This window comes from Furipterus horrens, unplaced genomic scaffold (genome assembly GCF_987537825.1).
Source record: "Furipterus horrens unplaced genomic scaffold, mFurHor1.1.pri manual_scaffold_6, whole genome shotgun sequence".
Classification (NCBI taxonomy): Eukaryota; Metazoa; Chordata; class Mammalia; order Chiroptera; family Furipteridae; genus Furipterus; species Furipterus horrens.
The window spans coordinates 33,779,846-33,924,024 of NW_028327176.1; the positions used below are offsets into that span (position 1 = coordinate 33,779,846).

The 144,179-nt window shown below is 34.6% G+C and overlaps 2 protein-coding genes across 2 annotated transcripts; both read right to left on the minus strand.

The window, feature by feature from the left end:
- Nucleotides 1-1,511: 1,511 nt before the first annotated feature.
- Nucleotides 1,512-115,711, minus strand: LOC150005956 (neurexin-1-like). The gene is made up of 4 exons (XM_090280733.1): nucleotides 114,104-115,711; nucleotides 6,943-6,960; nucleotides 3,661-3,690; nucleotides 1,512-1,585 (listed from the first exon to the last, which is right to left on the minus strand). The coding sequence occupies exons 1-4, from the start codon at nucleotides 114,873-114,875 to the stop codon at nucleotides 1,512-1,514; spliced, it is 894 nt and encodes a 297-aa protein (XP_090136859.1). The 5' UTR covers nucleotides 114,876-115,711.
- A 26,667-nt stretch (nucleotides 115,712-142,378) lies between these two features.
- LOC150005957 (PC4 and SFRS1-interacting protein-like) lies at nucleotides 142,379-143,860 on the minus strand. Its single transcript, XM_090280251.1, is given in 3 exon segments — nucleotides 142,379-142,856; nucleotides 142,891-143,548; nucleotides 143,551-143,860. Coding segments are annotated over 3 exon segments (1,047 nt in total). The 3' UTR covers nucleotides 142,379-142,777.
- Nucleotides 143,861-144,179: the final 319 nt, after the last annotated feature.

A 144,179-nucleotide genomic window follows, 5' to 3' on the forward strand; every position in this document is an offset into this window, starting at 1 on the left:
CAAACAAGTGACCCTAGAGTTCGGAACAGAATGATCAATTGAAAATATGAGGCACAATGGTCTATGGGAAGAGTGAGAAAGCTTTATTTTATTCATTATGATTCCGTGGGCACATAGCAGTGATTCATAACATGTCTCCAGCTGACTTAGATGTTTTTGTGATGTACAAATGATAAGGCATTTTTCAGTTTCCAAGCCCTGAACAATTAATTAGGGAGTAGGAAGGTTCCACAGCCACTCTGTAAGAATCCATCACAGTTATACCAGTGCTTACCTCTACAGAGAAGGCTAGGGAGGAAGATGAAGAAGGAACATTCTCTTTAGATGAGTTACTTACACCTACCCCCTTTTTAAAAAATTAAATGCATTCATTTATCCCTGAGCATTTAAAAAATTTAGAAAATATTTAAGAATCCATACAGAAAAAATCATCAAAATAATAATAATGTTCCAGAATCCAATTTTGCTTCTGGATAAAATAAATAAATAAAATAAAAAACATTAATCCAGAGATGATCATTCCAGAGACCCTGAACTCATTACTCATAAAAAGAAAAGTGGTGTCAAGAAAAATTGTACAAGATTATGCTGTGACAGAAAGATTTGGGAAGCATAAATTTACAATTCAAATGAGTTATTTTAGACTGGGGAGGTTAACATTTAGGATTTAATCTGATCTAGAAAGCTACAGTGTCAGGTGGCTAGACATTTTCTGACTTCTTCAAGGTTGCACAAGGCAAGGATATCTACCTAAGAACCATCCTGATTCATGTGACCTTTATCTTTTTAAATGCCAATCACTTTTTCCCACTCTTATAGCACTTCCATTCTGTCATCTGACTTCCTTGACCACCACATTTCCATTTCCCTATTGTAATAACACTTTTTGAATGTGGATGCATGTCATAGTCAAGATTGTATTTGTGATCTCAAATGCAGATTTATTGAATTAATTTGCAGTTAAGACTTACAAGTCACATTTTTAATTTCTATACATCTAATTCAACTACATGTAATGGGACCAGTCTAAAATACTCAAGTCCATCTTAAATTTTCTTTCTCTGTTTAACATTAAAAAGCATCCTGGTCCCATTAACAGAAGAAGAATGTAAAGGAAACTCACACACATAGAGACACAAATCCCTGTCCTCTGAAGTTTTCTGCTGACTGAGGAATAAAATTTGATGAAAATTTTAGCAAAAATATGTTTGACACACATACCTACAGAAAATATTTAAGACTAAATAGTAAAACTGAATGAAGTTAAGTAGCACATTAATTATACCCAAACAAGTATCAGTTTAGCATAAACGTGAATTATTCCTTATGTAGAGTTAAATGGTTATATAATTAAAAATTTATTTTTGAGTTATTTTTCACAACATAATGAATATGTGTGCATATTTAGAAAGTTTGTATATATACAGTACATCCATTTCTACCAATGTGCACAGGAATAAATACATATAGATATATTTTACTCAGCCAGTAAAATAAAATATACTGTTCCCTTATGCCACTCGGAATCTTATACTAAGGAACATGGTGGGAAATGCCCACTTAAGAAAAGTGGGTGGTGATTTGTCTGCCAAAAAGAAAAAAAAAAAAAAAAAAAAAAAACGTTTAAAAATCATCCCAAATAGTACACAAAATCTCTAAAAGAAGCCATACATACTGTCATTTGCATAGTTGCTGGAAGGCTTAAGATGAGATTAAATCACTGAAAATGGTTGACCAAATAACAAACTGCAATAGCATATGCTCTTCTTTTATTAACTCAAAGTATCCAAGTAGCATTTGTTTCTAAAGCTCTACTTTACATTTTTAAAACTTTTATACCATTTACTACTTATTGCCCAGCTCATGTTCAGGTGCTTTTTTAAGCAGAAGCGTTTCCCAGCTAGATGCCACAAACATGAAGCTGCAGGACTGGGGGCTTTGGTCCCAGTCACTGGATTGAGATTCAGAGCATAAGAAAGATTCTGAGAATTCAAGGATAAGACACATTCCTGTGTTTAACACAACCAAAAAATGCAAACAAACAAACAAATAAAAACTGGAGACCAAGGGTACATTAGTTAATATATACTTTAGAAAGTTTCATTTAAAGGCAATACTACATATCTACCTCACTACCTACCATCTACCTCCTTTTAATGAAAGCACTAAACACAATGTGGACGGTTCTAAATGGTGAATTACTGTACACATGCTTTTAAATTTGACACCAATGTTGTCAAAGAGCACACATGCCTGACTTACCAAGAGATGCGAGAATATATACCTGGTTGATAATGTTCTTAAAACAGAGTTAGTATGCACAAAACAAAGAACAGGCTTGTCTTGTTCCTTTGCTTATCTCTTTTGCAATCCTGCCTCTTCCAGGTTATCATGGAGTGACTGCGCATGTGTGACATCTAGCAGACAACGAGGTGATGAGCAGAACCATTTTAATGCTGTGCATGCTTAGACTTACATCCCAATGCAGAATGGCTGGGGCAGGTGGGCTCCAGAGTTAAATGCTTGAAGATGGTATATTTATTTATGGTGACCATACTCATCATTTAACTACCATTGAATGACACTGTCAAAACTGACACCGAAAACTGCAGCTAATTTTTAAGTACATTAATTATATAAGCAGCTGACATGACAAAAAAAATTACTCTAAAGAGCAAGAAAAAAAAAAAGGAATGAAGTATTTTGGATTTTTTCTTACCTTAAACTCATAAAATATTAATTAACACTTATACATACCTCCCCGTGCCCATTATTAGTGGCAAAGGGTATAAAGACATTTGCATAACTTAGACACACTGTAATTCATACAGATGATATTAGGTAGAAATAAAATAGTGTAATACCTTTACTTTTACCTATTGATTTGATGAAATGGTTCCATGAAGAAAGGGTTTCCATACAAAGAGAATAAAGAGGAGAGAAACAACAATAAGAATTATGAATATATGTAAATGCACTACGCTTTGTAAACTAAATAAGACAAGAAGGAATAAATAAGGGTTTGAAAGCAAATGGAGATACAATCAGTCCATGGTGAGAAGTGTGCCTTTTTTTTTTTTTGAGGCAATACATGCAAGGAAATTGCAAAGCCCATGCTCACTTTAAGATAGTACACAAAAAGAAGATACACATAATGACTACAGGTAAAAGAAGTACTGATTCTGTGGAACACTGTACTCAGCACTCCAGAAGCCAGAAGTCAAAGATGTCTGCATGTTCCCAAACTGCCATGCATGGGTAAAAGATGGACTCTTTTTATTACACTAGGTTAAACTGAATATCTTCTTTCAGATATTAATTTTTGATGGCAATTGGTTTTTCTTTACTATAACTACCCTTAACTGCATATATTGATAAGTGCGTGAAAATGAAATCACAAGTCCTTATGTCTCATTTATTTTCACATATTAGAATGCAAAGAATGAACCAATACCAAAGCCAAAGAAGCAAACCAAAAATCAGACCAACAAATAAAGGGGAGAAAAACATATGAAAAAAAAAAATGTGAACAAAAGTTATGTATTTAATTTGCAGCCAGATCATTCGCAAGCATTTCCCCATCCTTTGCGGTGATGGTTTGAAAGCAGCTACGAAACAAGAAAACACTGAAAGCGAGTGGAAAAGGAACAGAGCCCATACCTTGGTCGCCCATCATCAGGTGCGCCAGACCTTGAAGGGAAACAAGAGCACAGTCAGCAATAAACAAGGGAGCATGGGAAGGCAGGGTTGTCAAGGTGACAAAAATGTTCAATGACAGACATCTTGTTTCCTATGAGGCATGTCTGTATCTCAGAGGCAAATCAAAAAGCATTCTTTCAGCCCCTGGTTGGAATGCTTTGGGGCAAAGAGTTACAGAACTACAGTTTAGACAATGGCATATGCTGCACTGTGTATTTCTACTCGTATCAGTTGGAACAATAAAAAGCATAAGAGCATGACTTAAAATCCAACCAATCCCTTAATATTGCATCTGCCCTTCATTGGTTTTGGACACTGCCCCCATAGGGCTTGCCATTCTTTGGTGATGAATTTAGACTTTTAAAAACCCAAAGGAATACCTGAAATATGGGCTGGGTCTGATCTTTTTCCCCTCATTAAAAAAATGAGAAGTTTCATAATTAAATGAAAAATAAAAACCTTAGTCAAACTGAAATGATAATGCAGAAATATCTTTATGTCTGACACATGTAGCAATTGACTAAGTTTGTTCAAATACACAAAAGATCATTAGACATGCAGTTGTTAAGTTAGAATTTATTATAGAATAATGTTTATAAGGAACAGTGGGTCAGCTTTAAATAGCCTCAAGTAATTTTCCATGGAGAACAAAATTATTTATTATTTTACTTAAACATTACTTAAATACTGAAGTATGAATTAATGTGAGTATATATTATATATACATATATGAAAAAATTTCATCAAGGAAGTTGATTGAAATAATAATATTTAATTCCCTTTATTTATTTATTTATTATCTCTTATTTGACAATTAACTTCAGGCTAAAGATCACTCCTTTTCTAAAGAATACTACTAATGTTCTTTTAAAAATTATTTCACAATCCAAGTAGATACTTTTTACTGAAAGGCATAATTCCTACTTTTTATTCTAAGTTCGGAAATAAAACTACTACTCAAGCCATGTATATTCAAAAATATGGGAAATGTTAGAGCAATATAGATGCATAAAATTTTAACAAAATTTATATTTAATTTCCAGTGTTATTTCAAACATATTTGAGTCTTTAATTGAGCTACATAACATTATGTAATACTTACATCAGTATTAAAATAATCAGTGTTATATCCTTAAAATTTTACAGATAAACATTCCTTAGGGCAGATACAAATACAAATCATCATATAATCACAATATGAAAATTATTAAACATAGTAGTTTAAGGTTTTTGTATCCAGCCTCTTTTTGTATTTATAGGTGATTTTAACAACAACAACAAAAAAATCACATAGGCAGATTAAAATGTTTATGATCTGTAGGTGATTCATGATATTTTATATGCCTAGAAATAGTGGCTTATCTATCCAAATAATAGAAGTTTTCATTTAATTTCACTTTTAAAACTACTATACATATTTCCTAATAACAGTTTACAACATTTTGTACACAATATCAGGGAGTTATCTCTGTACCAGGTCTAACCTTTACAAAATATATCAGACATCTCTTAATGGTTTTTAATACAAGCTGGGTAAGGGTGAAAATGAATATATTTCAAAAGCACTCACACTCCTTATGCTAGATTTTCTACATAGAAGGAAACTTGACTATATTACCAAAGTTGACTTATACATAGGGATGTTAAAATTATGACTGAATAAACTTTATTGCAGTAGTTTATGGGCCTATACTCTGAAAATCTTATCAGAATTTTTCATGGGATGATTGTGTGTGAGGAGAGAGGCATTCATGCTTATTAGGTGGCTTTTAAAGCTCATTGGAATGCAACTGGATTTAAAGAGAAAAGAACAAAACCATGAAACTTTACAGTATAATTAAGAAAATGCAAAAGAAGATGAAAATATATTTTTAAAATCTCTTGATTGTAATTAACATGCATAGTATAAATGAGACTGATTTTGAGATAAGTCAGACTTACAGGATAGTATTATGTTTTATCAAGTGCATACTCACATGCTATTAAATTTATAGTACAGAAAAACAAGCCTTATGCAGAGCCAACACTTGAAAAAATAGTCATTGGTGATTTGTTTTGGAGTTTAATCTACTTTAATTAAATAATAAAACAGATATGTTCAGCAAGTAAACAACTATACTGTCCATGAATGAATCACGTACAATATGCTGAAACTTGTATGGATCAACTTTATATTAACATAAATTGTTCTTTATTGGAAACAACAAATCTTAGTAGCTTTACTATTTATCTGTAAACTTCAATGAGGAACTTTTTTCCTACGAAATCTGTCATTCTGTAGAAATATATATTATATTTACACAATAATTTTATTTCAAAGTATTGCAGCAAAATAAAATATGCTAAATGCTTGCTTCTGACATATAGATATTGGTAAATTGTTTAAGCAAAACTGTTAATGCTATAACTATGTATCTGGTGGAACATCATCTTCTTTTCCATAATACTTTGTTCTAACTAGTTCTTTTTGCATTTTTATCATGATGAGGTTTGTTTGACAGCACATCAACTAATGCATTTAAGTTCTTTAAGTATAGAATGTTGAAATATGTTTAGTCTGTTGGATTCTATAGAAATATGTGTATCTTTTTCAAAACTCCTTGAGAGATAATTTTTGAAGAACTTAAATAAATACTGTAGGTTTATTTAACAGACACAGAATATTACAAATATACTTACCATTAATCATGGTGGAGTGCTGTATGCTTTCATTTCCACTGGTCAAAGGCTTACTTTTTAATCTAAATGTATGCCTCTTATTGATAATCAGTACTTTATTCTGTTTTTATAAATCAAATCCTTTAAAACTAAACCAATTGGCTTGAGATAAAGTAATGTTAAACAACTCCAAAAGAAAAGAAATCATTTCAATCAAGAGAAAAATGAAGAAAGAATCATGCATGCACTGTGTTCTGAAACTGCAAATAAATACTTCCTCATTTAAAATAAAAAAAGGATTGTATTATTTTTCCATACAGAACACTGCAATAAGTATTCTAAGGTTCATATGGGATGCTTAAATCCATCAAGGATTAAAATTAAGATTGAAAGAATTTCATATACTTGTGGTTGCTGGGGTAGAGGGTATGTGTGTTCTATATGAAAAATGATACATGATCCAGAAATCAGCAAATGCTCAGAAAGAAGTTTGTTAACTTACCGTCTAAATTCAAGATGTACCCTATTAATACTAAGAAACAAAAGGCAAATGAGAGTTGAAAAAGAAAAGTAAAAAGCACCCACCTTCCACATTGTTGTCTTCTGAAAGCACAGGACAAGGAGGGAGAGAAAAGGAAAAACATTCATTAAGCAGCATGCAGACTGGACCTTGCCTCTGCATGTCTTCCTCATGCAAGGCACCAAACACAGCATGCAGTGCTCCATCGCTACCATTCAAGGGGAAAAACAAATCACGGGAGACAGGTTCCCTCCCACTGGCAACATTTAAAAAGCATGAGACTAAATTTCAGTGACACTGGTATGCCCCGAGCAAGGAGTTTTAAAATCTTCCACTGACTTGTGTAAAGCAAACGTTTTTACATGATGCCGGCACAGTTTATCTAGGCAATAATTTTTAAAGCTTTTTATACCATTCTTAAAGATTCTATTTCTAAATTCTGATTTGGACTTGGATGAAAGAAAAATAGCCATGGAGTCTCACTTAGAGATATTCTAGTTCTACCAAATATGTAATTCATTTTCTATCATGGCCTTTAAATATTTCTGATACTTCAATTTCTACCCTTACAGAACCACAATATAAATATACAACTAAAATCTACAATTTAACTAACTTACTTAAAGTGCTCATATTTCATTGTAAATGATGATTTATATTATTAAAATGCTAACCTTTAAAATGCTAAGTAGAAAAAGTAATCATTGCAAGAGAAGTCCATTTAGGAATATCCACTAGGCAAAGTTTTTCAAGATTTATTCACTTTGTACTTCTGTTTAGAGTGTGAATATGAATGAAGTTAAGATAATGGCAATATTTGGTAAACTTTCCCTTATATTTCCATATATCTATAAAACATTTACATATTTATTTAAATATATTTTCATGTGTGTATATGTGTTTATACAAACATGCATATATCTAATCAGATTTGCATTTAATCATGTAAGTGAATGGGATTTAAACTATTGGTATGTATGAGACAATTCAAGAACTATCTGAGACACAGGGCTTTGTATCCAGGTAGGAAATGTAAGGGAAAGCTGTTTTATGGGACTAGGGCAAGAGCAATGTTTCAGTACTAACCAAATTTTTTCTAATAATACAGTATATTCATGTTGAAATTCCCAGTCTGATTCATAAATTTTTTAAATTATCTATACTTTTTTAATTGGTCATTTGATCAAAAGTCTTTTTAAAGAACAAAACTATGGCAAGTGTAAAAGTGAGAGAAATACAACTATAAATACATCATTTCATAAGTTTCAACAAATAACATTTTTAATGATTAAAGTTATTAATGAATTAAAAATCATCAGTTTTGTTTAAATTATATTAGCTGGAAACTGTAACATCAACACAGGCACACTGACTCATGTGGACTAATATATAATAGAAAATCACCAGTGGATAAATGTGGACAATAACATCCATACAAGAAATTTTAAAAATAATTGAAATATTTGGTATGTGATAGCCATTTGCTATGTGCATTTGGTTTCCAGTCTACCAAATAAGGAATAAGACTGAATTTGTTAATTTTCAAGGTAACTCAAGCATGACATGGAGACAGATATAAAAGTTTTGTTTTATTGCTTTATGTAAGAAATCATACAAAGATCCAGATTCTTTCAATATCTAAGAAACATTTTAGTTTATAGTAATTGTCCTTTGAAATTCCATTCCACATTTAAAATTATTTTTAATAATAGTATTTATTATGTTGAGTAATAACAAAATTGGGGAGTTTAAAAGAGGGTCAAGTGCCGAGAAGATCTATCAAATCCTAGAGCACTATTTAATTTCTGTAAGAAAAAACTACCAAATATGGTTGTGAGTAGTACAATCCCAGAAAGAGGTTTTGGGAGTAATGCTGCATGAAAGTCTAATAGGAAAAGAAAAATGAGAAACAAACCAACAAAATAAAACAGGCCCAGGTTTCACACCAATTTTAAAAATGTGCTACGTAGGATTTTAGAAAAGGAAGTTGTGCTAATAAAATCAAGGTCATTGATTTGCTCCCTGAAAGTAAATCCTCTTTTCACTGTTAACTAAGGCAAAGGGCCACAGCGGGTGCTACTGCCCCCACCCTGCCTTCCAGCATCTCTCTGAGATTTTATTCGTAAGGAAAACCAGGTTGACTAATGGGGCTCTTTCTATGCAAATCCAAATTATGTTCAATGTGTAAACAAATCCTGACATGACCAAGTTCAGAAAAATGGTCTAGGAGGACTCAGATTTGTAAAAAATCAAAGTACTAGAGTAAATGGAAGGGTAATATATTAATTCCTATAAAAATTTAAAAAAAAGAAAAGAAGAATGGCTTGGAACAGCCTTGCCCTGAGTTTCCACATATTTTCAGATTCAATCATAGGATAAAAAGCTTTTTTTTACTTGTTTCATTTTATTCTATATCCCTTTGGTATCCTTTTCTTGGTTTTAATTAATGTAAAATCTGTTAACCTAAAGATTATCCATGTTATCTCAGAATGTGGATATACTTATATAAATGGTGGTAGCTCTGGTGTTTACAATCACTCTCCAGGTTTGTTTGTTTTTTCCTTTATCTTTCCTTTCTACTTGGCTTTGGGAATAAACAAAGAACATTCGGTTTAAAACAACAGTTTTTCTGATCACTTCAACTTTTGTTCTGGCTGTGGGTCCGTATGCAATCAAATACTATTTTGGTTTCCAGCAGCCACACAGAGTTGCTGAAATTGGCATGCCACAATGTAAAGATAAAGCAGTGTATTGTGCTTTAGTGTAATGTAGAAAGCAGTCCATCCAGCCTTACCTGTAGATACTGTCAACTTAGAGAAAAGCCCTTGATTTGCAGGAAACCCTGGCTTCTTAATTCTGCTCACCTAATGCTGCTGTGTACATGAAGTGAGTCCCTTAATAATCAGTTTTACTACAATGACCATGCAACCTAAAAAGATCGCGCTCATTTTTTTCTTTTGATTGTGAAAATATCGAATAGAAAACGAGGAAAAGTTACCTGAAATTGTATTTCTCTTTCAGATTAGAGGTGCTTCCTTCACAAAGATAGGAATTAGGCACCAGAATATCAACCATGTTATGAATGATGGTGATGTCCTGACATGAAGGGGAGCCGCAGGCTGTCAAATTGTGTGCTTTTAAATTACTTCAAAAGAGCATCTCCACAAACTTTTTCCTTTTGCCCCCAGCCTATAAGAACGAAAGGGCAGTTCTTTAATTTATCATGTCAGTGTTCTTTCCATATAATTTTAATTACATAGACAGAAAAGAGAAATGAGTAAGAAAACAATGTGTGTGTTTCAATATGAAGAAAATCAGAAATATACTCATGACAGTGGGTAAAACAGAATTTGAAACAAAATATCCCAAATAACTCCTTTTTGTATAATCAGTGTTTACGTTTTGCAATACGAAAAGATTCACCTAAATGTACAAGCAGTTGTCAACTTATGCGTTATATTTTGTATATAAAGAATGGCCAAAAGAAGTTGTCACCACTTGGGTTTTCCTTCTCCGATTTGATTGCCTTTCTTCTCTGCTAGTTGTCCATGACTGGCTCCCTTCATTTTCAAAGAACCCTCTCCTCCATCAAAAATGCAGTGTAGGCAGGTGGCTTCCCATCCAGATCCATGCCCTCCGAGGTAGACTACTAAGTAGCAAAATTGGTGGTAGTACTAGCCAGCAGGAGAAATGAAGAATAAGATTCTAGTTCCTTCTTCCTCCACACACTGGGCCCGCTAGTTTCTACCCTTGCCTTTCCAGCTCCTCATATTACTTTTCAAGACATCACCTCTCATTTTGGAAATTAAATGCCAGCATAGCAGAGTCTAGTTCCCACAGTGGCACAGCATGGGACTTAGTTTTATTTTTCATTTGGTGTTAGCAGTGAAAGCCTTTAGAAAATCTCAATAGTATGGGAAGGCTTCAAGGACTGGGAAATGGAGAAAATCACTGAGAGTGTGGATCTGTACAGCAGTGAGCTGGAGGAAGAGAAATGCCAGTCAGAACCAAGAAAATGTTCAACAGAAAAGGAAGCAAAAAGATCCATCATGGAAAATTAAGAAAAAAATGCCCGCACAGGAATCTGGCTAGTTTCAAAAACATTTTTCAACAGGTAGGCTAAGAAATTGAACTTAAAGCCACTTAAATGATACTTCCACCCAGCCTGCTGAAATCCTGGTCCCAGGGCATGAAGGGAGCCAAATAAAGTAGCTAATTTTTCCCTCTCTCTTTCTTGCTCTGGAGTGAAAGGAGTGGTAGCTCTACATCAGCTTGCAGCAGAAGTGATGTTCCTGACACCACAGCTGGAAGCATAAAAACATTTCCCTAGGAACATGACAAGGATATCTCACTATACTTTTGGTCCAATTCTATGATTCAAGTATATTAGAGAATTAATGAGTCCCTTGTGAAGCAGTTTAAGAAGTTTACCTTGCCTTCAGTGTTGTTTCCGTGGGGAACTCTGATAAGGGTTTCAAATGATTTATTCAAATAACTTTTGGAATAGTATTTTTATAAGTTGGACACTGTGTGTGTTTCTGCTTCACACAGTTGGTAGTTTTGTTACAAAGTCTGTGGTGTCCAATTCAAAATGCTCCATCTTGTTAATGGAGAAAGGGAGGGAAAGAAGAAAGACAAGTTAATTATACAGCTAATTCTTATAGTGTTTCAGCCGTTCAGTGGAATGGATAGAATTCAATAGTTATCAGTCAACATATATATATATATATATAAATAGCTCACATAAACTATATTGTATACAACTTCAAATTTTCATAAAGAACATTGATGAGTATTTTGCTTTGCTTTTGTAGCCTCAATTTTTCCCTATATCTAATTTGAGAGTTAACATTTCTATATTAATTTCAATGACTGAACTTAGGAAAAAACTGCTGTATTTAACATTGACATAAGAATCGTGACACAGTCTACATTGTGTATGCTCATGTCACTTATTTTATTGTTTTATTGCTTACTGAGAAGCAAACATTTTCTGACATGAAACTGACAAATAGTGTCGAGTGGGGTGTTACCATGTACTTTTCCACCCATGTTCAATCACTACTACTTAATTCTCCAGAGCAAGATGATTCAGTTGAGTAGAGCTTTCTTTCTAAGAGTTTGAAGTCATATTTTAGACAGTAGACCAAGAAAGCTCTTGAACTGAAGTTGGGAGAATAAATTTAAATACATCCATAACTACCTACCCAACTTATCACCTCTTCTAATGGTTATGTAGATGTGCCAATACTCAGCTGTGGCTTTCTTTATGAATAAAATGAATAGGAGACATCCTTTGCCCATGTGGTACTGGAAGAGATTGCAGAGCAAGAGGTCCCAGAAGCAGACATGTCCCTCCACAGCCCCTGCCTATGGGAAGGGGAGAGGTGGAAGATACTATGGTGGCTTAAGATACTTTGCATAATTATGGTAAGTTGGTACCTATTAACAGCTGTACTACCACCCCGGAAGAAAGGCCTACATGACTCATGACTCCGAAAGCTTTCAGCGACTCATGACATAACCAGGGGAGCTTCTACAACACCTGCGAGAGGCAGAGGCCCCTGCATCATGGAGTCACGCTTGCCCTGGCTAAGGATGACAGTTGAGAGAAAGTAGAAGATAAAGGAAACTGGCAAATGTAGCTCATTGTGGGAGGAGCCAAGTAGGAAATCATATAGGAAACTCCAGGTCAAGTTTTCAAAGAAGGGCGGGGAGCTATATAGAGAGAGAGCCATGATGTAGTAGCTAGGCAGTTTGCAGGTGAGCTGGTTCATCATAGGGGAGGGCCACGCAGGCACAGTGGGTGTAGAAGAGAAGGAGTAGGGGAGCCATGAGGAATGAGCTGTGAGCTGGCAGGGGGTTCGGCCATGCTGCCTGTAGAGAAGTGACAGCTATGCAGTTTGTAGTGAAGCTGGTCCACAGTGAGAAGGGAGCAGTAAGCAAGCAGCTATGTGATGTGTAGTCAGGACTCCACCATGCGGCCTGGTGCTGTAAGGAAGGAGGCATGCTGCTGCATGATCATGCCCGCTCTAGCTGACTTCAGAGCCACCAAGGACTCTGCCTTGCAAGACGCTGACCTGCTGCCTCACAGACCCAGACGTTATATGGACTCTTGGTACTCAGGGGGTACAGAAAGTCACTCTCTTGGGACTTGTGTCTTCCTGGACTTCACCATGACCCAGTGCAACATGACATATGTTTTTCTTGGACTATTACATGGAGGCTGAGGACAATGTACCCCAGATCCTGAAGGAGACAGCTGCTGCTAAAGGGTGGCGACTTTGAAACCCACAAGTTTGCCTCCCAGAGGAGATGGAGACCAGCTTAAGATAAGGATATGGAGAACTATCTGGCTTGTTTTTGGCTTGTAGCCTGGTGGGAGCTAGGGAGCAAGGGAAGTGCTGGATCTCAGAGAGAACAGGGCTCCGAGGTTTCACCCATGTAAATAAAAACCTGTTTCCCTTGACACTAATTATTGGGTCACGCACCAAGGCACCACATGCACATGCATGGGCCCCACTTGCTTGGTTACAGTGCCAGAAGAGAATACTCCACAATGTGTCCTTGGTTCTCTATCATCAAGATGTAGAGCAGGTAAACTGCTGAAGGGCACAAATAGTCCTTCATTTGAGAAAACTAACATATGCTACGTTTATAGTTTTTTCTTAAACTTTCAAATACTTCTGAATTTACTCATCTATATTTATGTGTCTCAGGTCATTCCAAAACAAACTTATTTAATTGCTCTGAGAAGAAAACAAACATTTTGCCATTGAATTAAGGGAACACTGCAAAAAAAAAAAAAAAAAAAAAAGTGACTAACCCATAATGTAAAAAGAAGTCCTAAATTTAGAACTTAACAAATTAATTTGCATTACTGAATAGAAAATGGTTTATAAAATGTAAAACTGATGTGTCAATTATACACATATTCTCATATATAAGAAAATTTGAAATGTTATTTCAAAATAAAAACTATTTCATGTTATCTTTAATTTTCTAGAACCTTTAAACATGTAACAAATAGCATAGAAGAAAAATACACTAAATATTAAAAGGATCTTTCAGTTCTTCTAAAGGTTTTAGTTTCTCATTTTCTTTATAGTGTTTAAAACTCAATATACTTACATACTTTTATGAGTTACAGTTAATTTAATTTTTAAAATTTGTAGAAGTCACTAAAAGTCATTTGAAAATTAATGAAGAGATTTTTTTCCGTTTGGAGTTTGTTTTTTTTAATTTTTTATTTTCTAAATAAATGAGATAGTATGTTAAAATTTTCCAGGAGTCTCTCAGAGTTGACTAAAATGTTACCCTAATGAACCAAATAGAAATTTATTTTAAGTGTAGGTCATTTCAATAGGAGAAAGATGGTCATTAAGAATTTTTATTTCTCCAAAGACTGAAATCAGTTAGTCCAATAGAACCTGAGATTAAAACATATAAAATTATTATTTTCAGATAAAAATAGGTAAAGTATCCATAATTGAATATGGTTACATTTTATATTGCAATTGGTGTTTTCTTAGCAACTGCTATTCTTTGCTGCCTAACTATAATGCAGTAACATCAAGTTATCCAAAACATTATTTCATTCTTAAGAATCAATCATTGGAAAGCAAAAAACAGAGTAAATGAAATTTTCATAACATGTTTTATAAAATGTAACAAAAACCTCAATTAACTTGTTTCAAATGTTCAAGAGAAATAAGTATAAGATTTAGGTAGCCTTACCACTTCAAATGTACCTTCATGAACATGATCTTATATAATCTTTATGCTATCTCATCAATTAACTTAACTGTGACTGGGTGACTTGCCCAAGACACTTAAATAGAAAAAAGAAGATTCAAGATTGTACAGAAAATATTTTTTAAGGCTTCTTGTCCAAGTCTGTGTAGATTTCAAAAACTGTTCTCAAAAAGAAAATGAACATGAAGAATTTGGACAATGTAGCGTAATGCAGGACTGTCTACTAAGGTTCTGCTATGTTTCTGGAACTACTGTCAGGATGTGTCTATTATCATCGCTTTTTAAAAGATAACCTGATAAAGGAACAAAAAGACTGTATATATGATTTTTTGATTCTGTAGAAAGAAGGCAGAAATATTTTAAGGAAAATATTTCTTTCTTAATTGCATTTACATGATGGTTTTTGAAAGTCAAATAAAAATTAATATTGTTTAGTTTTTTTGAGGAAAAAATACCCCAACACTCTTTTTCTCCTTAGTATTAGAATAAATTATTTCCAAGAAAAAAGATTTTAGAAAAATCTTTGCCCTATATTAACAGTAAAAAGAAGGGTCAGGTTAATACATGTGCTTACCTATACTCATTCTAACCACCAGAAATTAACAGGGAGAATTATTCCACAAATGTATTGCTATTTTTAAATTTTAAAGGAAAGTGGTCATTTCATCCACAGAACATTAAATTGTGTTTCCCTTTTAAAATATCTAAAACAAAAAGATGTTTTAATTACAAGTTAAATATATGAAAGGTTAGGCAATATAATATAAATTTTTCACATAAAGTGTATTTGTCCTTTCATTTTAGTGGTAAAATTAAAATCTGATGAAAATATTACTTTTATTATTTTTGCATACATGCTGTATAGTGAATTTCCTGGGAACTGAGAGGCAAGTTCTAATCTTTTAAAATTTGAATCAATAAAAAAGTAGGAAAAATAACTAAATACATTTTCAACTACTATTTTCTTTTTAAAATAAAAAAAATGTTTTATGTAATAGGCTAAGAACAAAATAGTTGGTCATAGGTAAAACCAATTCTATATACTTGAAGATTTCATATGTATAAGTATCTGGACTGTCTGATACTTAATTAGGCCCATATAAAAGCAAGACCATGTTCAAGAGGGAGCCAGGAGCTTGAATAATCTCTCCTTTCTCTGTTAATTTACTGATCCATAAAACCAAATCACCACAAATACAAGCTTTTAAGGTAACCTCATAAATTCTCATCTTATCTTTTTCCTGAAATGGTCATTCACTGCTTACAAAATCATTGTGAAAAATAAAGTAAAATTTCTTTTTGGACCCTTGTAAAACACATTGAAATGTTAACTTCATCATTCAAAGCAGTTCATTTTATTTTTAAATATTGAATAACATAAACATGATAAAACTAATTATTTTTTGGCATTTGTGTGAACTGGTTTCTGATTATAGAAGCATGCTCTCTTTTACTGAAAACAACTTTGAATTTGGAGATTTAAGATTCAAAATAATCTCATCCATTATATATTGCTTTAAAATTCACAGCAATACAATGATATTGTAAACACTTCAACTCATAAACTCCATCCTAAACATCAATACAAGCATGTGTGTCATCTCTTCGATACACACCCACACATAACAAGTCAGTACTTTCATGAACAAATTCAAACTTACATATTTTTCTCAATACATTATTTCCTTCTACAAAATAAAATAAAGCTATTTAAAACACATTCTTTGATAATATATTCAATAGCAACATGACTACAGCTGATCTTTGAGCAGCACAGATTAGAACTATGTGATTTTTTTTTCAGTAAATAGTGTAAATTTATTTTTCTATTATGATTTTCTTAACAGTGTTTTTCTCTAGCTTCTTTACTATGAGACTATAGTACATAATATTTATAACACACCAAGTATTTGTTACTCAACTGTTTATGTTAGCAGTAAGATTTCTGGTAACAGTAGGCTATTAGTTTTTAAGTTTCGGGGCAGTCAGAAGTTATACCTGGACTTTGACTACATGGTGACACCACTGACACTTGTGTTGTTCAAGGGTAACACTTTATTCCACTGAAAAAAAAATTATCTACTGAAAATAAGTATTAAGTAAACTATAAACTTCTCTTTACCTTTTCTTTTCTTAACTGATGTCTGTCCTTATTAGAGGAGGGGTAAAAAAGCATTTTCTAACTATCTAATATATTAGCCACAGACACATATAAAATTACATTTCAGTTAAAATTAATTATAATAGAATAAAATTAAAAATTTATCTCCTCATTTGCCCTAACCAAACTCCACATTCTTAACAGCCCCATGTGGCCACTGACTACCAAGTTGGACACCAGAGATTATAACCATTTCTATTATTTCAGAAAGTCCTGTTGGGAAGTACTGTTTTAAACAAGTAACCGCTTCTCTGTCAATATCTTTTAATATAAAGCTGTTTGTGTAAATTATATGTTCCTTGTTACTTTTATCCATAAAAGGAAATAATTAAACTTCATCATGATATTTTTAAAAGAAAACCTAAGTGTAGATTAGATGTAGCTAGGGCATTTGTGTGCTGTGGAGGACTGTGTGATATTTCCACTTTACCTTTAAAATAAAAGCAAAAATCGGGAAAGAGCCATCATAAAAATTTTGCTGTGTTTGAATAATTTAGAGTGATTAATTATTACTCTTTTCACATATGTATTTTCTCTTAAATCTCTAAGATAATGATGAGAAAATGTTAAATATGTTTTGATTCTTAAGTAAATTAAATAAGCAATGTAGTATAGCTTCTTACTCCTGATTTCCCTTCACTTCCCTAAGTATTCTCCAGCAGGTTATTTAATATTATTTGTTGTAGACTTTATCTGGAAGTCTATGACAAAATTGTTTTTTTTTTTTGTATAATAGTTTTATAACATGAGTAGTTTTTAAATTAGTAAAAAGCACCTTTCACCCTACAGTCTCATGCAATGAATTCCCTTTAATTATAATAAATCAAAGATTTCCTTTCCTATAAAAGAGGTCTCTCATTGAGTAATACAGGAAAATAAACCAAATGGGCAAATAAAAGGATCAACATTTCTACAACAGTGAAATACAGCAGCCACAAGGAAGTATAAAAGGGGCAGCTCAAACATAGTTAATTCTACAGAAGTCCAAGATCCTGTTAAAAGGCTATTAGTACATGATAACAAATATGCAATTGAGTGGGCAAATAAAAACTATGAGTGGGAAAAATAACTCTGAACATGGAAGCATTAACTGTGAAATAGTAAAAGAAAAATAAAGTGGTAAAAACACTAGGAGATGAAATGATGGTCTATGAATAAGGTGTACAATAAAAAATTAGAGTAGACTTGATAAGGCTATTTTTAGTATTTAAAGAATGTAGCCCTGCTCCTAAAATTAAACATTATACTTTTATTATAGAAAGATGCTTTTTTCATGATTGGTTAGTGACATCCAATCTCTACCTTTAAATAGTAACCAAAAAGAGGCAATATAAGAATGAAAACAAACAAACAAACAAACAAAAAAAAATATATATATATAGCTTCAGTACGTTAATGAATAACATTTAATCTAGATATCCCAATGAGCTGCTGTATGGTAAGTGAATTAAGTAGTGAAATGACAGATGACTTCCAAAGGGTGCCAAGGTCATTGAACATCTTGGCTCAGTCCCCAGCATTAGAATTGTTTAAGATTATACAACATAACCAGATACTTATCTTATTTCCATAAAGTAGTTATATTCTGCAAAACCAGAATCAGCATCCTGGCTCAGTACTTGCTATGGACTGGATGTTTGGGTCCCCCCACTCCAAACTTATGTATTGAAAGACTACTTCCCAATATGATGGGTTTAGGAGGTGGGACCTTAGAAAAGTAATTAGTATTACTTGAGATAATAAGATTGTACCCTCTTATTGGTGCTCTTATATTGGTGCTATCCACCACGTGAAAAATCAATAAGAAATCATCAGTCTTCAACCTGGAAATGGGCTCTCACAAGGACTTGACTATGATCTCAGGCCTCCCTCCTCTAGGACTGTGAGAAATAAATTTCTAGTTTTCATAAGCCACCCATTTTGTGGCACTTTGTTATATAGAAGCCTGAATAAGACAATACTGTTTTAGATGTATTACTAGGTAAAACTCACCTGTATATAAAGTAAATATGCCACAAACACTTAATAGATTTCTGATATTACTATAACAAGAAGAAAAAAAAAAACCAATAACTAGTTGTGCAATATATAACACTATTTGGAATGGCTAATTCTTCCTAATGAATGTAGCCCATGGAAGTACTTGGTAGCCTAGAAAATGTGTACCTTATAGTCTGAAGTAAATTATATTCAAAATGTGCTATGTGGGAAGTAATACTCAACCCACAGGGAAAAAAAAATGATAGAAAAAGAGTAGAAAAGTCACTATTTTTTAAAATACCCAATAGGTGGCTTCATCTTTTACTTTTTAATTATATTTTTCTTAGAGTAGTATGGAAACTGTTCTGGATGGAGTTTGGTTGAGACAATGGACTTGATAATTTTAAATGGACCTATTCACAAAAATCAATCACTTTAAAGTTTGTAAATAAATAAATATAAAATATTTATAGAGAGGAAAAATTATTTGAATGAATTCTCAGGGTCAAGAAACATACTGAGTTTCTCAGAAACTAGAAATCCTTGGAGAATCACAGCATTTCCTGACAATATGCAATACTTTAATATTTCGTCTCATTGGCCCTGAAGAAGGAACTAGAAAGGACAATGAGCCTGGAGTTAGGATCCTTCTAAACTCTGCCACCACAAATCAGTTTAGGAAGTGGATATATTGTTTTAAACTTTTTTTCTTTTCATTTTCTTATTTGCTAAATGTTTAGCTTATTTCACGTAGAAGCTAAGGCTCATAGCAGTGAAAGATTGTAAAACTGCTTATTAAATAATGACAGATTGTAAAGCATTTATTTATTAATCATACCTATTTAATGATGTTAGCCATGGTATTATTATAATTAATGCTTCCTCATACAAACTTTAAGTTTCTTAAAAGCCTTTTTTAGACTTTCTTTGTTCAGCTTCTAGCACAGTGTGTACACAGAGAAGTTGCTTAATACATGTGTTTTAACAAATAATTAATTTCCTATCTTAAATTCCTGCATAGCTTCTATGAAACTAGAAATGTGACATGAATATAAGTAAATTTCTTTTCATAGGCAGAAATTATCTCCCACAATATGCTGACTTTAGTTATATTCTCACATCAGAAATAAACTTTAACAATTAAAAATATTTTTATTTGGTAAAGTTAATTGAAGAATTTTACTATTAGTTTCTTATTAAATATGATTCTGAAGCAGTTCAAGATTTATGAATTGAGCATTTCCAAACCGTTTTCTACATGAATTGTTGTCAAGTAGATTTTGTAATGATGATGATGAGGATGATGAAGACAGTGATACAGCAGTATACAGTCATCACTTAAATCTTACTTAATTATCATAATAATGAGATCAAGATTACTTAAGAAGAAAATAGCTATAAAAATACAATGAGGTACATGAAAGAATGCTCAACATCACTAGCTATCAGAGAGATGCAAATTAAAACCATAATGAGATGCCACTTTACACCTTTTAGAATGGCCATCATCAACAAATCAACAAACAACAAGTGCTGGCGAGGATGTGGAGAAAGGGGACCCTAGTGCACTGTTAGTGGGAATGCAGACTGGAGCAGCCACTGTGGGAAACAGTATGGAATTTCCTCAAAAAACTAAAAATGGAACTGCCATTTGAACCAGCGATTCCACTGCTAGGATTATACCCAAAGAATCCTGAAACACTATTTACAGTAGTCAAATGCTGGAAACAGACTTACAGCCAATCAGTGGATAAGTGGGTCAAAAAACTGTGGTATATTTACACAATGGAATACTAGGCAGCAGAAAGAAAGAAGGAACTCCTACTTTTCATGACAGCATGGATGGAAATGGAGAGCATTATTCTAAGTGAGATAAGCCAGGCAGCAAAAGAGAAATACCATATGATCTCACCTAATACAGGAACCTAATGAACAAAACAAACAAACAAGCAAAATAGAACCAGAGGCATGGAAACAAGGAACAGACTGACAGTGACCAGAGGGGAGAAAAGGGGAGAAGGGGAGGGAAGGAGAAGGGTCTAGTCAAGGAACTAATATAAGTGACCCATGGACATGGACAATGGGGTAGGGATTGGCTGTGGGAGAGGGGGGAGGTGGGCGGGGCAGGGAAGAGCAATGGGGGAAAAATGGGACAACTGTAATAGAACAACAATAAAAATTAAAAAAAAAAAATCCAATGAGGTGCAAATAATATGTTTTCTTCACCACTTTACACACAGTTCTTTGCACAGTGCCTGGTACCTATTAAACACTCAATAAATACGAGAAAAATGATTTTAAAAATGAATGTCTAATGGTAGAAATCAGGTCTTCTGACCCCAAATTCTGTTATTTCCTCTATCTTATGGAGATTTTGCAAATTTCAAATTAAACATGTACACCATAAGGGCTTGTCAGCATAATTGTAGGAAGCAAATTATTTTAAGTTAAAAAAACCTGGAATTCAAGTAACCCAAACTAAAATAATAGCTTCTTACTCTGTAGTTTCTTTTTTTAAAAATCATCTCTATGAAATATGAGCATTGTTTAATGAATGTAATCTAATATTTTATATATATTTATAAAAAGATATCCACATAAACAAATGTTTTTAGTAAATTAAATGGTTTTAGTAAAATTACAAGAGCCAAATATATTTTTCATAAGTTGAATACATTTTATGATTTATTAATTATAATGAGATGGTCAAGCTCATTACTCCTGTTGGATTGGATATGAATTTTTAACACAATTATCTTAGTGATATTTTAAGATAATCTCAGATAAATTTTCGCTTTTCTGCCAATTCTGTATTAATTAACTAAAAATCAGAAAAGTATTTAAAATGGCATTCTCAGCATTTTGGTCCAAACAATTAATCTCAGGTTTCACCTAAATTGGTCATTATGGTACCTGATGTGTAGTTACTAAATTAATATATTCTATACAATTAAAACAATTAAAAGAAACTACATCAATTTTGCATATGAGAAATACATAATTAAATTTCTCTTCAGTCATTTTTAAACACTACCTTGAGGAATGCTAATCTGGTAAGAGTGATAAACATCTTTAATTCCAATAGGATGTATGTTGAATAGTTTTTCATACTGTAGTTAACTCAGCAGAAATAACTGAATCATTCATTGTATAGAATCATGTAGTAAATTAAATTTTTAAGTGACTTTCCTATGAAGGTGTTACTATACACAGCCTAGCTTAAAAATACATCACGTGAAATGTAATTATTTCTTCTTTGTTTTTTAATCCTATTTATGGCTCCTGAAATACTGGCTGAATTTATCATTTTACAAACAATAAACTTAAAATTCAGTAATATTTAGAAATTTAGTTTTAAAATTTTAAAACTGAAATGATTTTTTAATCTGTTAACAGATGAAAAAAGTCAAATCAAAGGCCTATTTCCTTCCTTTCTTTTCTTTTTAACAGAAGATGAAGTTTGTTTTATTTTCTTTAGACTTTTCAGTATATATACATATATATGTATATATTATATGTAGACATTTTTATTATTACATGGAGGATCATTCAACAACATTCTAAATACAACAGGCCAACTTTCCTAATGCATGATCAAACCTTGCCTGGTTAATTGACCTCTGGGTCACAACTCTGAGTACAACTCCAAAAGGATCAGTAACAACCAAAGCTGCTGGAAAACTAGATCAAACCAGATCAAAGCTGCATACTCCTTAACTAAGGGTAATAATAAAAACTTGGCTAAAAATTCTTTTCATTTCATTTCAAATAAGAGACTAAGATTCCAACTTCTTCCCAATAAATTCTTATATTAAAAGGTTTTTTAAAAATATCAAAAGTAATCAATTAACTAATGTCCCCTCCTCAAAGGGTATCTGATACCATGTATTTCAAACTTTGCAAGTAAAACACTTAAAATGTACTGGTATCAAATAGAAAAGGAATTCACATATAATCTTATTTTCATTTTACAGATGAATAGAGGAGGGCCCAGAGTGGCTAAATGACTGATACAGAAGTGTCATTAGCAACCAGATAATACGAAGAACATTTCTATGAGTCTTTCTAGACCTTTGTTGTTCAATAGAATCTAAATGAAAAATGAAAATGTCCTATAAAAACAAGACCTGGATTATAACTCTAAGCAAGACTAACCTCTTCCATGTAACTTTTCCCATCAAGAATAATGTCTTAGGAAATATCCCACAGGCCTTGTAAAGATGTGAATGAGAAGCAATCATCTCAATAAAAATTCCTGTCTGTGAGGACTTCTTTGAAGCTCTGGGAAAATAAAAAAAGGCTCATGAGCTAGGCCAGATCAGTTTTCCACACAAAGGTGAAGAAAAATACAACATAAAATAACTCTCAGAAAATAATGTATGCTGCAGAGATGTTAAAACATGTTAGAAAATAGTACATAAAAAATAATAATTTCTTGTAGGTATCCCCTCTATTTCTTCCAAGGAACTCCTTGGTAGCAAATTTCATTTGAAGACATTAGAATTTGATTTCTAACAAATGACAGAAGGAACTGGGGAGGAAAAATTAAGAACCACCTTGTATCTCTGATAAAATTGGCTTCAGCACTCAAAATATGCAGAGCTTTTTTTGTTTGTGTGTTTGTTAAGATAGAATTTTTTTTTAAATGCAGATCTTACTTCAGAATTGATTTTTTCACATGGCTAAAACAGTAAGCATAGTAATATAGTACATACCAGGATGTGCATTTAAATTGCCAATTGCTATATGCAACTGTAAGTGCATCCTGGGGAAAGAAAAGACAACAACAAACTTGGCAAGAGCTGACCCATTTTAAGCACTGGTTATGTAACTGGAGAATGGGCCTTGGCCTTGCGACTGAGGCAACAAATCATGATGGAAGGAACCCACAGCTATGCCCAGAGATTAGGACCTCCAGTGGGCTCTGTCATAAACTACTCTTTAACATGACATTGGATAGGTTATTTCACATCTTGAGCCTCAATTTCTTTATATTTAAAATGAAAATAATGAAATCTACCTCACAGGATTATTATAAGAATAAATCAGTAAAAGCTAGATAAAATATATAGCATGTAGCTGATAAATAATAAACACCAATTACTTTCCTACTTCCTTTTAATCAATCTGTATAAGCACATAGGGGAAGAAATTTAATTAAACTTAACTTTAATCTTAACATATTTATCAACAATTTTTTTATCCTACACTTCAGTTTACCAAAAGGAACTGTATATGGAATAACAGCAAGAATTTTTGAATGTGAACTGATTTCCAAAATGGTGCAGTATAATTAGGAAATTCATGAGTCAAATTCCTGTTTATGCCTGCAATGTAGAAGCTAATCATTTGTTTGTTTTCTATAAGAAGGACTTGATTAAAGCCTCTAGCAGCAGTAATTAAATAACCCTGTGCTTGAAGGACGCAGGCTCAGCTAGCACTGCAGTGTGCTAAAACCCATAATTAATGCATAGGGATGTGTGTGAATTAACAAATGAGTGTCATTTCACTAACAGTAAAAATGTAGGTTTCTTCTTTGGCACACTACCGCCATGTTTTCTGTCAACCATCATGTATTATAAACGCAGTGCACTGTAAACAGCATGGTAACAGCTACATATAGCATCTTGTTCTGGCCATGACCTAGATGAGGAGTTGGCAAACTTTTCTAAACGTGAAAATTTTAGGATTTGTAGGTTATATAGTCTCTGTTGTAACTTCTCAGTGCTGTCATTGTAGTGTTAAAGCAGTCACACACAATACATACTCAAATGTACATAACTGCGTTCCAATAAGACTTTAGCCCAATAGTCTATATTATTATAGGTCACAGTTTTCCTTACCCTAAACCATAGTTTGCTGACCCCTGACCTAGATCCTAATTCTCAGGTAACAGAATGTACAGAATTATCGCAAAATATCATTATTTATACAACAGGTACGGGCAATGGAGTATAAACCTGATGCGAATACTTCACAAGTTTCTGAACCTTTCTGAATTATTCTGCCTCCTCAAACATAAATTAGAAAAACTATGAAAAACTGAATTTACCAGAAGTATGTTGTAAAAATCAGGTTACTCAATATTTGAAAGCACTTTGAAAAAAATGTGATACACTTACTTGTGAAGAAGTACTGTTATTTTTACTATTATTATTAACCGCTGTTCTTTTTCAGCTCTATATGTTAAGACCCCTAGAAATCATATCTATTCTGGAATAACCTCAGAGGATGCAAACTGCATAAAACTCACTCAAAGCTGATGTAGTCATTCTAAAATGTGAGACAGAGCAGACAGGCTTAGGGGCCACTGAAACCACTATCAAGGCAGCATTCCCTAAAGTCAGCTCCACGAGCCATTAGTCATGACGGGTGTTGTTCAAGAAGTCCTCAGTCAACACATTTGGAACTCTGCATGTGATATTATAAACATGAGTGTATTATGACACTCTGAGCATCAGTAATAAAAAGGTAGCTGTCAACTGACAAATGGGTTTGGAACACTTATCCCATCGTCCCGTGATTCACAGTGAAGATGCTGAAATGTCCTGCAATAAGTAACCTGCATGACTTTGTTCAACCCAGAATTTCCCGAATTTATTTTGATACAAACTATTAATTTTGTGGGGGACGCCCATTAACACAATTCCCCCAGAACACACACTGGAAAAGCTATGGAAAGTAGCAGTTTTCCACCCCAATATACCTTTTTGGGGAGACTGATTATTTTAAGCTGGTAATCTTTAAGAAACAAAAGACTTGGGAAGAACCTTTTACCTTCCTCTCAACTCCCTAAAAGAATTTAGATAGAGTGACTTCTCCAGGAAGGGAGCTATCATCACAGGTAACTATAATTTAATATAAGCAAGGCCCCTTTGCTCAAAGACTTATTGGTGCCACAGTGTTAAAGATGGCCCAGCAAACATTTACTTACCAAACATGTGTTTCTCTGTCGCCATGTGAATTGCCTTCCTCCCCTCTGAAGTTCAAACCATTGCCTGCTTTTCTCCTTAGCTCAAAAGCTCATATAAATATCAACTGCCTGATTTGTCCTGGGGTCCCATATTCTTGTGGAACCCCCATATGTACATACATTAAAAAATCTGGTATTTTATCTTGTTAGTCTCCTGTCAATTTAATTCTTAGGCCAAGCAGAAAAATAAGGAGATGTTTTCCCCTCCAACACTCTGTCATATAGATTATTTTGAACCATGACCCTCCCTCACCCTGGATGTGGGGAATCTGCCACGCTACTCATGCATTTGACAATGGGAGACCAGGACATTCCACTATTTACTTACATTCTCTCAGTGTGTCATCATATAGGGATTTTTTACTTATAAACATTCATGTGGAAAACAACCAAATTTATAAGGTGATTTAAGCAGTATTAAAACTGCACTCATCTCAATGTATTTTTAAAAGGAAGATGAAGAATAAATTTCAAACATCAAATATCTCTGACTTGACTTTGGAAAAATAACAACAAGTATATCCACCAGAGATAATATTAAGTGATAGAGACTTAAAGAACTTTGTGCTGAAGGCACTGGAATCTATTAAAATCCAAATTATTCTTGCTTTTGCTGAATATTGCTTAAACTGTCCAGCAGGCAAGAAGGTTGAAAGAGAATTGCATGGTTCATCAGTTTCCTATAAATGGCTTCCTACTCACGGGATTTTTTCTGGAGGTTTTTAAACATACTATTTCATTTTCAAAAGGCAATCCTGTCTTCTGGCAAGCCCTGCTTGGCAGTGATTATCTGACTGACGGTGGATCTTTAATTTTCCAATGCTTTTTTTTTTTTTTTTAGCTTTGCAACCAAAAATTTCTTCCACAACAAAAACACACCATTTTTGTCTAAAATCAATTTGAATACTAGAAGATGAAGCTGACTTTTGAAATTAAAGATATAAATTAACCAAAACCAAGTAACAGCTGAAAAATAAACAAGATATCCTATTGCTAGCATCTAGCAAAGAGCCTGGTAGGTAGTAGGCATTCCATAAATATTTGGTGAATGAGTAAATGAAGAAATGAATCAAAGACACTTGTCAACAAGTTTAGCTCAATATAGAGAGCTACAACTATTTATAAGTACATTTTTAAATAATCTAGCAATATTTTCTAAAATCAAAAATCCTAAAATTCAAAAGAACTGCAACAAGCAAAGTGATAATCTGTTATTACAACTACTCATTTCAACACCATAACCACTGTTTGCCCATACACAGTAATGGAGACCTAAGCTACTTCATGCTCGGCGAGATGATAAATGTATCCATAATGCAGATACTAAGCAGAATAAACTTTTTATTATAGTGCTTAAATTATATTGCAGAGTCTATCTTAGTACTTTGAAGGATTAAAAGCTATCAGTACAAAATCAACCTCATAAAATTTCCTTACAAACCAATATAACAATCCTCCATTAAACATTTAGGACAAAGTATACACCCAGATAGAGCCACTGATATAAAAGCTGTGAAGGTCTCTCTCCCCTCCCCGTATTTCTAGTGGAATCTATATTTATAATATCTTATTTACAGTATACTTATTTTTTCATGTTAGTGAAAAGTAAAAAATAAATTGATTTTTTATCACTGTGTTAATCTGATAGGTTTGTGCAATCTGCAAAATATTGGTTTCATCTATTCAGACAGAAAACATGATTCCTATTATATTACTTTCCTATTCATGAAACTTACACTTATCTCAAAATAAGCAAAAATCCTTTCCACATAATTCTGGCAAATTATCAATTTTACTTTAAAACATATTAATATTTCAAAACACACTTCCCAGAACATGTTTATGATGCACCTGGTACAGATACCATATCTTCCCTCAATGAAAAAATAAAAACCTTTTGTTTCTAAGTGTACTTTAAAAGATTTCCTGAGGTGATTTTTGTTTCCTTTCATTTTCTTTAATATGTGTACCTCATAAGATTTTAATAGTGATAATTGTTTAAAACCATCATGTGACTTTTATCTATTATTGAAAATTAATAAACACTTCCATGGCAATTTAAAGACATCCAAAATTTCACCACACTAAATCAAATATTATTTCTAAATATTTATGTGCACTACTTATTGCTGATACTTAGATACCTTTATAAGTGAAATAGCCAGATGACAAATTAAACTACAATAAAATACACTTCAACCAAATTATGCAAAGGACACAATTACAGTCAAAAAAGTTTAAAAAATACCATAAGTGTTCAATTACTTAGTTAAAACCCAATAGTGACCAATAATTTTGTGCAACTGTATTAAATGCAATGTCAGGAAATAAAATAATGATAGTCACAATTACAAATATTGATGGACAGGTTAATATTTTGCGCTTGCTCCTTTGAGATTCACTGGTCACTCTGATCTCACTGGTTTAGAACTCACTCACATTGAGAAGAATTCTGACAGCTGAGGGAACACCTGATACATATTGTCCCCCAGGCTTCTAATGTAATAATAAGAATTAACAACTCTGTTTGAACCTCAGAGCAGCCACAGTACAGACAACTTTCTTTCAGGCAGTCGCTAATTGAGCCAGATACTTTCTGTCTGTGCTTCCTAGTTAAGACACCAAACTGAATTATAGAAGATTCAGAGCTCTATTTTTATAAGAGTAAGTAGATAATTTACAATTAGGGACAATGAATAAGATACACTTCCACCTGAAGAGTTCCCAGAACAGAGTTTATTGAAGTTTCCATGAGGTCAAAATAGCTTATCCACCAATTTTTAGACCTGCTATTGTGGCTCTCCAAAAAAACTTGTTACAGAATGTAACAAACAGGTGTCGTGGGTGGGGAGGGGGGCACGGGTAGCAGGGAGCGATATCTTGTTCCATACACCCAAGGGAATAAATCCACTTAATTGATCCAGAATTTATTAATAACCAGATTTCTGTCAAGGACTGTGCTCACAAGAATTGAGGGAGAGGAACCAAATACCACTTGACTATTACCATTATCTTATCCATTTTATTAAAGTTATACAAATAGTTTTTATTATATATTCTAATTTGCAAAATAACACATGGGTTTAAAATAAAAGGGAAAAAATTCATCATTCAAACACACAATATTGAATTGAAATAGAAATTTAGTTAAACAAGATAAAAGTGTGTTTGGTTTTAAATATATCCAACTTAGTGACTTACCTTTCATTTCAATTCTGATGTTCCCAAGGGTCAGAAAATGACATCAAGAAACTGAGCTGGCTGAACAGTTTACACATACTCACACTGAAACACATTCTTTAAAAAATCATTATTAATATAGTTCCACATAAAAAATCAAACTGGGGAACATAAGAGATAATGAAGACCACAGTTCTGATTGGATAATTCCATCCAGAATGAAAAAAGTCTTTCTTACTTTCCTTTCTGGTTCAATCCAGACATCCTGCAATGCTTTCCTGTGGGAACACGCTTCTGAGCACTATACATGGTGGGGTTTCATTCCTACTCAGCCCTCAGTCTCCTAAGAGCTTCTCATTGTTTCTGCAAGGAAAGATTCTTCTGACATCTTGGAAAAATTGGAGCTGGAGATAAAACTTCCCTGGAGAGCTTTTCCTTGCACAGCCAGCGCCTGTCATGCACTAATGCCTGCTCCTCTTGCATTTCCCAGGTCAGAGAACCCCACAGATCAGAAGTGCCATAGCCACAAACAGGCTTTTCTTGATATCATTTAAGTATGTTTCACTTCTTTCTCTTCAAAGTGTATATGTACAAGGATGATTCTGGGAAAACAACCATTCAGTAGATGTTTTACACCATGCCTTGGGTATTTTGCTCTTTATAAAAATGTGAAGGCAGAGAAGATTAATCAAAACAAGAAGGTGCATGCATGTACTAGCTGCTTATGGGACCATCTGCAGGCCTAGTGTGTAAAGCAGTGTATGAGTGCCCCCGACACTTTTCCATTCTGTAGTTTCTTTTCCAAAGGTGGTATGAGAAAGTAGTTAGATTTATTCTTCTTTTCTAGAGACTAAAAGTCTTCTAAAGCAAGTGTCAAGAAATTAGCTTTACAAATACTTCAAACGGGAAAAATATACAGAAGGGAAAATAAAAATGGATGGGCCTTAATATAACAACAAGAATTAAAACATAGTTATAAGCATGTGAAATTATATATCTTGTTCTCACATTCAGTTCTCAGAATATATATGTGACAATTCAGGCTGGCTTTAATTGGGGAAATAAGTTAACTCAATGAATCGGAATTAACTTGCTGAATTTGTTCTCTTCAAGGATAAAGGAAAGCCAACAAAAAGCAAATGCAATGAATTAATGAGAAAATGCTACATACCTGTAGCAAGGTTTCCTCACCTTTGTTGCTACTGATATTTTGGGTTGGATAATTCTTCTTTCTCAGCTACCATCCTGTGCATTTTAGGATGTCAAATAGCATCCCTGAGATTGTGTCACTAAATGTCACTAGCAACCTTCCTCCCACCCTCATCACCCCTAATTGAGAACCATATATCTCTACAGTAAGTTGAAAGGCAAAGACTTTTTGGTCATTGCAAGCACTAACATTAACTGTGTGCTTGGGTTTATGGTAGCAATTTTATGCAGGGGATATCTTGTAATAATCACAGACACACTGACTTAAGTTATAATTATCATTTCTATTTTATGAAAGAATAATGTAATTCTCCACAATATTAAATAACCTTGCATATTCTGGGCTATAATATGATAGATGGTTAGCGAGATTATATAATGACTTTTGCAAGCCAACATAACCGAATGCTTCTTTTACAGATACATAGTAGAGATCTGAAATTTAACTGGAATGCCTTAGTCCTGATCTAAGTAAGAAAAAATATGAAGTAAAATAAAACTTGAAGTCCCTATATGTCAGTAGTTGTACATGGTGACTTAATTTATCTAATTTTATTAAATTGCTTAATTACAGTAGCTTGGGAAAGACTAAGCTTTGAGCCCGGGATATTTCCTGGGAGATGAGCTTTAAGGACAACATGAGGGCTGAAAAGGGCTGGGATGAAAGACTGATGGGAGGCAACCAGTGTCAGTGATAGCAGATTTGATGGACAGAAGAAATTAGCACCTCACGTGAAGGCGGAAGAGTAATAAATTAAACTTTGCCTAGCTCTCTATTTGTCTACGGCAATAGTTCTCAGAGGGGGTATTACTACTCCAGACACACAAATCTCTCACATTTGTAATGACATATACATATGCAGATTCCACAAGTGGGGATGGTGGGAGGGTCGTGCTGGCAGTTGGTCAGAGGTACCAGAGGTCCCACAGTGCAGAGTATGTTCCATGCAGCTTTCAAATGCCCCACCAGCTGGCCATCTGGACAAATAACCTGATTATTATTACCTGAACCTAGAACTGGTTTAAGCAAATTCCCAGTATTTTTTGCACACTTTTATAGTTCACTATTTATTTTTTCCCCCAAAATGCAATCCCTATGTAAACCTAGAGCAGTATAAAACTTATTTGGTTTGCAAGGTTTATTAAAAGTTGTTTATCACTTCAAAAATAAGTCACCAACTGCAACAACTCTCAAAGGATGAGTCACCAATATAACACACCTTCACTAGTGTGCAAATGTAGCTTCATACTCATGGAGCTTCTACATTTAGGTATAAGCAGCTGACTACATTTTATGACTTCTATTATTCACATGCCTGAATATTTGCACACTGGGACACATAAAAGTTAATAAAAATAGCTTTCCTCATATTTCTCCTTTATATTAATATGGAATAATATTGATTTTTAAAAATACTTGTTACATAACTATGTAATGTACTTTAACTTATTATATTACTTTATATGAATTTCAATTTTGGATAGTAATACAGGGCTCTATTTGGTAAGAGAAATGTTTTGAACTTAGACCCTGGTAAAAGTTCTAACTTTTCTCCCATGTACCAACACTAAACCAAAATGATAAACCTACAAAACACCCATTATTTGTAGAGGTGACCAAATAAAAAATTATTGATGTTGTTATGGGTATCACATTTTAGAAGTGGGAGATGGAAGTTAAATAAAAAAGCTAAACAATTTTTATATTAAATTTATTGGGATGACATTGGTTAATAAAATTACATTGGTTTCAAGAGTACGAATCTATGATACATCATTGCATGAATACTCACCACGCAATTTTAGTTTAAATTTAAGCTATTAAAATTTTAAACAATTAAATTACTAAGGCTATTAAAAATATCTGAAAAGCAAAGTGTCTCTGATGGGTGTGCAGAAGCATCAGTCTAGGCCACCCAATTAGGCCCCAAACCACTTCTTCAAAGTAGCTCCTGCTTGTTCCACTCTCAATCAGCTTCTACCTTATCTCATCTGTTCTAGATCTCAGGGAGCATTACCCACACTGCACCCTCCCATGTGACATACTTTGACATTTTTATTAATGTTTTGTAGTGGCATAATTTTTACCTATCAACCAGAAAAGTAAGCTGTTGGGAAGGAGAGAACCGTCTTCTATGCTTGTTTCTGTTTCGTCATGTGCCCAGTAGAGTGCATTACAGAAGATTATGTATATAAATGGTCAATGAATATGGAGGAGAAAACACTAAGAGAGATGAACACTGTTACCCTGGCAAGAATAGGGCAGGCAAATGAGAGATTTTAGAGACAGACTTTAACTTTCACTTAATAATTTATTTCCACTTTCAGATGGAACGTTGAATAGGATAAGCATGGACCCATTGTGAATGTCAGATCTATTGAACAGAATTCAAATTTCAATTCAGTTATTTATTATTATAATCTTAGGCAAATTTCTAAATGTCTTTGAGTGTTAGTTTCCTAAGAGAGAACAATGAAATCCTTATAACGTTGCTAGAATATAATGTTTCAGAAGCACTTAGCAAATTGTTTGGAACACAGCTAAGTGGTCAAATGTAGCACATTTCCACTATCTGGTTTAGGAAATGTGCTATATTGTTGGAAGTAAATTGTCTAAGTATTTTTTTTTTAATATTTTAATTTTTATTTACTTTTAGAGGGGGAAGGGAGGAGGAAAGAGAAGCAGAGGAACATCAACCAGTTGTCTCTCAGATGCCCTCCACTGGGGATATGGCCTGCAACCCAGGTATGTGCCCTGACTGGTAACTGAACCAGTGACCTTTCAGTTCACAGACCAGCACTCGATCCACTGAGTCACACCAGCCAGGGCTGTCTAAGTATTTTTATATGTGTTTGGGCCATATCAATTATATATCATGTGGACTCTAAAAATTGAAATACACACAGCAGTTTCACTTTTAGGAATATATACAAAGAAACCAAAAAAACTAATTGGAAAGAATATATGCACCCATATATTCATTACAGCATTACTTACAATGGCAAAGATTTGGAAGTAGCCCAAATGCCCATTAGTAGATAAGTGGATAGAAAATATTTATACAAAGGAATACTAATTGTAAAAAAGAAGGAAGTCTTACCTTTTGCAACAGCACGATGGACCTGGAGAGTATTATGCTAAGTGAAATAAGCCCATCAGAGAAAGACAAATATCATATGATTTCACTTACATGTGGAACCTAATGAACAAAATACACTAACAAACAAAATAGAAACAATCATAATTACATAGAACAGAGAGACAGCTGTCAGAAGGGAGGGGAGTTGGGGGACTGAGAGAAAAAGGTGAAGGGATTAAGCAAATAAAAAACAAAAACAACCCACAGATACAGCCGCCAGGACGGTGATTTCCAGAAAAGGAGGTGAGATGGGTGGGAGAGGGCAAAGGCGGGATAAATGGTGGTGGAAAGATACTTAACTTTAGGTGGTGAGTGCAAGATGCAGTGTGTGGATGATGTGTTAGAGAGCATTACACTTGAAAACTGGATGGTTTTATTAACCAATGTCACCCTGATATATTCAATTAAAAATAAAAAATAATCACAAATTTTAAAAATTTATATAGAAAAAAGTTGTTAGTAAAATAAGTCTTATAATATTTCTGTATTCAACTGACAAATTTGAGTTACACCAATTGTCATTACACGTGGTATCGTGTGTAGGTTAAAAATAACGTGTCTTTTTCAAGGGTAAGAAGTCCCATGGTGGGGACAAAATATACAGATTAATTGATTAAAAACAAGTTTTAATTTCTTGATGAATACATTCTATGCATTCAATTTCGGAACTCCTTCACCCATGCTCCCTTTCATACAGGCACGCAAGAGCAAGGCTTTTTGTTAATGCTACCCAAAGGCCTACAGTATTCGTTCATTTTAATGAAGATAATAATCTTCCTCCTCCTGTGGAGGAGGAAAAACTCTATGATATGTAAAAATTTTATACCATCAAATCTCACTTCTTATGCTTACATTATATTATGTTTATATCATGATATGTTTTCTTTTTCCAAATAAAAGTCAAAAGCCACAGCATAACACTACTCAATCCCACTTTAATATAATTATTTTAGAGCTATTCTGTCAATTCTTTGGAACAAATGGGGTTATACAGACCACCTTGGGGAGACTTCAACTCCCAAGCTGCCTACATGTTGCTGCGGACACTCAGCCTTCACTGCAGAGCTTTCACAGCAGACTGTAGTTGATTCCCAAGCTTCCCACAAAGAGTGCGGTGCAGGGCTGAGTCAGCAGCTTAGGAAGCAGACCAGGGACACCCAGGACTGAGGCTTTGACAGATGCACTTGACCAAAATAATTACTCACGAAAGTTTCAGCCGTGCTGGGAAGAAAATCAGACAGGCTGAGCAGGCGACGCAGGGGACCTGGTGTTGCACCGTGACAGACACCCGGGGAAACAAAGAAGGAGGCAGGAGAGCAAGAGAAAAGACCTTGGGCAAAGGGCTTCAGTCGTAATGCTTGGGATCCAAGGCTGAATTTCAGTAATTCATAAACTGGGACCCAAGACAAAGATGGAATTGCTGTAAATTGGATATGCAGTAGGACCTTCTTCAAAAAGAAAAGTCCCTAGTTTTTAAAAACCAGGAATCACTGTCAGAGAAAGCAGAGCAAAATAAGAAACCTGATGATGTGATTTGTCTGGGTCAGGATGGTCCCAGGTTCTGAAGGGGTCAATGTGCAGCACTTTCAAATGGGAGACAAAGAGATTTAGCCATGAAGACTGACTCGTACGCACATGTAGGTGCAGCAGGTGAGGGAAGACAGCTAGAGAAGAAGAACAAAGGAAAGGAGCCAGGTGCCAGGGAGTGTCACTCTCCTTCCCATTTATATGCGCTCTCTCTCTGGTACATGAACACAACACACACACACACACACACACACACACACACACACACACACACAAATGGTCTGGTTAAGTAGCATTAAACCCATAGCTGGCCTGTCACTACTCATACCATAAAAAATATCATGTGAAGGCCACAAATAATTATATACCAGAGATGTTATGAACAAGATGAAAATCATAGTTCACGAAACTGTTAGTAAATAACAGGCAGGAGAGTCAAGGCTTGGCCTGACCGCCACCAGCAGTGTAAGTTACAGCTCTTCCGTGGAGTTCAAAGAGTAATTACAGAGAGGAGAGTTACACTCTGTAAGCAGTGGTTACACAGCATTTAATGTGATAATCTGGTTAGCTATCATGTTCCTTTAAGATAAAAATTTTTAAGTAGGTTTTGAAAAAATGAGTTGCTAATATGCCATTTTAAAAATGAATTCCATTAATAAGCAACATATAAAAGCTTCTCAAATGTTCTTTAAAGCTTCGTCAGAGGAACATATATAAATATAACTATTGTCTGTAGAACACGACCAAGTGGAGGAAGATTAGGTAAGCATCTCCCAAATTTTCTGAGTAAAATCCATTGATTTTCCACATTATTGTTTTTGGCTAGTCAATTAACATGTATTAATCTAATATCCCTGTAAAAGAGATGCTACTCCAAGTGCTATAAACTACTAAAAAAAGAAAAAGTTATGTTTCTTACTTATAAGTTTTAAATCTAATTAAGAAAGCAAAACATATCAAGAATAATTGATTTATAAAGAAATAAATTTACAAAGTCTAGGAGTAAGTGCCAAAGGTGTTGAGGATGAAAGCTATCAATGGGGTTAGCATCACAGAAAGCTTCAAAGAGAGAGGATAAAGAACTGTTTTGGATAAATATATTCCTTCCTTCAACCCAGATTGTTTTCCACTAAATAAAACAGTAACAAGAAAAAACAGCCCCTTTTCCAGCAGTCTGAGTACATCTTTGGATGTATCAGTATGTGGTGATACATACACTAGCTGAAATCCATTGTGAAATCCTATGGCCATTCTGATCATTTTTCCAACCTGGCTTGGCATTTGGTGACAAACTGGAAATTCTCACATAGTTTCTTTTTATCATTATTATTTCAGAGCTGTCTACAGGAGCCGAGAACAGAACTTACCATTTAGAGCACATCTACCCTATAGCTTAGAGAGATATTGTATGGTTTGTATATATCATCTAATCTACTATAACCTGTGAGGCAGGAACCATTACTGCAGCATTTTAATACACGAGGAAAGAACATAGAAAGGTTCAACACACTGTTTATAGCCAAACAGCACGACAATGGTTGAGCTGAGATTTGAAAGTAACTCCTTTACATGGATATGACAGAGCCTGACTTACAATTCCAAAAAGCATTTTTATGGAAAAGACAACACTTCATTCTCATCTAGCACTTAGAATCTGAAAAATAGAAAGTAATAGTTACTTAAGGGACAAATCCTTAAATAAATAAATGAATAAAATCTGTAGCCTTCCCAGTCAGTTATGTAGCGACAGTCTGGGGAGTAGGGCCCAAAGGTTCCCCAGAGACCTGCCTGGCAAGAACTGGCTTAGCAAAGAACATGAACACACTTCTCAGAAAACAATGCGAAGAAACAGGAACTGCCTTCTACCTCAGAAACTCAGATCCCCTTCAGGACTTAGAAGAGGAAATATTAAGCTAGCTCTTACAGCAAAGTAAGGACGATATATACTTCTAGTACCAGAACTAAGGTGATAGACTTAAAAATAAGATATAAAAAGTGAGATTTAGCATTTACAGAGCTTGCATTTCATTTCATCCTAGTGCAAACTCTATGGGAAGATACTACCATCAGTCCATGTGTACATGTGGAGACACTCAAGTACAGAATGGCCAGGTCTCCTCCCCTAAGTCACACAGCTAATAAAAAGCAGAGTCTGAATTCAAGCACAAGCAGTCAGACACAAGATCCACACTTTGGCTATGAGATCTTACTGTCCCTTAATATGAAGTAAGAAGAAGGACATGAAATATACAATTCATATGTGAGATCTAAAACTGAAACTCATGGACACAGACAACAGTGTGGTGGTTACCAGAGGGAAGGAAGGTGAATGGGTAGTAAAAAGTAAAGGGGGTCAAATATATAGTGACAGAGGATGACTTGACTTTGGATGGTGGGCACACAAGGCAATATACAGACCGTGTGTCATAGAACTGTACACTTAAAACTTAGATAATCTTATTAACCAATGTCTCCCCAATAAATTTAATAAAAATAGTACTTGGATTTGGAATATTCCAGATACAATGAGCATCTAGATCTCTTTCCACCACTTATTTACAACTCCACTTAAAATGAATAATCAATAAAAAATGCAGTTGAAGGTATGTGGGGCTCAAATAAGTTAGATAAAATGTTATCTAAAATTGGAATATCAGAGTAGTGAGTGTCATGGATTCTGTGCAATGCTCCTCTCTTAATAGCTGTGCTCTTATGTTAATTCCTATTACATGACCAAATAAGAATTTTGTAGGCCCTGCCTGGTGTGGCTGGACTAGTTGGAGTGTTGACCCATACACCAAAAGGTGGCGGGGTCAGGGCACATACATAGATTGCAGGTTCCATTACTGGTCGGGTGCGTACTGGAGGCAACCAGTTTTCCTCTCACATCGGTGTCTCTCTTTTTCTTTCTCTCTCTCTCTCTCCTTCTCTCTCTCTCCCTCCCTCTCCACCTACCTTACTCCCTCCCTCTCTTCCTTTCTTTCTAAAAGCAATGCTATGAAAAACTGTCCTCGGGTGAGGAGAGAGAGAGAGATCCTGGTGGTCAAGATGTTGCACAGAAGCACCAAGATAAAGTCTGGCTTCAACCTTTAACTCTGACACTTAGGTATGTGTCCTCAAGCAAGCTAATCTCTTTCAGTTTTAATTTTTGGATATAAAACAGAAATCATAATCACACCTACCTTAAGGTTGTGGTGAGGTTATAAAGTTTTCAGTCAAAGGGGGATTATGCCCCATTTTTTGATTCTCATAACTGGGAAGGGATATTATTAGCATCTATTGGTTAGAGGTCAAGGATCCTGCTACACATCCTGCAATGCATAGAACAGCCCCCACAACAAAAAAAAATTATGCAACCCAAACTGTCAATAAAGCCAATAATTTGAGAAACTTTGGTCAAATATACATTTACAATACACCTGGTATAATATTAACAATCAACATAGTAACCTTTTGCTGTTGCTTTATCTTATGCACAAAATTTGTGGAATAATTTATGCCAAAGTTTTAAAGACCAAACAATTTTTATGCTTTCTTTAATCTAGGAGAAAAATGTGACTTAAAATTACATAAATATTGAGTCCTTTTGTGAATTATTTTTGCAGATTCTTTCTCACTTTAAATAAACAAATTTTAAATGACATGTAAAACAACTGGTAACTTAAACTATCACTTGGTCCTGAAGTCTTGGTGACTTACAACATACTCACATTAATTACTGGGAACAGTGGAAAACTTTATAGAAATGGAAAAAAAAGTCTATTGAAAGGTTTGTTTTTGCAGTGGGACCCTTTACTACTCTCTTCCATCTTTGGAAATAACCTGTGACAGTACTTCAGGGGAACACTAAGGGATCAGAATCCTCTATTTACTTGTCTTGCTGAACTGCTCTGAGTATCTGTCTTTCTAGGACAATTTTTTTTTTTTTCCTAAAAGGATCAGTCCTAAAAATTGGACTGTTGTCCTGAAATAGTTGAAAATATGCCAATCAGGAAATATGGTCAAGGGAACAGGAGGTTCCCATGTTCAACACAGAGGACAGCTGCAAAGTAACATTCTGTGCTTGACAGTTCAACAATAACAAGTTTACCACGTACCCAGCACTGTGCTAGATGCAGTGTAAACAACGGGACTCAGACAACAGTGCCTTTGGTCAAGTGCAACCTCTACGTCTTCGTTTCAGCTCTCAAAAGTTAACATGAGTACTGTTTCCAAATTGATAGGCTCATTCTTTCTTCATGCTTTCTGCTAGAAACATGTCCTTAAAAAATCTATCACTGATGAATGCTCCTGTAGTGGACTTGTTCTTTAGGTTCATTTTCTGAGTGTTTGTTGCTGTTTTATAGAAAGACAGCTGATTTTTGAATATTGATCTTGTATTGTGCAAACTTGCTGAATTCAGTAGCTCTAATAATTGTGTGTATGTCTAGTTTCCTTAGGATTTACATATACAAGATAATACAATCCACAAGTACAGATACTTTCATTTCTTCATTTCTAATTTGAATGCCATTTCTCTATTTTTCTTACATAATTGTCATGAATAGACCCTCTAATACAGTGGTGAATGGAATGGTCAAGAGTGAACATTTCTTAAAGAAAATGTGATTTTACACACACATACACACACACACACACACATATCTCACATATTATCCAGCCTTCATAAAAAGATTATCTTTGTGACAACATGAATAAACCTAGAGGCCATTACATTAAGTAAAATAAGCCAGGTAGAAAAAGAAAAATACTTGAACTCTTAGAAACAGTGAGTAGAAAGAATAGGGGTTGTCACGGGCTTTGGGGGAGGGGAGAGAAAAATGGGCAGGGATCAGGTAAAATGACACAAGCTTTCAGTTATAAAATGAATAGGTTTCAGAATCACTCTATACCATGGTGAATGTAGTTGATAATGATAATATTGTACTGTATAATTTAAAATGCTCAGATACTAGATCTTAATTGTCCTCATACACACAAAGGTAAATATGAGAGGAGATGAATGTGTTAAGTCAATTGTGGGAATCTTTTCAAAATATCAAAGCATCAAATTGTACACTTTAAATAGGTATGTTACAACTTTATGTGTCATAAAGCTTACATATAGTGGGCATCCTTGTCTTGTTCCTGATATTAGGGAAAGACCATTCAGCCTTTCATCATTAAGGAAGCATTAAGCTGTGTGTTTTCAATAAATTTTCCTTTTCTGATTGAAGAAATTCCCTTCTATAACTAGTTTGCCATGAAGTTATTATTTTTTCTTTCTTTCTTTCTTTTATTTTTGGCGGAGGCTGGTTATATGTTCACTTTAATCAGGAATAAATGTTATTTTTTTCAGGTGCTTTCCTTTTTTAAACCTCTGTTAAGATGCTTATATGGTTTCATATTTGTTTGTTTGTTTTCTTTTAGTTTACTAACATGGTGAATAGTAATTTATTTCCAAATGTTAAAAAATCATTGCATTTTAAAACCTAATTAGTTATGATGTGGTATTGTTTGTATTTATTATTGGATTGTATTTGTCAAAATTGTGTTTAGAATTCTTGCATTTATATTTCTGAGCGATATTTGTAATTTTCATTTAATTCAATTACCTTGTCTAGCTTTAATATCAGTATAATAAAACAGACAGACAATAAGTGTCGGTGAATATTTATAGAAACTGAAGTTCTTATAAATTGCTGAATTTAATGTAAAATGGTTGCACCTGCTTTGGAAGATAGTTTGACAGGTTTTCAAAATGTTAACTACATATTTATCATATGACCCAGCAATACCATTCTTAGGTAAGTACTCAACATAATTGAGAACATGTTTACAAAAACTTGTTCATTAATGTTTCTAGAAGTTTTATTCATAACAGTCAAAATTCTGAAACAAAACAAATATCCATCAGCTGAAGAATAGACAAACAAAATGCGGTAATACAGTTTAATATTATTCAGCTATAAAAATGAATAAAGCAAGCCCTGGCTGCTGTGGCTCAGTGGACTGAGTGTCGGCCTGCAAACCAAAGTGTCACCGGTTCAATTCCCAGGCAGGGCACATGCCTAGGATGCACACCAGGTCCCCCAGTTGGGGGCACGAGTGAGAGGCAACCACACAGTGATGTTTCTCTCCCTCTCTTTCTCCTTTCCCCTCTCTCTAAAAATAAACAAACAAACAAATAAATAAATTATTAAAAAAGAAAAAATGAATAAAGCACTAATAGGTGCTACATTAAGACACGTTAACTTAATGAAATGATACACAAAGGCCACATATTGTATGATTTCATTATATTAATTGTCCAGAATGAAAAAATCCATAAGTCCAAAAGCAAATTAATGGTGACCAGGGGCAAGGGGAAGGGAAGAGTGGGAATGACTGCTAACTGGTATGCGTTCCTTTTTGAGTGGTGACAATACTCTAGAATTAGACAGCAGTAATAGTTGCACAATATTGAGAATACACTAAAATTCACTGAACTGTTCACTTTCAAAGTGAATTTCATGGCATGTAAATTATATCTCAATTTAAAGGTCATATAGGCATGTACATAAATACAGGCATGCATACACACATTGCTGATTTTACAACATACAACACTTTACTGTTTTCAAGAAGCATGGAATTTAAAACTAAAAATAACATCACCTTATAGCTCATGCTAACATCTTGTTTTAGCAAAAAAGAACTTGAGCTGTGCAGAAATTAAATGACTTACCCAAAATCACACAGCTAGCTACACAGAAATCAAAAATAAATTATGTAAGGTCTGGGCTCTCTTCAGAACCAGTTTCTTACACAGAAAAGTTCTACAATACAATGATTGAAAGCATGGAAGAATAAAGAAGAAAACCTTTAAAAAATTAAAACCTCAGAGCAACTACTTTCTTGATTCTTCTCCTGCTCCCCCAATTTTATTTTCATGTTAGGTTGTTTTATTTTTTCTCTCTCAAGTTGTAACATATATCATCTGTGGTAGATTTTAGTATTGAGAATATTAACAAATCTATGATCACTCTCAATAAGTGACTCACACTGAAAAGTCCTAAATGGATACAATCAATGCCCCTTATCTTACAACAATAAACATCAGATACTTGTTTCTATAAAAAGACTAGCCCAAAAGGGAACATTCGATGGATCTGTTCTCCATGAGACACTGACTTTTCATATCAGATGGAGACAAAATCTCTTTAAAGGACTTAAGGTTGTTTTTCCCAAGTTCGTTTCCTCGCTCCCTTCCTTTCTTCTTCTCTGTTTCCCTTCCTTCCTTATTCCTTCCTCTCTCTTTATTCTTGTTAGCAACCTGACTTTCCTAAAGCAATCATCTCTTCTTCAGAATAAATACAGTGAGAGTATACTCAACATTTAAACAATAGAAAACTTGAACTCTTGTTTAAAAATATATATATAATCAAAACTCTAAATTCTAGAAAATAAGTACTGGGAAGAACCCCAAGCTAGTGAAGTTAGTGCATAAAAGGGCACGAATATTAAAATCTAAAATGAAAGAAGTATATATGGCATCCAGGGAAGGACTGAGCACATTTCTAAATTTCTAGACTTTGCTGCTCATTTGGAAGATTAACCTGTAGCTTCTGAGACCTGAACTGGAGGGATTCTGGTGTCAGGACAGAGGCCTCAGGATATTCATACTCTGCATCTAAGCCCATGTCAGAAGATGGCTGGGCTCTTCTACTTGGTGTATGTTTAAGACAGTTTTGGTTTATGTTTGCTGGGTTGTTGTTGTTGTTGTTAAACATCTAAATCTAGCCTGCTAGCATACTGGAAATTACATTTCCAAGAAATAGAATCTGTTTTGTATTCTTAAAATGTTTAAGCAGACACATTGATAACTTTGCTTTACCTCTTGCATCAGGTGCTTAAAAATCTCAGGGCTCAAGTTCTTTTAGTCTCTTAAACTGACAGAAGGATCTTTGTTTTGATAATTATATTTGGAATATTCCATATGAGTCTCAGAAATTCAGCTAACTCTTTCTCCTTTTAACTCTGATATGATTAGATAAAATGCATTATTTTATTTCTGTTATGAAAGTTCCAAAGTTGCAATGTAGATCAAGGAATTAAGAGTCCAGCCCTAATGTGGCATACACTGGCTTGTTCTGAAGAGAAATAGGCCCTTGAAATCATGTTGGTCACAATACCCACAACCCATGTAGTAAACTGAACTGAATGGACTGCACACTTATGATAGTCTCAGAGAATAGTTTGAGGATTCTTCATGGATTTCATTTGCTATAATTTACTTAACAGGGAAAATAACTATTTGCATTTAAATTCTAAAGATAAACAGAAAAAAGCAATAAGAAAATACTGAAGTAATTTTTATATAGCAGTCTATAATCATTAAGAAGAACTGTGGAAACTAAATTCAAAAATATTTCAAGCTGATTCACAAGACAGTGTAGCTTCTTGCTTCTTTCTTGTCCCTGCAATCTAGACACAGTTGTACAAATGCAAGACTTTTCTTTTTTAAATTATTTATTTTTTGGTTTGTTAGTTTATTTTATTTTTAGAGAGAGGAGAAAGGAGAAAGAGAAGGAGAGAAACATCACTGTGTGGTTGCCTCTCATTCGTGCCCCCAACTGGGGACCTGACGTGCAACCTAGTAATGTGCCCTCACCGGGAATCGAACCAGAGACACTTGGCTCTCAGGCCGACACTCAATCCACTGAGCCACAGCAGCCAGGTCAAATGCAAGACTTTTTGAGCGTGAATTAGCTCTTACTATTTCCAGCTGCCACATTCCGATACTATTGGAAATTATCAAAACATCTATTTGTAAATAATGTTGTAAAGATTACTTTTCAAAATTGAATAACGTATTGTTAAATATTTTAAGAATATAAAAGATTTCTATTTCCTGAAAATGTAATTTCCAGTATGCTAGCAGACTACATTTAGATGTTTAACAAAAAACAAACAAGCGAAAACAAAACAAAAAACAGCAAACATTAACCAAAACCACAAGCATATATGTCCAAGAAAAATTACTGTTCTCTACTGAGTTTGCACAAACTAACTTGTAACTAAGAAGTTAAAATATAATATAAAAATAAAATAATATAATCATGCCTTTTTTTAAAATCCTTAAATCAGTCCTATTGTTTTCATTTTCAGGTGATTAATACATAACTAAAATAAGCTTTTGTAAAAATTACATAATATATATTTGGGACAGATGAGGATCCATCTTTCGATTACTCGCTATTTACAGATATGCTGATATGGAGAAATGACCTTTAGAAATTACATGTCCATTGACAGAGCAATAATCACTGCTTCATATCCATTATGTTTGTTCCTCTCAGTAGTCCTGTGAAATGGCTGAAGTATGTATTATAGTGGCCACTCAAGAGATGATAAAACTGAATCTTTAAAAAATTATTCACTAAGGATCAGAATTTAGTTCTAGATTCCAAGTTTTCTCTAGACTCCACAACAGAAATAATGTACAAAAATGGTGAGCTATTGAGAATGTTAGTCAAGCATTCTTGCAATAAAACCATTACATAGTGGTTTCAAAATGTTTGGCCCAAAATAAGTTTACCTTTTCTCTACACTGCCTCTCTAGACATCTTTCCAACATTCTGCAAACTTAAGTCAGAGTAGAAATGTGATTAGATGACAGCAAATCACTACAATTTTATTAAAGGACTGTTTTTCAGGGACACAGTCTTTTTAATGTTAAAAAAGAGGACAATTCGGGCATTACAATGTTTTTTGATTTCTTCATCCATACCCTTCCTTTTTATAATGACACTATAAATCAAGCACAATCTTTTTTATTTCTTTTTTTTTTATTTGGTGCCTTCCTAATTTTCCAGGATACCACCCTTCCGAGCAGGGTGTCATTTCCGGAACCATACTCTTATTTGCTCTGTTAGGATAAGAAATCTTACCCTGGTTTCCAAAACCTAAGTAGGTTTTATTATCATTGTATTACCCAAGATTAGAATGAATACCATTCTATGTGGCAGCAATAAAATGTCATGTTCCTTTAAAAAGACTTACTTTTGACAAAAAGGAACCCTAGACAAAATATGAATAATGATTCTATAGAGTTTTAGGCTGTTACTGTTTGCCAGCCCTGGCTGGTTTAGCTCAGTGGATTGAGCGTCGGCCTGCGAGCTAAGTGTCGCTGGTTCGATCTTCCAGTCAGGGTACATCAGAGAAGGAAAACTCTGACTCCAAAAAACCTCCGCTGCCTTGCGGCATACCTCTTCAAGGGAAAGGCTAAGGGAGTAAACCCCGACAGAAAATCCGGAGCCGGAGTCCCTAAGGCGGTTTGACGTTGTAGTCAACACCGGCAACTCCTGCGGCGCACCTGAAGCCAAGCTGTATCGACTCCGTCTTTCCCTTGGACCCTTCAGCTGCGAAGAGAGGGGGGGGTCTGCTGCATGGGCAACAGCAGACCCTCCATATTACCCTGCCCAGGCTCTGTAGCTTCAGCGTCATCGCAAGATGTCGATTCAACACGGAAGGAGACAGATACCATGTCACTCCCGAGTCGGACTGCACAGCCATTCTCGGCGGTGCAGATAGACTCTTAAGAAGCTACACCATCGTCTCTCGAGACGGACGGCTGCCGACGACGACGACGACTGTTTGCCAGAACATATGCTAAACATACTCAGAGGCCTGTCTTGCTAAAGATTTTTATAAATAATAATAATTGCCATAACTTATATATTTAATCTATGACAATTAATTTACATATTCTGTTTCACTTTAATATTACAATAATTCTAGGCTGTAAAATCATCTCCTCTCTACCCCTCCCAATTTAAAAAATAAGGCAGATGAAGCTAAGGAAGGAGAAACATCTTTCCTAAGTCACATAACTGATAGGGCTTGTGTTTGAGCCACGTTGGCCAACCACCAATTCTTGTGCACGTAGGCATAAACCTTCAATTCCTGAAGAGCACCTTGGCTCAGTTCTGTAGCTCCGGATAACACTAGGGAGAGTTTCATCCTGTCTCATGCATCAGAGGCACACCAACATATACAATGGACTTGTTATGATTAGCCCATCAGTCCGAGTTACTAACAGTCTTTCTATAGATATTAATTTTTACGTGGGTACATTAGAATAAATACTTTGCATTTCTATACAAGAATCATTTTCTCTGGATAGTAGTACGTTCTTTCTTTTCAATGTCTTCCTGATTCCAATTTTTGCTGGTTATTTAGAAAAACAGAACTCAAACAATCCTGCCACACGCAAACTTACCCCATCCCCCTTCTCTTGTTCTATCCACACATTGAAGGACTTTTATGAGTTCATACTTGTCTCCATGTTTTGTGTCAAATTCCACCTTTCTTCTTTTTTCCCCCAAAGTGTCATTTTTTAAATTTAAATTAAATTTGTCAGGGTGACATTGGTTAATAAGATTATAAAGGTTCCAATTATACAATTCTATGATATATTACCTGTATATTGCATTGAGCATCCAAAGTCAAATCTTCTCTCATCACCATATATTGACCCCCTTTATCCTTAACTACGTCCCCACCCACTTACCTCTGGTAACCACCATGCTGTTGTCTGTGTCTGTGAGTTTTTGTTTATTCTCTTGTTTGTTCATTTGTTGCTTCCAGTTTTATATCCCACATATGAGTGAAATCATACGATTCTTAACTTTTTTCTCTTTAACTAATTTTGCTTAGCATGATAACCTCAAGATCCATCCATGTTGTTGCAAAAGTCAGGATTTTATCTTTTCTTATGGCTGACTAGTACTCCATTGTATGTATGTACCACATCATTCTAACCCAAAGGCCTGGCATGGTCTCAGAGTATTTTCTCATGTCCTTCCAGCTTATTCATTCCTCAATATTTTCACTGTTAAATATTTTTTAAAACATTTAAAAAAATTTTTACACTTGATTCATTGTTTCTCAAACCAACATGTATTCAAATGACTGAGCTATCTTGTTAAAATATAGATTAGGCCTAAAATTTTGCATTTCTAACAAAACCTTGATAATGGCATTGTTTTTGGTTCATGGACAACACTTTAAGGAAGAAACAATTAACCCACTACAAAAAACAATAGTTATATGTAAGATTGATTCACCATTAAAAAAATAATAACTCTTCTATACAGCTAAAGGGTATAGCTATTGATGTAATTAATATGGTTACTGGTTTCGAAGAAAAGAAATGTTACGATAAACATACTTTTATACACACAGCTGTAAGGGATATTTAAATTCTAGAAAGCTAAGTGAAAAAGAAAGTACATGACATGATACATTCGGATTCAGCTATAGCATTTGGAGAAAAGCTTTGTGATATACTTAATCAGACCACGCATTTTAGCCAACGACTCAGACACTGAGGTTGGCGTCTCAGAATGGTTGTCCATACTCTGGGCATTTCTGGTTTTGAATCAGGGTCAACAAAGGGGGGTGCTATTAATTGTTTTCCTCAAAAGTAAAAGATAACTGTATGCACACAGAGACCAATATATTTTCCAGAAAACAAGGCTTATTTTTGTATATGCCATCTGTTACATTTGAGAATCTAGAAGATTTTCTTTAAGTTATTAATTACAGCTAAAGACAATTTGTACAGCAGGCTTACTGGTAAAGAAGAAGGTGGAGAAGAAGATGGAGGAGGAGGAGAAGAAGGAGGAGACGGGGGAGAAAGAAGAGGAGGAGGAGAAGGAGAAAAGAGAAGAAATAAAAACCTGAAGGCAATCTGAGAAATCTAAAGCATGACAGAATAGGCTGGCCTTTATTTACCTTTAAAGTAACTTTTCTAACTATGAAGTGATTCTGAAACTACTACTGACTACTTTCGAAGTTAAACTATGCTCACTTCACTTATACTGAGAGTTTCTCACACTTACATAAAATAACCAATGGCATATAGATGTGTCCTGTGCCTCGGTTCTTTCCATAATTATGTTCCTATAGTTAATGTTAACAAAAGGTCCATCTCTCTTCAGCTTGTAATTCTCTCTATCACTGGTTTTCATATCTTCTTTCCAATTAAAATTTGGAGTTCCTGAGTCTCACTGTTTTTTTCTTTTCTTTTGTTTTGTTTTTGTTTGTTTTTTTGAATTGTTTGTTTTTAATAGTTGCTAGGCAAGCTCTATATTTAAAACACCAAATCAATCCAATGATAGAGAATCTTAGTCTGGTGTCAATCATGGAAATTTAAATTTGGTTTTCACATATTATAGCCTCTAAGTTTACGCCTTCTCTATATACGCACAAAAACTAAGAAAGCATAGTGCCTGCCTTCTTTTATTTTTTAAAATAACTGCCTTCAAGACCTCAGAAACAACACTGCAAGATTCACAACCTTTACTGGATTTCACTGCCTAATGTATGCTTTTTTTGTGCTGATGGTGACTTAACAATTAGTTTTGTCTCAGAAATTCTGTTTCTGCTGCAGATGCTATGCTCATTTTTTTCAAGTTTTCATGAATGCTGAATATAAAAACATGTTAAGCCTCACTGAGAAATTAAGTGCACTAATCAGCATGTTAAGCTTTTGCTCCCAAATGACCTCAAATTTTCCAAACTTCAAGGGAAGCCTTCCTAAGGTGCTTTTCACTGTCAATCAACCAGCAAACACTGAATGTGTTCTGTAAACTCCACCCTACACAAGGCATGAGAGGGAGGGAAAACATAACCAAGATTATCAGAAATGTCCAAAGATGCCTTAATCCTGTTATCTTTAATTATAGAATATTTCTCTAATGTGAGTTATCTGAATAATTATTTTACAGCAGATCTCCCCCCACCAAAAAAAGAAATTCTATTCCCTTCACATTAAAGGTACATCAGAGTATAGCCTTAGTTGTACACTAAATTGACTACAGCATATGCTGCAAGCACATAATCTTTCTGTTTACTTTTTTTATTTTTAATTATATTTAATGATTATGCTATTACAATTGTCCCACTTTCTCCCCCTTTGCCGACCTCCATCCAGCACCCCCCCATTCTTTTTGATGTTGTTGTGGCTGTTCTTTAACCTGATAGGAAATGCTGCATCAATCTATTAATTTTTACTCTGCCACAACACCTTCTGGAATGCAGTTGTCCCTCGATGTTGTTCTGATAATAAACACTGGATCAGACTTGGCCCGTCTGAGGAGAACAACTATATGCTGTCCCTCTATCCTCCTGCTAGCCATGCCTTCCCTCTTTGTCTCCTCTCTTCCTTTATTCCTATACTTTCTTTTTTTCTTCCCCTCTCTTCCTCCCATCCTTTCTCCCCCCTTTCTCCCCTCCTCCTTCCCTTCCTCTTTTTTCTTTCTTTCATCTCCTGAAAACATCCTACAGTAGTACAATAAAAAATAAGAAGATATACTGTAATTCCTCTAATGTGTCTGTATAACAAAGCACTTCCCCTTCTCTACCTTTTCTCCAACACCTTTATTTATAACTTTTCCTAATTGAAAAACTTACAAGGATAGAGGGTTGAACTATGTGCTTACAGAAATGTGACATGAGGATTTTTCAGTGATCAATGTTACTGAAAATGCTGCTTATTGCCTGAATGGGAGTACATGCAGGCAAGACATAGTGATTTTATCCTCAAATGGAAAAAGTTTAAAAGGCAAGACAGTGATTTTTTTCTCTCAAATATAAAAATTATTAGAGACTGATGTATAGGAGGCCTTACCTTTAAGCAGACACCTCTAGACTGTTAATAAAGAATTATATCTTCCCAAGTAAATTTGTGTTTGAATAAATAGTTCTCTTCTATTTATTGAATAGTTTTGAAAGCAAGGGTCTCCTGCTATTCACGATACCCAATGCCTTGCAAATAATCGACAATAAATATTTGTTTGATGAATTATGGTATCTCTGCACCAGGCATCATTCCAGTTCAATTTGAACTCAAATAATACTAAACCAAATATTGCTTTCCTCTTGATGAAAAATTGAGCAATATGCTAATCAGCATTTCACTTTTTGTCCACTATGCAGAAGAATGGGGAATGAAAGTATTAAGATCCTATTATAGTACTCAGTCAGGAATCATCACAAATCCTTGTTACCTGAACTATTGATACATTTTAAATTGTCCTGTCTGTAGAATGTTCAGCCATGCAAAGGAAAAACCTCTGTGATTAATCATCTCAAATTTTCTGCCACTCCTATTCCTATGTTTAGAATAGGAGTCAAGCCGTGTTCTACTTTAAGTAATTAGAAAGCTGTAACCATCTTTAAAATAAGCCCTTATGTGTCAGGTGACCACTAAATTAATAATACTGTTACCAGTATTTTTTGTCAGTACACTGAAGCTTAGAAAGTCTGTATTCTGTCCCTTCTCTCAAAGATGGAGAACACAAAAATTAGTCTGGCTTTTCAGTTAAAAGATATTTTTCCCTTTCCCTCAATTGTATCCTTTTCTATGAAAACCTAATTTACAATTATATAAATGTACCAAATAATTGTGATCAGTCATTTTGTCTCCAAAAGAACTCTGCATTTTGTAAAAGAAGTCACATAATTTTTTAAAAATGGTTTGGTATGATACTTTACAATTAGATCCAATCTTCATTAAAAATTATCATGTGGCAGATATTCATAAATTCTTTATTTCAGGTGAGTTTTTAACTTAAGGTACATTCTCACATAAGAATATTGTTGAATAATATATTATTGCATAAAAATATTGTCATAGAATTATATAATTTTATATAATAATTGTATACTAATATTGTTATATATAGTTTATACATTTTATACATATATATAAATCTGATAAAATTCCTTTCATTAAGTCAGTCAAGAGAACAGTTCCTATTAATACTTCTGAGAGCTCAATATTCTTTTTTAACTTAAGGGAGTTAAAGAGGGGAAGTATGCCAACATATTTTGGAGTTTTGTTGAGCCCAGGTAACTGGATTTAATGTTACAGAAAAACAAATATATAATTTCCAGTTTTAAATTCAAGAGCTTAGTACACATTATTTAGATGTGCTTCTCCTCACTAAACAACTGAGAAAAGAATCCGTTGTGAAATCTGTTAAGGGAGAAAAGAACTATATGACTTTCACAGCCACCCCATTTGCTCAAAAAATTATGAAACATCTTAATATAGCATCATACCTTATATACATACATACACACATGTATGTTATACATGTGTATATGTGCATGCATATGCATGATGCATATGTAGGTTATCTGTATTATATATGCAATATATAACTGATTGAAATGTGTTTTAATAATTTATTTATTGTTTTTTCTATTACAGTTGCCCCACTTTCCCCCCATTGCCCCCACCACCCCACCCACACCTTCTCCCAGAGTTCATCCCTGCCCCGTTACCCCACTGTCCATGTTCATTAGTCATTTACACTAGTTCCTTGACTAAACCCTTCCCCTTCTTTCCCTTCTTCTCCCCCGCCACCCCCCACCACCCAGTTGCTGTCAGTCTGCTCCTTGTTTACTTTAATTTTTACTGTAAGGGGATTTTAAGTTCTTGAACACAAACCTGTATTTCACTGAAACACAGTACAGTTCTTTGGGCTATATGAATGAATAAGAAATACTAGCAGTATGAAAATGTAGAAGTAATGAACGTATTATCATAAAATAGAGATTATCATGTTTACTGATCATCTACACAGGTCTCTGATTTCAAACTTGGCAGAGAATATTCTTTGACTTTTGCATAATATTCATTCAATTATTTTTTATGATGATAAATTCCAAATTGATGATTTTTTAATTGAGTTACATAATTAAAACTTAATTATTATAAAGCGGCTTAAATGACTATCTAACAGCCAGATCACGTTTATTTTTGTTTGAATAGTTTTAAAAATTTTGTTTTTGCTATGAATTTATACAATTTATAAAATATTTTAAGTAATTTTTGATGCCATGTCAGATAACTGACTAGATAAAACTCATTGTTTTCAATGCTGATAAGTAATTAACAGATCTTAATAAATTTTAGGCATGAATAACTGCATTAATATAAACAAAGGAAGTAAATGAAAGACCATACTTTTTTTGATACTCACCCAAAGACATGTTTATTGATTTCAGAGAGAGGGAAAGAGAGAGAAAGAGAAAGACACACATTTTTGTGAGAAAGAAACATCAATCCATTGCCTCCCAACTGGGACTGAACCAGCAACCTAGGCATGTGCCCTGACAGGGAATCAACACATGACTTTTCAGTGTGAGGGAGGACACTCTTACCAACAGAACCACCTGGCTAAGGCAAAACATATACATTTTCTTCTTCTTTTCTTAAAAATTTAATCTTATTGTATTTTTTCCATTACCATTTAATCCCCTGATACCCTCTCCCCCAGTAATCATCACACTGCTGTCCATGTCCCTGAGTCTTTTTTTCTTTTTGCTCAATCGCTCCACCACTAACCATCCCCATCCCAAAGCTGTCATCTGCTCTCCATCTATGAGTTTGCCCCCATTTTCCTTGTCACTTCAGTTTGTTCATTAGATTCCACATATGAGTGAAATCATATAGTATTTGTCTTTATCTGACTGGCTTATTTCTCTTAGCATCATGTTCTCCAAGTCCATCTGTACTTCTCTTTTATGGCCAAGCAGTATTCCATTGTGTTAATGTCCCATAGTTGTTTTATCCACTCATCTATTAATGGACACTTGGGCTGCTACCATATCTTAGTGATTGTAAATAACACTGCAATAAACATAGGGGTGCTTACGTTCTTTTGAATTAGTGTTTTGGCTTCCTTTGGATATATTCCCAGAAGTGCGATCATTGGGTCAAAAGGCAGATCCATTCTTAATTTCTTTAGGTATCTCCAGATTGCTGCACCAGTCTGTATTCCCACCAACAGTTCAAAAGGGTTCTCCTTTCTCCACATCCTCACCAGCATTTGTTTGTTGATTAAAATATGACTTAAGAATGTGAATTTTCTAGTTAAAGTGGCTGTCAGTATTCATGCCATTTTCCTGCTTTTTACACAAAGTTTTATTTATTTTTATTTTTTTAAGTTTATTTTTTTGATTTTCAATTAAAGTTGTCTGTTTTCCCCTATTACTCCCCCACCAACCCTACCCACTCCTGCTCCCACAGTCAATCCCAACCCCACTGTCCAAGTCCATGGGTCATTTATACTTGTTCCTTGACTAGACCCTCCCCCTTCTTTCCCCCATTCTCCCCCTCCCTCTGGTCACTGTCAGTCTGCTCCTTGTTTTATCTTTGTATATTTATATGGCATTTTTCATATGAGTCCAGAGAAGGGCCTACCATTACTTTTCCATGTCAAGTTGTCTTCTCTTATAGAATTTTTTCTTTTAATTCTTTATCCTTACACCTTCTACTATAAAATGAAGACTTTTAATATACCAGCGATATGATACAGCATCATCAGCTTTTATATATTCTTTTTCCTAATCACAATGAAAAAAAGAAAAAAAAAACATACACCTGAAACTCACCTAACTTTTTGAAATTCTCCTTAGCCCAGTTTGAACACTTTTTATCCATTTTTTTAAAAATTAAGACTGCATTTCAAATTCATGAATCTCTAAACCACTTATGCATTTTATTTATATGGAAGAGAATGCCATATATATATAATCTTTTGCTGTTAAGAAATGTGAGGTGCTGGGAATTCTTAACAGAGTTTCCTATAATGCAATTAAACCTTATGCACAGTGCCACCTCCAGTTTTGCTCCAATAACAACACAGATTTAAAAACAAAAGGCCAAAACAAAAACAAAAAACATCTATAATTAATAGCATTTCTGCAGCCTGGAGGTCTAGCCTGTTTCTTTAGTTTCCCCCTGACAAAAATAGAGGGCCTTATTATTTTGTTTTCCCTGGGCATTTATTAGGCATGATGAGGGAAAGGTCACATTTTCTCTGGAAAAGAACACAGTCTTCAACTCTCTTTTGAATGTGGACGCCTTAATGGTCATTACATTAGGAAGGCATTCTGTGTTTCCTATTATGTTACTTCTTCACAATTAGAAGCTCTATTTTAATGGGATTTCCAAATATGTAGTGCTTGCCATTTGATAAGATTGAGAGTGAGATTTACTAAACATCAGTTAATAGAAAATGTGAGGCAAAGGCTAAATGGGAAGCATGGCTGCCAGTCGGCAGAAATGAATGGGCGGTAATGGAAAATAATGGATAGGGGAAATTTACTTCAACTGCCTGGGAAAATGTACTGTAACTGCTATGTGCATTAGTAAATCAAACTTTGTTTATATTGTTCAAAAAGTGAATAATATGATATCTTCATTTAACAAGATAACACCTCTTCCTAAATCATGTAACTGTATTAGCTATTGCTGTTGGATATATTTAAACTATATGTTTTACTCCTATAATCATGTTTTATAATGCCTAGAACCATATCAGATCAACTGTCAACAACTGATTCTTAAAAATCTCTTGAAATATCATCCTCCAATTTATTGTTTAAAGTAATAAAAGTTATTTTAAACTAAAACGCATTTCTCTCAATAGCTATTTTTAAACTTTCTCCTCTATATTTTGATCCCACATTGAGTGCTGAGACTTTCTTAATGCTAATTAGGATATATAACTTCTGTCTCTGATAATCAAATGGAGATGTAAGACATGCTAGAACTAAAAGACAATATAGGTTTACATGGAATCTTGTTATTTAACTATATTTATCTAATATAAACACATTCAAATGATCTATAGTCTTGTGCTTCCTCTAGCATATGTTTTTTTAACTTTTCAATTACACTTGACATTCCATGTTATTTTGTATTAGTTTCAGGTATACAGCATAGTGACTAGATCTCTCTAACATTTTCCTTTGGAAAACTTATGGTTAAGTCTGTCATCTCATCTGAACACTATGATCACTTTTAGCTACTTAAATCCATCCTTCACACAGAGCAGGTAAATTAAAAATATACTACTTATTTAAAAATATGATGTTACCAAGTGTTTTAAAGAAACATGTCTGCTGATGATGTTTTGGAAAACTGGAAGATATCCAATAACCGTGAAGAACCCAAAAGGTAGAAAAAGAAATGTGTATTTATAGAGCTATCATGATTTCAAATGAAAAAATTATTTACTCTAAACTAAGTGCTAAATGAAGAGAGTGCCAAGGGCTGGAAGGGAGAAGCCCCCTTCTCCTCCTAGCATTGCAATGAAAGGGTCTGATGTGTAATTCACTTCACCCTCTAGGCTTGTTTCCTTTTTGGCAAAAGAAGATAACTTGAATCATTTCTAAGGTCTTTTCTAGCTGTAGAAATGGGATGAGTCCATACTATTGCAGTTGGTTTTTCTGCTCATTTATCACTCAGTAGGCTAAAATTTTGCAACAAAAATATCAAAGGCTAAACTTAGCATGGCGATAATAGCAATGCATGGAGCTCATGAGGAATGATTACACCTCTCAAGGAAATAATTAAGGAGATCCCTAGGGGACAATTTTATACCTTAGGAGACTGAGTAGTTTTAAAAGGAGAGATTAGGTGATTTTAAGGAAAAAATAAAATAATACTATTACTAAATCCTTCTGAATAAATGGACAAAGAATTCTGTAAAGGATGGTGCCAGACCTTCTCAAAAAGTTTGGCTCTATCTATTCTCTTTGATCATCTACACAAAGGCCTCTGTGCTTCTTCTTTTCATTTCTGTATGTGATCCAGTCAAGGGAATGTGATCTACATTTTGAAGTTTTTTAATAATGCCTATGACAATTCATTACTCATTGATATGCTTAGTGACATTACTGAAATCTTTTTACTCATCTTTTCCACCCTTCTCAAACCTCCTGTACCCAGTCCACTCACTTAATCACTGAGAAAACGAAAGTGACCTATTTTCTGACCACTCATTCTACTAGCACACCCTCATTTGTACAATACATTTTCAGCATTCCCTCCTGTTATAGTAGATAAGTTTATTTTTTACCCATCGGAACATAAGTCAACTCCTCTGATGGTGATATGGGTCCCATCCATTGCCTCACTCAAATATTTTTGTTCCTGAGAAGAAACCATCCAGTTGAATCACAAATTCTCTATTTTTATTTCATTGTACACAACAACAATCATAAAGTTTGTAGTGTGTTTTCTCATTAAAAAGATTTTTAGAAAACTACTTATAACTCAATTTCCCCTAGTAGTGCTGATTCTTTGCCCTTCTTCACAGAAAATGTTGGACAGGTACCACCTGTACTTCCTCTTTCTTATTCTTCTCTCAATCTGCACCAGTTGGGTTTTGTCTCCATTATCCCACTAATTTTTCTTTTAAAAGTTTGTGTAACCTTCATTTTGCCAACTCCATTGGCCATTTCTAATTAGTGTGTCTGGCCAAATAACAGACATACCAGTTAGAATAATATTTAAATGCCTTACCCTGGTCTATAATCCTACTTTCATTGTACGTATATTTCCTTGCTTTCTCTCCTCATCACTTGTTCCATTCACCAGTCCCAGGAACACTCCAAGCCCTTTGCTACCTTAGTTCCCTTGCCCTGCACGTTTCCTCTGCTGAAATGCTCTTCTTGAACTGCACATGGCTGGTTCCAACTTGCCTTTCAATTATCATGTCCTCATGGAAACCTTACCAAACCACCCACTGCAAGTCCCCCCGCCCAGTCAGTCCTGTATACTGTTTTAATTTTCTGCAAATCACATGTCATTAACATTTTATTAATATATTGATTTTATTTCCAGTGATGTGAGACCCATAAAAGGAGAAATTGCGCTGCCATGGCCAGTGTGGCTTAGTTGGTTGGAGTGTTGTCCCATAGCCCAAAGGTTTGCAGATTCTAGATTCTATCCCCAGTCAGGGTGCATGTGAGATGGCAGCCAATCAATGTCTCTCTCTCACACCCATGTTTCTCTCTTTCTCTCTCTCTCACTCTCTCTCTACCCCCTACCCATCCCTTTCTCTCTCTTGCCAAAAGCTATGAAAAAATGTCCTCAGGTAAGGATTAAAAAAATTAAAGAAGAAGAAATTGCACTTATCTCTTTTTTTCCTTCTGCATGCCTGGCAGTAACAGGTAGTGAAAAAACATTGTGAATTAATTTTCTCGTCTTTGTATCTCAAATGTCAAACATATAGAAAGTGATTAATAAATGTTGTTGGTTGACTTTAGATAATTACAAACTCTCTTGATGAATTTACCTAGCTATTACTTTATAATAGTAATTTATCAGTGACTCTTAAAAGGTTTTAACATTTTTCAGGAAAGAATTTTACTAGCAATAAACAGTTTTGAGCAGAAAACACAGTATAATTTGGATCTCACCAAACTAGTTACAGATTACAAAGTAGAAAAGACTTTTTAATCTGTACAAATATCAATCTTAGTCTACTAAGACATCTTTTTATCTATTTATTCAATAATTATACCTGGATCAAAGCTAGGTATAGAAATTTCACAGCCTTATATTAAATATTACTAGGACATTATTCACTAAAATAAAGACGTCTGGCATCTCACATTTTGACTGGTTAGATTTGTACAGACATTGGGATTCTATAGTATAGCAAAGCTCAATACCAAAATAAGAATTAATTTATATGAATGTGAACAGTAAGAAGACCAGAAAAATCCAAACATTTAAAGGACCCTACAAAAAGAGTTATACTTAATTTCAACTTTGATTGTTAATAAATATTTTATACCTGAAGGAACACAAATATGTAGAAACTAAAAGTTCACTACCTTGTCATAGATGAAAAAAATTAAATCTAATGTTGTCCTATTTGGTTCAAGTTGTGGGGCTATCAATTTATAACATCCTATGAATATGTGTATTTTATACTACCAGATACAATAGAGCTCTCTTAGTGATATGCATTTTTCCATGAGTCTAAAAAGAATAATTTAACCAAATTATCTTTCTTTTCAAAAATTGTTTCTTCTGAGCTTTGCCTATTACTCTTATATTTTCCCACTAATACAAGCTAAATTCTTTGGAAAACACAAGTTTTGGGGGAGTTTTATTATATAACAAAAATTGATTATAAAATCAGTGCCCTAACCAAGACTTGTGCTGACATAAAAAGGTAGACCTGATTTTATAATGGCTTACCACATTTGAAAAGTAAAGTTTTCTATTGCTCAAAAGAAACCTCCTCAAGAGCAAAAACCAGTTGTTTTCTATCTCAGCATCCACCTCCAAAGTGAATGCAGAGTACACAGCTAATGTGTTTGTGATATGAGGAAGCAGAATAACATAGTTTTAATTCCTACCATCATCAAGCAACCGAAATTCTATGATTCAGATATTATAGAATAGTTTAGGAAAGAAATATTTTTTTGTTGAAAAGCATTCCATTTTTCCTCTTTATATTTTTATACATCTTCAACTTCTACTTTTCTGATAGTTACACCTCAATCCAATTTATCAATCCATTTACACACACACACACACACACACACACACTTTGGAAATGGGGGCTTAAAGTCCTCATAATATACTACAAACATTATATGATTGATGTTTACTATTTTCTTAATAATTACTTTTCCAGATAATATAAATACAGGTTTACTAATTTATGGGAGAATTACTTCTCTTTTATTTCCCTTTCAATGGCAGTACCCATGTCCACCGCTCACCTATCACTTTGCTAGAACAGATCTGGTGGTTGAGAGTGTCCATTTTATTTTCCTCAGGAGAATGTTAATATTTCTCACTTCCTTCACTGGGGATTTCAATAAGAGAAAAGATATGCTGAAGACTCAAAAGACCCTTATTAATTGGAAGCAACAAAAATCTTATAATTAACTTTGCTCATAATAATTACTTTGAAACAAAAAAGTCTTATTAGGAATTTTTAACAAGAATTTCGGAAACAGCCTAAATTGGAATGTAAAATTTTGTATATGTTTATATGCTTCATTCAGAAAGGTCGATACTTAAAAAAAATTCTCAAAATACCTATGTTGCTAAACAAGAATGTGATTAATTAGATAAACATTTTTCAATACTTTATACTGGCCTAAAACATGCTTTTATTGTGGCTTTGACCTATCCTTATGCCATGGACACCAGCAAGCTGTATGCCACTTTTGTGGGAATTGGCAAATGAACCAACTGCACATAGAAACACAATGCCTTGAAGGCAAGACTTGAGGAGCTGATACAAGCTAGAAACCAACTCCCATCTGCCTTCTCAGCTAGATGCCCTAATACAGGTCACCACATGTGTAACAGCAAATGGTGGTGCTGCCCTTTGAATACATATCCTTTTCCATGTGACAGTCCGTACTAGGGGTTTTTGGTCATGGTGCCTTTCATGTCTGATTTACCCCTTTCAATTGTAATATAACTAACTGTGACCTCCTACTCAGGGACCTTTAGCACAGAGATGGTTATAGATTAAACCTGGAGGAGGGCCCTGATCCAAATGCATCTCTTCTAGAGACTGGCTGACAGTTCTTAAAGTACTCAAGGATGCAGTACTCTGTCCCAAATGGCTAATAATTATTAGCTAAACTACTCAGACTGGCTCCTTCAAGAGCAATGGCAAATACTAGCAAGACAAATGTCTGGAAAAATGCAGATATACATGAACTGTCCCTGCAAAATCTTAAGAGAGAAGCCAGTCTTTCAAGGGATAATGATTTTCTAATTGCAGCCCCTATACAAAAATCCTTATTTGTCTTAAAGATATCTGAGCTTAATTCTAATTAAAAACACCCCTAAGCATACAGTCCTCACACTGGAAGACAGATCATCTGCTTCGCGAGTCATATATATTTTTAGTATCAATATTTCTTGTTTCTTCAATCACAAATTGTATATCAAGATTTTATAGTCTCTTCATCATTTTGCCTGTTTGACTCTGAATATTTCCTAGATTTCCTGTTAAATGGTGCAGTAATAGCAGACAGAATATAATTCTCTATATGAAGTGAAACTAACCCAAACTAGAGGAGAATTAGCACCTCCTTCAACATCTCTTTGAAACTCTGTTAATGTAACAAAATAATTTTTTACAAGTTTTCTTTTTTCTTTTTTTTTAATTGTTATTCTGTTATGGTTGTCCCAATTTTTTGACGTGGCAGAAAAATTTAAGTAACCCCCTTATCCACTGTTCAACTTTCCTTGGTTTCAGTTATCCATGTATGGGCAATCATGATCCAAAATATTAACTGGAAAATTCCAGAAGTCAACAATTCATAAGTTTTAACTTGCACACCATTCTGAGTAATGTGATGAAATCTTATGCTGTCCTGCTCTGTCCTGCCAGGGATGGGAACCACCCCCCTTGCCCAGCATCTCCACACTTACACACTACGTAGCATATATGGTACCTGTCACGGTATGGCAGTGCTTGTATTCAAGTAACTCTTATTTTATTAAATAATGGCCCCCAAAATGCGAAGTATTCATGCCGGCAATTTGGACATGCCAAAGAGAACCCATAAAGCACTTCCTTTAAGTGAAATGGTAAACATTCTCCACCTCATAAAGAAAAACATTGTATGCTGAGGTTAAGATCTATAGCAAAAATTATTCTTTTTTGAATTAACTTGTGAAAATATCTATGCCAGTTTTACTGTCGCACTTCAAACTGCAAAGTTATATCCACAGTGTGTGATAAGTGCTTAGTTAAGATGGAAAAGGCATTAGAAGTGTGGGTGAAAGACATGAACAGAAAATGTGTCCTGAGTTTCACCAGAACGCATTGAGCCTATACAAAGACTTCATAAAGGGATCCCCTAAAAAATGACAACAATGCTTTTATTGTAAGTAACAGATGGTTACATATTCAGAAATAGATTTGGATTGAAAAATATAAAATTTACTGAAGAGGCTGAGTCTGCCAATGAAGAAGCTGCCACTACATTCCTGACAGAGTTTAAGAAGCTGATTAGGATTCGGTACTCTCCATGGTTTCAGGCATCTGCCGGGGGTCTTGAAAATATCCCCCGAGCATAAGGAGAGACTACTATATAGAATTTGCACTAAAGCTTTATTTATAAACAATGTTGCTGTCTTTGGTTATTTTATACAGCTTTTAAAGTTCTCCAAATATCCTAAGGGCACATAAGGAACAACTGTCTTTATTCACCTCTGAACAAACATTTTTGGTTTTAACCAAATCTTTATTACCGAAGAAATTAATTTTTATAATGTTACCTTCATATTTTTGTCAGTTATCTCAGCCATTATTAATGAATTTCAGAGAAAAACAGCATGGTTATTGAGGCTCTTAGTTTTTTATATCAAATAAATCATCACTAACTAAAATTCACTCAATTATTCAAATTGGCACTTTTTTTCTTATGATGTAAATACAGTGTGACTATTTCAATAAAAGCTGTGATTATTAATAAGGACTTTTCGTACAAAATGCCAGACAAGGGACAGGAAATGAGCTTCTAATCCACAGTACTGTCATTTTGACTCTGATTCACTCAGATCTATAGGACATATGCCTGACAGATCTTTAGGCTTGAAAAGCAGAAAGAGACCAGTACCTGGGGATTGTGCTTTTCAAGCTTACTCAGCAGGATACGAAGAAAAGAGGTCAGGATTTGTGCTAATGGAACTGCAAAGAATAACATATTTGTCAGAATATGAGACACAGTTATATTTAAGGAAAAGTTGACCTAAAATTGCTGACCATCTTATTGTCTGCTAGTGGAGCTTTTGCTTCACTCTAAGCACTCAGACTTTTCTTCTCATCACAGATATCCAAGCGCTGCTCCCTTCTTTTGAACAAGTTAGCTAGCTATTCATGGTTACAGCATTTTCTTAATCAGTAAATGTCATATCTGTGTAACTGTTCACCTCAACTCTGTTTTTTTCTAGCTGAAATCTAATCTCATCCCAATACTGAATAAATATAACCTAAACATAACTTTAAGAGGTAATATTAAAATCTTGACGGCTGCCGACGACGATTAAAATCTTGAGAAGTAAAAGTATTACAATAGGAAAAATATTTTGCATTATAACAAAACATGTGATCACAGAGACACACACTAATGAAATTTCACCAAAAATTCTATCCTTCATATCTACAATGCATTCATTTTTCCATTCTTTTTCATTGTTTCATTTTATTTAATTCCACTCCAAAAATACTAATCAGGAGCCACTATATATTACATGATCCTCTAAATTAATGTTTCCTAAGACATAGTCCGGGGGTCTCTTGGTGTCCTCAAGACAACTTTCAGGAGATCCATGAAGTAAAAAAAAAATGTTTAAACAATGCTTAAACATCAATTTCCTTATTCACTCTCATTCTCGTTGAGTGTATTGTAGAATTTTCCAGATGCTGCATATGATGATGTCATCGCTCTGACAGTTAATGGAAGATATGCTTATATATTCTTTTAATTTTCTCTGTTTTAATTTATAATACAGTAAATATCAATTAATATAATGACACAAACAAAGCCCTTCTCAACACATTTTAAGAATATAAAGGAATCATGAGACCAAAAAGTTTGAGAGCTGCTGATGTAAGACTAACTGCTTTTTGAAAAGCACTGACTTGAACTGAATCATTGTGCGTGCGTGCGCGCGCGCGCACACACACACACACACACACACACACACACTTTTCTAAAACTCTATTGCCTGCAAAACAAATGCAACCTGACACCAAATGTCTTCAACAACTTAGCTCTGATTCTAGTGCTCCTTAAAAACAACTCTCTGCTCTCAAAAAGGAATTCTATTCTAAGTCCCCTGAACATGCCTGTTCATTTCTGTCTTTGAGTTTTATTTCACATTTTGTTCCTGAAATACCCTTCAGCCGATTTTCTGACAAGATAAATCGTCCCTATGTAGACATCTGCAATTATTGGCTCTGCTTTATGTCCTTTTTTGTTTAAGAACTGACCGTTGAGGACTCCTTGGATTCATGTGGCCCTGACTTACCACAGACCTGGAGAATCCTCAGAAGTCAATAGGTGTACTGCATCCCTTTGGCATAACTATGACTGCAGAGTGCAAATTACAAGAAAAAGGCCAACCAGAAAGCTATGCAGGGAGCAATGTCAATGATAGGAGAAGAAATCATGCTCTTTTCTCAGATGGCTCACTATTAGAAAGGCATTGAGAAAACAAGCCTGAATAATAAATGGCTTTAGGCCATTGTGGGAAGACCCCCATTTATATTATTTTCTAAAAATACATATGAGTCTTCCCTTGATAGAGATCTGTGTGTAATCTTGATCCCTTATATGATTCTGCTCTCAATTATACCTGTGTTGCCACTATATTAGGATGAAGACCTATATTGGCTCTTAATGCCTCTCCATTATCTTTTAAGATGCATTCTATTCTTTTACTTTGCAATTAGTTTTATGCCTTTTTATTTTTTTTCCTTGAAAAATCAATAGGTACACAGAGGAATTGATCCTGCCTCTGTGTCTGAGCAGGTATTTTTTTGTCTCTCCTATAGCTTTAGGAGGACTCTAATTTTTAATATATTTTTGGACTTATTTTCTTTAAGAATGATTGACAAATTGATGCTGGGTTATTTTAACGGTTTTCTTTTTACATTTTCTTGGACTGCTGTATCATGAACAATTTTTCTTCATTTAAGTTTTAGAGATAAAATGTTATCCTTTTCTCCCACAAAATGTTATCCTTTTATGCTTTGAGAGGGACATAACTTACACACATTAAATTAAGATAGCATCCATGCTATTTAAATGTAAACATGAAATCTAGGGGAGCAGCTAGTTAATATCCATAATGGAGAAAAAACTGAAAACCCACCTCATCCCATTAATGTCAGAAGTTCACAGTAATCAAGGAATGTGACTCTGTATGAATTTCTGTAAGATGAAGACTGAGTATACCACAAAGAGTAATCAATTAAATCACATCCCGGATGTCCTAAGTGAGCAGGCTTTGCTATATATTCCTGAGATTCACAATTAAGACACAGCTTGGAAGCATTCAATGCTTCTATTACCTCCCTGAAGAATTTAAAAGGATGCTAATTAAAGGTCAAACATGCCTTCTCATGTTGAATTTAATTGTTCAAAGGGTCATTGAAAAATTTTAAGCCATAACTTAATATTCTTAAAATTAGCACTTTTTAAATAACTAAATAGCAAAATAGAATTACAAGGGTGAAAAAAACTAAGTTAAAATGACATAAACAGTAATTCGTGAAGCTTAATATCTCCTGGTTTATTAACCATGATAGGATACCTCATTATCAATTTAAAATAACACATACAAAAATAAAATAGAAAAAAGGAGAGGGGACATTTAAAGCATATTTATTATATCATTTGGTTTGTTTCACAAATGTAATTATAGCCATATTTTGGGGTCAGACATGATTGTTTTGTTCACTTTTCCAAAATGAAAGAAAAATTCATTTTTCATACAGCTGTGTAAAGTATTTAATATCTATTCAGAGATATTTTGAGATGAATATATTTTATAAAATGATATATGTTAATGTACTATACATAACTGTACATATTATATACAAGTTTAGAGTTATATATACATTTTTGTGAATTAATTTTTGAAAAAGATATATTCACATATAGAAGGACCACACATGACCCAATAAAAAGGAATATAATCTCCACTATTTAAATTCTCATTCAGGGAATATTACAGTTTTAAGTGAAATATGAGAAATAAAGTTATGCAAAATAATGTTTTTACCCATCCAAAATATTACACAATTAAATGTAATATGGGCCTGTCCATGTCTTTATTTGCTCTCCTTTGACCTATTATCCAGGATCGAAGTCTACAGAATTTATCTAAGTGACTTCAGCCCTCTGATCTTTCTAAACTCCAAAGGTGGTGTGCATTTATTATACTACCTTAACTCACTTCACTTTATAAAATGGATTCCTTTAAAAAAAGTCATATTGTAAATATATAAAACACATATGCCTTATTCAAAAACTGGCTTAATTATTAAAAATGAGACATTTGTTCTACTCAATTCTATTCTATTTTCAAAATGTTTAATAATTGCAGGTTTTTAAAAAATCTAGGAAAGAAAATCTCTCTCTTCTGGGATCATTCTAATATGTGCTGCGACATGTTGATAATTTTGCTAAACTAATGAGGCCATTTTCTCAACTAAAATTGTCTATCGGAAAGCAATGTATCTCTCAACTTTCTACTGGTACTATAATAATCTATATGTGTTTAACTGTTTCTTTTTCCTTAATGTTCCAGAATTATATGTTCATTTTAAACGAATTAGAAGATAAAAAGACATGTAATTCCACTGCCCCAAAGAAAACACCATTAAAAGTCTGGTATATATCCTTCTAGACAATGTACCACACAAATGGGAATAATATGTACACAGTAGATAGATTTATTTTTAAATAAACAAACACCTTAAATATTATTCTGTAACCTGCTTTATTTGCTTAGTAAATAGTAACAAATATATTTTCATCCCAATACATATTACATAATCTGTATCAATGTTTTTAATATCTGCATAATATGCTATTAATGACTATACCATGACTCAGATAAAAATCTTTCATTAGATATTCAGTCTCTTTTCTTCTAACTTCTGATGTTGTAAACAATGCTGGAGTGAATATCTGATTACTATAATCTGCACACCCTTCTGATTGTTTTGAATATAATGTGTGGCTGATTCGTGTTGTCAATATGAATTTACTGCATGAATGAATGGACAGATGAATAAAGTCATAAGTATAGGTTTCAAAACTGTCAATTTACAGGGCATGTGTATTTGACATTCTTCACATACTGTTGTGCTTTTCCATTCAAATTTTGATAAAGAAAAGTCATGGTTAATTGTTAAATTATTTTCATCCCTGGAGGCTACTTTAACATGTGTGTCCTTGTGAGACTATCAATAATACTCTGTGAAATAATCTACCCAACTGATGTTCTCATAGAGTAGAAAAACAAGATTACTGTTTTTAAAATGTAAATTTTGACCTCACACTGCAGTTTTCCATTATTTTCCTACATAAGGTATTTCAAGTTACATGAGAATTTAAAAATTAGCATAATTCGTAGCTCCCACATTCTTTTTTAGACTCTTCTAATTTGACTTAATAAGCATCTATTGAGCATTTATGCCTATTCACTATGGGCAATAATAAAAAGTTTGATATAGCTAAAAAGACATAACCTTATATGGCCATCAGTATATTATTTGGTGACTAAAAAAAATAATACCAGATTTACACTCCATTATGAGAAAAGACTATGTGGTTCATGCTCCAGCTGAGAGAAACAGAAGCAGTATTTACACCAGCTGGAAGGAAGACAGAACTTCCGCAGCAATTCCATCCCTATTCTCAGCACAGTATTTTCCTTGTTTAACAAACAACTTGGAAACTTGCCAGTTTCAGGTAGTCTCATCTTGGGATAGGGGCCAGTTATTCACAATGAAATCAGAACTGGAAGCCAGATGTGCAACATATAAGAATAAGATTTTTTTTTTATTGATTATCATGATAGTAGGGAATATAATTCATATGAAAAACTGTAAATTATTGAACCTTTTTCAACATGTGGAACTTCATGGATTCTCATTCAGTACACTACACAGGGTCTCACAAAGAAGGTGTTCTATTTAGTCAATAAGATGCTACTTAGTAAATAACCAATACCATTCCAGACTTGAATACATTCAGTAATATTTTCCTATATTGATTCTTTATCAACCTTAATTACCCATTTTGTTGAAGGGGGAAAATGAAGCATAAATAATATTTTAAAATATCTGTCCTCATTTTAACAAAAGCTGTCCAATGATTGGGAGCCAAAGATTTTGTGATATTTTGTTTGTTCTCTGTAAGTAACACAGCAAAATTGCTAAATGTAACAGGAAAAGTGAGAGGTAGGCAATAGCACAAATAAGCCAAAAATCTACTTTAAGCTAGTTTTGCATATTAGTCTCTTAATTTTTCTATTGTTGATATGGTTTTACTAGTTAAAATTCTTCAAATTAGGCAGAATCTGGTTAAAATTCTGAAAGGCTTCTTTGTATAACCTATAGAAAAGCTCTGTTCTTTACTTTTCATCTTTTGAATAAGTAATGAATATTAATTGAAGAGGAATAGTGGTGGTAGTTCTGATGATAATGAGCATCATTGTAAGATGTTAATCATTTAAATAAAGCCAACTTTTATCATGAGGCAAATAAATGCATGCAAGAATACATTTTCTCTATTCAGTCAAGATGATGTATAGATGCTAACGTAGTATGTTAACTAACATAATGTTAATCTGCACCAAAATTTTTATAGGAGAAAAATACATTAATTAAATATATTGTCCCAGGGAGTTTTCTTTGATATAAATATATTTATTTTAACCGAGACCGTATTTCCTGCATATTTCTACCTGTGATAGAAGAATTCCTATATAAATCCCAATGTATCCTTCCCTCCTGTTTAACAAATTACCCTAAACAGTTTTATTTCTTCTAGGTACAGAAACCTAGTATGGCACTAAAATGCATATATGGAGCATTCATTAGTTTTAAGGCTTTATTTAAGAAATCACTTCTGGGATCATGTGGAATGTAAGAAAGGGGTAAGCCCTTTGCGGAGGCAGAATGCACCAGAAAGGCAAACTGGATTCTGAAATAACATGCTTATTTCCTAAAATTATAAAAATTCTACACAATTTATTCTTTGTGGAAAAGTCTCATCAATCATTTGCACTGTCTGTTAACTGTGTTGTTTTTTAAGTTATGTTTTCAATTTTTTTCTCTTGTCTATTAATAATAAATGGATTCAAATGTTCTTAACAAAAGGAATGGTCCACAAAATCAATCCTTTGAGTTACACTGCCTTTGCCAGATTTTGGCTCAGAAATAAGAAGAGGAAATGACAACCACCAAAAAAAGGATTCCAGAGTTGAGTATGGATTTTCTCCTGGTGACAGGCATTTTTGCAAGCCCAGAGTCTAATCAATTTTTTAAATAAAGGATGAATGTATGTGTGTATGTGTTTGTAATCTACATTGATAGAGGATTAAAGATTTTAAACAATGGTTCGCTGGTATTAATATAAATAAATTCAGCTATATTTTTTAAAGAAAAGGGACAAAGAAGGTCCTTGAATACAATTAACATGAACTTTTTAATATTGAAACCTCAGTTCCATTGTTCATTTTGGTTGTTTATAGCTAACTCCAATTTTAACCTGGATGAAGAGGTAAACTATATAAAACTTGAGATAAATATCAAACAGGCAAAAAGGAATGGAGTAAAATCATACAGATGTGTCTTATAACTTACCCTGCCAACTTGACTAAGTAATTTTTAACAATGGTTAGCTAAAAACCATTTCTTTATACTGATTTTTATCTAATTGCAAAAGAGAAATTTCTAAAGCACAAAAAATATGTCTATTAGGTTCCAGAAATGAATTACTTTAGCCAACTCTGCTACTCTTAGTTTTATTAATGAAAAGCCTATCTTAAAGAAGCAAGTCATGCACTGAACGTATTCTGTTTTGTACTTTATAAATACTTAATTTGACTTCACTGCAGAATGTTCACTGGATATCTGCTTTGAACCTAAGCTATCTAAGGAATTATTCTAACCCGCCATCAAAAAACCCTTTAATATTATTACTAACACAGGACATTACATATAGGAGGTGCTTTGTAGGTAGTAAATAATGAATAATAATTATAATTTACCTGAACTTCACCTTCCAGAAACAATTAGGAACATTCTTAACTCAAAGACTACTCAACACCTCATCTACTTTTTTTCCTTTCACACTTAATTATAAAATTTGTTTTCTGACTAGAAAGATGTAAAACTAGAAAAATATTAAAACAATAAGAAATGTGTTCATATTTTTCATATCTACTTTATCATTTTAATATGTGCATAATATTATCTCATTTTACACCACCCACTAATAAAATAAAACAGACTCAGAATTCTCCTCTTACTTTTCTATCTTGTCTAATAAATTTGGTCTTTTATGATTTTTAAACACAAAATCATAATTTCCTGAAGCTTTCTGAGAGTCATCAAAATTTGCATTCTTCTACAATTTATTCACTTCTACTCATTCAGTCATTTTTATAGTTTAAAAATATTAAACCAGAGGCATGGAAACAAAGAACAAGCTGACAGTGACCAGAAGGGAGAGGGGAGGGGAAGAAGGGTCTAGTCAAGAAACATGTATAAATGACCCATGGACATGGACAACAGGGTGGGGATTGACTGTGGGAGTGGGGGGTGGGGTGTTCAGTGGAGAGCAATGGGGAGAAAAACTGGGGCAACTGTAAATTGAAGAACAATCAAAAAATAAAAATAAAAGTAAAATCATGTCAATCAGAGAGTTTCATATATTCAGTACATCTCTACATTCAAATTACTAAAACCATATTAACCAATCAAAATTAACTTTAAATGTGTTATATTAGAAGCTCTGATTACAAATCATAGAACATTTACTGATTATTAATCCAGATATAACAACAGTATAGATACCTTGGCTTCTGTTTTTGACATTTCGTTAAATCCAATTAAATTTTCATATATTTATATGTCTAAGATTACCTCACCAGTGAGAGAGGATTAAAGCTACTTTTTGCATTCAAGGTACTTGAATGTTTATTCTCTGTTTCAAGGGATGCCCGAAATATTTTCTGAGGGTACCTGATAAAATGCAGTAAAAATCCCCACCCAGTGGCACCTGTCACCCCTATTTCCTTATGTTCTGAGGAGTCCCTCAGAGGACAATTTGCAAATTGTTAGTAACTGCTAGTACTCCTAGGAAAGGCTCCACATTTACCATTCAACAAAACAAAGGGGAATATGTTAAAAGATGTATGTGGCCAGCAATGCCACCCCCCCCCCAAATTCACACCTGGACCTTTACAAAAAAAAGAAAAAAAAAAAAAAAAGGTATGCGCCAATCCCTACTCCACAGTGTATATACTTTGCCCAATATGGTTGCTTATCATATAAAGAGCCTTAGATTCTTAGGAGAGGCATATAAAGAGAGAAAAAAATCTTGATAATGTTTTTTCTGCTGAGTCATAGGCTGGAAGTTCTAGCTGAGATAGGAAAAAAATAAATGTTTCAGAAATATTTTTAATTCTTTTTTCTCAGCAAATGTGAACCAGTCTGTGTTCTAAATGAAAAGTATATTGGCCTGGATCTTTAATATCCACAAAGATACCAAAGTTGTGCTTATATTTTTGCCAAAATATTGTTAGGAAAAGGGAGGCTTCTTTTGAGAATATCAACAAATCAGCTAAATGAGATAGGGTAATTTTAAAAGATAAAGAGCTTAAGGAGTAATTAGCTTGCACTATATCCCAAATTTCATTTAGAGTGCAACAAAATCCACTCCTTTTGTAAACAGTTTATGAATATATTTAAGAAAATTTTAGTTATATAGTATCGTGAGTTTAATTTGCCTATAAAGTTATTGGGAGATTGAACTGACTTTGAAAATTCATTTAATACCTGTCAATATTTATTACCATCTCAAGGAAGAAGAAAATATGCAGTATAAGATATCAGTCCATGAAAAAGAAGGAGTTAAGGTTGAATAAACAAATAGAAAATGTTAGCAAAAAATATAAAAGAACTAAGATATGGAAGGCTGTGCCAAGTAAGAAATACAATCCAAAGTCATAAAAAAATATTTGTTTATATAAAAAATAAAATATAATTTAAAATTTCTAAAGCTGACCAAATTTGTTCCCTATATAACTGACAAAGTGTCAATAATCAGAACATATTAAATATTTTCCAACTCCAAAAAAAATGAGCAAAGAAATAAACAGGAAAATTACAGAGGAAAAAAGAAGTAAAAATAGTCAATAAATATGTAAAAAGATGCTCTACCTCCCCAGTGAACAGGAAAATATATATCAAAACAGTAACATAATATTATTACTATTGGGACAAGGAAAACACGTCTTGGTGAGGTGCTTAAAACAAAAACTTAATGCACTGATAACTCAAGTATAAATTGGGAGAGTCTCCTCTTTAGTAATTTGGTATTAGTTAGCTCTTATCAATTTCATTCTTTCTAATTTATCATAGTTTTTTTTCACATATAAATAAATATGCATTCATGTGTGAGTAAAATATGGAAAAATGAGGAAAGGATGCCCATGTCAATACTGTTTTCAATAGTAAAAAAACTGAAATAACCTAAATCTTAACCATGAAGTTAATGAAGTAGTCATTAAATCATGTCCCATACTAAGAAACATTAATAATATACAGGTATTCTTTTATTAAATTGAGATGGAGCCATCATATTTCTAAAACATAGGAAATGGGAAAAAGCAATGTGCAGAAAAATATGTAAGGTATTCCTATTTGTTTTACACAAAAACATATATATATATATACATACATATATATATGTATATATATATACAAACTGCACTCCATAATCATCATATTGCTTAGCTTTTTGGACCATAATGAAAAAGGTACAGGAGTGGTGGAAGTCTTTTCCCTTTAACAATATATTCCTATAAGTTATCAATCTTTTATGATGTATTTATATGATTCGTGCAATTAGAAGACATCAAGTTAAACAGATTAAATTATAAGAGAACTAGTTAAAAATAAAAATATTCATCTTGTCAGTTTTAACCTTCACTTTTATCATTATTTGAGTTTTTTAGTTTTTTATATGCTGATGATTATCCAATAAATAATTTACTTTTAAATATTAATAATTTTCTATTTAAGTTAGTAATTTCATACAGCATACATTAAAAATAATAAAAATAGAATAAAAATTGCATCCCACAAATATGGGTGATTTTTAAATTCACTCCTCATTTTCTTCTAAATATTCTCTCCCCCATTACATGGAATGAGTTCCTGGTTAATGTATAACTTGTGAAACATGACTTTTTGCCAAAATGTAGAACTGGAATTTAGGATGACATATTTTGAACAGTCAGTGAACAAATAGATTATCCCACTTGAGCATGTCTTACCTTTAAACAAGAATCGTACCATAAGAAAGGCCCAAAGTCCAGTCTCTCTGAAGAATGAAGTACCTCTCCACTCTACATTCAATTTGTGTGAATACACTCAAGGCAGCTTTTGACAGTGGATGCATATGCCCTGAGTTATTTTTAAACATACTCAGTTTGTTCGGTTGTAAGAGTTTGTCAATGAATCAATAATAACTTAGGATCTGGACATTTCTTTGGGGATTAATGGATAGCTAAGTAGAGCTATTCAAGCCAAAGACCATTAACCCCAGTAGGTCCCTGTCCGGTTGGTGGCAGCTGCAGGAAAGCAGCACTGCAAAATATAGACTTGTTTGTTTAGGCATCATGCCAATGTTTCCTTAGCAAGTATCTTTGTTACAAAATGGATTGATTTTTGAGGCGAAGCTCACTATATTCTATTCAATGCAGAAAATCCATCAGTTCAAATCTGGATTTCAATATGCTATTGAAACCTTTAAACCCTACTCAGGACTACCCAGGGAACTGGAATGGTTCTGATGCAACAGGGCTTCATAGAATATGGATTCTTCTCTGAGGGTCAGTGATATCTCTAATATTTAGCTAATCAAAATAAACTAGTCCTACTTTATCACCTATTCCTTGCTGTACCCTGCAACATTGATGAATATTTCTGAGACACATCAAAATTAACTCAATTCTTGACCATTCTCTCTTTTATGACATTGCTCCCCGTTTAAAAATCCATCTGGTAAAGTACCCAACTTGAGCTAACATAGATGTCTCTTCACAGAAGCTATTTATGTTTATTTTCTCCCCAAAAGGACAATTGATGAAGAGAACATTGGGGTTCCATGGCTTTTACAATGACAAAGAGGATGGACAATCAAACAAACAACAACAACAACAAAAAAAAAAAAACACAAATGCCAAAGTCAAAAGGTTCTCACCAAGCAGAGAATCCTTTGTAAAATGCATGTCTGCGTACTCTGCCTTTAGACCAAACCAAGAATTAGTTGATGAATCCAAATTCCCTCCCTTGTTTAGTTTCTTATTACTTTATGGTATGTAAACCAATACAATCATGCCTCCTATTGACACACAGTTCATTGAGATTATTGTAATAATTCACAGAAGTGGCAGAGTGTTTACCATTAAATTCTAGGCGGGGGGAGGGGGAAGGGACTAGTCAAGCAACAACAGGGCGGGGATTGACTGTGGGAGAGTGGGGAGGTAGGCAGGGCAGGGGAGAGCAATGGGGGGGGGAGGAAACAACCGTAATAGAAAAACACTTTTTTAAAAAGCAAGTTCTAGGCAGGTAATCAGAGCACAGGCTTTAGCAGCAGCTATACCTGAATTGCAAATGGTTTCACACCTCTTTGCTAGTGTGTGAGGTTGACTATAAACTATGTGTCCTGCCAAAAACCTGTCTTCTCTTCTGCAAGACAGGAATAACAATAGTACCTGCTCCATTAGGTTGTTGGGAGAATTAAATGAGATTATCCAAGTAAATTCTTATCACAGTGGCTGGTACACAGCAAGCACTCGTCACATACTTGTTTTTTCATTAACATTTCTGTTGCCTCATTTTCTCATCTTTCCCTCTTCTTTATGATACCTTCCCTCCTTGTTTGCAACTTCTTTCTCTTATGTTTCTGTCTTTCGCACCTTTTCTACCCTTTCTCTTTCCCCTATTTTTCCTTTTTTTTCAAAACTCGGGAACCCAGGTCCTCAGAGAATTTCTCTTCTCTTTTTTATTTTTTCGATTCAGTGTTTTTAAAATATTATAAAAATATGCTAATTTTTCCTAATTGAACAGATGGTCAGTAAGAATTAAGCATCTTACTAACAGAACACTTTGAAATATATGAAGTCTCAGTTTTTGGGTCCCCAGGTATTTACTGCTGACGCAAGAAACAAATTTTATTCTTAGATTGGCATGTTATATGCATTCACCTCATTATTATAAATACATTAAATATTTGAGTATTTGAATGCTATTGCTAAAGGTATTTTTGAGGTACATTTACATATAGCAAAATCACCCAACTTAGGTAAACAGTTCTATGAATCTTGACAAATGCTTACAATAGGGTAACTATCCATGCAATCAAGATATAACTTCCATCCGGGCTCCCCAGCCAGGCACCTGGCAACCAGCAGTTATTTTCTGTCCTATAGTTTTGTTTGGTCTAGCATATCACCTAAAGGAATAATACAGTATGGAGAGTTTTGAGTTGACTTCTTTCACTTCGCATAAAGCTTATCAGAGACATCCAAGCTGCTGCTTGAAATACTTTGTTCTTTTTTACTGTTGAATGTATAAAATGTATCGTTGTACCTGAGTTTGTTTATCCATTCATCAGTGGGTAGATGTGTGGGTTGTTTCTAGATTTTAGTGAAATAAATAAAGCCACCATAAACATCTAGTACAGATTTTAATTTTTGGAAGCAGAGGTGAGAGGGGGGCATGTGTTTCCATTTGTCTTCACTGAGTATCTAGGAGTAGGAATGCTTGATAGTATGTTTCACAGCAGCTTTATCATTCCTCATTCCTACCAGAGATGCCTGAAAGCGTCAGTTGCTTCACATCTTACGCTGAACTTGATATTGTCAGTCTTTTTTAATGTTATTCATGCTAAGAATAATGTTGTCATACCTCATTTTGATTTTAATTTATGTTTACCAATGACTAAAGATGTTGAACCTCTTTCCAGGTGCTTATTTATCTTCCATCTGTCTTTAGGGAATTGTTTGCTCAAATATTTTGATCATTTTTGTAATTGTGTTCTTTGTTCTATTATTATTGGGTTGTAAAAGTTTCTTAAGTGTTCAGGATACAAGGCCATTGTCAAATATGCAAATATTTTTCTACCTTTTGATTTTTTTCATAATTATGACTTTTGAGGTCTACTGCTAAAATTTATTTTTTAGGATGGTAAACACTTTTATTTAAATTATTACTTCACAGTTATTTTCCCCACTTAAATATTGATGAAAATCCATAGTCATATGGTTTATAATGCATTTAGCTCTTCTTAGAAACTCTTTTTTAAATCTAGTTTCAAAAAATATGCATAATGAACCATGTAAATACTCTTTTGAATTCCTTGTCCTTTATCTTATTCTCTAAGGAAAAATACTAACATAAATATTGTGCACTGCATAATACAGAGGGGAATCTGAATACTCACATTTTGTATTCTGTCATCAAATAGACATACAAGTACACAGGTGTACCTTGTTTCACTGCACTTCATTTATTCCACTTCAGATAGGTTGTGTTTTTTACAAATTGAAGGAAAGATAGTCCAGAAGCAAAAAAGAACATGACTTGCTTTATTACTGTGGCCTTGAACAGAACTTGTACTATGTCCAAGGTATGCCTGTAGAAATTTCAGCTTCTTTTATCTCTCCCCTTCATTCCTAATACTCTTCCAATTTGGATTTGGGTCCACATTCACTTCTGGATCCTATTTTATAATATGATTACTGCTCTCCCAACTCAATAAGCCATCATCTTGCTAACTTTCTTTTTCTCCCACCAGCTCTTTCCCAGATCACGTGCTCACATGCTGGTCAAGGTGCTGAGTGTCATAAATAACAAGCTTTCCAAAGCTGACACCTTAACATATCTAAATCCTTGCCTTTCTCTCTGGGTTAAGTATAAATGGAGATAATAGAGAATAGTAGGGAAAAGATGCACTATGGAGTATCCAGTAGAACTGGGTCTATATTCTGGATCTATCATCATCCATGTGTTTATTACTCTTTCCTTCATGCATGTACGTATATATTCATACATTCATTCATTCATTCAGCAAGTTATTCATTCATTCAGCAAGTTATTTCATGACCATGTGCTGTGTTCACCATACTAGAAACTGGAAATAAAACAGTGAATGAAACAAACAGCTTTTTAACTCAAAAAAAAAAAAAAAAAAAAATTCTGGTTTCTTGTTATCCTGAGCAACCTAAAAAGTTTCTGTGTTTTATTTTTCTAGTCTAACATGGGGAAAGAAATTCTTAGCTAACACACTTAGCTTACTGAATGTTATAATTAAGTGAAAGATACCAAAACATACGCAAATACTTATTTAACAATGAGGTGAATGGTATATTATTTTTTACCTTCCCTCCCCTACTTTCAGCAAAGGTGGCCCCTAAAAAACTTATCTCTAAGAGTGAAAAGTACAGCTGCAGCATCTCATTGACATGGATGCTTGTGAGAACAGAGAACTGATTCTAACAGGAAGCCTAGATAAACTGGCTTTCTGCTGTATATTCTTCATGATCTATTCTAAATTATGGTACTATTGCAATATCTTCTGAATAAACCTTCAGCAGAACAGGATGCCTTTCAAAATATCTTTGCTTCTATAATAATGGTTTGCCTATTCTCTCTAGTTCTCATTCATCCATATATCCCTTTTGTAAGTGCACTTGGCACATGTCCACGAAATCTTTGCACTTCAAGGACAAAGACTTGGAATACAGGACCAGAGAATAGTTTAACACTAACTACATACTAAATTTCCAGGAAACAGATTCTCTAATGTCTTGGGAATGTCATTTAGAGGGCACATTCTTCTGAGATAAAAACAGCTTTTACAATAAAAGTATTAAAATACACCAACATAATATAAACTTGTCATTGTTAATTTCATTCTCATAACTTCATTTTCAGTAAAGGATCCCATTAGAAATGCTTCTCCATCTGGTGGCTGTTCTGGAATTTATGCCATTATTTTCCAGGCATTTTAACTACTTATATTTCCAACATAAATGGCTAAAAAAAGGAAAGTCAGTATTAAGAATGCGAATCTTTCAGCATTAAAACCTAAAACTACATAAAAAAAAAAAAAAGGTAGGATAAAATTTCAGAAGCCATCCATTTACTCTCCATCTTCATGAGGATCTAACACCAAATCAATCAATCAAGAGAGAGAGAGAATAAGCAAAGCTGACTGCTATCCACAAAGGTCACCACAACAAGATGATCAGCTTGTATTCTGTATACTTATAATTATGAATTAATCAACATCTGAATCCAATCTTTGAACTATGTAACAACCACTGAGTACCTAATATGAGCAAGTACCCATGGCAGATACCCATCAATATGATCATTTTGTTTTAATTATACACACAACACACACACATGATAGTTATTGAATCCTCAAAGTACCATGTGATCTATTTTATTCCTCAAACAACTTGTGAAGTACATAATGAACACTATCTGTATTTTATATAAAACAAACAGGCTTACAGTGGTTAAATAACCTTGTCCAAGGTCACACAGATAGCCAGCAATAAAAGAAATGTAAATGCAAACGTTCTGCCTTTACAGATTTATTTAGCTATACAAAATAAGACTTTAAAAAACTAACTTCCTGTTTACATGGCATATAGTAATCATATAACAGAAAATGTCAACTGGCATATCACTGAATCTGAGGGCACCAAAATTGGTTTAGTGCTTATAAAATGTACAACTCCCTGTAGCCAGAATGCTACCTATTATGAAAATAAGCTGTTAGCTCAACCTGAGACATCAGGGATGGCCCCGTGAGGACTAACAAGAAGGTATAATGAAAATCAGAAAGCTGTTTTAATGAGAAAGAAATTCAATATACTTCACCTCACCTTCAATTGTTTTTGTGTTTGGTGCACTAATCTAGGAATACCTCAGCCTGTTTTCTATAGCTTTTCACTTTCACATAGCCTAGAAACTGTCCATGTTTCTTTAGAAGCCCAGGGCCAGAATAGTTTGCAGGGATGATTATAAAAAGGATGGACTATTAGTAAAGGCAGATGGGACAATATAGCATGTATGTCAAATGCAAATAAGTATCTTTGGAAATTTTGACAAGCTTGTATGTACAGCAATATAAAACAGAATTTACCAAGTGCTTAATTCTACAGAATAACTCAATTTTCTTATGACAAAAAGCTACACAAACTAAGCCTTCTCTAAAGACCCAGAATAAAACATACGAGAACTCAATTACAAAAGACATATAAAAGGCAGGAAAAAATACATAAACAGGAAAGTACTTGAAATATATAAATATTAGAAATTAATGTCTTAAGTTGGGGAAAGGTAAATGATGGTTATGGGAAAAGCAGTTATATATTAATCATTTACAAAGAAAATGGATTGGAGGATATTTAGATTCAGAGACGCCATAAAGAAAGGATAGCCTAATTGTTTGATTTTACTAAATAAGAATGGAAACCCAAATACTGTATGTTATATGCATATTTATATGGTTAGTGTTGGGCTTTTCCTACCACACATACTAACCTCAAGATTTTTTTATCACATAAAAATACAGTACTAACTTACTTCTTTATCTTCTATTTGAGGTTCCCTTTGATCTGTAGATTTGTTTCTCTTATGTTTTCATTTGGTCAGCCCTTCACACCTTCTCATCAATCAGTGGTTGAATGTTTTTTCAACCTAACTTTATTAATTATGGCTTATGTCTCCAGCTTTTCATGAGTCTTTTGAATTCTTGGATTATCATCCGAATTATTTGTCAGCCCCCTTGTAAAACGTGCCAGCATTCCCACAGCTTGTGCTAAAATATTGTTCATTCCTGGTAAAACGCAATGTGAGGGAAATGTGAGGTCAGTTTTAGATTCCACATAATGAAATTTGCTCCATATACCATTACAATCCACAGTAAGCTCCTCAACACTATTCACAAAGGATTCTTTACTATAATAATTATATATGGAACATCCATCTCTGGTCTCTACCCAAGCCATCCATTGGCAAGAAGAAAGGTTTATGGTTATATTAAAAAGGGGTAACCACCATCATCTTGCAATTGTTTAAATATTTAACTGGTATATATATTTAACCTTCAATTTTTTTCTGCTTTCCTACCCTCACTAGTCTAAATCATCTTTCCAGGATACCAATTTTGATTCCCCCCCAAAAAACCCACAAAATTTAAAAAAAAAAAAAGGTTTTAGGGTTTGCTTATCATGTTCTTTGTGTCAGACACAGTTCTAAGCATGTCATGTTCATCGTTTATTGCCTCTTTCCCAGATCGGGTTTGTCATTGTCTTTATGCACAGGTGAGAAAATTATGACTTAGAAATGTTAAATAACCTGATCACTGTCATAGAACTGAACCCAGGTAGCCTGATGTTAGAGCCTGCAGTCTTGAGTATGAAGTTTTACTAATAAACATATACACACATACTTCATTTAATAAAGCACATTGAGGTTAAAGGTCAGTTGCACTTCACCTACTGTTCTTCAAGGAATACACTCAGTATAAAAATATATATATAGACTTAAGTATGGAAGAAAATCTACACTCAAGTTTCCCAATGATACTTGATCACCTAGTCAAAAGCATCCAGGTTTGCACAGATCCCTGTATTATCAGAGTTCACTAAGAATGTCCTATCTGCATTGAGGAATACAGCCATTCAAGTATAGCAGAAAAATGTCAGTTGAAGACCTAAGCTTACATCTATTCTAAAGCAAACCTTATCATATTTAAAAAAATAATTTTTGAACTGCCTCTTCTATAAGGAGTATTACTAATTTAGATCCAATTTACCACTGAAGAACACATTAGCTCTAGGCCATGTATGCAAGAACTACTCAATAAATATTAACAGATAATTACCAAAGTTATAGATAAATTATTCATGTAATACACACACCTGAGTTTCTAAAAAGCATAAATTCAAAATGGGGTTTTAAATCATATACCAGAACAACAACAACAAAATTAACTATGTGAAAGCTATAGCAAGTACAAAATACCAAACAACCTGAACCTTACTTGGAAATAAAATATGAACAGTGATGCAGTTATATGGGGCATTTTATTCTTTTCTTCAAAACTCATTCTCACTATAATATTCCATTTTAAATATTAAAGTCATTCAAGCCTGAAGTGTTTGCACTTAGTTCAAGATAAATATAAAGTAATAATCTTGAATATATGAGAATTTTAGAAAACAACTACTTCCATGAAAGCGTTTACACTGAGGCCTAAACCATCAATCAATATGTCACTTATTATCAATTTGGGGGACAGCTACATTGCTTTAAGGGCTGACAAAAGGGCCTAAATAGGCAAATAACAAAGTGTGAAGCTGAAAGGGATCTTAGAGGTCATTTAGTCCCGCCTTCTAGATGAGGACACTGAGACATGGAAAGGAATAATTACTACCTCAATGGCACACCACGAATTAGTGGCAGAGAAAATATAAAAGCTCAGAGGAGCCTACACGTGAGAGGCAACATTTGAATATGGGAGAATCTTAGGAGTTGTCACTGGATTTTAAATAAATGGTGCATCTCATCTCATAGTTTATCTTTCAGACAAGGGTAAATGAAAATGCAGACAAGCCCTGACTTCCCACAGTGTAGGCAGCTCAGAGATTCACAGTAATAATTCTTATGTGACTAAGCAAAGGCCTCAGATGCCTCAAAGCCCTGCATGCTTTAATCTCCGTGCTGCCAACATGGTCCCCTCTCTCACAGTAGGAAGGGGCCTTAAAATTAATAAATTTTAGCACTGTAAAAAATTCAAATGGCTTTTAGTAGATAACCATTTAAACAGGCTACATTGTTCAATGTTTACACATTGGTGAAGAAGGTTATTATAGAGGGGGAGAGATTTGGGTATGTGGAATATATATGACTTTAATAATGAATAGTGAGGAGGTTCAACAAGAAGCTATCTTAGAAATACTAAGTGCCTATGATTAAAATAAAGACAAAGAAAATAAAACAGTCATTTCTCTGGGAGGATGATAAATGGGCAGCATAGGAGGAGGGAGGTGGGGATTTTTTCGCCCATATTTTCATGGCACAATGTTATAAATGTGTATGTACTTTGCTTAAAACATGTATTCCCTCGAAGGAAACTATCATTTCACATCTTCTTCAAGGAAAACCCTAGAGAAAAACTGGTGAACTAAAATGAAGTAAGAGAAGGTGGACTGACTGGCCCTTGCTTCAATCATACATATATATATATATATATATATATATATATATATATATATATATATATATATATACACACACACACACACACACACACACACACACACACAGATATATATATATATATATATATATATGAATGTATATATTTATATTTGCATGCATGTATTTATTTTTCATATGTTTAATTAGTATCGAAAGTAGTAGTGATAATGGAAAAGAGCCGTGGACTAACAACCAAAAAACTTGAGTTCTCATTCCAGATATGCATTTACCTGGCTTCTGGCCTCTGTCAAGTCAACAGCTTTAGGATTTTAGAGCTAGGAAAACAAAATCTTAGAAATCACCCAGAGAAACCACCTCATCTCACAGATAGAGAAACTTTGCTTACGACTTGTTCAACAGCAGATGATCCAGACACCTGGCAGAGCTAGGACAGACTCAGCACCACCCTAAGTTACTTTTACTACTGTAGGGGCTGGAAAGTTAAAAACCACCTTTTGAAGACTCCCTTGATACAAGATTCTTTTCATGAGCAAGGTTTTACTAAACTCACAAAAGTAGCTAATGGGCAGCATGAGTGGGTTAGTACAGAGGTAGAGTTTCTCTGTCTCTGCTATAATTACCCACTTCTGTAGGTTGCATTTAAGGAGCGAAATCAATTGAAAAAGATTTAGCTCCCTCTCTTCTTTTCTTTTCTGGATCATGCAGTTTAGAAGGTTGTAATAAACCATTTGAAATACATGATTAAGTTTGTATATTGTGAAGGGAAAGGATCTAGTCAAGGAACTAATAAAAATGACCCATGGACATGGGCAACAGGGTGAGGGTTGATTGTGGGAGTGGCGGGGGGCAGGCCATGGGAGAGCAATGAGGGAAAAAGTGGGACAACTGTAATAGAAAAACAATATTAAAAAAGTTTGTATATTGTGAACCGAAATTTATCACAATTTCTTTAAATATATCATTTTTGTAAATTGTAGCTGTGACCAGTTTTCCCCAAGGAATATCTCCAAGTTTTAAACATAAATGGGAAAACATATTAATGTAGACAATTTTTATTCAGAACTTGAGCAATATTTCTGAAGAAAAACATGTAATGAACATACTTTCTTAAATAAAATTTAGACTGTTTACACACTTACATGTATTTATGTTTTGAAGTGCCATACAGATTTCTGAATATTTAGAACAGAAAATGACAAAGGAGCCAGAGGAAATATACTCTCCAGAGCAGCCAAATCTTGTCTGTTAAATAGAAGGTGGGTCATCATCAACAGCAGCCACAGGAAAACAAACCAAAGACTGTTTATGTTTGCACTAAGAATCTTTAGTTTGTTGAAAGTTTAAATGTTACTTCTTTACTTAATCCTGCCTATTAACTATATACTACAGACATTTTATTTGTATTTTACCAAGCTTATTGGGGTGACATTGGTTAGTAAAATTACAGTTTTCAAGTGTACAATTCTATAATATACCATCTGTATATTGTATTATGTGTTTACCACCCAAAGCTAAATTTCCATCACCACATATTATTTGACCCTCTTTACCCTTTACTATGTTTCCCCCACCCTTCTTCCACTACGGTAACTAACACACTGTTGTCTGACTGTGAGTTTTTATTTGTTTATCCATTTGTTCATTTGTTGTTTTCAGTTTTATATCCCAAATACAACTGAATCATAGTTTTCTGACTTTTTCACTTAGTGTAATATTCTCAAAATCCATCCATGTTGTAAATAGCAGCATTTCACCCTTTCTTTAAGGCAAAGCAGTATTCCACTGTATGAATGTATCATATCTTTATTCAATCATCTATGAAAAGAACCTTTGGTTTCCTTGTTCCTTTTTTGTTGTTGTTGTTTTGTTTTGTTTTGTTTTTTTGTTTTTAATCCTCGCCTGAAGACTTTTTTTTTCACTGGTTTTAGAGAAGGGAGCATTAACATGAGAGAGAAATATAGATTAAAATAAATCACAAAATCCTTTCTAAGACCAAGTTCCATGAGTTTAGTACCTATGTTTTCTTCTGTGTAATTTATTATTTCATATCTTTGATCCATTTTGAGTTAATTTCTGTGTAGAGTGACAAATATCAGGGAATAAGGCAAGATAAAGAAATAAAAGGCAACCAAATTAGAATTGAAGAGGTAAAATTATCATGTTTTGCAAACATGATTCTTTATATAGAAAACCTTAAAGACTCTATCAAAACCTATTAGTAACAATAAACAAATAGAGTAGATGCAGGATACAAAATCAATGTACAAAAATTAATTTTATTCCTATACACTATCAAATTTCAGAAAAAAAATTAAACTATGCATTTTGCAATCACAACCAAAGAATAAAATACCTAGGAATAAACTTAACAAAGCATGTGAAGGACCTACACAATGAAAACTATAAGACATTAGTAAAGCAAATTGAAGAAAACACAAAGAAATTGAATATATTTCATGTTCATGAATTGGAAGAATAAACATAGTTAGAATGGCCTTATTATCCAAAGCAACATACAGATTTAATACAGCCGCCATCCAAATCCCAATGGCATTTTTAAAAGCAATTGAACAAAAAGTCATCAGATTTGTATGGAACCACAGAAGACCCCAAAAAGCCAAAGCAATATATTGAGACAAAAAAAAAACAAAGCCAGAGGTATAAAACTACCTGATTTTAAATTAAACTAGAAAGCAACTATAATTAAAACATCATAATATTGGCAGAAAAACAAACACACAGACCAGGCAACATAACTGAGAGCCCAGAAATAAACCCCAAAGAATATGTGCAAATAACCTTTGACAAAGGAGCCTCTTTAATAAATGGGGTTGGGAAATTTTTAAAAAAAGACACATGCAAAAGAATGAGACTAATACAACATTTTAAATCAGGTATATTTAGCTCAAAAAGCTCAATCAACTTATTAGACACAGATAATATTGATAGGTAATAAATAGTTACCAACACACATAGAAACTATGCTATGGTCAGATATATTTTAGCTGTGCTTGAATAAGTGTTTCATTCCACAATTAAGACCTACAATAACATTAGTCACTGCAAAGAGGATGATGAAATGGACAGGAGTCATATCCCATGTAGCATCCAAAAAAAAAAAAAAAACTTTCAAATCATATTCCCTTTTACATTAATGGATGTGCTAAAAGGATTTGCAGCCATGTATTCACAAATCATATTGTTTTAATACTTCAGAGATAATGGATTGCATTTACCCTTTACTATGTTTGATTCTAACAGATTTTCAAACAGGAACTTTGGCTGGACACAACTTAGATAAACGATGTTAAGTATATGATTGCAGGAAGATATGTATGTAGAGTGTTTAGAATATGCCTGGAACATATTTAAATTGTTCCATTAAAGACTATTAATGTTATGATTAAAAAATAAATCTACAGTAAAGTGGTATTGATGACAGAAACATATTTTAATATCCTGTAAGTAAATCAGTGCTATTTCAAAGGATTTTATAGACTTTGTATAATGCGTAAACCTACTACAATAACATGAACCCCTTCAAAACAAAAGGTCTTGGTTTGCATACATAATAAAGTATCAATTCAATAAATATTTATAAAACTCATTAAGAAATTAATGAATGAAATTTAGCTCCCCAAGTGTTAGAAACTATATTTCTTAAAACATATTTAATAGTCAATAAGTGAATATGAAATGTGGTTAGGCTTGTCATGATTGTAAGTTCCACCCAGAATATTAATACTAAAATTGACTAAGATACTCATATCTTATTGAAAAAATATTCTGTAAAAAAGGTTTACAGTAATAGCTTAGCTGTTGTATCAGGGTATGCTTCCAAATTCTTTAACCTGAAGAAGACTAAAACTTTCTTCAAGCATGCCTGTAGGTCCCTGTTCCCTTGCATTGCTCCTTTGTGCAAGTCTCTAGCATAATATTCAAGAGTTGAAAAAGGACGGCAAACACCACCTTACTTAGATAATTGATTAACCCATGTTACTTTATCTTTTATGGTTCACCATTATCACTCTTGCCTATTTATTTATTCAATAAATATTAGAGTTCCTATTATAGACCATGTACCTATTCAAGAGTGGATATTCAAAAGTAAGCTTGACAGACATGACCCTTACCTTCTCACAAATTAGTTTAGAATTAAAGCTCATTGGGAATGGGATGTTTACAAGAGGCTGAAGAATTTGGGTGGAATAAGAGAAAAAATAAGTAATGCTTTTGCACATGTCCTATGTCACAAGCACAGCGCTAAGCATTTCTTTTGAGTTCCTCCTCTCAGGAAATGACCCCTCCTGTCACCCAGATACTCAGATCAATCATTTTGGACTTGTCCCTCATTCTTCTCTTTCATTCACATCCTACAATATAAGCCATCGGAAAATTCTGTCAGCTCTGCTTTGAAAAAGTAAGTATTGTACTAACAAGAACCAGCTCTTTCCACTTCCTCCACTATCACCCCAGTGCATCGTCACATCTGGCTGATGCAATGGTTCCTTTTACTCTATCTCATGCACCTAAAATCTATTCTTGAGTTCAAAAAAAAAAAAAAAAAAAAAAAACTTAAAGTGTCTGTTGTGGCTGGTCAAATTCTATGTGATCTGGCTCCCACTTAACACACCCAGCTACCGCTCAGACTCCACATTTCTCAATATGTGTTCAATCGCTCTGGTCTCCATTCTCTCCCATGAGCATTCTCACTACATTGTCATATTCTCCGAGGGCCTAACGTGTTCATCCTACCTAAAACAACATCTTTTATCCTTTCTCTGTGCCCTTATCCAGCTTTAATTTTCTTCATATCACTTGCCATTTTCTGACATAATACTACAGCTTATAATACCCCTATGATTTATTGCTTTAGCACCTGCCTCACAGCCTAAACAAATCCATAAGAGCAGGGGTTTTTTTTGTCTGCATGGCTCAACATATCCAATAGTACTCGGCATATTAGCAAGACCTAAGAAAAATTTTTTTTGAAAAAATGAATTATTTCATTTAGTCCTTATATTCTTGGAAGTTGCTAATATTACCATTTTATAGGTAAAACAGTAAGGTACAAAGAGATGATGCAGTCATTTCTGAAAACAGATAAATGATCCAGGAAGTGGACTCTATGGTTGAGGACTAGAAACCTAGTATAGGATTGAAACAACGAGGAAGGAAGTAGATGTTTTTGTTTGTTTGTTTTTTAATTTACTAATTTATTTAATTTTAATACTACAATTAAAGACTTTTTATTTTTTATTTACAAAAGGTAATAAATGATTGAAAAAATATAGTAGCCACTACTTAATTATTCCTCCGATATTCTGTTTCCCCATCAGGCACAGGCCTAGCTCCTGATACAAGTTAGACCAAGCACAACTTATAATCAAAAGTAGAGCATAGAGAAATGGAGTTGGAATTTGCAAAGATGCAAGAGCTTACAGCCAAAAGAACATTGGAAAGTGGGATGATAGCTAAAGAGGATTATAATGTCTTTCCAGATTTAGTGGATCATTAGGTTTTGTGTTTTGTTTTAGCATACCTTCAGGGTTGAATGAATGCTTTATGTACTAAATAAAGTAAAGCTCAAATCAAGTTTACTGCTTCCATATGGCTCCAACCACATATGCACAATAGTAGATTTATTAGGAAGAAAAAGAAAAAAGGTAAGTTGTTTTCCTAGAAAAGGAAGTTGTGTTGCTAGAACTTTAATAAGCAAAAGGTCAAATGCAAGCCAGAGCAAAAAAAAATAATAATAATCAAACTCAGAACATCATTTTATTGGTGTCTTTCTAAAACAGCCTTTGATAAAAAAGCATCTGCAAGTCTTTTATCTGCAAACTTAACTTCATTATTGCACTATACTGTACTTAAAATAAAATAAAATAAAATCAGATCCGCACATTTATTAAAATTGTAATGAATGAATCACTTAGGCTTTGATCTCCCACACCAGTTTTAGGGAGCTCCCCTAAGGGGAGATCAATTAGGCATAGCTTTTTTTCCCTTCTTTTCAAATAATATTCTCAGACAGAACACTTAAACTTCATTTGATCAAAATTTAGGCATAACAAACATTATAAAAAATAAATTCTCCCTTATTCATGTCATTGTTCTTGATATGAAATAAAATAAATTTATACTTAATTTCATTTCCTAAATGTTGTCTGACATACTAAAAAACTTCTTTGACACAATCAGAAGCACTATTAAAATGCAGTGTTTTTAGGAAAGTATTATTTTCATCAACTGGCATGCCTTCTTAAGGAAATAGAATCTTATTCCATTTTTGTGAGGGTTTTGCCTTGTTTGCTGTAGTACGTCATTGCTTTTGTGTTCCAAAATACAAAGTAAGAGATTCCTATAATGAATTTGTTAAAATGGCTTTCCCTATGAAAAAAACACAGTCATTTTACAGTACATATAAAGAGCTTAGGTATGATGTAAAAGTCACATCTATTTACCTAGTAAGGAAATTTCCCAATCCGGCCAGACAGGGTTAGAACTTTCTATTAATGTAACCAAAAGAACAAAAGAAGACACATCAACAGAAATATTGCGTCATATGTACAAGGTGAAATACAATTTTTGAAGTATTATTTTCTTTGCTTTCTAAACATAGAATGATGGAAATTGTGTGTGGTCTGTGTTCTTGACCTGGCTATGAAACTGAGTATGTGGCTGGGAGAATTCTCTGACTTCTCTTGGCCTATATTTGTTCAACTCTAGCAAAGAACAGCTGTGATTGATATAGTCTTCATGAGCTCTTATAACTGCAAAATTCTATAGATTCTATAACTTGCATTTTTAAAAGATATTTTCATTTCTTAGTAAAGTCTTCTTGTTTTTATGACAAACTAATACTGAGTCCAAACATTAATATACAGATTCCTCTAGTTGAAAAAAACTGGTGAATCGAATCATCATTAAAAAGAAAGAGAAGTGGTTTTACTGATAACTATTCTGGAGTGTTCTCAACTTCTACTTACTTGAATTTCCATTGTTACATGCAGCCCTCATAAGGTAAAAGCAACATGCAAGCACTGAAAATCTTGAAGGAACTATAAAGAACTATGAATTCCTAAATAACTGTGATTTACCAAATGAAATTATTGTCTTTATTTAATGGGCCAGCAAAAATACATCACTAAAGGAATGCGAGATCTACATTTATCTAATTTACATCATTATTGAACCTGTACTGTATTAAAAATTAAAGGAAATGTACATTGAGAACATTGTTTCAGGTCATTTTATATATAATGCTAAAAACTAAATATTTCAAATGAGAAGTAAAATAACTAGAGATTAATTATGATAGCTATCAAAAATGTTCTTGAAACTTCCTTGCTAAAAATTAATATCACATTTAATCACCAAATCATCCTATTTAAAAATTGATTTACTTATTATAGTCTACCTACACATAGAATTTTGGGTGGCTACACAACACATGGAAAGAAATTCTAATTGAAAAAAAAGACAGACTACAGACTATCTGTGCAAAAGATAATCAAAAAAACAAGATGCATTGCAATTAAGTAGCTTATTTACCTCTGAGCTTTCCCTGCATATGGGGCAATAGGAATATATCTCTTTCTATCAGAGGGAAGAAAATAAAGGAGGGAGGGAGGGAAGTTAAGTAATGATCTTGCTGTTACTAAACAAGAAGTGAGTTACAGAAAGGAAACACCATTACTTTGAAGGTTCAGCTTGTGAATGTGGTGGCTGTTGCTCACTTTCTCTACTCACCATTTCAACCATCACCTTCTAAACTCACGTGAGCTCTCTTTTCACAGACCTGCTGAAAACCAATTTTAGTAATCCCTTTCTTCCCAGGATGCCTTCACCCTTTATCCTGACGAAACCCTCATTTCCTGGTTTTTAAAGAAAACTTGAAAGAAAGTCATTTATCAAGGTTTCTGGAGTTGGAACAAGGAAGCCCTTGTTCTGGAGGTGGCTAACTCTCCCATGGGTGGCAGATAAATATCAGGCAAACTGCTATTCATGCATCAGCCATGAACAAAACCTCGGACAGGTTTTTAAAAAGGCTAGCATAAAAAAAGAACAGATTCTGCGTGGAAAAACAAACAAACATAGATATATGCAGAGCCTAAAAGAACACAGCGGCCACTAAATTAATATTTGCTTACATATGAGTTATTTCTGTCTTCGGTTGCTCCTCATTCCCTTCTCTCTCCCTTTTGACAGTATTTTGTATTTTCTTTGGGTGTGTCATGTAATATTTTATTACAAAGCAAAATATGTGTATTTTAAAACTTATGAACATTTTACAAAATTCAGTTTCATGATGTAATTTTCAAAAGTATATGATTTCATAAATATTTGTTTAAAAGGGGAAGGATTTGGGAGCACAATACTTTCCTGTTATTTCTTTCCCTTGCTTCTTAATTTTGATGTAAATGTGTTATTCTGTAATGGCAAGAATCTCAGTAACTGGGAGAATCTTCTTCACCCAGCTAAAGGAATACTTTTCTTATGCCAAGACAACTGGGAGATTAGAGTAGAATGGAGAGCAGGCTTAGGAAGCATGGAAACAAAGCAAAGGAAGAGGTAAAGTCCTGAAGGATACTTACTTTAGATGATGGTGACACTTAATGTATAAATCTTGCCCCCACAAAAGAGGACATGTTTAACAGTCACTAGAATATGCATGTTTGCTTTTATCTGTTTATATAAAATAGTCAAATTTTGATTGCTATATTTTCATTTCTGCCACTCCTAGTTTTCTTTGATTACTCTGTTGACTGAATCTATACTCTACACCTTCTTCTGGATATCACTCTGATAAATCCTCCTATTTCGTTCCTCACCCTCTCCTTCCCCAACTTAACAATTAGTTCACCCTTTTCCTAATCACTCAGTTCTATGCTTCCCCTTATTTCTCAAAAACATATCTACACATTTAATTGGGTTTCTAGATGTGGTGAAAGCTAACAATAACCAAAATATGCATAGGTCTATCGGCAGTCATAGACCTTTCTTATGAGAAGTTCAGTTTTTGTGTAAATTGGGTCCACAGTTATATATTTCCAATTTTTCTTTCCACTCAGATCTAAGTTATAGTCACAGTGGTCTTTCTAAAATTTATACAGTAGAACCTTGAATAACTCAGAGGGTTAAGGACTCCAACCACCAACATAGTCAAAAATCTGCATATAATTTAAATTAGCCCACTGTATTCGCAGATTCCCAACTATGGCGAGTAGAAAATGTGTAATATTCTATTAGTTCCTGTCCTTAGGAACTTCACCACATTGCCACACATGCTAAAGAGAAATTCCTGGCCCTTTAATAAAGCTTATAAGACTTACAAAGCTTACTTTTCAGTCTGTATTTAGCCACTCTCAGTGTCTCTCTTCTGCACCATAATTCTACACTATTTCCATTCTTCAAATGAGGCTCAGTCTCTTTTCTGCATGCAATTTCTCTCTTTCCCTCTGTTTCCTTACTTAACTTCTATTCATATTCAGATTTTACCTCAGCTACCTTAACTTCTAAAAAAACCTTCTCTACCTTCTAAATCTGGGTTGCATGCACTCTATCATTAGTATTGATCACTATGCATGGTAGCTGATATTGTATATATCTGTATTCAGCTGTAGGTTATAAACTTCACAAGAGCACTGACCAGGCCCATCTGATCCTTAAAATATTATTTAATATGTCATAAATGCTTTAAAATTTATCTCTGATTTATCAGTTCCCACCTTTGATATTATAATAAACTATAGTTATTGATCCAATTTTATTTCAGAATTCCATTTAGTAATAGATTATCATTGTTTTGATATGTAATTTAACATATTTTTAGATCATTATCAAAGATCAGCAAAGATTATAATTTTCTGAACTATTTCTGAAATGCACAGATAGTAGATAGAGAAAAAAATCATTGTCCTAAAAAATTTGATGGAATAGTCATTTGGGGATTTTGAAACCTAAGGAGAGCCAAATATGTGTGTACTCTAATTTCTTAAATATTTATAGACATTTTGGTACTACAATAGGAAACTAGGAATATACTTTCTTTATGAGTCATTTATGAATTCAACTCCAATATCAAATTAACTTACCTAAAAATATTTAATGGTTTAAGAAAAGTCTGTAAAATATGTAACTAACCACTAATGTATATAATTTTCTTTATGTTTTATAATTACTTCTCTTTTAAATGATGTTTGTGAAATTCTGACTTAATACATTTTTTAAAAATAGAAAAGAGTAGTATTGATTAAAATACATTGTCATAGAATGTACTTTCATATGAATGTGCATTTCTTAAACTGGATAAATGTTGAGATATCATCATAAAACATACTTAGCTAAAATGTGGATAAATCTATAGAGTGATTGTCTCCCTAGGATAGGAAAGAATTCTCTGAGATATTTCCTTTTTTTCAATAAATGTCATCTTAGTATGCATATTGTTTAAAAGTTTTATGATGAAAAATAAGCCAAATATGGGAGGAAAAAAATCACAAAGTGATAGAACCCTGAGAAAGATACAATAGAAAAATTACTTTTTCACAGAGTGGAAGGAAAAGACATAAAACCAGAAATGGTCAGATAAAGAAAAATAATAGTAGAACACAAGGGACCATCTATGTATTGGGTCGGTCAAAATGTTCGCTTGTTTTTTGTTTTGTTTTTTGTTTTGTTTTGTTTTTTTTTTGTAAAATGGCTCTAGTAACGCTTAATTGTCTTTAACTCCATTCAAAACAATTTTGTTAGATTGCATTGTGACAGCTGTCATATCAGAATGCATTTTAAAAAAACTTATCAAAATTGGTGAGTTTTTGTGTAGCCATTTTAATGCTGAAGATGGAAGAAAATAAGCAATATTTTTGGCATATTGTGCTTTGTTATTTCAAGAAAGGTAAAAATGCAACTGAAACACACATAAAAAAATATTTGTGCAGTGTGTGGAGAAGGTGCTGTGACTGATTGAATGTGTCAAAAGTGGTTTGCAAAGTTTTATTCTGGAAATTTCTCCATGGTTGGGTAGACCAGTTGAAATCGACCGAGATCTAATGGAAACATTAATTGAGAACAATCAACATTATGCCACATGATAGATAACAGACATACTCAAAATATACAAATCAGTATAGTTCTTGGTTAAAATGAAAAATGTGTCTTTTATTTTACTGGAAAACTAAACAGACTTTTTGGCCAACCAAATATGTTGGGGCTTGCCTACAGTCTCCTTGCAAAGTCTTTGGAAACCATATGCAGATGCTCCTTATTGACCATTACTACTGCCACATCATTCAGTTTGAAAATTCATTCACCTATACGTAAAAGAGATGATGTATAAAGAAAAATACAGAAGTTAAATTAACTAAAAGCAAATGTGATTCCAAACCAAGTAAATACTCTCAAAGTTTGAAAGTAGCTCAAATGCTATCACACTCTCTAAACAGAGAAGGTTGACTCTTGATGGTCTGTATAGATGACTTCACAGGACCTACAAGTGGTGACAGTGGAGACCCAGGTAAAGCCTGACATGCCGAGGCAAATGAAGTCTATATGCAAAATCCCTTCCTGTTTTTCAGATTCTCTGGGACTTAGTTTTCTTAAATGAAGGATGAAGATAGTTAAATAAATGTTGTTTGTTACAGTAAGAATTAAATGAGGTAACATAGATAAAATTCATAATATCAGTATGTTGTAGACAATCAGTAAATATTAATCACTCCTCTTGAACATTTTGAAAATATATTATTAATTTTACTTCACACAATACAATTTTAATAATGTAAAAAAAATTCTCAGTAAATGCTAAAAGCCATAAAAATAATGGTAATTTTCCAACCTTAGCTCTTTATAAATGGTAATGACCACAAAACATTTTTTAAAAACTTATACTCCGATATTTCTGTTTGTCAAAAGGTTGCCTCTATATTAGGATTATTTGCTAGGGTAAGTCACATTATTGTTTTAACTTTTTCTTTTTAATGGAAAAAAATCAGAGATATATGATTAAGGAAACCTATGTCCAATGACATAGGTAATTGGTGGAAAAGAAAAAAAAAAGCAACTCATTAATTAATTATTCTACTGAATTTCTTTAGTTCTCATAAAAATGATGAGTTGGTAAATAATTTGGATCAGCTGAATAAATTCGTGTCCCTTAGTTTAAATATTGCCCTAAGTAATTTCAAGGAGCTGACCCATAATAGCAAGATCTGCATTAGAAATTATGACCGATGGCAAGATCTAAGCCTTTCCTCTTGAAGCTTTTAGCATTTTCTATAGAAAATGTGCAAGCACCTGAATTTCATATGTAGTTGGTCCACACCAGCTAAAGTTTTGAAGAAGAGGTAAAAAGAGCCATTTTGGGTTAGATATGAAAAATTTTATGCAACAAATGAATATCTGGAAGCTGCAAAATGAGCATGCAAATCAATTTATATGCATAGGCGAATGAATATAGATGAGCTGTTTTCAAAGTATACGCCATTGGTTTAGCATAAGATATCTGTACAAAAGTAATGGGAAGGAGGTGAATTGCTGAGCTTAGTCATCCATTTGCAATTTTCAATGGAAAATTGCATTGTCAGTTTCCATTATGCCTGCACAAATTTAGACAAATTAAAGAGTCAACTAAGTAATTATTGATAACATACATGTGTATGAAGTAAAGCGGGAAAGTCCTGTCAGTCATGTGGAAATTTTCAGATGTTTCTAGGATTTCCATTAGGGAAAAGAGACATTACCAGAATGACAAAACACCTGACTACGAAACCAATTTGAGACACAGCCCTGGACTATTGAGCCATTCTCTAATCAGGGATTGGAGATGAGTGAGGATGAGGGATATGTTGGAAATGGAACATTAACAGAAATCACTCTGCTGAGCAAAAACATATCTGCCTCTAGAACCGGTACCTTATTAGGATCCCTTTAACCCAAAAAATTTATTATTCAACCTGAAAAATGGGTAAATATATAATCCTTGGGGTTATACAGGATTTAAATTCCATCCTTCCCTCTTTTAAAAGAGCCTTTCAAAATATATCCTGCAATATTTGTGCCATATTGTGTTCTGATCAGAGAAGGAAAACTCTGACTCCAAAAAACCTCCGCTGCCTTGCGGCATACCTCTTCAGGGGAAAGGCTAAGGGAGTAAACCCCGACAGAAAATCCGGAGCCGGAGTCCCTAAGGCGGTTTGACGTTGTAGTCAACACCGGCAACTCCTGCGGCGCACCTGAAGCCAAGCTGTATTGACTCCGTCTTTCCCTTGGACCCTTCAGCTGCGAAGAGAGGGGGGGTCTGCTGCATGGGCAACAGCAGACCCTCCATATCACCCTGCCCAGGCTCTGTAGCTTCAGCTTCACTGGAGAGGACACTCCAGCGTCATCGCAAGATGTCGATTCAACACGGGAGGAGACAGATACCGTGTCACTCCCGAGTCGGACTGCACAGCCATTCTCGGCGGTGCAGATAGACTCTTAAGAAGCTACACCATCGTCTCTTGAGACGGACGGCTGCCGACGACGATTGTGTTCTGAAAATATGAACATTTTGTTTTTGTTTCTATAACAGAATGGTCAGTCTAAAATAACTCCAATCCTTGGAAAGTCATACAATGAATCTGATCTTTTGACATGGATGATTAGTTTGACATTACAAAATTTGAATGAAAATCTCTTAAGATGGAGTCACCAACTGTCTTTGTTAACCTGGTTTTGTACTTGCAAATATATTTATCTTGCAACAATTTAAATAAATGTATCTGTACTTCCTCCATGAAAACAAAGAAATGCCTGATCTTTACAAATTATTTACCTTTTTTACATAAATTAGTATATATACAATCCTATTTTTGTGGCTGTACATATATGTGTATATGTATGTAGATACTTTAAATTTGATTATATTCTATGAGCAATATACAATCAAACCTGGGTTCTTGAACAATTCAGTTCTTGAACAATTTGGTTCTTGACCAAGTTTTTCAAGGACAAAAGTCTCAGTTGTCAAACAAAACTTCAAGTCTTGATTCTCTACCTGATGATCCTTTCATGCTGAATAGCTGCATGATCAGCCACATAGTGTCTCTCAGGTGACAAACAAAAGAGATTTGAATTTTTAACAAATTGCTTCTCAAACAGTTTCCCAGGATGAATTAAGTTCACGAACTGAGGTTCCAATGTATTTTTAACATATTATATGTGTATACGTTAATGTTGTGAGGTAGTGTATATGGGTATGCTATGGTTTATTCAGCCAATTACATGCTAATTAATATTTGAGTTGATTTCATTTACCTGTCTTCTCCATTACAGATAATATGTAATGTGTATCAGTGATAATATATTTGAAAGATCTGTTCAAGTATTTCTGTAAAAAAATAAAAATTCCTAGAAGGGGAATTGCTTTGTTAAAAATATCCATTTAAAATTGGGTATACCATTAAAAATAGATACTCTTAAATTAGCCCTAAAAAGTTGGAATAATTGTAACTTAAACTCCAACCAAAAAGACGTGTATGTGAGGTCTCTCCAGAAAGCATAGAGCCATATAATATGAAAAAGAGAGACAATTATTGAAAGATATACTAGATACAAGAAACATTGCACATAGGATAATGACACCTCAGTCGTCTTCAAAGTAGGCACCTTGGGACCTCATACAGTTCTCCTGTCATCTCTTCCAATATTCAAAACTCTGCAAAGTCCTTTGTTGGAATCATCATCAGCTGCCCCATCATATTTTTCTGAATCTCATTGATGGTCTGAAATCTCTTACCTTTCAAAGGTGATTGTAGTTTTGAGAAAAGCCAGAGGTTGCAGGGCACCAAATCTGGGCTGCAGTGAGGCTGAGTCACCTGGGTGATTTGATGTTTTGCCCAAAAACTGCAGAGAAGTGATTCATGAGTAGGTGCGTTGTCATGCTGAAGCTGCCAATCACCAGCTGCCCATAGCTGAGGTTGTTTTCATCATATTGCATTTCTCAATGGACAAAGAACATCAGGGTACTAGTCTTTATTAATTATTTGGCCTGGAGGGGCATACTTGTGATGGACAACACCTCTCCAATCAAAAAACACATAGTCTTGATCTTTCTGCGACTTGGCCACTGTGCCTTTTCAGATGTGGAGAGCCAGGAAACTTCCACTGGGATAACTGGGCCGTGATTTCCAGATCATATTCACAGCTGTAGACCCATGATTCACCTCCAGTTATGACCTTCTTGAGGTAATCTGATTCATTGGTAGTGGTTTGAATCAAGTCATTAGCGACTGCAGCACAATGTTCCTTCTGCTCTGGTAGCAGAAGTGGCAGAACAAATTTTGTCATGACACACTTCATGCCAAGATCCTGTGTTGAAATCTCAGACACAGTAGTGTTGGAATCCCCAGATCAGCTTCTAGTTCTTGCACAGTCAGTTGCCGATTTTTGTTGATTGCAGTTCATACACATTTAGCATACTCGGGTGTTCTGCCTGTTGCAGGCCTTCCAGAACATGGATCACTTTCAACAGATTCTCGACCATCCTTGAAGTGTTTGTGCCACACTTTTATTTGCATGGCACTCAGTACATCATCCCTGAAAGTCTTCTGAATCATCCAAATAGTTTCTGTGGAGAGCCATTCAAGCTTAATGCAAAATTTGATGCAGATTTATTGCTCTACTCAGTCATTTTGAATGTGACAGCCACATGCTCACTCAATGGCATCTATGGCCCCCACTAACTAGTACAGTGAAATCATCATTGTTCATGTATGCTCATTCCTGTCCACCCTCCTTGGCTTCCAGGTTACATTGACATCACACAAACCATTCTCATTATATTAACATTGGCTACACTTTTTCTGGACAGATCTTATAAGAGTGCCTATATTTCCATATCTCTCACAACATTGTATATGATAGTAATTTTTCATCTTCTCGATCAGCTAGGCAAGAAATAATACCTTATTTAAATATTTCTTCACTTACGGTATTATTGAGATGAAGCTGCTTAGACTTATTGGCTATTTGTATTATCCTCAATAGTCTTCTCTCAGTATCTTGAACTTAAATTACTAACATTTATTAAACTCCTACTATGGGCCAGTTTGCTAGCTTTTACATATATAATAGGGGAATAAATAGTATAAATGATCTCCTAGGGACTTAGAATCATGTGAAGAAATATTATGGGATATTAAATAACTATAACCAGGGGGCCGTATGGAAAGCACACAGAGCCTACGTGGGGTTCTGTGAATGGTCAGAACTGTTGGCAACACCCACTGCGTCAGAGGACGCAGTCAGGGATATATAGGCAGCTGTGAACACTTTAGGGGGGAGCACGCTCGGGGGCTGTCTCCCTTACTGGCAGGTGTTCGCAGGGGTGCTCTGGAGAAGGAGAGGAGATCCACGCGGTTTGCAGGAAGAAGACAGTTCGCAAGGAGGCTGAGAATCCAGGGGGTCCTGCATTCAGAGCTGGAGGGCACCACAGCACAGAAAGGACCTCCCCAATCAGATAGAGTGATTGGCAGCCGCTGGTAAAGCTGAACTGTGTTTGGCAAGTAGGGAAACGGTGTTTCTGACCTTCCTAAAACTGGCCTGGTTTGGTAGGGGGAAGGCAAGGATATGTGTAACTGTTAAATAAACAATTTTCTTTTCACTCAACTAAAGTATTAAGAGTTGTAATTCTGGCGGCAGGCAATCGGACCTCTAGCTAAAGAGCCCGTGGGTTTGTTTTCAGTTGGAGCAGCCCAGGGGTTCTGTAACACCTTCACTATAAGAAGAAATGACAATCATGAAGTAATTGATTATTCTTCCAATCTGTGATTTACTCATTTTATTACTTATGAATTTCAATAAATAATGCATGTTATTTTAAATGGTGTAAATTTTGCATACATTGTAAGTGCTGTGTATATTTCTTTTATTTCTAAGTGTTTTCCGCATAACCAACCCTGATTCATTGGTTGAAAAGACAGAACACAACCCTTGAAAGAGTTCTTGCAGAACTCTTAAAAACAAACACACAAACATATAACTTACTTTTAATACATGATATTTATAACTGTATAGTATTATTTGTATAGTATTATTATTCGATCTTCCAGTCAGGGCACATCAGAGAAGGAAAACTCTGACTCCAAAAAACCTCCGCTGCCTTGCGGCATACCTCTTCAGGGGAAAGGCTAAGGGAGTAAACCCCGACAGAAAATCTGGAGCCGGAGTCCCTAAGGCGGTTTGACGTTGTAGTCAACACCGGCAACTCCTGCGGCGCACCTGAAGCCAAGCTGTATTGACTCCGTCTTTCCCTTGGACCCTTCAGCTGCGAAGAGAGGGGGGGTCTGCTGCATGGGCAACAGCAGACCCTCCATATCACCCTGCTCAGGCTCTGTAGCTTCAGCTCCACTGGAGAGGACACTCCAGCGTCATCGCAAGATGTCGATTCAACACGGGAGGAGACAGATACCGTGTCACTCCCGAGTCGGACTGCACAGCCATTCTCGGCGGTGCAGATAGACTCTTAAGAAGCTACACCATCGTCTCTCGAGACGGACGGCTGCCAACGATAATAAAATGTGTTGAGTGCAATCTTAAGTTCACAAACAAGGGTGTCTACACAAAGCCACCACTGGCTCAAGGTAGACTAGAGGAAGATGTCAGGCAAGCTTTCACAGAGAAGATCTTTTAGATGGATGATGGATTATGGGTGGAATTTTATTCAATAGAGACTGCACAGAAGTCTTCAGGTGTTGGAAAAAATATCACTAGAAAGGGCCCTAAAACATGTAAATGAAATGATTATTCATAATACAAATAATGATTGGCTTAAATCACAAGGTTTCTGTTGGAACTGTGGTAAGAAATGAAACTGTGAAGATCCAGGGACAGATTTCCAACAATGTTTGAATGCATTCTTAACCTTTTGAGTGCCAACATCACTGTGAGCAGCACTGACAAATTTTCCCAAAAGTGCCAGCGTTGCTCCCAGCGACTCTTTTTTTGATGGCTAAAAATGTAAATAACAATGGAATAATTTGTATTTTTTTGTTCTCTTTTTTTGTACCTCAGGTTATATAATAATATAACTTTTTTTCACGTCGATCCAAATTTTGAATTTTTACACTTGTTCAAATACTGACATATTAATTCTGTTATAATTTTTACTTACATTTTAAATGGTCCTTTTAATTTCATTTATCTTGCAATACAGTGTGCACAATAAGGAAGCTTTTGCTAATGGACATTTTCACTGCTTCACAGTATAGCATTAGCATTTTGTTTATAAACTGCTTTTCACTGTTGATATCTATTGATATATATATCTACTGTGAATGCCGTTTGTGTTCATTTTTTTTGTACATTATAAAGTTTTCTTTTTTTTCAAAAAGTTATGCAATATTTGGCATACTTCTTGCTTGTTATCCATGTTGCTATGTGTTTTTTCAAATTATAATCATAAGTTTTACATTATTCCATATATTATACTTCAAAAGCCATATTGAATGAAATTATTTTTTCTACAATAATTGCTATAATAAAATAATTTAATGCAATAAATTTTGGGCTGTATTGTATTAAAGAACACTGCTTACAAAAGAAGAGTGTATTTACTATATGTCGTGAAATTTTCAGCAAATTATTATGAATAATAATGTTTCTATAGACATTTTTCATAAACTCTGCATTTCTCAGCAAAATAGCCTGGCATTTCTCACACAAATTTTAGCAATTATGCATGGCACTCAAAGGGTTAAACCTTAAGCCAAAGGAGAAAATATTACTTTTTGTAAAAGATCACTCCAGTAGTAGAAAAAAATGGTTTTAAGTGGCAGAATGAGGAGTACTGCCTGGGATTTAAAAAAGTGGTAAAGAGATTATAATAACAATCTTGATGGGTGGGTATGAGAGCCTGCAATAGCATATAAATAGAATCAAATGAACTTAGTCACTGAGAGCTCATGATTAGTCGCTGTATTTTCTGGCTTCTAGCAGGACTAATCATCTCTGTGACAGTATTTACTGCATTGTATTGAAATCATGCATGTATGTATCTGCCAGCCTACTCCAGTAGAATGTGACTTTTTTCAATTCTTAGACCAGTGAGTGATTGATCAAAATATAGTGTTTCCCCAGACATAAAATGTCACATTTCCTGACTTTCCTTATATTCATAGTTTATGACAGACTATTTGTTAATCCGATGCTTTTTCTGTCCATCCCTTATAACTTTCTAATGATATTCCACAAACTGTTCTCATTTGATATGGAAAAATTCAGTGATAAGAGTAATTTAAAATTATAGTGACTTAAGTGAGAGTGTGGAACAATCCATTAACTGTAATTTTTGAAAGGAACCATATGTTTTTCACCCTTCATAGGCATATTGCCATGCCTGCATTTTTCAAAAGGCTCATTTTTACTACAACTCAGCTTATTAATAATATCATTAATGGCACATGTGTACTTTAGTATAGCTCTTCACATAGTATGATTAATAGTAAGTTTTATTCACATTTTTGATCCCTGAATTTTTTAGACTTGTATTTATATTTTAACATCTTCATTTGTGCTGCCAAACTTTCAGTTTTCAAGAGTCCTGAGAACACAGAGGTGATCCAACTGCCTCAGAGTCAACATCTCGTCTTGTGCATGGTATCTTCTTTGTAAGTGGTTTTGGAATTATGAATGGATTCGTGAGTGGGAAAAAATATAAGGGGGTCAATGATGAGGCTAGATTTTGGGTTTGTGTGACCGGTCATACCGTGAAAATTAAAGGTATGCAAAAGCCAGTGTTTCGAAAGTTGTGAGCAGTTGTTGCTTTGGTTTTATTTTCCTTGTTGTTGTTGCTATTGTTTTTAATTTAAAAACTATTTTTCACTCCTCTCATCTCCTCCTTCTCCAGGTAGAAGTCATACCAATGCCTAAATCCCACTTCATCCAAAGCTCTGGGAATATCCCAGAGAAAGAGCAATGACAGATTTTTTTTTTTTTTTTTTTTTTTTAATCGACCTGGGAGCAACACCACTCAGAGGTGCTGCAGCCAGGCCGTGGAGCAGGAGCATCACACCTGCTGGAGGTGGATTCAATATTTGGAGCATACCCTGGCATTGGCAGAATAAACATGAGGCACAGGCAGGAGCTGTAACTTGAGCTCAACCACATTCAAGGAAACATGAAACTGGGGCAATCCACCGTGCAAAGAGGACAACAGGGCAGCTGGCTCCAGGCAAACACGAGCATGTGGAAAGGGACTGCCCACAGTGTATTCCCGGGACTCCTATGTGCAGTGACAACAAGTTAAGGCGGTGACTCGGGAAGTCATTCATGGTCCAAGTGCTCTGTAGCACTTGGTGCCAAAACTTACTCAAGTGCATCTGTGAATTATAACTTCAGATACTCTTGAAATAGTTTTCCCTGTGTTTATTGAAGGGGGCACAAAGGTGACTTTGGGGGGATGTTTTAGGCTACTTCCATCTCAGACTTGGAGGATTTGTATGTTAAAGGCTTTCCAAAGAGTATAATTATTTACATAACTAAGGGATGAAAATGTATTTTAAAGGTGATTTAGTCTATACCTCTGACCAGAATAAGAAAAATCTTAAGCCATTTATGACTAGCACTTGCTACCTAAGCTATTGTTAAGGATGTCCAGGAACTAAGATTCTTCCACCACCTCTGCTGGCCTCGTCTCACATTAATAGAAGAACTATAAGCAACTGCTGTTATCTCTTTTCTTATGCCAAAATGAACACACTCTTGTTCAAATCCATTTTCATTGTTTAGTCCTCTGTGGACCAGAATACTACTGCCAATTTTCCTTAGTCCAATTTCTTTTTTTTTTTTCTTCTGTTTGTCAGATCATATTTTTCTGACCTATTTCCCCTGGTTTGAAGACTTTTCCCTTTATACAACTCTGTATTGCCTGATCTACAGACACTAATGACAGACTTATTTTAAACCATCAAGTTACAAGAACCTATTAAGGATTTTACGCCATCCCTGCCCATGCCATTTCCAAGGTATGGAAATGAGCGTGTCAGACAGAAGCAAGAAGAAAGGTTAAGGAGTCACTGAAAGTGCAGCTGTGTTGCTGCTGTGATGAATCAATTTGGAGGATTATAATATGTTTTGGGAACTAACCTTTAGGAAAGCATTGCGAATTGAGGTGATAGTGAGTAAAATAAAGAAAGCAGGCTGCTGTTAGGAGAAGCAGGCTGAATTCAGACCACTTTCACCAAAGGGGAATCTGAAACGCTTTTTGCTCAGTGAAAACAGCATTCTTTCACTTAGGCAGATAAAGATAATTCAAGGGGATACTAACACCATAAATTTTATTTCCACTGAGGACATAACAAGAAGAAATTAATTTATGTCAGCAGAGAAAGGAATTTCATTAAATTTAAGAAAGAAATTCTGCCCAGGAAAAGTTAGTAAACACTTAAATGAAATACTAAAGGGTGAGAAAGAGAAAAATATATGAAATTGTATTAGCTTATACAGACATCTTTTAAACACAGAGGGGATTCTCATATCAAAAACAATGTGTGGAGGATATATAATCAGTTATTACTTTATTATTAAAAAAGGATGAGAATTGCAAGTTTAGGACATGGCCTCAGGAGTCATGCAACCATGTTTCAAATGCCAACTTTCCAAAATCCTACAGGGTGAACTTGGGTAAATTTAAGAAAATCTCTCTGGGCCTCAGTCTTCTCATTTTTAAAATGGAGGAAACAGCACCTACCTTATAGGACTATAGGAATGACTAAATGAATTAATGTGTAAATTAAAATAGTGCTTAACACATAATATGAGTTATGCAGTATTTTACTACTGTTGTTATTGTTATTGTTATTAGTATAAAAAAGACACATTGCCAGAATGACTGTACTTCACATGACTGAATTGTAGATAATAACCCTTGTCTTGTTCTTCCTCCCATTCCTTTCAATTCAATCCCAGGGCTAGAAGTCAAGAAGTCCACGTTCTAGTCTTCTCTGCTAACCAAAGGCATGATTTTTCATCTTTTAAATCACCACCAGTTCTCAATGTTCTGGTTGTTTCAAATTCTGTTAGTTCTTTTCTCTCACCCACCCTCCATATCCTCATCCCTCCATCCCTCCATCCCTTCTCTCTCTCTCTCTCTCTCTCTCTCTCTCTCTCTCTCTCTCTCTCTCTCTCTCTCAATTTACCTTCTTCTCCAATACTCATTTTTCCCAGTCACCTCCTCTTATCTCCTGTTCTTCTCTCTCAGTCTTCTGTCTCATTTTCTCAAATATAACACATTACAGGTTTCAAAGATTCCCTGAGGCTTCATCATCCTTCCATCCTCCACCTCTTAAAGTCTGAAGACATCCCAGGATATAATATATTTGGTCCCAATCCAACCCTTTTTTTAAAAAATATTTTCTTTAATTTTTAGAGAGAGTGGAAGGCAGAGAGAAATAGAGGGAGAGAAACATCAATGTGTGGTTGTTTCTCGCGCACCCCTAACTGGGGACCTGGCCCACAACCTAGGCATGTGCCCTGACTAGGAATTGAACTGGTGACTCTTTGGTTCACAGGCCAGCACTCAATCCACTGAGCCACATGAGCCAGTGCCCCAATCCAAATCTTTATTGTCTCTGTTTAGGATGAATCACAACATTTTCTGCCCTGCAAACAAACTTTATCCTGGATGAATAACATCTGGGGCCTAAAAAAAGGGAAGGTGCCCAACATTCTTTATTTCCAGTGACCTCTGGGAAAATGCTCAGCTCTCCGCTAACGGTTATAGACGGGTGTCATTCCCAGAGGAATAATTATTCTGATACCTGACGCTCTATCTCTGCCTATACTTTTATGGAGGAATCAATATAGAGTGTAGAAGAATAAACAACAGATGAAATTCTAGCAAAAAGAAAATACTTTAAATGTTATTTGTAGTCAAAAATATACATTGTGATAGAAGTAAGAAAGCCATATTATTTTAACTCTATTATTCTAATCAAAGCAAAGATTTAAAAGGCCACAGGAAGAGAGAACTAATGATATGTCTGCAGAAAAGATCCCATATAATGATAAAAACTGACCAAAGAAGCATGTTCTGGAACTTATAAATGACATTTAAATATTAAAAACAAAAATCATTAGAGATTGCCTAACTATTCTGTTAAAAAATGTTTCAGAGATATACTGGCTTTAAAAAAATGGCTGTTTCAAAAAATGCATAACTTTTTCATCTGTGGGAACATAATTGTGGCTTTTAATAAATAGTTAAATAATAACTTTAATAATAATAATAATAATAATAATAATAAAGTTCCATCAATATAAATTATTCCTGGTAATTGTCAGAGCAACATTAGAGCACAACATATATACAGTTAGTTTTTCACACAACCCCTAGGAACAGCTGAGATGTTGTTAATAATATGAAAACTCTACTTTACAGAAATCTCAAAATCTCTAACACCATGCCTGATCACACTAAGATATCTGTCTTACGGTAAAGATAAAAATTTTAGGTTTCTAAGGTCTTGTGTAGAAATACATATATAGACAGATACATAGATACATAGATATTTGTGAGTCATAAAAACATTCATGACATATTTAACTAATATATTTTTTAAAATTTTAACATCATTTCCAAGACAGTAAAAAAAAAATCTTTCTCTGATTACATTATATAATTTTCTTGTGTATGTCATGTTTTGATATATATCTATGCAGTGATATACATATAGGCACATACAAATGTATATATCAAAAGTAAGTGCCTCATTATTTTAAAATACCTCAATACTTTCTTTCACAGAAAGTTGGCCCATCTTTTAAAATAAGGACTCATAGATGTAATCTCCTACACATTCAATTGAGCATTTGGGTCGTAAAACAATATACTTCCCACTTTACAACATTTTTAATTGGATAAATTAATCATTTAATACCTTAAGCATCACATGTAATAATTTTTAAATTATTTGCTAAAAAATCAATTTTGCATTCAAGATAAAGAGCTTAAGCTGGAGAGTAGTATCTTCCCTACGATAGTTATAAGCTGCCATGCCAGCTATTTCCCTAAGGAGAGTCCCAGCATGCTTAATTATAGAGAGACATCATTACTTAGAAAAAAAACATGAGTCTTTAATTTCCTTGCCACTGCTGGCCTGGGATGGCTCATCCTGCTGAACCTAGCAATGTCTGACTAACATTTAAGCTTAGCTGGTTCCACATACAATGCCAGGTATTGTTAGGTCAGGAACAACAGTAGCTGCTTCCATTATGGGTTGTCATCCACACAGAATGTATTATGTCTAAAATTAAACCTAGAAAGTCCCATCTGATGTTAGGATGCTAGTGAAGCAACTGTTCTTCTTGGCAGTTCCTCTTCTAATTTTTGGACCAATGGATCCCTCCTAGGAACCAACCTGAGGAAGTGCTATTTTAAGTGGCACTTGCTCCTGTAATTTGGTGTCAATGTGTTTCTAATCATGATCCAGATAGTTCTGAGCTGAAGTAACTAGACAAGAGACCGGGTCAGCAAGTTTGGTTCGCCAGGTCAGACTTGTTTTCCTCCCACTTCTTTCCAATAATAGTTTCTCGTATATAAAAGAAATAGCACAAAGAATATCTTTGCAAACGTGAAGAAAGACTCTTGGGTTCAATTTTAGGTAATGCATTGGAAAGCCAAACTCACTCATCCAAAAACAGACACTATCATTGAATTACATAATTTCAATTAAGTGTCCTGTGTACTATCATCTGTATCTTCAGCACAACCATGTTCTAACTCAGCAACTCAGTTCACAAAGTGTGTGACTGGGCTAGGTATTTGCATTTGTACTGACTCACCATGGACTTTAATATTTTCAATAATTTTATCTCCTGGCCTCTGAAATGAATAGAAATTTTGAGTTGCTTGTTTTGTGAGTATTTTTATTCAAAAGATAAAGAATTAGTTGTAATGTTCTTTAGATGCAATACACTAGGGCTTTACTTTAGACTAGAATCAACACATTAAGCATAATATGAACAGGTCAACAAAAAAGTAAATAAGCAAAATATAGAAACAAAGTGTGATAAATTCTTACAAGTTATTCTATTTCTTTACTATGATGACATTAGTAAATGGCAGGAAACTTAAGGGCCTGCCACAATCTTCAGTTCTGAAGCCTTTATTATAAGTCAGCCATTCAAATTAACACCAAGTTGACAATTTGTGAACAAATTCCCATCATCCATTTGCTATTTGATAAGTAAAATGCACATACTATGTCATATAATGGATGGAGTTTCCTGCTGGGGCAATGGGCACATCTAGGCTCAAATTTCAGCTCTGCCATTGAGCTATGGAACTTTGGGCAAGTTAGCCTTTATAATTCATGATTTTATCATCTATAAAATGGGGACTTAAAAATCTATCAAACAGGGTGTTATAAGAATAAAGATGGTCAAAATATACTGTACAATGTCTTTCACTCAGTAAACACTAAATAGTAATTATAATAAATATTGTGATTTTAAACAGAATGATTTAAAATTGTATTAAAATTCAAAATGTACTTAGAGCACCATTAAAGAAGAGGCACCCAGTACACCTTCTGAAATAATTTGATTCCTAATATTTGGGGGGGGGGCAGTAAATCATGTATATTTATAGATTTAGACAATACTACGAAATTTATGGCTGAACTAGTAATGTTTCTTCCAATATCCAATCACTCATTTAAAAATGTATTGAGCTCTTACAACATTCTAATCATTCAATTACTTACAATTTCAGAAGTTAAGTTGTTCTAGCTGGAAAACTTACATTGCTTGAATGTGTTCATAGGACTTTCACTCAATAGATGTAAATATAAAATAAAAACCCATGTCTAATTTCCATTATTAAGACACAAGAAACTGAAAACAAGTTCAAAGGTTGTACATGTGTTTAAAACAATACTCTCTTGTCTGTTATATTTGTTCAAGTATAAATACACTTCCTCTCTGAATTGGTCTTTGGGTCTACATACAAATATTTGACTCTGGCCTAAAATTTCAAAATATGAATTTCCATTAAGGATTCCTTTGTAAAATTTTATATGTATTCAGTCCACTGGTATTCATTGAGCAGCATTTTTTATAATTTGGAAGATTTTTTAAAACTGAGGTAGAGAATAAATTTTAAGTGTATAGTTCAGTGAATTTTTACAAATTATATATATACCAACATAACCACTATCCAGATCATATTGAAGGCTCTACTGAGTCTTCTTCTAGTCAATACCACTAAAAGGTAACCTCTATTCTGACATATCTCACCATAGATTAGTTGTCTGTTTAGAAGTTTATAAAAATAGAATCATATAATGTGCACTCACATAGTTGCTGCCTTAAATTACTTGCTTCATTAGGTTTTACTCATGAGAAACCAGGGACCAATGTCCTCTATAATCAGCTTCTCTGTACTGATCTATCAATATCTAATAAGATATTTCTACCAAATCTTATACATACTATTGTGCATAAATTATCTAAAATGACCCCAAAGTAGATTTACAGAACCATGTTTAACATTATCACTGTTAACATTCATAATATCCTAGAACTGTCTTTTCTGCTGCCATTGGAAATTTCTTTCAAATTTTCAAGTTTTTCTGAGAGTGCACATCTATTAGCTACTCACAAACATTCTGTGAGATTGGTAAGCAGTTCACAATATATTGGTAGTCTAAGTGTTTCTTAATTTACAATATTATAAATTGAAACACAGAACATTAGTGGCCTTACTCTATTTTTTACAGTGATTTAGAGGCAATGCCACATGTGGAATTTAGTTTTTCACATCCCGTGCTACATTATGTTTACACATATTGTGCAAATAGTAAGAAAACAGGAAAAAAAAACTGAGACAGCATTGCACTTATCCTCATATTGAAGCAGAAATACATGGAATCCATGCATAAGAGAGAAAACCAAAAGGCCATGCAATTTCTGAAGAGTTCTAAAGCAACTAATAAAACCTAATTGAAACATTTTAAGACTTACTATTCAGCAAAGACCACGAAGTTACTGATTCCTGTACTTCAGAGTAATAGAAAAGGGACTGAGCCATAAAATTATAGAGAAATAACATGCAGAAAAGTATAAGGGTTTTGCATAATGAACGAAAAACTTTCAGAATGCAAAACTGACTTGTTTTTAATTACAACAATACTTGTGTACTTTCTGAAAGTAGAGTTTACATAGCAATTTCTTATAGAAGACTTATTATGTCCATAATAAAACAAAATCTGAATACCTATGATAAGGCCTTATTTTCAATGCACATTTAAAGGAGTTAACCCTACATGCATGATAGCCACCAGAATGTTCACTGAGAAAGGATACAGAATGGGGTAATGACTGTTTTCAAGAACCAATGTGGCTCAGGGTCCTAATTCTCACAATGCAGCTAAGAAATCAGAAATATTATATAGTCTTGTCTATAATCAATCAGGAGGTTTTTTTATAATAATCAGTTTGATTATCATATTTCATTTAATGATATCCAAAATTAGAACATGATTTCAATGGCACATCTATATATAATTGTTTGCTAAAATATAATGTATTCTTAACTATAAGAATAAGTCGTTTGAGCTTTTAAAGCTCAGATATATTACCTAGCTTCTCTACAGCATACATATAAATAACTTTAACTTACAGGAGAACCTCAAAGATAAATTATAAATATGATAGATACATTTGATATCTAGATCTATACATTAGAACAAATACAGTAAAAATTGCCATTTATGTATGAGATTGGGATGGATTTTATAACATAAAGGTATTTGTTTATGTGGAAAGTGGTAGTTTTTACAAGGGTTTTATGTTAAAGGCTGCTCAATTGTAGTAAAAATTCTCAAATAGAATATGATTTTTAAAAAGATTTTGAATCATGACAAGATACACATTTGAGCACACTTGTATAAAATGGATGTCACTGTCTTTACAATTGGATTTTCTTCTTAAGTTGAAACTTTTGGGCTAATCAAAGATTACCGTTAGATTAGAATTTACTTTAAATGAGAAAAAAATGTTCCATATTTGAATTTTGCTTGAGAGTGCCCCTAAAGAAAATGGTCTCAGTAAGAGTAGCAGTGCTAGTGTCAGTGGTCGAAATTAAAACAAAAATAACAAGCACACACTTTAGATTTTACTATGTGTCAGGCATTGTTCTCAAAACTTTACATGAAGTCTCCTGCTTCATTCTGATAATATCCCTATAAAGTAAGTACAATCACTGTCCCAATTTCACGAATGACAAAACTGAGGAATAGAATTTGACTGCATGACCACTTAAACCAGGCAGCATGGCCCCAGAATCTATACAATTTAACTTCTACACTACAATTAAACCTCAAAATAGTTAAACAAAATCTCAAAATAATTCATTCCACCTTATTTGTGGCATTCTAGAATAGGAACTCAATTTTTATTATTATTTTATAGTCAAAATAAGCTTTTTTTGTTTTTAAGACCGTATAGATGTCTCTCATTGCTATACTTTAAGAGCTTCCCAGAATATTTTATCTAGATCAAAATTATTTATGAATTTCTGCATTTCACTCCAATCTTTTTCAGCACAGATGATCCATCTTCAACAGCAGTACTTTAAACAAAACTCTGGTGAAATCTCTGAATGTTTTTGTCTAGTACCTACCTATATAGTAAATGCTTAATTTTTTTCACCTTACAAAGATTATGAGTACCTACATAACATTTTTCTTTATTGTAGCAGTTAAAACATTTAAAGCCTAGAATTAATCAACCAATATATATTGTCACAAGAAAGACATGTTTAGCTAGATACTTGAGGGTATAATGAAGTATGGCATTTCCAATGGGCTCCAGGGGCCCATGAACTCATTGGGTATATCTGAGAGAGACCACATGACAAATCACAAAGGGCTCAGATAATGCTTTTTACAGGTAGAACCAACATGTCCCAAACAATGAATAGCCTAAGATTCCTATACATACGTAAATCCATAAAGATTCTAAGTTCCTTAGAGAAAGAATCTTTTTTTTCTCTATATGCCTTAGGTCTATCTACAGCTTACAGTGGGTACTTAACAAATGTTGTTGACTGACAAACAGAAAATAATGTTTTCTCTCTCTCTTTTTTTTCCTTTCCTGGGCCCCTATCAATCTGTTCTAACACTGTAGCCAGAGTGACATTTTTTAAGTATAAACTTAATAATTAACATCCTCCTCCTCCTCACCTTCCACACTAAACTCCTTCCATTGCTATTCTACCACTCTGACAATAAAGATTAAAATTCCTGACAACGTCTAGAAGGTCCTCCGTGATCTGGTTTCCCTCCTCTCTCTAAGAGCTCCATACTCAAGAAACTTCTCTCCGTTGCTTGAATGTGCCATGCCATCTTCTGTCCCAGGATTCTGTACCTAATATTTCTTCTCTCCCCTTACCTAATGAGTTTCTTCTCTTCTCTCAGATTTTAGTTTAAACATTACTCTTCAGGAAAACCTACTTTGATTAGGTCAGGTTACACTATTGAAGTTGTCACAGTACCATGTACCAGTCCTCCTAAATACACACTGCCATTTTAAATGTCCATTTATTTATTTATTTACTTTTTAATCATTGTGCCTCTTCACTGGAACGTAAGGTCTGTGAAGGAAGGAACTATTTCTGAGAGTTTACAATGTTACTGCCTAAGTCTAGTACTCAGGCACATACAAAGCCCGCCATATTTGTTGAATAAAGTAATAAATGAGTAAAATAATGAGTGAATATGGTTGTCTATCTGGTCATATTAGTAAAGTCATGGAAAGCAGAGGCTTTATTCAATGACATCTATCACACTGCCATATTTAGTAATATTAAGCAATCAACCATCACAAGCTATATGTATTTATGGTCATTTAAATAGAGAATGTAAATAAAAGAAACATTCAGAGTCCAGTATGAAATTTTCATATAAGTGACCCTAAAAGGCATGAAAACTGCACCTAGAAATCATAAAGTGTTTAACTTAATTTCTCATTGATCAGTCTTTCAGTCTCATTTTTAAACTGGACAGTCATCAAATCACTAATTCTTTTAAGCTGGTAGGAAAATATTATTCCTCTTAAGTTGAAATGTATTAAATAATAATGGCCCCAAGGTACATCAATGAGGATAAATCACTGAAAATCTAGGTACCCCATAAGTATCCATCATTTGGGAATGATAACAGTCTTGAATAGTTCAGTTCTGGGACTGACTCTTGGGGTCAAAGAACACAGTGATGTGTAAGCTAGTTCTGGTCCATCAAATATACATATTATTTTTCCCTCTTGCTTACTGCCTGGACCTGAAAAAGTATCAACCCTAATAGACTGGAAATCTTATTCAGCAGACATACAGACATGATAATACAGGGCTTAATAAGTGTTTGTGCTCTCGCCCAGGCTCTGCCACTAACCTGTTCATGACATATAACCTCTCTTTTATTCTCTTTCCATTACTACATAAATAAATAAATAAAATGTGTTAGGCCTGAATAAACTGAGTAAGGATAAAAATGAACTCATTAATTAAAAATATTCTAGAGATTCACAGGTGCATAAATTGTTTCAAGACATTCTACACCATGGCAGGGGTAGAGGGGAGAAGAGAATAGTCTTACTGTCTTTTTAATAGTTTTATGTTATTTTAAATATGATGGCAACTAAAATGACATTTTTACAACGTTAAAAAATTGTAGTTGAGACCAGGCATCATCTAAATTTTACTTAATGTTTGCTGTTAATTTTTTCTACATTCCCTAATGAATGTGGACTTGTTTTTAAATTAGTTTTTTAAAGAATGTGGCAATCAGTGTAAATATCGGCTACAAGCAGGGCTTTGTTTATACTTTATCTGAATATAAATCATCTATCCCTAGCCATCAATAGATGATTGGTGTTGGGAGAGACATCAATTCTCAATTAATTATTTAGTAGTCAATTGACAAACATGAAACAGGGAAAATAATCAAAATGGAGCCAACTCTTTTGGGAAGAGTCTGCCTTTATCACTCCCATGTCCTATTTGTGTGATAATCAAAGGAATCCAGTCTTTTGTTTTCTTTTCATGACTAGTGGTGATCTTTGCACTCCAGTTTAAGCTCAAATTTTCAAAATGAATCAATGCTCCAGAACAATCCTGGTGGATTTTCTTTTCTGGGTTGAATTACCTTATGCATCAGGTACTATACTGTTCAATTATATAGCTTGGTAATTCCAAATTATTCATCTTCTGGAAAAAGCTGTCCACTTGCAAATAAGATGCATTTCTGAGACATATAATTCTGCTTCTCTTCAAAATATTACTGTTGCCATGCTTTCTCCATTCTTAACTACTCCTGATTATGCATGATACCTGGATCCCTACATTAAAATCACATGGAAATATTAAATTTTTCATTTAAAACACCTTCCCATAGAGAAGAAGCTGTGTCATATCTGTTTCTTATTTTAAGGAAGGAAGTCATACCTCATGTGTCCTTCATTAAATTGCCTGCTCTGTATTTTAAAGTGGCATTGGCATACTTAGAGCAATTTTTGCCACAAAATAATGTTCATTTTTTATTCATTTCTGTGAATCAGTGTAGAGGTATGCAACTTCAAATTATACTATTGCAAATCATCACATGTAGCTATCTTATTCATGATTTACAATTGAGTTGGATTTGGTAGTGGGAAACACGTACTGTTTTATTTATGTAAAGCATAACCACAAAGCCTGAGGCTAAATCCATAGAAATTTACTAGTCAAGCTGAAGTGCATATAGGCCATGAAATATACAATCTTCTATAATGACTTGAACAAAAAACATAGTGAAAACAAAAGCCTTCATCAAGAGGGAGTGAGAAAACAACCTTTTCTTTTTTTTTCATCAACTCATGAACTTTCCTAATGACCCACTTTCTTCTTCCAATCGCCCTTTGCTGTTTAAACAATTTCAAAATGTATCAAGCCTTCATTTCTCCTAAAGTCAGATGAGAGAGAACTGCCAAGTCTAATAAGATTTACAAGGGCTAGTTCCCCTTAGCAGTGTCAGCAAAAATCCCCAGAAGACATTATAGAATAATATACAGGCATACATAGAGCTTAGTCCCGATAGCTTTCAAAATCAGGTTTAATAGTTCACCTCTTTCTAAATTTCAGCCATAAATAGCATTTACCCATGTGTTGATTGCCTTGATTTGACCCATAAACTACCTGCTTTAAACCCTGATATCTTCTCTCCTGATCAGTCATGGATATATCCATGTTTCATTGTTTTCATATCACTCACTTTCTGTTCATAAGCTTTCCTGTATTTATACAATATATTTTTCCTTGATCATTGTCACATAGCAACATTGGAGAGAAACACACTAATGACTGAATTGTATTTATAAAGGGAAGAAAATAAAACTTAGATCTGATTTTATTTTAAATTCAACACTCTTTCAATCCCTAAGAGCAACAGAAATTACAATGTGGCCTCCATTACTCAGACAAATATCATTAGCTGAATATCCTCAGATAAGCTTTTGCAATCCTACATATGCATCCCCTGTTTGTTAGCTTCCCGGTGCAGAAACATCTAAATTTCTCTACTATTTATCTTTCTAAAGCATCTGCTAATTGAGAAATGCTATTTGATCTCTAACATTTCTAAACATTAGCTGGCCTGTCTCCCACTTAAGAAACCACAGAAATTATATAATTTTACTTAAATTGACAAATGTTGAACTTGGTCATAACCTAGAAATTAACATTAATTCCAAGAACCCTCCTTCCAATCAAGAATATCTTTCCATGCCTTCTCCCCCGTTTTTCCACAACCAGGAGCAGGACTTCACACTTTACTTGTAAAAGGCACATCAGTGCCCATGAATCCAGTCTCCCTTGTCCTTTACCAAGTGTAACTATGAGGGGAGTCTCAACCATGGAGCACCTGCCCTGCACTTCATTCTTCACCAAATGTGTGCCCAGTCTTCTAGATGCTTGTTTGCATCTAATGGGGGAAAACTGTGCATTAGGGACTTAAAGGGGGCAGAGGAAAGCACAGCAGTTACAAAGGTGGATGGACCATGGCCCAATGAAGAAAGGGGGTAGCCTGGCAAAGAATCCAAGGAACGAAGGGGACAGGTCATCCTACTGGCCACGTGGCCAGAAGTAGCCCTGGTAGAGAGTTCCCAGGAGGAAACTGAACCTGGAAACGTGGCTGCTCATCCATTAACAGGATGCAAAAGGAGGGGCTGTGGGAGGTGATAAAGCAGAGAGGCGAGAAACACGTGTTCACCTGGAAGCTACCTGCAACACTGTCCGGAGAAGGAAGGCCCCATGCACCAGCCCAGCCCCACCTACCTGGCTCTGCCGCCCCACACCCTCCCAGGCCATTGCCCCAGTGGGGTGGGTCAGGCGTCGGACCTTACCTTGGCTGCAGTCCTTCCCATGGAAACCGGTTCTCGAGCAGTCGCACACCGCCTGGTCGTCCACCACGGAGCACACGCCTCCGTTGAGGCACACCCCGCCGTCACCCTCCTCGCCCGCCTCGCAGGGGCTCCCACCGCCACTATTGGGCGGCTCGTCATCCAGTTTCACCTCCCCGCTGTCCACGGGCAGCGCCTGGGAGGAGTTGACCCTCACGTCCCGAATCCACCCTTTGAAGGGCTCTCGCTCCCTCACCGAGGCCAGCGTGAGCTTGAGCGCCGCAGCGCGCAGTTCTGGGGGCAGCCCTCCGACGAAGAGGCCGCTGAACACCGTCATGTCCCTCCTCTTGGACTTGACCTCCACCCACTTGGCCTCCACCTGGTCGATGAAGAGCGTGGTGTTGCGGAACTGACGGCGGATGAGCACGCTGTGCCAGGCGCCGTCGTTGACCGGCGTGTCGGCCAGGAGCGTGGCGGGCTCGGCGCAGAAGATGGAGAAGCTGAGCTGCAGGCGGCCGCCGCGGGTCAGGATGAGCTCCAGGAAGTCACAGAAGCCCTCGTCGTCGAAGTAGAGCACGAGGCCGCGGGCGCTGCGGGTCTTCAGCTGGAAGCTCATTTCGCTCTCGCAGCAGGCGTTCCACTTGGGAAACCGTGTCCACTGGCCCTCTGCACCCGGGAACTCAAGCCCGCTGCCCAGCTCTGCCCAGCAGCCCAGGAGCAGCAGCGAGAGGCACAAGAGAAAGCAGCCCCCGCGCTGGAGTAGCGCCGTCCCCATACTCGGGGCGGGGGTGCGGCGGGGGGGTGCCGGGGCCGACAGGGTCAAAACCGTCCTGGACACTGTGATGAAGAAATAAGGGTCCGGGAGTAAGTAGGGTAGGGGGATGACCAGGGGTAGGAGGGATGCACCCTCCTTTATCTAGTTCTTTTTTTCTTCTTCTTCTTCCAGCAACCCCTCCCTCTCTCCCTATAGCACCCTTCCAACTGGAAAACGTAGATCCCAGTGGTACAGGGCAGCTGCAAAATTTCCAGACCAAAGGGAGGATACACTTTGGAAACAACGTTCTGGAAATGGCGTCAACAGAAGGTCAAGGGAAATCACTCACCCATTTGAGTCCAATGAACTAGTTCAGGGGCATCAGTGGTGTCAACAGATGCTTCACTCTTCAAATAATTATCATCTGCCAGGTACCATCAGTGGTACCATTCGAAAGGGAAGCAGTTAAAAGTCATATAAGAAGTAAAGACTTCTCAGGGAAGTGCAAGGAGCCACCAATGAACCAGAATCTCTGGATGCTTGTGAATGACTTCTCCAGATGTAGTGTGCCAAACCAGAAGGGATAAAGTGGTCCCTTGTACTTTAGAGCACCACTCATCAACCCCAGTACAGTTTCAAAGGCCTGCTTCCTCTGTCATATCATGGGCTTCCAGCACCACTGTAGCCAAAGAAGAATTCCTTGTGCATGACCTCACAGGCTGTTTTTTCCTTCTCCTTTCCCCTCCCCACCAGTAGGATTCAAACCCAGAAGCTGTGAAATAGCCAGCTGTTAGATGTGGAAATCACAGCAGCTCTTCTTCTTTTCTCTCCACCTCTTCAAGGCCAAGCTAGGACTGCCAGCATATCAATTGGCTGTGTGTTGGTGATGCATTTTGGTTTTATTTTGTCTTTTAATATGGACCAAGGAATCTGCAGAGAATTAAAATAAAATTCTAAAGTCATTCATAGTATCATATAAATCATCATTCAACTCAGAAACCAGGTATATAACTATTGTTGTTAGTAAGCAAGAGTTAACCTTATTGGAAGGAGCTTATTTGTCCTGATCTGCAAGTAAGTCCTACTGTGTCTCAATAATTAATGTAACATTCTTACAATCACGCATTACACCTTTGCAGTTTATTATAACTAGAACTGTTAATAGGGAACCCACTCAGGTTTTCATAGAGATTTGGTTATGGCTATCTTTTACTTTTTCTGACAAAGTTTAATTTTTTAAATATACAAAAAAAAAAAAAAAGGAAAAAGGGGGTCATTTTAAGGACTTCTGTTTATATTGTGTACTCGTTACATGGACAATAAAAATACAACCTATGCAAATCTCAGTTAATAGCTGATTTCACAACAGGCAAAGCAGATCAATCTGCCCACTGGGAACTGTCAGTTTGAATTTGTGTATCATCCCTACCATTTAATTTTTCTCAGAGAAGAAATACTGATAGTTTCTTGGGAGTCTTTTTAAAATTTCAAACAAGTAGTTTTCTCCATTTTATTAAAGGAATAATTTATTATTGAAGAAACATCTAACTGGAGCCAGAAATCTATTTTTGGCAGCATATATGTCTCAATTGCTGTATTATTAACTTCTCTACAGATGTGTAAAGTATTTAGTAATCTGCCTAACAGCGAGTGATCTTAACTTCTCTTCAAGTACTGATCTGGCTGTCAGCTCTTGGAATTTGTGTGGTCAGAACGGCAGTTGACATTGGTGTTACTTTAGCTGATATGGCTCTAGGATGCTAGAATTTAAAATCATATCCTTGAATCATTCACTATATCATTAAATCACCTGTTATTATTCAATTCTAATCTGACAGTTTCTTGAAATGGTACAGAAATTATAAATAGTGAGTTGTTTAAAAGTAATATTTAGTTACAAAATATCACTCTCACATTTTAATAAAAAATGTATAATTTGGTCATATCGAACAAACACATGTATCCCCACATCTCTCTCTCTTTCTCTCTCTCTCACACACACACACACACAATTTATTGCCTGGACACAGAAGTTCACTATCTAATTAACACTTTTTTTCTGTACAAGCTGAAACTAGCAGTAATTTATGGCACCGCATTGTGCTGCTGCTCCTCCATGGAGAGAGCTGAGAGCATTTCTCTTCAGTACAGAGCAATCCCTACAGGTGTCAGCTGAGAGCCACCAAGCTAGGGGATCCCACTTCAAGTTCCTCCCCAGATGAAATTGATGACTGGTTCTCTCTCTTCCAACACAAACAGAACACAACACACACACACACACACACGCGCGCACACACACACACACTGCCCACTAGCAAAAGGAAATAAAAATCTCACTTATTTATTATGGCTGATACATCCCACACCATCAGCAGTCATCAGCCATATCGTGTCTACTCCTGTGCCAAGCCCAATGTGAGGTGCTCTTAAAAACCATTCTAAGATAGCCTATTATTCAATATACTATCATTTTTAGTGGACTTGAGAATCTGCCAAATGTTCAATCCTTTGTGAAATAATTCTGGAATTTCAAGAACAAGAACAGTGCTTTGTAACCATTCATAACCTCATAGGTTAGAAAACCATTTTTTATGTGAGACTCAGAGATGAATATTTTATTAATTAGTATTACATAGATCACAAAATATTTCTTCACCCTCTCTTCTGCACTTCTCTAGTAATGTATACCTTGAGGCACTTTTTTTTTAAAGACTGGAGAAGGGGAAAAAAAAAAAACATTTTAATCACAGGAGAGGTCAACTGACTCTCCCAGTTCTTAGAGGAAGCTCATTGTTGTGTGAGAGTATCTGTATCTATATGGAGAAAGAGGATTCTCTCTAGGTGCTAGAAAAAACCTTGGGAGTTCACAAATTAGAGGGTGAAATAAAAGAATCTGAAAAACAACCTTACTGCAGCCAAAGAAAGAAGCGCTCTAATTCAAAAGCAGACTAACAGCCTCATTAATCTTTTCTTTCATTTCTAGAATCAAATTCATTCCCAAGCCACTGGAAGGATCAATACACTATGCTCATCCGCTGCAGTTGCATTTATTTTAATATGTTTGTAGTATCATACACACGCATATACACATGCACACACACCTTTCTCTGCACCCTTCAATATAAACTGTCATAAAGAACCTGAAGATTTGGGGAGAAATTTTAGAAGCGATTATCATTTTACCCCTGGTTTTTGCAAAGTCCATCAATACCAATTCACATCCAAAATTCTCCCTGGCTTTCCCGCCCAGTCTCTAAGCTCCACGTCTCATACCAGTGCAGTTTCTTGGAGCCTGAAATAGACTACAGAAATTAAGGGTAGGCACAGCATGCGGCTGATGGGGAAGAGAAAGAAAGATGTAGATAAGAGATATATTTTAGTGCTTTGGTTTCTAACTTGCCTGTTTTCTTTCTTTTGCTAATAAATCACTGCGTTCAGCCTTTAAGTTACTACCCCAGTTCCACCATCTCATCTTCTTGCCATCTATTTAAAAAGCTGCATGCAAAACAACCAGGATCTATATCCTCCACCCTCCCACCACCCATCCTTCCCTGTGCATTTGTAGCAGATCCTGGCACAGTTACAACAGGGAAAGATATCCTTCTCGAGCTTGCCTCGCCCCATCCCCTCCCCCCAACCCAAATTGAGCTTCTTTACCTGCCCCGTTATCCCCCTTAGTTCGAGCCTGAGACTGAAGCATGCATCGGTCAAAGCGAATTTCCTGAGGTCTGTGGGTAAGGCGACTGCCGCTGCCTTTTCAGAGGCGTCAGGCTTGAGCGTCTATCTCCGGGAGTGCGGGAAGGAAGAACAGACAACGGAGGGGAGCAGAAGGAGGAGGAGGAGAGGAAGAGAGCTGGGAAGGAGGAGGCGGTGGTGGAGCCCGAGAAGGCTGGGTTACGTGACGCGGGGTGCTGTCCTTCTGAAAGAGAAGGGCGGAGCTGAGCTCTCCGCAGTACCGTGGAGAGCGGCAGGCGGTCGGTCCTCAAGCTGGGACTCTGTTGGGGTCGGCCCGCGGGCGCAGCCCCTCCAGCTCCGGGTCAGGATGCTGCAGAGCTAGGTGTTTCTACCTTTGCTTCATCCCCTTGCAGGGGGAGGCCGACCTGGGGGCGGGGACCTGCTGCAAGCGCTTGTAACTTGTCACCACCCACCCTGAGAGAGAGAGAGAGAGAGAGAGAGAGAGATAACACCAGAGAACCGACTAGCCTACTGAGCATGCCCAGGCCCCTGCTAGACCCACGGAAAGCTGTGTGAAGATTTCACTTTTCCGGGGTTTAGTCATGATTTGGGCGAGGCTACCTGAGACGGTTCCAGGGAAGGGCTCAGCAGCCAAAAGAAAGGGGCCAAGGAGTCAGTATTTAAGATGAGCTCCGGTTTTACTTGTGCACTTTGCTCTCCTGCTTGGAACCCCTGAACGGCTGCAGCTCTTCGAGGAATGCAGGGACAAGCAAGATTCACACAGTCGCTAGCATTCCCTCGATCCAACATTCCTGCTCACCCCTTACTTGGCCCGGCCTGAGTAATTCTTCCATACCTTCAGGATCCGCCTAGGCTGAGCCAAAAAGACGTGAGAAGGACCCACCAAAGTAACGTGGCAACTAACTTGAAGACCAGACTGAAGTCTGTCTAAAAAGGTGGTTTCCGTGCAAGCATCTCGTCATCCACCAGCTTGCAGTGCTCATCCGAGTTCTGTACCTGTTTAACTCTTCCCTCTGTCTCCTCCTTTCTTTTGCAGCTGGTAAAACCTGGAGTGAGTGAAACTGTTGGCAGGCTCTAGCCGTATCACTGGGCATGCCCAGTGGGCATTGCTGGCTTTGGTGACAAAGGAGTTAACTCTAAGGGAACTTGCAGAATAGGTAACAGAGAAGTCTGAAGTGTGTGGCTTTAAATTATAGTTTGAGTCCTATGATCATTTAAATTCCTAACTCTATTACATTCCTAGCCTGGGTTAGTCTTAAAACAGAAACAACAGACATATTTATTTCAATACCACAAACCTAATAGCTTCAGCCTCAAATGCTATAAGGTAAGGCTATTTTCTGCCTCTAGGCCCTATAAAGCAAGACTGTAAGAACTAGACAAACTCAGGAGTACTGAAATAATATACATTCCAAACAACATTCATTTCCTTCCAAAGAAACCAGAACTCATACCTGTGATAAGCCCATTTATACTTTCACTGCTTTTGTAAAAAATTCTAAATAACATGAAGGCACAAACCACACATTTTATTATTTTTATTGCATTCAGAAAGGCAGTGCATTCAGAAAGGCAGTGTGGTCAAGAGAGTGAATATGTGGGAACTAGAATCACTTTGTCTGGGCTTGAATTCCATCTCTGCCATTTATAAGCTGTGATCTTGGGTAAGATGTGTACCCTTAAGATACTCAGTCACCTCATCTGTGAAATGGATATATTAATAACTCCCATTTCATCTGTTTGTTTTTGTGAAAATTAAATAATAAATGGACAGATACTATTTAGAATTATGTCAAGTAAATACTAGCTATTTTTATTAGTTGCAAGCCCACTCTGTTCTGTTTGACCCAATGAAAGCTATTTATCTGAAATCTAGAATCCTTGACTGTAAAATAGGGATTCTATTGATTGCCACATTATTCCACAGGATTTCACTGAGAATGTAATAAAGTAAAAACTGTTAATATGATTTAAAACTTTAAATAGAATTTTAAATAATATAAAGGTAAGTCTCAAAAAAATAACTTATGTAAGGTTTGTAGTCATTTAATGAACTTGGACCAAAAAAAAAAAAAAAAAAAAAAAAATTCTGCTTACTTCAGAGGCTCTTTCAATTTTCCTACCATTTACCAATAGGTTTTATAGCAAATCGCACATAAGGTATGCCCATATGTGTATAGTATGGACATAAAGCGTATTGCAAAAGTAAGTGAAATGGACAGCCTGTTTTTAAAAATTGAATCTAAAAGAGTCCCATGATGCCCTGAAGGTATTGTGTGTACATTAATCAGTGACTCTTAAGATGTTGGCAGAAGATTTCTACAGTCAGTCTTAAGAATCAAAACCCTGTGTTTTACTTGGACTCGTAGAAAAGTCATTAATTGCCCCTAGTGGTTTATGATGTGAACAATTATTTATTTTATTTTATTTTGCCTTTGTGAATTTTAATATTGTCTTCAGCATGGTTACAGAGTGTTGCCACTGGCTCATGATTTTCCTCAGGGTATCTTCTGTGTTTTTTTGATTCAAAGACATGTTAATATTCTTCTTCATGCATAAGTTTTGAAACAATAAGTTATCTGTGCCCACCCCTTATCCCTTTATACACACACATGAACACACACACACACACACACACATACTATCTAAACCAAAGGGCTTGATTATGTGTTACAGTAATCCCCTTTGCAGTTATCAGATTTAAAGTAATTACTGTACCTAGTCTAAGGAACATGAGCAGCCACAAGATCTTCTTCTTCTTCTTTTTTTTTTTTTTTCACTAAGTATGCAGAGGGAAAGCTATGAATATGTGATTAGAATGAAAAAAAAATCACAATGTAATTTAGTAATAAAAGCTCTTACTTTATTTTCAAGTATGACTTCCTGTGTTGTTTCCACATGCATTGCTTCAACTCTCTGAATGATAGTTCCCTCATCAGTAAAATGGGGATCATGGCACCTTACTTTATAAGATTGATGAAGAGAGTCCCAGTTTCTAAGGTTGAGTGCCTACTCTACACCAAACAGTGCTTCAAGTGCTTTATATACATTAACTTAGTATATCCCTCACAACAACTCTATGAGGTAGATTCTAGGATTTTATTCATTTTACCAAAGAGAAAAGTGAAGCATAGAGAAATTAATGTAAACAACCAAGGTCACACTAGCAAGTATAAATGCAAGGAAAGAAACAAACTCAACACTGATCTTAACCACCTCGCTACACTGCCTCTCATCAAATGATCAAGTGAACCCTAGCACACTGCTTGACACAATGCAGATGCTAATAAATGTTCATTTCTTTTTTCTTTTTCTAAGAGCTAATACATGTTAATTCATTTTTTCCTACGAGTTTCATCAAGAGGAATCCAGGAAAATAAACAGTCAATTTTGAAATGTTATAATGCCATTATAATGACAAATACTATATGAAATATCTTAAGGAAAACAGGTGAGGTGTTTTTAATGTTAATGTCATTTTTTTTCATTTCTGTGTAAGATGTAAAATGATTCTTCTATATCTGAATTCTAGGCAATTTGTCATTTATCAGAACAATCTCATATTTTTCCAGGAAGGTGGAAACTAGGATGAATTTCTATCAAATCTCTTTAGGAAATCTACCGAATTTAGGCTTACAATAATGTATGAAGAATTTTAACTCCTGCCTCTTGCTACCATTCAGAATAAATGAAATAATTGTGACATCAATGTAGTTGTTTATGACTATGTCTGATTGGGAGAATTTCTGACAACCCAGATATGGAAACAAATAATATTTCATTCCATAAACTGGTAAACATTTTGCAACAATAAATATAAAAACTCAGGATTACCATAAACAAATATATTTCCATAAGGTATTAAATATTAATGAGCATTCTAACATGGAAACTCACTCCACACTAAAAATAAAGAAAAATTGATGGAGAAATGAATACAGAGAGATGCTGGGTTTGTTGCTGCAATTATAGATTGCGCTTTAAGATTAGGAAATCAGTGTGAACACCTATTTTCTCAATTAGCATTAAGGCAAACTAAAGGCTTTGAGATACCCATGAATTCTAAGATTGATATAAAGTTGGAAGGGGGTTTTAAATGATTTAAGAATAAATGCATGATAATAATGAGAGGGAATATGAGTTGATATGTATTAAGTACATTTCCACTTATAAAGGTAAACAAAAGAGCAATAAGATTTATCACTCTGAGGAGATTTTGTATTTTGCTGTAATTCAGGTGATTGAAATGGAATGACTTTTTCTTCTGGAATAATGGTATTACTCAAAAGAGATTAGATTACATGATATTGTGAACTAAATTTCAGTTTAATAGTAAATTCCTCTAATCAATTACAATATCATTATTGCATAATTGGAATGCTGTTATTTAGTTTACAACTTATTTATTTTAATAACAAATATAACTTGTTATCTGGCTTATGATTAAATGTCTCTAGCTGGTTTCCTTTATATGAACAAAAATAAGAGTTTTCTAGTTACAAAATTGATAAATAGTTATCCAACATGCTTCTATATAAACCTTATTCTCACCACCACAAGAGAAACTTTCAAAAGCAAGGGAATGGTATCAGATCCAGGACTTTATCTCAACTACAGACTGAAATGAACGTACTGGAATTCACATAGAGAAGAAGTTCACATATTTCCCATGAAATTTAAGTTACTTTCAGGAGGAATAAACCAACTCAGCATGTTAACTACGTTTGTACTCCATGGCGGTGGGGTGGGAGGAGGAAACATCAGCATAGTAAAATTAGGCTACTTTCACATGAGTATATAAGTTTTCAGCAATCAGAATATAGAATGCAATTTTTAAATGGATACAAATCATTAGAATAATTATTATTATTAAGGTATCAAGCTACAGTACAGAAAGCAAATAGGTACTTAAGAAGTGGATAAGTTCAAAATGATGCACCTGCTAGAGAGGCTTCAATGAGGGAACCCTGCAGTGAGTTTGATGGGCAGCGCTTTTAAATCCAGGGCAGCACTAACACCTGGGTATGTTTTTGTCTTGCCTACTCCCACCCACCCTTCCCCCACAATGACAAACAATCTTTCTGAAGTAAAATAGCAGCTACTAAAATAAGCTTGTGAGAGGCCCCTGCCTAGGACTTTATTTCTCTCACTGGGTCATGAGTTGCAAACTTCGGTTCTCTTCATTATCCCATGTAAGAACTTTTCCTCTTATACCTGAACTGTCTCTCTTTTCTGTACACCCTCCCACCCCCACCTAAAGTTAATCCCTTCCATGTTCAACAGCCAGACTCCAGGAAAGGAATTTTCTCATTCATTAAAAACTAGCTTTGTTTTTATTTTTATTGGGTTTCTGCAACCAGTTATTTGTTCAATTTCACCAGACCTGCTTAATTTCCCTTACTATGGTTTTGAGGGAAGAGCAAGAGAGTTGTGCTAGAGTTACAGATGCCAGTGAAATTCAGAGCCTTAGTGTATCTTTGCTTAATTTCAACCTATTTCTGCCCCTAGAAAGATATGGAGTCAATTTTCTGTGGTAGCTATTGAAATATCTTGTAGTTAGCTTTTAAAACACAACCTGTGTTTTTATTTTTGTTTTTGTTTGTTTCCCATTCTTGTAACTTTCACACTAACCCCACTTTTATAATTTCAAGTCTTATTGCTTATTCAGGGTTTTCTCCTTATTCTTTTGTTTTCATGTTTACCTTTACTATCCAGTTTTTCCGTGCTGCATCTGCTTAATATTTTATTTCACTTAATTATACATATACAATTATTTAAATATATACTCATATAGATATAAACATACATACACTGAGCTAAATATGTTAACAATAAACACAATGATAGATATTAGATATACTCCTTTGGAACTTCATAAATTAGAGTAATAATACCTACATTTTCCCATCAAAATATAAGTTTAGGCTTTTGACAAGAGTTTTACTTTTATAAGATCTTTGAAGGAAAAATAACAATAAAATAAAATGAACTAAACCCTAAATTTTACTCATGCACTTACTCTAGACATCTCATTGAATGAGACTGCAGTCAAGTCCCAGGCAATTTAATTTTCTCTAGCTCAAGGAGAACAGACTGAAATGACTAAGAAAGCCCAGCATGAGATGTACTGGAGTGAGATAAACTGAATGATGAAACAATGAAGATTGGTTGACTCTGTGGCCAACCAAAAATTGTATAATTCTCTAAAAAAAGGCATCCACTCCTCTGCTCTAGCAACTTGTGAGCATGTAGGTACAGGATTGCCAGACCATATAATTTTTCAACAGCAGCTGGAAATCTGGAATTTTTTTGTGAAATCTTTTGATTTTTTTAAGTCTTAAATTAAAAAACATAATAACCTCCACAACCACAACACTGTGCAGGACAAAACAAACGTCTTTGCTGGTTAGCAATGGCGCATGGGCTGCCAATTTGTCACCTCCATACACTCATGTATTAATTTTCTCAGAGTTCAACATTTCAAAACATCTGTTTGTTACAGAGCTAAAGGGGGTTCTCTAATGTGGCGCCTTGGTGTAAAACCCAACAACTAGTGTTGAGGAAAACAGGTCTTTATTTACAGTATTCCAACCTGGGGAGGACAGTGAATACTTCAGCTCAGAGCCCTGTTTTCCCATGGGACCCAGCACTTCCCTTGTTCCCCCCAAAAATAGAAGTCAAAACCATGCCCAGAAGTTCCCCATCCCTTATCTGTCAGCTGTTTCCTTCAGGATCTGGGGTACGATGTCATCAGCCTCTGTATAACAGTCCAGGAAAGCATGTGCCATGTTGCACTGGATCATGCATTGTTCTCCCTTTGCCTTTTCAAAGCTGCATAATGTTCTCCCTTTCAAATCCGCATGGTATTCTCCCTTCTTAAAACCGCATGGAGAACCCCTTCTCAAAACCACATGGAGAACCTTGCTAAAATGTCTGCTGCCTATTTTTAAACTCCTGACTGCCTCCTCTGACACAATGGGTGTGGTAACCAGCTCTGACCATTCACAGAACCTTACGCAGGCTCTGTGTGCTCCCTGTACCATTCCATGGTCCAAAAACCTCTCCCATCTTCTTGGGGCCTTGGAAGTATCAAAGCCATTTATGTAACAAAGACACTGGCCACTACCCACAGGCATGTGAAGGCATCTTAAAGCTGTTTCCTTTCCCCATTCCCCAACCCGCAGGCTCTGGGGATTTTTGGAGACCCACACTCTGTAACATATTTACATGTTCTAAATCCAGTCAAGAATTATAAAATAGATGAGTAGATACAATAAAGATTTAAGGTTCATTTTTGGAATCATGAAATTGTTGTTCTGTATACTTGCTTAGTATATTAAAGGGAATACTGAATTCTGAGTTACATGTTTTCTAGTTCTAGCTTTGTTATTAGTTTGTTCACTATCATAGGCAAATCTCTCAGTTTCTCCTAGCTTAGTGTCTGATTGATATATGTTCTGGGTTGAATTGTGTCCCCTAAAAAGACATATTGAGTTTCTTACCCCAAGTATCTATGACCTTATTTGGAAATAGGCGTTTGCAGATGCAATTGAGTTAAGATGAGGTCATATTGGATATGAGTGTGTCTAAATCCAATGACTAGTGTCATTATAATGAGAGATTTGAAGACAAAGACAAGAAGATAACCCTGCAAAAACAAAGAAATTGGGGGTGACGCAGCTATAAGCCATGGAATACCAAAAAACACTGGCAACCTGCAGAATTTTGGAGAGAGGAATGGAACATATTCTATCTTAGAGTCTCAAGAAAGGACCAGCCCTGCTGACATTTTGATTTCAGACATCTTTCCTCCCAAGTGGTGCAAAAATAAATTTATGTTGTTTTAAATTACCTAGTTTGTGATTTGTTATTACAGCCCTAGGAAACTAATACAGTATACATGATAGAGAGGTTGGGAAAACAGCAGTGTACAGAAAATGTGTATATGAGGGAGGTGGTTTGGTAGATCATTTTACATATCTCTTACCTTAATCCATATACCGACCTTGAGAAGTAAACAATCATTCATTCATTCATGCGTCCAGTCTATCTCTCGCCTTATCACTTTCTCACTTTCACTCCTCTACTTTTTGCTCTCTCTCTCTCAATAAAATATGTCTTAGAGATGGTAATTAACTTTCCTCCATACTCAAGGATTGCTTCTTGATGGAGTGAGGACAGGATCTGTCTAAGACGAAAGGCCATCTTCTTTTTCACTTGGCATTCTTTACATTTTCGAAAGGCAAAAAGTGATCAAATGTAACATAAAAGTATTGTTCTGGAGTCTCCTTTAGTTTTTAAGAGATTGAAAAATTTTTTTAAATACCACAATAAAGCAAGAATATCTTGCCCAAATGGATACATCTCCATACATTTTAGATATATGTACATAGGTCTTGGATAAGATACTGGGACAAAAAAAAAATTGTACTTTCCCAGTGATTCAGTATCATCAGTGCTTTAAAACTAAACTTATTTATTATTGTATTTCATAATGCAATGCAGAAAACATCAATCTAAAGCTTAATCAATTTCAAAAAGTAAGCACACCCAGGTAAGTTTCACCAAGATAAAAAACAGAATATCACACACATACTTCTTCCAGCCACTTCCTATCCCTTCCTCCATAAATGAAATCACTATTGTTTTTCTCACCTCCAAAATTAATTTGATGACTGTAAAATCTATCCATGTTGTTGCATGCCACAGTAGTTTGTTCACTTTTGATACTGTATATAGTTTTGTAAATAAATAATATTTATTTATCCAGTTGTCAATAAATCACTGCATTGTTCTCAGTATCTAAAACTTACAAATAATATGTTATAAATATTCTTATATGGTTATTTGATGCAAATATATACATAATTCCATTGAGCCCATGTCTAACTGTGGAATTGCTGGGTCATAAGTGATCTTCAGTAGTTGCTGCCAAACAGATTTCCAAAGTTGTTACAGTTTATACTCTGAAAAGCAGTGGGTAACAGTATCTCACTTGCTGGATAACATTTGGTAATTATTTAAATTTTACATATTTTAATTGATTCTATTGGTATCTTATTATGGTTTTATTTTTTATTTTTCAGATGACTAATGATGTCATTAGAATATTCTCTTTTGGAAAGTAGCCTATTCAAGTGTATTTTCCCCATTTTTCTATTTGCTCACCCATTTTTGAAACTAGTTGTAAGAGTATATATTCTGGATATGACTTTTTTTTTTTTTTTACATTTAGGTGTATTAAAATATTTTCCCTATTTTGGTAGCTTAACTTTGCCACTTTTTCTTGTGTATTTCTTTTAATAAACAAAACAAATATTAATGTAGTCAAATTTACTAACATTTTCCCTTGTGGTTGTTTTGTGCATACTATTTAAGAAACATTGCCTGTCCTGAGCTGTATTTTCCTATATTACCTTGTAGAAACACACAAAAATATTTTTTTACAATTAGATCAACATTATATTGGGTATTGTTTTCTTTCTTGATAAGAATATCCAGTTAAAACACATACTGAAAATATGATAATTTCCTCATTTTTCTGCAGTGTCATCTTTGACAAATATCAAAAATCAAAAATCAAGTGTTAATGTATGTGAAGGTATGTCTTACACACTATCTATTTTGTTTCACTGGTCTATTTTTGTTATCTAAATTAATGAACTTTTATAATGAAATATTTTATCTGATACCTTTTATAAATTTAACATTATGCACAATGCTTATTGCATTTTATTCATTAAATATCATTTATCAGGTTAAGTAAATTCTTTGATAATCACAATCTACTAATATTGTTGAATACTATTTCAACATCCTTTTATACAATTACACAATTTTTTTCTTATTTCCTCTGCTAATATGATTAACAACACTGGTTAACCACTATTAAATTTCTGTCATACACCTTACTTGGCCATGATATATTACTATTTTATTAATTGTGTTTGGTAATACTTTATATAGGATCTCTGCCCCTCGATTCCTGAAAGAAAATAAGCTGTAATTTGGGAACAAGGTAATGCTATTTATATAAAAAACAAGATGAGACATGTTCCTACTTTTTTTTTTTCTATCTCTCAAAGAGTTTATGTAATATTGGCATTGTTTCTCATTAAATGCTTGGCAGAATATTCACCAGTGAGGTCATCTAAACTAAATATATAAGCCTTATATATTTTTTTTAAATTCATATAGGATCCTTAGAGGTGCTCATTATCCTCTAGTATCAGTAATTTTTATTCTCTTCCTTTTACCTTTATAACTCATGGTAGGGAGTAATTAATATATCTTCTTTCCTAAGAATCAGTGCTTGTCAGCACTTACTTTTTATTGTCTATTTATTTATCACATGATTGACTTCTAATCTTTAAAATTATTTCTCCCTTACTTTCTTTTGGTTTAATGCATTCTTTTTCTAACTTCTGGCTGAATTCTTGAGATGGATGCTTATAACATTAATTGTCATTTTTCCCTCTTTTAAAATACATTACTTGAGGATTACACATTTCCTTTTTAGAATGACTCTAGCTTCACCTCAAGAGTTCTGTTGAGTAAAATTTTCATTATGATTCAAGTAAAATTTTTATTTTTCATTTATGCAATAATTATTATTTCTTTTTTTGATCCATAGATACTTAGAATTTTCTGAGTTAACATTCAAACATTAGCAGATTTTTTCATAATATTATGCATTCAGAATTTATATATTTCATAATACAATTCTGTTAAATTTGTTGTAACTTATTACTTCAAGGACTAGTATGTATTAATTTTTCAGTGTTGTAAAGCATTTAAAGAAATGTTTGATCCACAGTTGTTGTATATAAGTGTTTTGTTTGTTAATTAGATTATTTACCATGTAATTCATATATTATGTATCCTTTATGTTCTATAAAGTTTTCTGCATATATTTTGTTTTAAAGAAATATAATTTTACATATTTTAATATATTTAATCATTGTATGCTAGTCCAATTTGATGAATAAGAGCATGTGTTATGTATGTTTTAATCAACATATTATTCCTCTTTTATTTCTATTAATGCTGCTGATTCTGACCATAAAGTTTAGTTTTTTTTCAGTTATTAGTGTAGTTACCCAGTTTTCTTTTTGTTAGTTTTTGAGGTATGACTTTTTTTTTAGCCTTTTTCTTTTATATATGTTTATTTAACATGCTTCTCTATCAATTGAATTTGGTTGAGTTTTAAAATGATGAATGACAACCTTTGGAATTAGTCAATTATTTGTATTATTTAATTTTTCTCTCTAGTAACTTCTAGTAGTTTTCTGGGATAATAGTATGCATATTTGACTTATCCGAGCCTAACATACATTAATGTTTCCAGGACAATGCAAGAAATTTTAAACTCTTTACCTCTTTTGCCCCTTTCTGACTTTGGTGCTATTATTACCTTGTATCACATTTCTACACTATATACATTACATTTTTTATTTTATACATCAATATTTTTTTATAATTATGTACATTCCGAACTTTCATAGTTATTCATTAATTCCTCCATTTACTTGTTTCCACTGGACTTACTTATTTTTTGTATTCCTTTGTTATTACATTTAGTATGGGCTACTAGTGGCAAAATTTTCAGATTTTTTTCAATATACTTATTTTGCTGTCATTTTTAAAAGAAAGTTTTAGTTTATAGAAAATTCTTTTTTTGAAAAAATGTTTTAGCTTTTAAAAAATAGCATCCCAATAATTTCTAGCTTCCATCAATTATGTTAAAATGTCAGCTGTCAAAGTTAACTTTATGCTAATATGTCTTTTTCGCCCCAGTCATGGTTTTTAGATTTTTTTTTTTTCTGTTGTTTAGTTGTTTTACAATGATTTTCAAAGGCATGGCTTTCTTTGAGTTTTTTGCTGCCTAAGTTCTTCTGAAAAGTGTAACCTGGTATGTAACCTGATGTTTTTCATCAGTTTTGGAGAATTATTGGCCAATATCTAATCGCAAATTGTTTGACACCTATTAATTCTCTCTCTCTCTCTCCCCCCTCTCCTTGCTTGAATTACAATTTCACATATGTAAAAGCATTTCAACACACTCTATGTGTAGCAAGTGATTTTTCTATTTTTTATTATATTTCTATGCATTAGTCTTCATATTTTATATTAATTTAATATGTAGTTTACTAACTTTTCTTCTGCTGATTCTAACCTACTCTATATCAGATTCCTGTTTGTCAAGTGTCTGTTAATTTTTTATTGAATGACATTAAAGTAACAGCACAGCAGACTGTCAGTATAATCTAAGTGCACTTGTCTATTGTTACATATCATTGCCCAGCAACTCTAGGCTGTCATCATTGTGCTTCAAGTTCTATAAACTTCTTTCAAGATTTTTCTTGAAAAATTATTCTTGGTGGGGCAGTTAGTTTACAGAAACTATTCTATTCTATCCTTCTCCATATTATTTTTAAAAATCATGGCATGTCAAGGGAAGTATTTGTAAACTATAATTCTGGAAAACTGTCAAAACAAGTCTATACTCATTTCAGGGCCTTATTTTTCATCCAATAGGCACAGGATAAAATGGACTTCCTCATAGAATAAATAGCTTTATGTAGAATTTTATCTTTTACCAACAAATTAATCCCAAGTGCAAACCAGTCATGTTTTTCATTATGTTGAAGATTTTCAAGCATTTTAAAAGCATACAAATGAAGCATAGTAGCCTGATATGTAAATTATTCATGTGTGCGTAGGTGAAGATATACAAAACTATTTCCTCTAAAGTATAAACCATGAATGATTTGACTTCAACATCAAAACATACTTATTATATGACATCATCATGGTTATAAGTATACTGGGCTTCACTCAAAATGCATTTATCATCAATTAAGTAGGAGTGAGCATGCTTTTCTTATTTTTCATTGCTTTATTCCTCAAAAAAATCCAGGGAATTCTCACCATAAAAATTTAAATGTCTTTGTAAATATTATCTCTAAGGTACATAGATTCTAGAATAACCATGTCCAGAGTTATGGACAAAATATTTTGAAATGTTTCACTTGATATTTTAATGTGGGGCACTAAGGCAAACATAGCATTGGCTTCCTGATGGCTGTCTTTATATCTGCCTTGTTTGACTCTGATTTCTCAGAGTTTCACAAATGTCTACCCTACAGTAGGTATATACTCAATATTTGTATTCTTTCTGCACATTTCTCCGCTTTGTGTAGGAAAATAACATAACTACTTCAGTAAAATATCAATTTCAATTTTTAATGTCTCTGAAAATTTTACTATATAAAATTGAGGCAACTCAAGGCCTCATAACCTTTATAATGCAAAACAAAAAATATTCCTTTTAGGTCTCAAACCAAAAACTTTCCTGCTAATATTAGGATATGAACATATTTTCAAAAGTGACAAGTATTATAATATTCTGTATATAGGCAAAGCAGTCTCACTGTAGAAAAAAATCAAACAATGCACTTTTTTATAGGAAGCTAAAAGCACCTAGATCACGTTTCTAGAGATCCTATCTATCCACACATCTCCACTGCTAATTGTATTCATCTACACTTGCTCTAAGGCTTTTAAGAAATTATCAACAACATATGCTAACTTGAGCCCATTTTTCTACTTCCACAATTAACCAAAGTGGCTCCTTTAGCTATGCTCAAAAGGCTAACTTTAAGTTTATGTTTCAGATTTCTTATTACTTTTCAGTCTGGAAATCTGTCATGTTTGAATAAACAATTTTCAAAAGAACCATGCCATGTGTAGGTTTTAAACAAGCTGTTTTACTCCAATGAAGACAATAGTGAAACTCTGCAATAGTGAAATAGCCAGTTTGACAAAATCTGCTCCTATAAATATATGTCACAACAAGTACTTAGTAGGCAATCAAATATTTGGCTTGGATTTCTTCTTCTTGGTCATGGGACTTCAAAAGCATTTTTTTCAGAGATACTCTTTCATACAAAATATAATAATAACAAAAAAAAAAGAACCTTTGAAGACATTATTAGTTGTTGAGGAGAACTATTATTTAATCAACTCAGTATTTTTTACTTTGTACCTGAACCTGGATACAGGCATTCCAGTTCAGAATGACTTATTTCCTTTATGTATACTCCTCCCCACTTTATTTTAGGTTTAGTACATCAGCTAATTAAAAATTATTAACCAAATAAAATGTTTTAGGGCACTCAATCTAGAAAAACATAAGTCCCTCTGGCTTTAGTGCATAATGATCTGATTAATTTTGGGGAGCACAATTGGTTCTACATGCAGACAGAAACATATTTACCCCAGGAGATTCAACTGTAGAACAAGCTACCTAGTTTGGATGTTCACATGCTTTCAAATGACTAGGGCAATTTTATTCTGCATAGTGTAGAGGAGTAGAGCCAGAACTGGGGTGAGGCATTTGCCTCTGGTGCAAAAATTAAAGGGGGACTGAAAAACTCAGTAATCAAGATGAACAATATTTTAATATACTATTTAAAAATAAATTTATAAAAATATCCATGATAAACAAAAATTTTAAATAAAAACAGGATCAGTATTGCTTATTTTATTTAAATATTACTTACTTTACTTCAGTTCCAATATGTCTTGGTGAGGCATCACATCCGATTTTTATTATTTATTTATTTTTAATGATCTCTTTAGTTTTACACCCAAGGCAAGTGGCTTGCTCACTAGCCCTGCTCCTGTATTGAAGGCTTTCCTTTGTCACCATTGAAAGGAGTAAAGTTTCAGAAAATGCAGTGAAAATTCAAGCCACCTAACATTTTCTTCTTTGCACTTAATGAGATGATCTAACCATGTCTCTATGCAGTGCATCTCAAATTCTAACATCATAAATTATTTACTTACAGATACCCACAATCATCCTGGTGTTCCCCTTCAAATCGATTCTGATTTAATATGCATAATAGAGGGTGTAAGAATCTGTATATTTTTTTCCTTTTTGTATCCTCACCCAAGGGCATACCTTTCAATTTTAGAGAGATGGGAAGAGAGAGAGAAACTCATGTGAGAGGGAAACATGGGTCAGTTGCCTCCTGTAGGCATGCGCCCCAGCCCCAGACCAGGGATGACCCTACAACTAGACCTGTGCCCCAACTAGGAAAGGAACCTGAGACCCTTGGTCCTACAGGACAATGCTCCAACCAACTGAGCCACACTGGTCAAGGAGGAATATGTACTTTATAATCGATATTAAATGATTCTGCTTCAAGTTGTCCAAAGATAATGCTTAGAGAAACACTTGCTAGACTCTAATAGTTGTTCACTATTGTTTGTTTTTCTCCTGATGGAACAAAGTGTTCTTAAGGATAACTGTGGTTAAAAAAAAAAAAAAAGGCTAGAGACCCCTGGTTATATTCAAATCAATGCCAAAAGATAAAAAAGACCTGACAGCTTTATATCTTTTAAGCTTGCACAGCTATGTGAATTTTATTAGGTTGCACAGTTTAGAATTTTAAATTGGAATATATTTGATATGCCAAAAATGACAATAATTGGTAGATGCTATGCTTAGGTACTTTAATTTTATTCACCTTGGAAACTTATCATTTGAACTATTTTACATTTTTAAAAAAACTAATACCTGACTAAGAAAATATTGCATGTGATTACATAATGGAGACTTATATGTTTATAAATATACCTTCAAATTCTCATAATGTGAGCATTAATATTTTTTACAATCTCATGATGACAAAATATAAGCTTTTTAACTTCTACCTCTTTTCATATTGTATCAACTTATTAGTGCTTATGATAATCATATTCTAGGAGCTTTGAAATCACTTGGCTATTCATTAAAATAAAGATTCCTGGGCCTGCTCCAATATCTAATAAATTGGAATTTTCTAAAGAAAGAGCCCAGAAACTTGAATTTTTAATCTTCATTCCCATATAATTCTGTTGTATCCTAAGTGTTGAGTACCATTGGGTGTTATACATGTGTATACATATCCATACACATGTATATGTTTTTTTAAGTATATTTTATTGATTATGTTGTTACAGTAGTTCGAATTTTTTCCCCTTTGCTCACCTCTGCCCAGTACCTGCCCCTTCCCTCCAGCAATCCCACCTCCGTTAGTTCATGTTCATGGATTGTGCATATAAGTTCTTCGGCTTTACCCTTTCCTATCTTATTCTTAGCTTCCCCCTGTCTATTTTGTACCAATTGATTATGCTTCTTAATCCCTGCACCATTTCCCATTTTCTTTCCCTCTCCCCTCCTAGCTGAAAACCCTCCAAATGATCCCCAAACCTATGATTCTGTTCCTATTCTGGTTTGCTTAGTTGGATTTTTTTTTTTTTTTTTTTTAGATTCAGTTGTTAATAGTTGTAAGTTTGTTGTCATTCTATTGTTCATAGTTTTGATCTTTTTCTTAAGTAAGTCTCTTTGACATTTCATATAATAATGGCTTGGTGATGATGAACTTCTTTAGCTTCATCTTGTCTGAGAAGCACTTCATCTGCCCTTTTATTCCAAAGGATGGCTTTGCTGGATAGAGTAATCTTAGTTAAAGGTTGCCTTTCATCACATTGAATACTGCTTGCCAGTTCCTTCCTGTCTACAAAGTGTCCTTTGAGAAATCAGCTGATAGTCCTATAGGAATCCCCCTGTAGGCAACTCTGCCTCTCTCCTGCTGCCCCCAGGACTCTCTCTTTATCTTTCACCTTTGGCATTTTAATCATGATTCATCCTGGTGTGGTCCCACCTGGGTCTAGTTCACCCATGACCCGCTGTGCTTCCCAGGCCTGTATGTCCATCTCCTTTGCAAAATTTGGAAAATTTTCCTCATTTTTAAAAAATTCTTGCTTCCTTATTCTGCACTGGTTGACTTTTTTTTCTTCCTTATGTTCCAAATCATTGATTTGAACCCTGGTTTCCTTCCCTTCACCATTGGTTTTGTGCGGATTTTCCTTGTTTCACTTAGCATAGCCTTCACTTCTTATCTTGCACATTTGCCATATTCAAGCATAACTGTTAAGCCTGTGAGCATCTTTATCACCAGTGTTTTGAATTCTTCATCTGTTAGGTTGTCCCCTCATCTGTTAGGTTGGCTATCTCCTTGTCGCTTAGTTCTCCCACTGGAACCTTGATCTGTTTCCCGTTTGGGGCCATACTCTCTTTCTCCTCATTCTGACAGGTTCCTGTGTTTGTTTGCCTCTGAGTCCCAGGTAGAGCTGTTGCTCCTGTCACATTGTAAGAGACAGAGCCTTAGGGATTCATCAGTACAGGGCGACCTGTTTCACCACGTTGTGGCATTGTTTGTGGAGGAGGGGTCTGAGAGGAAACAATGCTGCCTGCCCAGCACTCGCCTCTTTTCCAGGCACCTCTCCCACTTCCTCGCCGGACTGGCGCCCCTCTAGCTGCTGCCCTGGCTGTCATTCCCAGAGTGGGTGGGTCTGCGAATGTTCTAGGACCATGAGGTCCCTTAAAACTAGTGGACTCTGCTGAGACCCGACAGTTTCTTCTTCCACCCCAACCCCCACTGCTCTGCACAGTCAGAAGCAATGAGGCTTGATTTTCCCCAGTGCTGGGACCGTAGGCTGTGATATCTGCTGAGGAGCTGGGAATGCTCCCCAGGTGTCTCTCCTGACTTTTAAAAATGTGTGACTGTGCTTTCTGCTGGCCTGCTGCTGACACCACCACACCATGTCCTCTCCGCCCCAGTTCCACCCCTCCTACCTGTCTGGATGAGTATTTCTTCTTTATATCTTTGTTTGATGGACTTCCAGGCTGTTTGATTTTTCTGGAACTTCTGGTTGTTTCTAGTTTTGAGGTAGTTGTATTCCTTCTTAGTTGTGGAGGGAGATGCAGCATGTCTATTTATGCCTCCATCTTGGCTGGAAGTCCCATATATTTTTAATGTAGCAATTTGGTGAGACAAGACAGTCTTTCAAGGAGCTCTGCCCCTTTCTTAGTCTCCAACTGTAAAGGAACATAGGACTGCTTCCCTTATTTCATAAATAGCTGGATAAGGGAATAGTATGAATAACAACCGCAGTCATGGCTGAGCAAAAAATGTATTTTTTATTTCACTATGACACTTTTTCTGGGGAGTTTATGGTTTATGTTATATCCTTATAGCCAAAAGTGTCCTATATAGATATGAGAGCTGACAACCAGTACTTTTGTGTAGAAATGAACCTAATCGACAGTACAAAAATATATATTCTTAATTTTTGTAGTACTAATACTTTTTAGTTTCCTTCCTGAAACTAAAGTATTTAATTTTTGGTCAACTTAACCATCACAACACAACAAGTTGCATGAGCACAGTGTCACTGATGCACAATGTACAGGGCATTTCCATTTATGTATCTATTCATACACTCTGTATCACCCCCTTTTCCCTTCATATCTCTGAATCCCTGTTTCTTTCTCTTATTCTTTCTTTCCCCATCCATCTCCCTAAACTTTGGGCCTTCAATCCCTATCTCTTCCAAATGTAAGATTTATGATTTACTAGTTGACTTCACACATACAATTAAACACATTTAACATACTTTCTAAAGCCAAGGCTTCACATTAGCTTGGTTAGAAAACATAATCAAAGTCAATAAACACCATTCATTCAAAGTTGCATATCCAAAAACTACTGTCTTTTCTTGTGAAATTCAAGTCTAGAGAAATCAGCTAGATATTACACCCACACAAAGTCCCATTTGCAAACAAGAGACTCTGTAGATAAGGCAACAGAGCACTGATAAATATTTCTTAATAGTAGTCCTTGTGGTTTTGTTCAGAGCCACATTGTCCGTGCACTATTAAAATACTTATTTGATAACTCTCTTGAAGAGGCTTAACAACATAAAAGCAAAAAGAGGATAGCTCTAGTACATGAATCTTGCAGCACAAAATAAATTATGTCATTTAATCACTGTGCTTCATGAATAATAAAAGAATATAAATGACAACAGATGAGAGTCACCATGCCTTCATCTCACTTCCTTAATTTAACTATTGATGACAATTCATTGACTATCTCACATTCTCAAGAGTTTCTTATGAAATATACAACTGTTTATAAGAATATATCATAATTTATTTGTAAAGATACTCAGGATATTTGATCATCAGACACATAGGAAAGCCTAATCCATGAATGAAAATGGCCATATAGGTGATTTTTTAAACAATCATTGTTCAATCTTTTATTCCAGAAATTTTAGGTATTGCTCTGGATGAGAGATTAGCTTCTGAATCTTACAAATTAATATCTATTCTAGTGTTGCCATTATTTGTTTAATGTCATTGATATTAGGTGAAACTTTGAATAGTATTCAGGGGGGAGCTCAGTACTTCAGAAAATATCCACTAGTCTCTCACCCTGGTTCTCTTGTCAGACAACTTAATGACGAACTTGAGCTATAGCCCCAAAATGAGACTTGTTCTCTCTGTTAAACCACACTTGGCTTTCAAAAAATCCACATTGGTTTACCTTAAGAAAAATCATTATTCAAATTCAAATGTATGCAAAAATAGGATTAACATCTCCATGTTCCTTATTCTCTTCAACAATTATTAATTCATGGACAGTTTCATTTGTTCTGAGTAGTTTCTGCATGATAGTTTTCTACATTCTGGGTTTTTTTTAGTAAATTGCATCCTGTGGTTTAATGTAACATGTTTCTATTTCCCCTACATTTCATATAAATTAAAGGTGAGATTCAGAGACTTCATTAGATTGAAGTTCGAAGGTTTTGGGAATACTACTTTATTGTGGCATCATGCATTTTATTCAAGAGATATGTAATATCTGTCTTTGGGTAATGTTAGCAATTGATGATCATTACTTAACTCGATTTCATGATTAGGGGTTGTAAAACAGTAATATTTTAATTCATTTAATCCTTGTTGTCTATTAACTGAAATACTTGTATCTGGGAGAGCAGGGGGTGGTGGGTAGGGCAGGAGAGAGCAACAGGGAAAAAATGGGACAACTGTAATTGAACAACAATAAAATTAAAAAAAAAATTTTTAAGGCCAAATTTCTATTGTCAACTATTTGATTACCCTGAGTCACAGCTCATATAGGAAGGAGAAGCTGGAAAAATGCCTGACTGTTCCCTTCACTTTTGTATGTTTAAACAATTAGTTGTCTCTTTCTATCATTCAAATGTCAACAATGTATTATTTTGCTTGTTTGTGTTCAATGTCTTTATGACTTATGTATTCAAATATTTTAATACACTTCGGTCTACTGCTATTATTATACTTATTGATACTCAAACCTTGCCATCTTTGGCTAGTGTGAGACTGTTTAGGTTGGTTCTCAATTACTTCCTGATGACTCTGGTATTTTTTGTTAGTTTCCTTGCTCCACCATCAAGCTCTGGTGATAATGGGCCAATATATTATTTCATTACTGGTAGGGATGGTGATATTCTAATGTGAAATAATTCAAGAATGGTGATATTCTAATTTTATCATTTTTTCTTCATTTATTATATGAACAAATACATTCTCAACTGCCCTGGCTGGTTTAGCTCAGTGGATTGAGCGTCGGCCTGCGAGCTAAGTGTCGCTGGTTCGATCTTCCAGTCAGGGTACATCAGAGAAGGAAAACTCTGACTCCAAAAAACCTCCGCTGCCTTGCGGCATACCTCTTCAGGGGAAAGGCTAAGGGAGTAAACCCCGACAGAAAATCCGGAGCCGGAGTCCCTAAGGCGGTTCGACGTTGTAGTCAACACCGGCAACTCCTGCGGCGCACCTGAACCCAAGCTGTATTGACTCCGTCTTTCCCTTGGATCCTTCAGCTGCGAAGAGAGGGGGGGTCTGCTGCATGGGCAACAGCAGACCCTCCATATTACCCTGCCCAGGCTCTGTAGCTTCAGCGTCATCGCAAGATGTCGATTCAACACGGGAGGAGACAGATACTACCATGTCACTCCCGAGTCGGACTGCACAGCCATTCTCGGCGGTGCAGATAGACTCTTAAGAAGCTATACCATCGTCTCTCGAGACGGACGGCTGCCGACGACGACATTCTCAACTCTTTGAATAGCTTGATGTAGTTTGTATGGAAAAGAAGAATAAATATTTTAAATAATATCTTTTTATTTACCAATATTTTAGAATATTAGTTAGTTCTCTTAACAAGGTGCCATAAATTCTGTGGGAGATTAAATTATTGACAGTGGCCCTTGCTATGTTGTTTTTTAGTTCATTTTTAGTAGAAGCAGAATGTTCCTCCCTTTCTTTACTTTTGGCTCAGTCCCTCTGGCTAAAGGCATGGTAACAGTCATGAAAAAATAAACAGCTTGTGTGATTTGGCTTCCTTTCTGGATTTCTGCCATTATCCTGAGAAGAACGTGTCTACTGCTGACCCAAGTAAGATGACAGAAATGCAGGAGAGACATAGAACTTCTGCTGCTTGAAGTCAAGTCCAGGAAAACCCAACTAAAGCACCTGACCTCCAGGAGACACAGCCTCCTGAGGAAGAATCCCTGATTTTTGCTCAGGTCACTGAGTTTGGGGATGGTTTATTTCACAAGATCATTGATAACAAATGACTGATATAATGACCTTGAGAATTTTATGTTATTAGAAACGGCTGAATCCTAAAGAGGTTTGCTATATATCTATCCATTTGTTTTATTATTAGAATATTCTCCACAGTCTCACTTCTATCCAGGAAGAGTCTCTTAAAATTGCTCCTGAATCTGTTTGACGGAACTTTAATATTCTTTGATAACTTTATTCCTTTCTGTTATAACTAGATTTTCCATGATCATTTGTACATTTCCTGTCTTCCTGCCCCAGACCTGGAGTAAGCTATTTCTCTAAGAATCCCCGTATCCTTTTAGCATGAAATGTTACATAAACACAACAATCTTGGTGCTAGAGAAGCTATTAATTAGTACTATGTTGATCGGTTTCTAAGCTAGAAACATTTTCTTTTAAGAGAAAATATGCTAAAAATGTATATGGTTATTTCCAATTAACACAAGACAGTTTTTTCTAAATGTCTTTAATTTATAAATATGTGTCTTTCCTAACATATGTATAATGTGATTTCAGAACCCTAATATTATTATTACTGAAATATGATCACTAAAAATACTCTGAGATTTTGTAGTTTTTTATATGCTGTATTCTCCTAGAAATTAATAATCAAATTACTATTTTCCACAGTCATTTATAATTTTTCAATATATGTGTGATTTAGGCACCCAATAGATGCATTGCTATGTTTATTTTTCCCTTGGTCTTAGAAACTGCTGTAAGGATTTAGGTTTTTTCTTATAATTATGTTAAATATTTACATAGTTATAAATAGAATGAATGAAATAAAGTATTTTTCTGTGAAATATGATTTCCCCAATTCTTCCATTTCATTTCTCCTCATTTTATTATTTTATTTTTTGTTATTCTTTATTTTCAAATCTATATAATTAATGTATCAATATTACATATACTTTTTATTATATAGTTTTTTTCACTTCCTTCATTAAATCAATGGGCACATATTTTACTTCTCTCTGTAGTTAATTTATTGCTCACTTAAGAATACATTTTGGAGATCTTTATATAACAATGAATGAATATATTCACCATATCTTTAATAGCTGCATACTACTCCAAAACGCAAACAGCAGTTTATTCAACTATCCTCAACTTAAGTGGTTTTCAGTCTTTTGCTTTTAAAATAAGGGCTATGATATATGGTCTTGTGCAACAATATTTTGCATTTTTTGCCAGTTGCAGTCCTACAAGTCATTTTTCTTGTTCAAGAGTACATCCATAGATAATTTTGCTTCGCATTGCTGAATTCCCTCTATAAATGCAATCATTTTGTATTCTCACTAGATTTATCTACTGCTGAATTACAGTAGAATTGAGAGCTGATAATTACCCATTTGAATAACGGAAACATTCATGAAAATAAATACAGTACTATTTAACATTATTAAGATTTAACTCTTTGAAAAATAAGAATCTTACACATTTTATAGTAAACATTAGATTCTCAAAATCATGACACTTTTCTTTCAATGGTTTCATCTAAAATATAAATGTATTGTGTTATCAATGGTATTCTTATATTCTCCAGCAAAGAGTTAACAATATTCTCAAGCTTCTTGAATCACAGAAAAAATACTGTTCTCAAAAAGAATTAATGTAATTTGAGATGGATCATATACTTAAATGAAAAAGTTAAAATATAAGCCTTCTAGAATAAAATAAAATAAAAAAATGTATGCAACTTTGGTCTAGCAAAGATTTCCCAGAAAACAAAAAGTACTATAAATAACAGAAAAGATTGAACAAAAAAATAATATTAAGTGTAAAAATGTAATGAAATATAAAATATAAAAATACATTGATAAGTTAAACTTAATTAAGTTAAAATCTATTTTTCTGGGGACAATATTTAAAAAATAAAATTAAAGCCATCCACTGAGAAACTATATTTATTTACAAAAAACTTCATTTTAGAATATATAAAACATTTTTACAACTCAATGTTAGAAATACAAACAACCCAGTTAAAACATATGGAAAAGACTTGAATAGATATCACACACACACACACACACACACACACACACATAATCACATGAATAGCCAAAAAAGCAAATGGAAATATTCTTAACACCAGTCATCAGAAAAAATACAGTTAAACAAAGTAAGGTACCAAAGCACCTCCACTGTAATGGCTACAACACCAGATATTGAAGAGGATGTGGCACACTGGAATTCTCATACAGTACTGGTGAAAATGTTAAATGGTACAGCCCCTTCGGAAAACTGGCATTTTTTTAAATTAGTAGTTTGTACCTTTTTTTTTTTTTTTAAACTTTATTTTAAAATTTTGGTTACAGTTTCATTTTTCTTTTCTTAACAAGGCTATGTTTAATCTCTCAGGATTAAAGAACAAGATTCTAAAGAATTAAACAACAAAGGAATGTAAAGGGAAGGGCACAACTGCCCCATTCTCTGGGGTATAATAGCTATTCCAGTTTAACACCTAACTTCAAAACAAAATTAATTTTTATATTTTCTAAATGAAATAATGTACAACCACCATCTTTTCAGCTTATTCTAATTTTCATACACAAAGCTTCATTTTAAGCTTGGAAAAAAACTTTTGCCGACCTTAGTATGTAGTGTGTACCTTACAGGAAATTAACAATCATAACACAGTAATAATGCCTTTAATGAAGTCCTCAATTTAGAATCTGAAACATTCTTCCATCAAAGGGGGTGAGGGGGAAATTCAGTCCAATGAGTCTGTCTCAAGATCTTCATCTCTTGTTTGCTCCACTTGCATTTTCTTTTCAGTAACTGGATTAATGCTTTGAGCCCCAAATGAGCTATATTTTTTATTACTGTAGATTACATGTTGTTTGGTGCTCAGTTTCCATTTGTTCCTCTTGCTTGCGTTTTCTATCTGCTGCTTCTTTCTCATGTTGGCCTTTGAGCATATTCCTTCTATGAGCCGCCTGAAAGTTTCTTCCACCTTTTCTCTTCTTTTCACCTTCTTGATCATCTCCTTCCTCTTCAGAATCAGAGGTTGATGTAACCCCTGTTTTAGCTAAATTTTTCCTTTTTGATTCAACTTCTTTCTTCCCCTCTTTTTTGTCTGGCTCTTTCCTTGGCTTATCTTCTTTCTGACCTTCTTCATCCTTTTTAAGCTGCTTTTTAGGTTGTTTTTCCTCTTGCCCTTTTTTCTTACTCTTGTCTTCTTCAGTTATCATGTCATTCTCTGAAGGACAGTTCTGTTTTACCATTTTGGGTCTGCCTCTTGGTTTTGGAATCTTGACTTCTGTAGCTGCAGGTCTTCCTCTTTTTGGACTCACTTTAAGATTAGCGGATGCTGTTGCTGTTGTCACTACTCCTGCCTCCTCGGTTTCTACTTGCTTCTCTGCCTTTCTCTTTCTTCCTCTTCTGGCAGCTTTTGGAGTGGTTATGTCAATTGCTTTAGTCACATCCTCATTGCTGGCCTTTTCTTCATGGTCAGTATCTTCCTTTGAAACACTAGTTTCTATGCATTTGACTGTTTAGCTGATGCCTGTTGACTTGAAAATTTCACTTTCGGATTGTTATCTATATCCCATAAACCTTCATTAAAGCCTTTCCTTTTATTTGGTTTTCCGTATTTTTCCTTATTTTCTGAGTAAGGAAATATATCCTTTGGGCCTAAAAAAGCAGTCTCATGAGTTCCAAAGAAGAAAATGGGTAGTTTGTTTGTGGGTGGTTTTACAGCTCCATTGGGAACCTCATCTACTCGAGCTGGCCAATGAGGATAACCTTCCATCTTGGCAAAGATGAGGTCTCCAGGTTTGAAATCACAAGTCATGTTTCGCGAGGGGCGATGCCGGGGATCCGGCTCCGAAGACCAGCAAGGAGATGCGGCGGTACAGACGGCGGGGGGGGGAATGCGGTAGAACCGACTGGAACCAAGGTTCCGGGGCGGCAGTGAGCCCGAGGATGCCTCGGGGTGTTCCAACGCACCTGCAAAAGGGAGAGCTAGGAGGGCGGTTAAAGCTAAGCAACCCGGAGGGACGGGCCTGCGGGGACGGACAGACCGGTAGTTTGTACCTTTTGATTTGCTTCATCCATTTGGCTTACCTGCCAACCTCTAGCAACCACCAACCTGTTCTCTATAGTTAGGAGCC

Bases quoted from the DNA above. Each gene is read 5' to 3' on its own strand.
- LOC150005956 (XM_090280733.1), bottom strand. From the start codon at position 114,875: ATGGGGACGGCGCTACTCCAGCGCGGGGGCTGCTTTCTCTTGTGCCTC. The intron at 1,586-3,660 runs GTATGGGCTCTG...TCTTTTTGGCAG, and splicing joins CCTGATGATGGGCGACCAAG to ACAAATCACCACCCACTTTT.